The sequence below is a fragment of the Prunus persica genome, chromosome G7 (assembly GCF_000346465.2).
Source record: "Prunus persica cultivar Lovell chromosome G7, Prunus_persica_NCBIv2, whole genome shotgun sequence".
NCBI lineage: Eukaryota > Viridiplantae > Streptophyta > Magnoliopsida > Rosales > Rosaceae > Prunus > Prunus persica.
Genome location: NC_034015.1, coordinates 21,373,374 through 21,508,293, shown reverse-complemented (window position 1 = coordinate 21,508,293; position 134,920 = coordinate 21,373,374). Strand labels below are relative to the sequence as shown.

General features: G+C 38.4%; 25 protein-coding genes, 1 long non-coding RNA gene and 1 other non-coding gene across 34 annotated transcripts in view; 12 read left to right on the top strand and 15 right to left on the bottom strand.

Annotated features, from left to right (window-relative positions):
• The window catches only part of LOC18769642 (protein NUCLEAR FUSION DEFECTIVE 4), a 3,927-nt gene extending 941 nt beyond the window's left edge, over positions 1-2,986 (bottom strand). Inside the window, exons 1-3 of one of the 2 annotated variants that reach the window (XM_020568134.1) lie at positions 2,203-2,986; positions 624-1,546; positions 1-166 (exon numbers count right to left, since the gene is read on the bottom strand). The exon at positions 1-166 is cut by the window's left edge and continues 336 nt beyond it. In XM_020568134.1, coding sequence (XP_020423723.1) covers positions 1-166; positions 624-1,546; positions 2,203-2,526 — 1,413 coding nt within the window. In that variant the 5' untranslated portion in view covers positions 2,527-2,986. The remainder of the gene's footprint in view (positions 167-623; positions 1,547-2,202) is intronic. The other variant, XM_007204147.2, reaches the window with a different exon arrangement.
• LOC18769963 lies at positions 7,395-8,583 on the bottom strand. Its single transcript, XM_007202531.2, has one exon. The coding sequence runs from the start codon at positions 8,380-8,382 to the stop codon at positions 7,771-7,773; it is 612 nt and encodes a 203-aa protein (XP_007202593.1). The 5' UTR covers positions 8,383-8,583; the 3' UTR covers positions 7,395-7,770.
• TRNAY-GUA lies at positions 14,073-14,163 on the bottom strand. Its single transcript is given in 2 exon segments — positions 14,073-14,108; positions 14,127-14,163. It is a non-coding gene; the product is annotated as a tRNA-Tyr (tRNA).
• On the bottom strand, positions 16,280-19,653 carry LOC18770301. Its single transcript, XM_020567794.1, has 9 exons — positions 19,386-19,653; positions 19,061-19,257; positions 18,363-18,544; positions 17,947-18,231; positions 17,796-17,854; positions 17,636-17,672; positions 17,459-17,530; positions 16,995-17,322; positions 16,280-16,889 (listed from the first exon to the last, which is right to left on the bottom strand). The coding sequence occupies exons 1-9, from the start codon at positions 19,498-19,500 to the stop codon at positions 16,416-16,418; spliced, it is 1,749 nt and encodes a 582-aa protein (XP_020423383.1). The 5' UTR covers positions 19,501-19,653; the 3' UTR covers positions 16,280-16,415.
• On the bottom strand, positions 22,981-26,267 carry LOC18769375. Of its 2 annotated transcripts, XM_020568700.1 has the most exons (5): positions 26,001-26,267; positions 24,518-25,854; positions 24,174-24,419; positions 23,923-24,063; positions 22,981-23,646 (listed from the first exon to the last, which is right to left on the bottom strand). In XM_020568700.1, the coding sequence occupies exons 2-5, from the start codon at positions 24,518-24,520 to the stop codon at positions 23,263-23,265; spliced, it is 774 nt and encodes a 257-aa protein (XP_020424289.1). In that variant the 5' UTR covers positions 24,521-25,854; positions 26,001-26,267; the 3' UTR covers positions 22,981-23,262. The 2 variants fall into 2 exon arrangements, with proteins under 2 accessions (XP_020424289.1, XP_020424288.1); XM_020568699.1 differs by having other exon boundaries at positions 24,518-26,267.
• LOC18770654 (uncharacterized methyltransferase At2g41040, chloroplastic) lies at positions 28,008-32,356 on the bottom strand. Its single transcript, XM_007202238.2, has 7 exons — positions 31,928-32,356; positions 31,721-31,827; positions 31,381-31,603; positions 31,032-31,225; positions 30,816-30,927; positions 29,034-29,138; positions 28,008-28,330 (listed from the first exon to the last, which is right to left on the bottom strand). The coding sequence occupies exons 1-7, from the start codon at positions 32,114-32,116 to the stop codon at positions 28,202-28,204; spliced, it is 1,059 nt and encodes a 352-aa protein (XP_007202300.1). The 5' UTR covers positions 32,117-32,356; the 3' UTR covers positions 28,008-28,201.
• On the bottom strand, positions 32,592-36,486 carry LOC18769968. The gene is made up of 9 exons (XM_007203560.2): positions 36,185-36,486; positions 35,862-36,058; positions 34,743-34,924; positions 34,299-34,583; positions 34,159-34,217; positions 34,032-34,068; positions 33,837-33,908; positions 33,288-33,612; positions 32,592-33,188 (listed from the first exon to the last, which is right to left on the bottom strand). Exons 1-9 carry the CDS (start codon positions 36,297-36,299, stop codon positions 32,814-32,816), a joined length of 1,647 nt encoding a protein of 548 aa, XP_007203622.1. The 5' UTR covers positions 36,300-36,486; the 3' UTR covers positions 32,592-32,813.
• On the top strand, positions 38,362-40,053 carry LOC18769965 (protein CHLORORESPIRATORY REDUCTION 6, chloroplastic). The gene is made up of 4 exons (XM_007202873.2): positions 38,362-38,759; positions 38,945-39,076; positions 39,175-39,383; positions 39,483-40,053. The coding sequence occupies exons 1-4, from the start codon at positions 38,546-38,548 to the stop codon at positions 39,687-39,689; spliced, it is 762 nt and encodes a 253-aa protein (XP_007202935.1). The 5' UTR covers positions 38,362-38,545; the 3' UTR covers positions 39,690-40,053.
• Positions 40,127-42,567, bottom strand: LOC18769703. The gene is made up of 6 exons (XM_007202870.2): positions 42,146-42,567; positions 41,881-42,043; positions 41,182-41,793; positions 40,826-40,924; positions 40,593-40,733; positions 40,127-40,484 (listed from the first exon to the last, which is right to left on the bottom strand). Exons 1-6 carry the CDS (start codon positions 42,196-42,198, stop codon positions 40,329-40,331), a joined length of 1,224 nt encoding a protein of 407 aa, XP_007202932.2. The 5' UTR covers positions 42,199-42,567; the 3' UTR covers positions 40,127-40,328.
• LOC18771642 lies at positions 47,069-48,870 on the top strand. Its single transcript, XM_007202595.2, has 5 exons — positions 47,069-47,327; positions 47,420-47,481; positions 47,644-47,731; positions 48,114-48,184; positions 48,294-48,870. Exons 1-5 carry the CDS (start codon positions 47,264-47,266, stop codon positions 48,531-48,533), a joined length of 525 nt encoding a protein of 174 aa, XP_007202657.1. The 5' UTR covers positions 47,069-47,263; the 3' UTR covers positions 48,534-48,870.
• LOC18769736 (large proline-rich protein bag6) lies at positions 50,500-58,409 on the top strand. Of its 2 annotated transcripts, none has more exons than XM_020568328.1 (16): positions 50,500-51,076; positions 52,102-52,239; positions 52,662-52,779; positions 53,533-53,613; positions 53,820-53,935; positions 54,020-54,091; positions 54,454-54,615; positions 54,732-54,801; positions 54,906-55,078; positions 55,323-55,487; positions 55,589-55,660; positions 55,745-55,874; positions 55,981-56,397; positions 57,177-57,583; positions 57,834-57,911; positions 58,020-58,409. In XM_020568328.1, the coding sequence occupies exons 2-16, from the start codon at positions 52,117-52,119 to the stop codon at positions 58,026-58,028; spliced, it is 2,193 nt and encodes a 730-aa protein (XP_020423917.1). In that variant the 5' UTR covers positions 50,500-51,076; positions 52,102-52,116; the 3' UTR covers positions 58,029-58,409. The 2 variants fall into 2 exon arrangements, with proteins under 2 accessions (XP_020423917.1, XP_020423916.1); XM_020568327.1 differs by having other exon boundaries at positions 50,501-51,076; positions 52,096-52,239.
• On the top strand, positions 58,846-60,737 carry LOC18769473 (40S ribosomal protein S11). Its single transcript, XM_007202631.2, has 6 exons — positions 58,846-58,959; positions 59,099-59,139; positions 59,282-59,382; positions 59,862-60,006; positions 60,128-60,217; positions 60,333-60,737. Exons 1-6 carry the CDS (start codon positions 58,948-58,950, stop codon positions 60,421-60,423), a joined length of 480 nt encoding a protein of 159 aa, XP_007202693.1. The 5' UTR covers positions 58,846-58,947; the 3' UTR covers positions 60,424-60,737.
• LOC18769029 (probable protein phosphatase 2C 27) lies at positions 62,481-66,078 on the top strand. Its single transcript, XM_007202344.2, has 4 exons — positions 62,481-63,013; positions 63,968-64,165; positions 64,414-64,625; positions 65,074-66,078. The coding sequence occupies exons 1-4, from the start codon at positions 62,822-62,824 to the stop codon at positions 65,633-65,635; spliced, it is 1,164 nt and encodes a 387-aa protein (XP_007202406.2). The 5' UTR covers positions 62,481-62,821; the 3' UTR covers positions 65,636-66,078.
• LOC18769807 (putative glycerol-3-phosphate transporter 5) lies at positions 66,406-68,920 on the bottom strand. The gene is made up of 2 exons (XM_007201888.2): positions 67,502-68,920; positions 66,406-67,174 (listed from the first exon to the last, which is right to left on the bottom strand). The coding sequence occupies exons 1-2, from the start codon at positions 68,466-68,468 to the stop codon at positions 66,630-66,632; spliced, it is 1,512 nt and encodes a 503-aa protein (XP_007201950.1). The 5' UTR covers positions 68,469-68,920; the 3' UTR covers positions 66,406-66,629.
• On the bottom strand, positions 71,009-71,464 carry LOC109950421 (glycine-rich protein 23-like). The gene has a single exon (XM_020569047.1). The coding sequence runs from the start codon at positions 71,462-71,464 to the stop codon at positions 71,009-71,011; it is 456 nt and encodes a 151-aa protein (XP_020424636.1).
• Positions 72,038-73,113, top strand: LOC109950420 (basic proline-rich protein-like). The gene is made up of 2 exons (XM_020569046.1): positions 72,038-72,058; positions 72,545-73,113. The coding sequence occupies exons 1-2, from the start codon at positions 72,038-72,040 to the stop codon at positions 72,920-72,922; spliced, it is 399 nt and encodes a 132-aa protein (XP_020424635.1). The 3' UTR covers positions 72,923-73,113.
• On the top strand, positions 75,661-79,355 carry LOC18770660 (E3 ubiquitin-protein ligase RNF12-A). Its single transcript, XM_007203744.2, has 6 exons — positions 75,661-75,972; positions 76,588-77,595; positions 77,904-78,074; positions 78,546-78,688; positions 78,826-78,936; positions 79,047-79,355. The coding sequence occupies exons 1-6, from the start codon at positions 75,850-75,852 to the stop codon at positions 79,129-79,131; spliced, it is 1,641 nt and encodes a 546-aa protein (XP_007203806.1). The 5' UTR covers positions 75,661-75,849; the 3' UTR covers positions 79,132-79,355.
• LOC18769661 lies at positions 79,149-81,964 on the bottom strand. The gene is made up of 5 exons (XM_007203566.2): positions 81,359-81,964; positions 80,440-81,252; positions 80,267-80,346; positions 80,107-80,178; positions 79,149-79,988 (listed from the first exon to the last, which is right to left on the bottom strand). The coding sequence occupies exons 1-5, from the start codon at positions 81,680-81,682 to the stop codon at positions 79,658-79,660; spliced, it is 1,620 nt and encodes a 539-aa protein (XP_007203628.1). The 5' UTR covers positions 81,683-81,964; the 3' UTR covers positions 79,149-79,657.
• Positions 83,194-84,577, bottom strand: LOC18770242 (probable E3 ubiquitin-protein ligase RHY1A). Its single transcript, XM_007202552.2, has 4 exons — positions 84,425-84,577; positions 84,005-84,270; positions 83,790-83,908; positions 83,194-83,699 (listed from the first exon to the last, which is right to left on the bottom strand). The coding sequence occupies exons 2-4, from the start codon at positions 84,161-84,163 to the stop codon at positions 83,396-83,398; spliced, it is 582 nt and encodes a 193-aa protein (XP_007202614.1). The 5' UTR covers positions 84,164-84,270; positions 84,425-84,577; the 3' UTR covers positions 83,194-83,395.
• Positions 84,938-86,333, top strand: LOC109950436. Its single transcript, XM_020569104.1, has one exon. It carries the CDS (start codon positions 85,598-85,600, stop codon positions 86,117-86,119), a length of 522 nt encoding a protein of 173 aa, XP_020424693.1. The 5' UTR covers positions 84,938-85,597; the 3' UTR covers positions 86,120-86,333.
• Positions 88,735-95,425, top strand: LOC18770775. 3 transcript variants are annotated; one of them, XM_020567986.1, is made up of 11 exons: positions 88,736-89,171; positions 89,431-91,351; positions 91,442-92,717; positions 92,799-92,986; positions 93,169-93,240; positions 93,325-93,477; positions 93,568-93,731; positions 93,859-94,006; positions 94,518-94,640; positions 94,753-94,840; positions 94,951-95,425. In XM_020567986.1, the coding sequence occupies exons 2-11, from the start codon at positions 89,462-89,464 to the stop codon at positions 95,166-95,168; spliced, it is 4,320 nt and encodes a 1,439-aa protein (XP_020423575.1). In that variant the 5' UTR covers positions 88,736-89,171; positions 89,431-89,461; the 3' UTR covers positions 95,169-95,425. The 3 variants fall into 3 exon arrangements, with proteins under 3 accessions (XP_020423574.1, XP_020423575.1, XP_007203209.1); XM_020567985.1 differs by having other exon boundaries at positions 88,735-89,171; positions 89,431-92,717; XM_007203147.2 differs by having other exon boundaries at positions 89,460-92,717.
• LOC18769334 lies at positions 95,512-97,402 on the top strand. The gene has a single exon (XM_020567988.1). The coding sequence runs from the start codon at positions 96,137-96,139 to the stop codon at positions 96,761-96,763; it is 627 nt and encodes a 208-aa protein (XP_020423577.1). The 5' UTR covers positions 95,512-96,136; the 3' UTR covers positions 96,764-97,402.
• Positions 97,069-99,780, bottom strand: LOC18769449 (homeobox protein knotted-1-like 4). Of its 2 annotated transcripts, none has more exons than XM_007202193.2 (6): positions 98,907-99,558; positions 98,327-98,447; positions 98,040-98,230; positions 97,821-97,952; positions 97,587-97,723; positions 97,069-97,474 (listed from the first exon to the last, which is right to left on the bottom strand). In XM_007202193.2, the coding sequence occupies exons 1-6, from the start codon at positions 99,396-99,398 to the stop codon at positions 97,471-97,473; spliced, it is 1,077 nt and encodes a 358-aa protein (XP_007202255.1). In that variant the 5' UTR covers positions 99,399-99,558; the 3' UTR covers positions 97,069-97,470. The 2 variants fall into 2 exon arrangements, with proteins under 2 accessions (XP_007202255.1, XP_020423576.1); XM_020567987.1 differs by having other exon boundaries at positions 97,111-97,482; positions 98,907-99,780.
• LOC18770019 (peptidyl-prolyl cis-trans isomerase CYP28, chloroplastic) lies at positions 102,905-104,249 on the bottom strand. Of its 2 annotated transcripts, XM_020569513.1 has the most exons (3): positions 103,486-104,249; positions 103,237-103,398; positions 102,905-103,000 (listed from the first exon to the last, which is right to left on the bottom strand). In XM_020569513.1, exons 1-3 carry the CDS (start codon positions 104,162-104,164, stop codon positions 102,972-102,974), a joined length of 870 nt encoding a protein of 289 aa, XP_020425102.1. In that variant the 5' UTR covers positions 104,165-104,249; the 3' UTR covers positions 102,905-102,971. The 2 variants fall into 2 exon arrangements, with proteins under 2 accessions (XP_020425102.1, XP_007202379.1); XM_007202317.2 differs by having other exon boundaries at positions 102,980-103,398.
• LOC109950489 lies at positions 104,655-106,269 on the top strand. The gene is made up of 2 exons (XR_002272749.1): positions 104,655-105,100; positions 105,716-106,269. It is a non-coding gene; the product is annotated as an uncharacterized LOC109950489 (long non-coding RNA).
• Positions 130,472-131,238, bottom strand: LOC18770816. Its single transcript, XM_007202688.2, has one exon. It carries the CDS (start codon positions 131,043-131,045, stop codon positions 130,650-130,652), a length of 396 nt encoding a protein of 131 aa, XP_007202750.1. The 5' UTR covers positions 131,046-131,238; the 3' UTR covers positions 130,472-130,649.
• LOC18771618 overlaps positions 132,895-134,920 on the top strand; it is a 4,805-nt gene continuing 2,779 nt past the window's right edge. Inside the window, exons 1-3 of the mRNA XM_007203724.2 lie at positions 132,895-133,237; positions 133,605-133,735; positions 133,947-134,901. Coding sequence (XP_007203786.1) covers positions 133,060-133,237; positions 133,605-133,735; positions 133,947-134,901 — 1,264 coding nt within the window. The 5' untranslated portion in view covers positions 132,895-133,059. The remainder of the gene's footprint in view (positions 133,238-133,604; positions 133,736-133,946; positions 134,902-134,920) is intronic.

Genomic DNA, 134,920 nt, shown 5'->3' with positions numbered 1-134,920 from the left:
CGAGACTGTTGGGATCATGATAGAAAATTGGACTCCATAGCAGATTCCAAGTAATGCAGTTGCAGCATAAAGGGTTCCACTGATGGCAGAAGCAAACAGCAGATATGTACCAATCATTATAATTTGAGTGCATGTCATCCAAACTGTCCGAGGGATTGTTTTTGACCTGCAAAGAGAAGTTTCTCTAAATCAAAAGGACCTCCATTTGGATGTTGGAACAACATAAAACCTCAAGCATATTCATGTAGCATAGCTAATTTCACGGAGAGGACAATTAGCAGAGTCTGCTTTATTATTTTGAACTTCACTATATATCTATAGAAGTTCTATCTAAAAGAAAAGTTCAACTGTCTGTTTTTGGGGACAAATTACAAGGTTGAATTGAGAGTTCTGAATTAATAGCTGACTACATTGACTGCATTAATAACTGAGTTTGCCTCATTGCCGGTCTGTTTCATATTCTTGAGGATCTCGCAAATATCAAATTACTCAAATCACAAACATTTCAACAACAGTACTTCTCTTATCCCTTAGTTTACAGTTGATAATTGGTTTGGATCAAGAATGATGTGCTAACACACACTTACCTGAAGATTAGCCATAAGGGATAAATGTTTACTGACCTGACAAAATGTTCAGAAACAACTCCTCCACCAAGACGTCCCACAAAATTGCCAAAGCTGAAGAGAGACAGCAAGATTGTGGTATCACGAAATCCTTGTGCAATCCCTATTTGGGCTAGATTATTGAGAACAGTTACCCCAGAACCAACCCCTACAAAATAAACCACGAATAGGAGCCAGAAGTCAGCCTTGACCACAGCTTCACTAAACTTGAAATCCTCCCCTCTTTTGGGCCTTCTCTTTCTCTTCACTGCCCCCTCACCCTCTGCAAGAAGCATAGCTACATCAGATGAATCATCACCTTCACTTGCCAGGCTGCTTGTTGATGGAGATGGTTTCAGCAGTGGTTCTGTTTTGTCTGCATTGCCTTCTCCATTATCCAAGCCTTCCGCATGGTTCAAACTATCAGAAGACCCAACTGTTTGACCAAGCGTCCCTGATTTGCTGGCTCTGGTGGGATACAATGTCATTTTTACAGGAATTGCAAGTGGGGCCATGAGAAGCAGAACCATTATGACAACAAAAGTGTTGGTAACTGTAGCACTTAAGGTAAGGACATCATCCAATACCGTAGTTGTGAGAACATATAACCCAAGCACAACGCTTGCAACTTGGATGAAAAGAAAGTGGCCACGCTCTGCAGGGTCTTGACTAGAAGCTGGAGTACAAGGCCTAACGAAATACATCATGCTGAAACATAGAATTGGAATCCCAAGTACCAGGAAGAGTAGAAGCTTAGAAGATGAATTACGAAGCAGAACGCTGTAAATTTCTGTAAATACAGCTGCGCTGAGACCCCCATAACCTTTTAGAATACCAGCAACCATGCCACGACTAAGAGGGAAGTTTCTCATATTGGTTACAAGCACAGCCGTGGTAAACCAAGCATTACTATTAGTGGCAACACAAAGGGCAATCCATAACTGCATTACCAAAGAAAATTCAAGTTAGAATTTATAATCTTAATTCTTAATTCTTAGAAAGTTTCTGTATTTGCAGATAAACCATATCCATCCGCAATCATTTAATTGGATAATCAAATCTCCACAAAAAAAGACAAAAAAGAATGGCCAAAAGAAAGCTGCTTGCAATTTACCAATGAATCTGAGTTTCTTTAATGGAATGGCATTAACCAAGCAACCCCGCAAGGTCAGATCAAATGCAAGCACACCAATTTTTGTCAACCAATTCGTTCAAAAGTTTTAGAAAGAATTAACAGTTTAACAGGAAAGCATGTTAATAATAACATCATCAATCCCATAAAGAAAGCTAATAATCTTTGGAACTAGTTCCGATTTAACATATCACAAGTGGATAACCCTTGAATTGTAATTTGCAACGAGAATATTCCACTCTGGGTGGTGAACTTCATAACTGTTTTTTCATTTTTCAGAGAAGAGGAAATTCCTAGTAGTGTCTCAAAACGAAAACAATCTGGAAGCAAAAGTCGCTCTATCAAAGTCAAATTCAAACATCACTAAATCGTACATGATAATCACTGAAAAAAAGAACCCATTAAGCCATATTTCCAAGCAATCAGATGAGCAAAAGGATTGAAAGAGAGAAAGAAAAAACATACCAACCAGTAGGGCAGAGGGTGAAGTGTGCGGCTGACAACAAGCCAGAGGACACCATAACCAGAGAAGCAAGCGAGAGCGCCAATCAGAAGAATGACCCAAGGCGGGAGCTTGTTGGATGCAATACCTGGTATGAGACCAACATTTTCACCTATGTCATTGGCCACACCAAGCATGGTCAGCTGTCGCTGGTTGAAACCCAGAACCGATTTCAGCGAGTGAGAGTAAAGTGGAAAAGTGTAGGCATTGCCTGCTGCTATTTGGACCCAAACTGCTGCTCCCAATCCCACCCATGGCGGTCTGGTCCCTGCTTTAACGGTCACCATGGATGGAAGCTGCTAGAAAACTCAGCTCAGACAAGAACAAGAGGAAGAAGAAGCTGCTAATTAAAGTTTGTGTTGTTGCTGTTGAGAGTTAAGAGGAGAGGAAAGAAGAGGAGATATGTGGGCAGGGCGGTGGTCTGAATCGATTATCTGGGTTTGTTGTAGAAAGAAAGATGAACCAATGACTTGGAGTTGGCGTTTGGCATTTGGGACTTTCCTTCGGTTTTGGTCTATTGATCGACTCTCTCTTTCTCTTCCTTTCCTTGTATGTGAAATTTTATTTTATTTTTTAATATTTATTTGTGTATAGTTATTAGATAATTATAACGAAAAAAGAATGAAGCCAAATTGGCAACTGTGGCCGAGGAAGATCAAGCATGACGATTTTAATTGCAAGCAGCAAAACATCGCCCTGTGTCTGTCTCTGATCCTGCTCTCTCCTCTCGTCCTCCTCTCTCTGACGCAGAGGAGACGAACGGGTCATGCCGCGTGACAAGGAGAAGGAGCTAGCTAGGGCCGTGTCACCTGATTTGTGGGCCCTACTCGGTGAGTCATTTCGTTTCCTGTTGTCCAAAAAGTAAACAAACTGAGCCGGTGCTCGGGAAAAGCGTGGCTGTGCTTTGCTCCTCGCAGGGCACGTGTGTTAGGAGCCGATCATTTTTTTTTTTCGTCAAATAATCAATTTTCTCAAAGTTGAAATAAATAATAATATATTGAATAAATAAATAAATTTAGCACACATTATGTAGTTTTACTCTCTTCTTCTTTTTTTTTTGTCTGATCTGTGGTTTTATACAGGATGCTGATTTTTTAACTAGAATTGTGCTCTTGTTTTTTTTATCGTAACAACAATTGGGTTGTAGATATTATCCATTGACATTGTACACATTCTCCAACATAAATAAATAAATGTATTTTGGGGGTGGTTATAAAGAAGGGCAAGCTAGTCTTTTCAGTTGGAAAATAAGTGATAGGGTTTTCCTAAGATAAAAGAATCCAATTGTTGTGCAAATGTCACAAGTAACTTGGATTACATGGCATATGATTCAGAAGAACAAGTCATAGGATGATTATATATATTAGGAGAGTGTGATTGTTACAAAAGAAATGTGGGTGGCCCATGGATCATCAGTCTGTCTGGTTCTTCTGCTTGCTTCCAAGTTCCAAGTTCCAAGTTCCAAGTTCTTTCCTTCCAAATTAATTAAAGAAGAAAGAATGCAGAGAGAGAGAGCCCATTCTTTGAATTTGAGCGCACGTTGCCTTTATTTATATGATTCATTGATATGGCAGGCAGACAGACAGACAGACAGAGCCTGGATCCCTTTTTTTTCTCCAAAGAGAGGGCTCACTCACATCCTCCAAACTTAGGCTACAAGTCCTCCTTTCCTTTATTATACTTGCTGTACACTAACATTTCCCTTTTCCTGGAAATCCAACATATTATTGGGGGAATGGGCTTCTTTCTGGTTTGGTTGCTGCGAATGGGTAACGCTGTTTTAGGAAGGGCTTCATCTCTCTCTCTCCCTCTCTCTCTCTCTCTCTCTCTATTTGAGCCCGTTAAGAAAAGGCCCAGCTGCTGTTAAAGGAGGTGGGTGAGGCTGTGGCCTCATCAATATAAAGGAACCACTCGAATGAATGAATCCCCCACATGTTATAATGCGATCCAGCTGCATTTTGATTGTCCATGGAATTTAGGTCAGTCCATCTAAGTCTTCTTTCTTTCTTTCTTTATAGGGTAATTACATTTTTGGTCACTGAGGTTATAATATTAAATTTTTGGTGATCAAATTTAAATTCGAGCCTAACATTTAATGAAAAATAGAAAAATAAAAGTATATTTAAACTCCAACAAACAAATACTCTAAAGAGCAAAGGCCTCGTTTGTTACACAGGATTGTCTTAGCATAGATTATGCTTAAGGATTGTTGTTGATTGGCTTGGCTTGGTTTAAACTAAATTACATTTGTCATACATTTGGTGTATGCTTGGACTATAACTAAATTTTATTTTTAAAAAAAATTAAGCATAATTATTTTTTTAGTCACATTTTTGTTGGGTTTCTAGTCACATTTTTGTTGTTTCCCAGAAATTTGATGAAGAAGCATGATGGTATACATACAAGAATATGATATGCATCTTCTTTATGCTAGTTATTTTTGTTCTGACTGTGATGGTGGGAGGTTTGGAACGATTGCAGCGCTCGACGATAACGAGAGACTATTTGTCCCTACTTTCTACACGAACTTCACTAACACCACCTAATGAGGTGTTTTTGTTGAAACCAGTACTAGTAATCCCACTTAAAATTAGTACAAACTACCAAGTAAAACAAACATAGAATAAAAAGTTAATACAAGCCAGTCCAAGTCTAAAAAATGTGCCAAACAAGCCCTAGTACTGAGGTGAATAGTGAATGGGCATGGTGTCCTCATGTCATGTCATCAAGCTTATCCAGTTATATATCTTCTTCTTTATTTGGGTCCAAACTTACCTTTCAAGAAAATAACGTTACGATAACCAAAGATATTTGCGCAGAGGCAGAGGCAGAGGCCCCACCCCCACTAGTATAAATCAAATACAATGAGTAATACAGCTGTTTCTGTTGTGAATATATTTATACCAACAGGATCCTCTTCTTGCGCGCGGGCGAGAGCAACAATTTCTCTCTCTCTCTCTCTCTCTCTCTCTCTCTCTCTCAAGACATACACGTACCAAACCAAGTTACCAACAAACAAACACAGAAGATTAGTAAAGGGTTTTCTACATTATAAATCAATGCTACAATTACAATCCCAAAAGGCTAGCTGCTAAATAACTCAACTGCAAGTCCTACGCTACAAAAGTTGATAACCGAAAATATTTTGCGTAAAATATGGGTGGGCACCGGGCACGGGGCACTGGGCACTGGGCTGTGTGAATCTGTGATGTGATGTGGCCTTATGGCCCTTATCCTTATCCCACCTTATGCTGCCTACCACTTTGAATTTTGCAGACCAGCCGTAACAAACAAACAAACAAATGTAACAAACAGAAAGGAATAGGATCACTATCCATAATCCATCGTCACCCCTCCAACACCCCCACGTGGATGGTACATGCACCATGGCGCTGGCGTGACGGGTTTTGTCATTACCCGAACCCGAACAATACTCCTGGGCCCCACCCACTTCCTCTTCCAATTTGGTTGCGAACTTGCGAGTTGCATGCACAAGCACATTGCACATACAATACAACATGTATTCCCATTCCAACTTCACTTTCTTTCCCCTGTCGATCCTTTTGATGGGAAACTCATTTTGCTCTGCATTGCACCACTTTCATATTAAAAAAGATTAGGGTTGGGATCTGACACGTAATGTCTAGCGTGCTACATATCCAGGTACAGTGCAGTGCAGCCGCTAAAAATAAACAAGCAGTGCTATATAAAGTAACACAACTAGCAAAACTAAAATACTATTTACAAAGGCCCCTTGTACTTGTGGATGTGATGTGACTGAATGCTACTTATATAATTGAGTTGAAGCTAAATTCATTTCCATTTTGCTAAACGGATAAACCAAGTTTGAACGTTTGTCTCAGCACTAAAAGACACTGCCCAAACAAAATACATAAACACCAGCTCCCCTAGCTATGTCAAATCAAATCCCTTCCTTTTCCTTCCCTGCGCACCCATGCCCATGACTATTTATGCTTGGCTTCTTTTTCAAAACCTTATCTTCCACACACACAAACAGAAATAACATTATTTTGCTTGTGAAATATTGACCGGGAATATAAAAAAATGTCATGCTCATTGCATAAAGTTTTTCTCTGGGTGGGGACCGCTAAAGTCCCTTTTTTTCTTTTGTTATTGAATTGGATGAAGATGGATGAATGGGATGATACACATACAGTTGAACTTGAATTTTAAGCAGCTGTACTCCTTTAGGCCTATGGGCCCCTTCATTTTGGGCAAATGTTGCTTTAATTAATCCAATTGCAACCCAACTTGTTTAGGTCCAGTCGTCTCGCACATCGACTTCCCCATAATTATTAATTCCGTCACCCTTCACTTTTTAATATTCCCAAATAACAAAAGAGAGAGAAAAAAGGAGACGAATCAAAATTTATAAGTTCAACCGATTTGATTCCAAACAATTCTAAAAAATGTGTGTTGAGCAATAATCATTTTGGCATCTTTAAAAAGAAAAGAAAAGGGACTGGTTCATCGTCATCGTCCATAATTATGGACTGACTGATCATTATAGCAATTTTTAAACTTCTGTTCCTTTGTTGCTTCACATCACATGCTACCCTCAGGTGCCCGGCACCAGCTGCTCATCATCATGAACAAATCCCCAACTTTATTCTTTTTTTCTTTTCTAATTTAAGTTAATTGTACTGTTCATTAATTTTAGAAAGAGCATTCATTAGATTCGTTTTAGTCCAATAATCCTTCCCTCCAAAGGTCATCTAATTGGCATTTTCTAGCCCCGATTTCTCAAATAAATTGCAGTCCAATCCAATCGGTGCGAATTCCACGGAGATTTTACATACCTGAAACAAAAAGAAAATAAAAAGAACAATTAATAAAAGAATGAAAAACGAAACAATTAATTCATATCAAATCAACCTCCGATAGCCCCCTTATGAATCCAGGACCTGGTACGGGGTAAACGGAAGGAACATACGGTCAACCCACAATATACCAGACAAGACGCATGATGATACGTATACGCCTACCGTCACAGCATAACGGATAACGGAACACGTCAAAACTAACGGAACGGAGAACGCACACGATGCTGATTGAATGGCTAACGGAAAACCAACCCGGAGAAGTTGAAGAAATGGGCTCAACTAACTAGTAGTGCCAATTGCCAAACCCAAGCCAAGTAATGAAATCTGCTTGCTTCGAATTTAATTTTGCCTGCTAAATTTATGCTTATATGGAAGTTTAATAAGGTCCCAGAAAGCTTGGAGCAGCCAACAAAGGCGCGCCACTCATACAAATATATGCGTACTTATATATACAGAATCATAGCTAGGTATCGTATCGATTCATATCGATTCATATCAACATATTCCCCTAGCAGTAGCACTTCGGTCACCAATCGGTCAGATCACTCACACTTTCACCGGATCCTGACACTTCATCGCCGCCGAGCGCGGCCTCACCTCGCCGGAAGATCTCAAAGGATGTGCAAGAATAGCTCAGGATCTAAAGGACTCAAGTTTCGATTTTAATTTCAAAATTAATTTTTCCAATTACTCGTGTGACTTGGACATGGTGGAGAGCCGGCTGGGCCTTGGCCGGAAATCGGCTCTTCTCCTTTGGCTGTGGGAAGAGGGGCGAATCAGAGCGGACAAAGCGCGCCGCACCAGATCGCCTTCGACGCCGCCGATTCTCACGAGCGAGTTCGTCATCGCCGATCTCCGAGCGTTGAGGCGGTTCTGCGAGTAGGGCGCCGAAGCGGTCACGTGGGAGCTGAAGTTCTTGTGGAGGCTGCAACGGAACGAACCGGGGTGATTTGTAGGGGAACACATACAGGTGCGCTTCTGGTTGCTGATCTGACGGCTCTTCACGGCGTTGTGGTGGTTGCTGTTGCCATGTGGAGTGACGGAGATGGAGCGGCTCGGGGAGATGGGGCGGTCAAGGGAGAAGCGTACGGACTGGGCGGAGGGTGAGGAGCTGGCGAGGTTGAGGCGCGTGGGAGAGGCGGCGCGCTGGAAAAAACTGGAGGAGCGGGAAGAGAAGCTGGAAGTGGAGGAGGCGAAGGCTGAGGAGGACGAATACTGAGTGTTGTGGAATCTTCCAGCGGGTGAAGCCGAGCGGATGACTGGCCCGCACGATGATCTTCTAGAACTTGCTGCTGCCATGTTTGTTGATCAGGTTGAGATTTTAGAGAGAGAAGATTGGAGACTGAAAGAGAGAGAAAGAGAGAGAAAGAGAGGGAGGGTTTTTTTTTCTTTTCTTTTTGTGTAAGCTGCGTTTCGCTGCCCAATTCGGCAAACCTAGCTTCACTCGAGCTATGTATTTATAGTGAATGAGGGAGGGAGAAAATGGCTCAGGTCCCGCGATATTTATTTATTCGGTTTTCTTTCGTACCCCTAGATTTTTGCTTATTTATGTTGTGGGTACTACGACTGCCACGCGTATTATTTATTGCAATTAAATTGTGTTTTTACTATAAAAGCTAGGATTTCTACTCCAATGCCTGCCCTAATTATAATTAGAAAGAGAGTAATCGACAGTATTTGTACTTTTTTTTTTAATTTGGAGAATAATTAATCATATGAGAGATGAATTTGGATTTGATTAAATAAATTGAAGAAATTTGTGGCTTAAAAGGTTGTGATAAAAAATACAAAGTACCTGCCTAATTGTAATTACAGAAAAACTAATTATGGAAAAGTTATGGGCATCTTAGCAACATTTAACCTAACCAGAGCAACGGTTGGGGGGTTGGTTAGAGAGTATAGTAAACTAGGGGCGAGGTTAAGATTTTGCAGTTTGGGCACCAACGGTTTCGACGCCAAGCTATGGGCAGTGCAGCCCGCAGAGACGAAGTCACGCAGAAGAGCAATTAAATAAAATTAAATAAAATTAAATAAAAATAAAAATAAAAAAGCAGACTGTTTTATCTGACAGCGTTTCAGAGTAGTCAAGCGACCCTTCTCCCACGTACTTCCGTTTTGACACGCGCACACACACAATCGCCTCTTAAATTCCACGTACGTACGCTGTAAAACGCTACCAACTTTACTCTCTCTCCTCAGCCCCTTGTTTTGTTAATTTCGTTTTATTTTTAAATATAAATTATGCGATAATTAATTAGTTTTGTCTAACACTGAGGAGGAGGAGGAGGAGATTAGCTGTTTTCACTCGCGGCATGTATTAGGTAAGGGTATGTAAATAACAAATATTATTTCTTTAATGATATGTATGTAATGGTTGTAATCTTTTTTAATTAAGAGAGATAATAATATATTAAATTTACATACACATTATATATATATTATAATTCAAATTCAAATTTTTTTTAAAAAACAATTGATCCAAACTACTACACCAATAAATGAATTGCATAATAATTATAGTTATTTGTCCAATTAAAAGTTGCTTCAAACCACTACATTCGTAAGGATTGTAATCCTTTGTCCAATGAATGAATGGGATTGGGATTACACATAAAAATATGAAGCATCAACATTAAGAAGGTAGCATGCATTTCTATTTTACCAATTAGGTTGATTCTTCTTGAAACAAAATTTATAACAGGAATGGAATCCATATTCTTTTTTTAATGTGTTTCAGATCCACCAGACTTTTATTTTAGATGACCCTTCATGTGATGTCTTTGATTTTTCCTAGATATGGAATCAATCTGGGGACCCTGCAATTGCAATTGCAAGTGTATGTGGCACACTTGCATTGAGGTGGGGGACACGTGCTTCTCTCAGAATTGTTCCACTTGCCTACAATTCTCTTATCCTCACAAATCGTCAAACCGGAGTGTTTGCTAATATGCTTACACCCAAACCACTCCGACACGCATTAATAATAGTAAAATAATGATATTCTCGATTCACATACGTATTTTTCTATTTAATTAATTAAATTTCAAATTAAAACCTCATTATTGATTCTTTTTGTTTTTGAGTATAAGTAATATAATTACATATGACAAGAATTTCACACAGACATCCAATTATAATATTATGGGAATTCGAACTAAAAACTTTCAGTTTACCTTTTTTTTTTTATTGGGCTAGACACGTTGCCCATTATTAATTCTAAATAATTCAGTTTAAAAGATTCTCAATTTCATTTTATATTTGCAAACATAAAAAATAAATATATAAAAGAAAAGTACACGTAGCTCATATAATGCTTCTAATCTAATAAAGGTGTGAGCGCCCAAATGCGATGTTTGACAAAGTCGTGTCAATATGTCGACATAATGGAATAGAACCGTCTCAACCCAAAATATATGACAAAATGGGAATCAAATAATGCACATAGGAAAACGTTTTAGGCACGCAAGACTTCTGGAACATAATACACAGTGCATGCAGAAAAAGAGGTAGTCTTTTCTATATCATAATATAATTAGTTACTAATTGCTATATAATTACCATCTTTTTCTTCTTTTTTTCTTCTTCTTTTTTTTTTATAAAAAAATTTGCTTGTCGACATCAGAAAATACTTCCTAAAATTATATTGATATACATCTTCTTTATAAACTTTTTCTTTTTCATCTAAATCACATTAATTTGCTTTCTTGGCCCCAAAGGAAAAGACACTACCAATGACAAGTACTATTCATTTGGTCTTCGTTTTCTTTCCTCTTTCTCACTTTCTTCTTTTTCTTTTTCTTTTATTTAAATATATTATCTTCCATAGGCGGATTATTGAGTATAGAAGAAATGTTAAAAAAAAATATCTGATCAGAAAAAAGGAAGAGAATAAAGCTAAAAAACAACGCAATTACATCTTTGTAAACTGATTTTGATATTTTGGCATCTAGCAATTACCATTCATTTGTAAGTTCATAAATTCTCCTATGTGGACATCCGGACATTATTATCGTGCGAACGTCTTGTATTTTCTACTACTTCTCCATGCTTTTCTTTTTCTTTATAATGACATTCAAACATTATTATCGTGCAAACATCATACTTTCTTCTTTCTTTACAATGACGTCCAAGCCAGTGGCGGAGCTAGGATTCTTAGTATGCAGGGGCCAAAATTTCAAAATCACTTCTACTAGGTTTTTCATCTTCAACTGGGAGGGCCATCACTAATCTAATTGCAGTAATTGTATTACTATATCATATATTTTATAATATATTACAAGAGATTAATAATTAAGTGGGGGGGCCAGGGCCATGGCAGGCCTGGCTATAGCTCCGCCCCTGGTCCAAGCATTATTATCGTGCAAACATCCAGATGAGTATACGTAAGAACAAAAGATGGCAGGAGGTTTACAATATGCATGCACTGTGCACATCTAAATTAAAGATTAAGATTCTCAAATGGGTAGTTGAAGTTGTTGCACGTCTCTTTACTGGAATCATATCTCCAACAAAATATTTATTTAAAAAAGATAGACAAAAAACAAAAATATATGAAAGTAGATGGTGAACTTCAAACTTTAGAATTTCCCAAACAAAGTTATCTGCTCATATTTATTAACCAGGTTGTGGATACAAGTGAAACAGTGGAAAACCCTGCTGATCATCAGGGGATGGGGCCATTAATTCAATTACTTAATTAGTAGGTATACCTAGCAAACCACGGGCTGACACCAAATTAGTAAAATTAATTACTTTGATTTTGTTGAGTACCCGTGAGGATTTAGGTTAGAAACTTCATAAGCACAATACCGCATATTAGTATGTTAATCATATAATTAGGAATTAGTTGGGTGGCAAATCATCCAACTCCTCCAACCTCTCTCTATGAAAATAAATTAATCATGTACACTGTTGTGGACGAACTAGAAAGAGAGACAAATTGTGTAAAAGCTTTTGCATCATGTTTTATATAGCTAGGTTGGTAGTAAGTAACCATTCATCTTTCCTTTTTTCTGTATGCTCATCTAACTCATCACTTCATTGATTTTGTTTGCAAACCCAAGTAATTCTCAGAGTCACTTTTGCTTCTGCCCGACTTTGATTTGAGATCCCCACAAATTGCTGGTACCAGGCTTCAATCTTCAAGATCTGGTACTTCATTTTTGTTAGGTTAGGCTAGTAGCTAACAGCAATCAATTTTTATCTTCTTCTTTTTTCGGTTGGTATTTAAGTGAGCATTGGATCACCTATTTTTACCAAATCACGATGAAGCAGTAAATTATCTTTTGTTATAGGTGGTTCTGCTGAGGATGCAATGCAACCCATGTTCAAATTAAAAAGAAGCTTAATTGTATTACTTTTCATTTATTTTACGTAGAAGGCACTATTTTTGAAGTCCTTAGATGAAATATAATTGTGATGACATGTGGAAAAAACAAGTCAATATATCATAGCAGAGAAAATTCAAACAGAAAATCAGGGGCCGTAGAATAAATCATGGAATCTTGGGCTATTAATTAGCCTCCCCCCACATTGAACTTTCTTAATTTTTGTTTAATTATCTCATAAATGTAAAACCTCAGGATTTAGAAAGAAAAGACGAGCAAGATGACTGCCGAGAAGAGAAAGCTTAATTGTATTACTTTTCATTTATTTTACGTAGAAGGTGTTATTTTTGAAGTCCTTGGATGAAATATAATTGAGATGACATGTGGAAAAAACAAGTCAATATATCATAGCAGAGAAAATTCAAACAGAAAATCGGGGCCCTAGAATAAATCATGGAATCTTGGGCTATTAATTAGCCTCCCCACACATTGAACTTTCTTAATTTTCGTTAATTATCTCATAAATGTAAAACCTCAGGATTTAGACAGAAAAGACTAGCAAGATGACCGCTGAGAAGAGAAAGTCCAAGTTTTGGGTCAAGCATTTCAAGCTTTCCAAGTCTATCACCTTCTTTAATATAGTTTTCCTTTCCCCTCTCCCTTGTCAATCTCATTGACAAGTATTATATTCACGTTCAACTACTCTAGAATCGGCTGCCAACGCGTATAATTATATATATTTTTCAAACCCTGATATTATTATTATGGCCAAATTAGATATTTCCATGCTAGTAATTAACAAATTAAAGATAAGAATGTAAAAAAAATCTAATGGGAAATATTGATCAAACAACAGCTTTGATTCTGTCGATGAGTTCCTTAATTATCCACAAACTATTACAACAAGTAGATATGATTCTGAAAGCAACAGCCGCGCACAAACAAGTAAAAGTCTTTCATTTCTTTTTCTTGTATGGCTGGCTGGCAGCCTCCTCTTTTGTTTTTCATACACAACACAAGTAATTAAATTGATTGGGCTTCCAATGCACCCAGTTGACATGACACACTGGGGCCTCTACTTTGGACGTGGTCCTTCTTTGGCGAAGATTGAGATTGACACTGAGACTGAGACACTGAGAAAATTCTGTGAAAAAATGATTTTTACTTGCAAATCAATAGTCATTGCATGCTTCAGTTGAGTTGAGTTGTTTGAAAATGAACGTCACTACTTTTCTTCTGGAAATCTTGTTTGCCAAGAGTTTGAAAATGCAACCTAATGTCCAATATGATTGAATATTGGACGAAAAGTCCTCCCACATGGTGGGGGATGTGGGTCGCACCAAGTTTAGTTTTGGAAGCAAAACCAATCCATGGACCAGTCTTTTATTATGTGAACTGCACTGCACTGGATGGTTCGTGCCAGCCCAGGTCAAGGGTCAAACTCATAAATTCATAAGCAAGTTGGTGTTTGCAAGTCTCCGCAGCATGCATTTGAATTGTCCGAGCTTTTGACCTCATAAACATTTCTAATTTCTTCAAGCAAGTTGGTGTTTGGAAGGTTCTTGTTTGTTGCCCTAATCAATTTTGGGTGTGTTTTATTTACCGGCTAGTGCGTTTTGGAGGAGGTTGAATAAATAATAAATGCAAAAAATTAAAAAGATTTCCGACCTGCCGGATTCGAACCAGCGACCTAAGGATATCTGATGGATTTTCCAACTACAGTCCTCCGCTCTACCAACTGAGCTAAGGTCGGGTTGTTCATATGCTTCAGATTTATTATATTTATTTTAATGTAATAAGATTGTTCAGCTGAGCTTTGAGGTTATCAGTAAATTAGCGCATGTGTGATGCATCAAATCATGCCATTATTGCTTTTATTATTATGTCCTTCAAAGGAATGCCATACACAGTACACTGATGCTAATCTATATAAATAATTAGCATGTTCAAGTTAGGGGGGACAAAGGAAAATAAATTAAATATGCAGAACCACCACCACTGTTGCTTTTTCTTTGTTCATTATTGGCAAAGGGAATCAAATAAATCACTCTCCATGTAAGAAATCTTAACAGGATCATATATTTTTTTTTTTTCCAGAGATAAAAATGTATAAAGAAAGCAGAGAAACAATTACAAAAAATATATTATTTATTTTTACCTTTCCTACTGTACAAACATATTTGATCATTCATTAAATCAAGAAACTGCAAGCTGATTTCTGGTGTTATTCATTAAACAGAATCTGGTGGGCCTGGGCTGGAACTTTCTTCTCCTTTGAAGATCATGGCTGGAGGGCTTGATGAGCTGAAGGAGCAGGCACCCCTTAATGGAATTTGGTTTAACAACAAATGCAGGATTACTGATAATGGGTTGCTGCTTATTGGAATTTCTGTGCAAACTGCACCTGAAAGATCCAGGATGTGAGGTGGGTGAACATAAACATGTGCGGTTTGAGTTGTGTGATTTTGAAATGCAGGTTGCAGTTTTTGAGGCCATGGAATAGTTCAACCACTAACAATTTCTATTTTCTATTTTCTATTGGGTTGGGGTTTGTGGGGGGAAGAGGCTGACTATTCTTTTTTTTTTTTTTAATTTGGTGATTCAAATCAAACTAATGGCTGGTTTGGAGTTGGGGGATTTTATATAGCTTCTTCTGGTTTTTCGAATTTACCTTAGTAACCTTTTCCTTCATACCCACCCACATCCCCTAACTTCCTTTGATTAAAATGATAATGATGATGATGATATTTCAAGGACATTTGGATTGGAAGGGCACAAGGGTCTATATGTCAAATCAGTTTTACCGTTCAAATGGATAACTAATTGCACCAAGTAACTTATAAGTAGGAATTCAGAAACTATAAAGGACAACAATTATTGTTTACCTCAATCTTGATGGCATTCTTCTAGACGGGTATAGTACATTTTTACCCTTCTTTTCAAATTAAACGTTCATGTTTTTTTACCTTATAGTTAATTTATATTCTGTAATAAAACACCTAATAAAATTGAGTCTTTAATCAAATTAGTTTGTCGGTCAAATATTGGGAGAATTGCTCTCTTTTCATTGAGAGATTTGAGGTTAGTTATCGTCGTTTTAGTCTGCCGACACTTACTTCTAAAAGTCATTTTCATAACACATAGGTAAAAAATTTGTTTGTTTTCACTTTGTATTAGATTAGAAGATAGGAAAATCCCTAGCATGACCCTTAGAAGATATGATCTCCTTCATTTAGTGTGTGGGCTCTTTTTGATTGGTTTAGCGTTCCAACAACATTGGGATTGCACGCAATTAAGAGACGATTGTCTTGTAGAGATGACACCTTTGCGGCAATGGAATGGCTAGCTGTAAAATAAAATAAGATAAGATAAACATGAGTTTGCCTTTAGAATCAATGGATGTCGGGTTTTCAATCAAATTAAGGATGTAAAATAAATAATATAAAAATTGTGTGAGACAGGAAATGAGATATTACGAAAGAAATTGGAGTCGCATTATGATTTTGATCATGAGCCTCTACTGTTGACTTGTGACATATGGAAATTTGGCCAATTTTCATCTTTCACTCAAAACAACATTCTTTGATGTTGATTGACATTGGCTAAGAGATTGCAACATTATCTGTAATTGATTCCTTTATTTCAACATGCTCATCCTTTAGACTAGATTTCTTTCACATTGAACCATTACTTGCTGATTTTGATTGGATGATTAAAGGTTGCCCAATTTATTGTAGTGATATTTGACTGATGGAGATTGGAAGGCAGCTAATCCTTTATCCTTAAAAGGGTCGGTCTATTGAATTTTATGTACAGTCGGTGGTGAAGCAGAAAATTACTCAAACAAGTTTCACAGGAGGAGGAGGAGATACCAAAAACTTGAGGGTAAAATAATCACTGAGATATACATCCAAAATACCAAAAATACCAAAAAACACATTTTACCCAATAACAAGGAAGCTCTGCTTTGCTTTGGTTGTTGCAAATGGAAGAAAATGTTTATGATTAAAATGTTGCCTTGTCCTGGAACCCTACTGAAGTCCTTGGAGTCTTGAAACTCATCCTGGAGGAGGAGGAGGAGCACCTGGAGGACCGAGGCTGATGACTTAACTCCATCTCAGATTCTCCACAAACTCTCGACGACAAAATCTTTTTCGTGTAGACACGATGTCTTCGTTCGCGGGCATAGATAACCCAGAAGATCAAGGACAGCATTACAGCTGCAGAAACCAAAAACAACCCAATGTAGATCCAAGCACTGTGGATTCGCAGACCGGGACAATGTTGTTTGCTTATGTCCGAGAATGCGTCCCTAACAAACGTGCAGTCTGTGAGGTTAAGAAAGAAGGGACCGTAACGATACAGAGCATAGCTCACATTCGCGAAAGCTGACATTTGTTCATAATAGGTTGGCGTCAACCGCCCAGGACCTATACAAACACCAGCGGCTGAAACCTGACACACATACTTCTTCCATACCTGCAACAATTCAATTTCAAACCCAACTTAACAAAGCAATATATAATAATGCAGCAAGCATGAAAAATGGCATTGATATTTGTTAGTTAGTACGTATATAAGTACCTGTCCGGCATTTTGCAGTTCGACCTCACCAGGGATACACTTTCGATCGGAGCGATCATCCAAGAGGGGGTTGCAGAGAGGGGGTAATGGTGGGCCAGTCTGATTGAAATGCAAGGGACCATCGACGGTCGGAGAATTAGTATTTGCGACGTCGTTGATGACACGGTTGAGCACTGTCACAGTGTATAAGGTTGCATCCTTGGTCCGTAAAAACACCTCTTGAGCTAAATCTTTGTTCACGCATGGCAGTACATCTTCTAAGGCTGTATGAACCTTGGGTTGCTTCTGAACCCACTCATCCATGGAGACACATGCATCTGCAAACACACTACATACACAAATGCACTTAGAAAAATGAATTGATGCTCTATGCTTCTAGACAAATATGTAACAACCAAGACTAAGCTTGACAGGCTGAAATTAACATCTAAATGCTGCACTTAAGGAAAGTGAAGAGAGCTTACTTATGGACGAGGAGAAATATACCACACAAAATGATTGTTCCCGTGACAAGAATCCACCCAATAATCACCAAACTGCATCAAATGTCCAAGTGTTTGTTAATGAACAGATTCCAAAATTTAAAGACCTGCCTTAAAATTTGAACAGGAAACAGCTGTAGGTAGGTATTTATCACTTACCAGTATACAAGAAATTCCAGCCCAAAAATGGAAAATACTGCAAAAAGTAGTCCCCAAGGAAAACAAAAAACAAAAAAGAGAAGAAGATTAATAAGGCATAATTCCAAAAGTGAAATCTCCAAACTTCCTACCTCTAATCAAAAGAAAGTAAAGAACTTACAAAATCCTATAAAGACCAAACAGAGCATAATAGCAGCAAGAACAATGAGAGCCATTCTTCTGCAAAACATAACAACAGATACACGTTATCCAAATTTAGCATTGTGAGCACAAGTTTGAAGTTGCAAGAGCTTGTAGAAGAATCTAATTACATGATATCCAGGCCATCTTGTATACGCTTTGAATTCTTTTCAGTTGTATCAGAAAGAGTATTGGCAACATTTTTTATGGTTCCCATAATGTCATCCATACTCTTCTGAATATCCGCAGGAAGAACTATGGCGTCAAGTCCAATCTTCTTAGCTGCACTAAGATAATCTGACACATTCCTGAGGTTTTCAGCAGTTGTATCTGCCTGATTCACTACATAACTCAGCATACTGCATGTACTGTTGTGGAACTTGTCCTGACCAGTGTACAGCACAATGCATCCGACACTAGAACCCACCACACAAACAAACATCAAAATTAAAAAAGGCATCATCAGTTCAATGCTAGAAATTTATCGGCACTGCAAATTGCGTTTTAGTGTAGATATGAGGAAGGAAAGAGATAGAAAGAGAGTTACATTGCCATGAGGGTGAAGAAGATAAGGATCATGAGAGAGAGAGCATATGCTATTCTAGAATAGCCATAATGCTCTTTTCGACAGCAGCAGTAACATATACAGACAAGGCACAAGCATATCCCAAACAGCAGGAACCATAAACCAGCGGTGACAAAGAAGGGAGCCGCGGTAAAACCGACAGACTGCATCATAAATCAACAATCTATATCAAAAGCATTCGTTGAGCAACATAATCGACCATACATTTCTTCAACTTAACAATGTCAAAAACAGAATAACATGATTTGAGAAAGAAAGAATATGAAACCAGAGTATCAGCAAACCCAACAAAAAATATGTATATATATATATATATAATCAACAAGGACATCATTAACGCAAAAAAATTTAAAAACTGGCAAGTTCATCATGGCCTATATATTTTTTTTTTGGTCTGATCATGGCCTATACTTATATGTATCAAAAAAAGTTTCAGTAAGTCAGGAAATCCGCAAACCAAATGCAGAAATTCACAAGTTAACCACATACATACAGGAAACCAGAACACGGACCTCATTCTTGATTATCAAACAGCATAATTGATAAACCCAAATAACATGATCATTCATTCATAAATTGAGAGAAACCCAAATAACAAAAAAGAAAAAAGACGATGAATCAAAAGTAAATTAAATTAAGGTTAAGATAAGAGAACTGACCGCCCAGTAATGCTTATTGCTGATGTTCCAGCCTCCTGTGTATCTGTTAAACCCATTAAGAGGGTCTCTTCTGCTTGTCCTCTGCTGAGCCAATAATAAGACAGTCGTGTTTTCTTCAAGAAACCTCCGTGTGTCCAATGGCCATGTCGCCACCCCATTGATCCCAACGTGCTCTCTCTCACCAGCTACCTCTACAGCTGCACATCCAACCAAATTCAAGCAACCCATTTTCTCAATGAACACGAAAGTAACAGCATTTTCATCCAAAAATAAAATAGGAAATAGCAAAAATAAAAATAAAAGGGGGCATTTCATACATGAGTACCTGTTGTTCGTATAATGTGCAAAAGGTCAGGGCTTCCGGAAGTTAAAGAAATGAAGAAAAAGAAGGAAACAAAAAGAAGGAAAATTTTCAATGGGTTTGATCTGAAGCATAACATTTTGTTTTTGGTTTTTGGGTTATATTAGTAATGCTTCTTCCTGTTGTTGTGTACGCGTCTACGTCCGAGAATTTCCTCAACCTCTGGTTTTTGAGGCAGAGCTCGCGGGCGGGGGAGAGACAAGGACCCGCCTACAACTTGTGCGAGGTGGGGTTATTTATACATTCATACCTGCACACGAACTTGTGGGCAGAGAAGCAGAGATAAATAGACACTGAGAAATTATTTTACTATTATTTTTAAGCTAAGATATTTGATTTATTTGTTTTTTGGTACTAAGACATTTGGGTTTAAACAAAAATAAAAAGATACCAAAAAGAGGATTAAACTAATACTTATCCAAGTTATGAATCGGTATGACATACAAACAAATCCAACGGCTCACGTGTTTATACTCAAAATGGAAGAGTAATCTGATCCGTCAAAATTTAAGGGTTAAAATTATGTAGATAGAAATTCTCAAAAGAATGATAAAGGAAGGTTTTAAAGTAAAATGACTATTGACAAAACAAATATTATTTAGCTGGAAATCGTAGATTACAACGATGCAATAAGTTTGTATTTATTTAGCTAGTAAATAAAGATTCATACAAACGTGTTATTCTTGTTTAATTTATAGGTTTGTTTTGTGAAATTTAGAAGATTTTAATCGTTTTAATTGACTTCTTAATTAATTATACGAGCATGATGGATAAGATCAAAATCCGTTTCTCTCTCGCTATATATATACACACACAAATTCAATACGTACATAATTGACCACAAAATATTTCCTTGAGGATTAGCAGAAATGTATATTTATAGCAATGACAATCTTGTAGCTAAGAACATATAACTGATGGGAACAGAAATTACTTTAAATTAAGCTATAGCTTTGCTAAGTAATAAGAAATTACTACTCAAAAATGAGTGGTGGTGGTCGTGTGCGTGAGAAGTCTCTAGGCTTACGTTCCGCTGTATTCCCACCTCCAAGTAAGTTCCAATGGTTTTGAGTTTTTATTTTGCATGCAACATGTCACATGCATGCATGCAAATTGCAATGATAGATGTCTTCGTTTCGACATACAAAGAAAGTTATATGCATATGGTTGTAGGTTGTTTTCTCAGGCGTCCAATATGGCATGTCGCATATTCGATGAGAAATGATTTGAGATTGAAAGTAGTGGTGGAGGGAGTCGGGGGTGAAAGACAAAACATCCAATCCGACAGAAGAGTGTGTAGACTAGAAAATGACATAAACATTAGAAAATGATAGCAGGGCTTAGGGTTAGGCACTCATATTCATATAAATATAGTTTCCTTTGGATTTGAAGAGCAAATGGAGCAACTAGCTTAATCAGTAACTGACAACTCAGAAGATTTTATTCTTCTCGAATGAAGGAGAAGAAAGAATACCGGAAAGGGTTAAATATTAATATACTAGTTAATTAGTTATTGCTCCTACACTTTGTACATGTGCATTGATTCTGCATAAAGCTTTACTCGGAGTAGGTAGCTACTAGCTAGTGCATACTCAATCACTGTCCAATTATTTTGGACATATTATTAATGGCTTGTTTTAGGTTCCTGCCAATCTAAACCACTTAATTAGGCTAATTTCTATTTAAAATCAACTGCTTTTCAATTTGGACCATAACTGTGTTTTTTGCTTCTTTATGGGAAGTGTCAAGGAGAAACAAAAAAGTGGAGGAGAGAGACTGAGTCTGTGTGACAGTGTGAGAGAAGCAAATATCACTCACTGCAGTCTGCAACCAGGTTCTCAGAATTTGGAGTCATTTCAAAATCCTAGTCATAAACACGATCATGATCATGATGGCGATGCTTTCACTTTTCAGGCATATTCACTTTGCTTTTTTTCCTTGGTATTTTTGGATCCCATATTGTCATTCAGTTTCTTTAGGTCCCCTTTTGGAGATTGTTGGGTGCGAATTAGGGTTTTTTTGTTTAGGACTCTTTTTTATTGAGAAATGCGATAATATACTAATTCACATACATTACATAGATGTTAGGATTTGAACCCATGACCTTTCATGAGGGAGCAAATTAGGGTTAATATATAGAGTCATGAAAACAAGTAAAAAAATCAGTTAAAAGCGTTGAGTCTTACACTAATCATCATTTGAATATGAACAAAGAAGTCTACTTTTTTCAGGGACTTACAGAAATGAAAGAAAAAAAATGAATTGATGAACAAGTTAGGTCTCTTTATCAATCGCGTTCTTCATCTTTTATATTGATAGCTCTAGAGATAAACAAAAACTAACGAAAAGTTGTTTTCGGCTTTGCTGACAAAAAATCACAAGGGTCTCCTTGCCCATACTTCTTGGGCTAAACATTAATAAGGCCTAATATATATAGGCCCTAAATGAGTGTAAGAACATGGGGTTCAAATCAATCCAAAAGCATATGTCACTCAAACAAACCAAAAAAGTTAATAAAATAAGACGGCAAAAAAAAAAAAACAAAAAAACAAAAACCAAGTAGAAAGTTAAAAAAAACTCAAGGTTAATATTATTTCTATCAATCATATAATATTAGATATTAAGGCTTTATTAGGAAAATATTTTAATAACAATTTAGGTGAATTATTTATTTTTATCATTAAGTAATGTATCTAGTTAATTGCAAGATTAGTTTAAAACATTGATATAATACAATAGTGCTACAAAATATTGTATGACTAGGTTTTGACTAAGCTTTGTTACAGATAGTAATGCCAAGGTTTAACCAGTTGTTATGACTGCTAAGCCTGGAAGGTTTGACTGGTCAAAATTAATTAAACTCTCTCTCTCTCTCTCTCACAGAGACACGCACACACATGTACAATATTTTGTGTCATTTTGCAGTCAAAGTCAAAGGAAGTCCCTTTCGGTTTGTAATTAACATTACCCGTAAATAAATAAAAAATTGTTTAAGTATATACTTAATTGTAGACATATTTATTATAAGAGTTGTTGTACCATTAGCATGTAACATGAACATGCGAACCAGCTTAAAAAGACATTGAATATGATCACGAGAAGAAGAAGAGCTCCATCAATTTCACGAGTACTCGAATCAATGATGATATTAGTAATCAGGCTATATATATAAATACATGAAGTTTTAGTTGAGGAGTTTTTCAAATAAGTTTATTTGAGGGATATTCTTATATGATCCATTATGTATTATATTTCACTAATTTAAACCGTCTATTTTGTAGATATACATTCAAAGATCATCTCTATAAAAAATCATTTGAATTCAATATCATTTTGACCACTTAATTGAAATATTAAAATTTTAGTACTTAAAGCACTGTGTTTAATAATTTTATAGAACACAGTTGGATGTCGAAACTGTTTCCGATTTGTCTAATTTTTGCAAGGATGATTTATGAATGTAAACTTAAAAAATAGATAGTTTAGATCGTTGAAAAAAAATCATAAAGAACCCTAAATAGTGTCTCTCAAATAAAATTATTTGAGAAATCCCTCAACATAAATATAGTATGAGTTAAAAGAGTTATATAAAAAATGTACAAAACAATATAACTTGGAACTGGGAACCACGTGATCACATTAAGACAAAACACCCCGACCAAGTGATTAATTAACAAAATTAAACTTCAAATTCGAGAGAGACAGAGAGAGCTAAAGTAATGAATTAATTAATCAAAGCATTTGAATGGTTCAGTTCAGTCAATTAAATTGAAAATTGTAGTGACAAAATAGTAAGTTTAAGTTTTGTGGTTTTTTTCTTCTTTTTTTTTTTTTTTTGTTGCTAACACAGAGGAGATCTATGAGGAATGCGTTTTCTCCTACTGATCATGCTCGAGGCCATGTCCTCGTCTGAAACTTTATGAGCTGATCTTCCGCACAATGAAGCATAATTCAGTCCACTTCTCTTCTTCCGGACAATCTCATGATGTCTGTATCCCATGTTCATGCTCATGCTCATGTTCTCGGACCCTGATGACCCGGATGATGATGAGCTCATCGGGTCATCGCAGTCCACAATTGTAGAATGAGGGTTGGTCTGATCACTCGTCATCTCCTCGTCTCCGGTATCAGAAAGAGGAACCAAGAAGTCAGGACTGAGTTGAAGAGAGTTGCATTTCTTTAGGAAAGGAGAGAGGTCCTTGTTCAATTTAAGGAGATAGTCCACCTGATTAACATTCATCATTCCAAATACTGTTCAGTTTTAGTTAAAGCCTTTCATATATGCCTCTATCTCTTTCTCTCTTAAGCAAGCATATGAACTAGTAGAATTCAGTGATATTATGTTGCCTGTTGTTGCATAAAATAACAGAAATGCAATCAATCATATTGGGATATTTTCATTACTGATCATGATCATGGATAATTAAAAACCTATTAGTAATTCAGCTGCATGCATGGAATGGAACAAAGCCACCACTCAAAAGTAAGTCAAGTTGATTACCTTGCATCCGAGAGAGCAATGGATATAAGGTTCTTGAAGACTTCTGTCACAGGAAGTGCAGTTGTTTCCAGAACCCTTGAATTGCCTGTTCTGAGGTCTTTTCTTGATGAACACCACTTTGGCACTATTGATTGTATATGCCTAAACAAGAATCAAAGACTTAAATTGTCAAAAACAGTACAGTAATATATTATATACAAACTGATGGAGATGGTTAATTAACCTAGCTTTGATGATTATAGGGCACCAACCTGAACATTCTTACAGTCTATGAGCTTTTGAAGATCTTCCAATCGGACAACATCATGGTATACATAACGACGAATTTGAAGGAGCTTATGAAAACGATGGGATGGCAGACAATGGGGGCATATACTGATGCAACAATCCAAGCAACAGATATTCTTTTCATTCTTTTTAGCGGTTTCATGATAGGAGCAACCGGCAAAGAACTTCTGAGTATAGAGGGCTTCCAACCACGCAGGCTTCTGAATTCCCTATTAAAGCAACAAAATTTGCTCAGTGATTATATATATGAACCAAAAAGACAAGAAGAATTATGCCATAGAGAGACAGAGAGTGGACAGAGACAAACCATGATCACATAAACACTTGAAAGAGAGAGCCCTCCTTGAGCTGTTATCAAGACAGTGGTGTAAACAGAAGAGAGAGAGACAGAGAGAGAGAGAGAGAGAGAGACTTAGGAATGGAGATAAGAGTATTTATGGAGCTTCACAAGAGAGGAAAGGGGTATATATTTATTCCTTGGGGAGGGACACAACATTTTGTCAATAGGAGGCTTGTAACATGAGAGAGAGAGAGAGAGAGAGAGAGAGAGAGAGAGAGAGAAGAGAGCAATAAATAAAGGAAGTAAGATATGAGGGGAACGTGGAGGCTGTTTCCGTGTCTCCCATTCTCTAAAACCCCAATAAACTATTCTTGCTCATCTCCTTGGCTGAAGAGCTCTAATGCTAAACTAACCAAGCTCTTCTTGAAGGAGCTGCCTCTCTGCCTCAAAATTTTTATTTTCGAAGTGTTTTTTTAATACCTTTTCTTTCATTGATTCTCATCTCTTAGAATTGGTGAAATCAGTTGGATGGAAGGAACCAGCCACTTGTTGTAGACTTTGAAATGAGAAACAGAACAAAAAGATGACAGATATTTACATAGATAGATAACACCAGCTTGATAATAGTTCAATTGGTCCATTCTTGCGTTCCACTTAGTTGTCATTCAAAGAAATTACAAAAAAGCTCAAGTTAGATCCAACTTAAAGATGCATATCCCAATAAGTCGGCTAACTTAATCTTCTTTTTTTCCTCATTCATAAAAAATGTAGATTTTCTTTCTAAATGTATATTGTATTCCTCTGCATCCCTTTTTCTTGCCTGATGCTTTTGATGTCATTCGTATAATTTCCATCACTTCAAAGCTAAGTAATTAGAGCATATACAGCAACAATGAAAGCATGGTAGAGATTGAGAGTAGCCAATCTCCCCCTAAACTTTTTTCTCGTTAAAAAAAAAAGAAAAAAAAAAGCATGGTCGAGAAGAAGGGTGCTGAGCTGCATTAAAAATACACAAAGGCAATAGTAATACCTATCAACTATGTCTTGTCACAAAAAATTGAAATGTTAAAAGCTCCAACTGGTTTAAGAGAATCTATCAGATACATTAACTTATAAGAATTTGGTGCAAGAGCACCATATCAGTAAGAATAAGTAGAGCTTAATCTTGCAATCTATGGATGCACATCTAAGATGTATACCTGCAAATCTGACCGTCTGATTGCTTCATTTTTGAGACCAGGGAAGAGCACCTCAAGGGTCCTGGCTGGCTAGTATACTTTCAAACATATTATATAGTATCTCCTTATTGTTTAGGTGTATTGAGTATGTCAAGGTGCTTTGTTTATTCTTCTTCTTCCAAGGCCCTATTAAATTGCTCAGAAAATGAGAGAGACAAATTTAATGAAATTTGAAAGATTAAAAAATCTGGGTTTGGGAATATTAGTATGCCAAAAACAAAAACAACAACAAAAACTTGAAGCTGTCCATTCATTGGTTTTTTTTTTGATACCTCAACTGTGACTCATGTGACTCAGGTGGTAGCAAGGTTGAAGTAGCAGTTTGAGTCTTAGGAAATAAACAGAGAAAGGCAATTGGTAAAGGATGTCCTGCCAACTGAGGCCATAATGGTGTTGGTTTAGAATGCCTTGCACCTGGCCAATACAATACAACCATGGCAGCATGCCTAATCTACTAACAGAGTCAAAACAAAGACACGTACAAGAAAGAAAGAAAGAAAGAAACCCGGTTTTTAGGGAATAAAACATGTCAACAATCAATCAACCACTCCACTAATCCACTAATCACAAGTCCTGCTTTAACAATAATGTGGTTTTGCAACAAACATTTGACAGACAAGCACAACTCATTGAGCACTAGTTAGGGAAACTAATGACCTAATTAATTAGAGGCTCCAGTGTGCTAATTTTGAGGAAGACCTTGCTTATTGTGCCTCTAAGCTCCAACCAAGAGTTACCTTGGGGTTTGCAATGCCAAAGAGTCTTGTATCATTCCCTTTATACCCTTCCTTCAGGTCTACCATTCAATTTCGAGCTTCCACCTTATGTGATTGTTGTTCATCAGAGCATTCCACATCACAAATCTTTTATCATATTACAACCGACGGTTGTCAAGAACTCATGATTAATGCTATCATACATTTTTATCATATTAATCAACGGTTGTCAATGCATGCCTAGAAGATTAAAGCTAGCAAAGCCCTTATATACATTTAAATTAATCTTCTTTAGAGAGTTCAGCTCTTGGAGCTAGACCTAAGCAAACTTATAATCATTTTGTGAAGATATTATCAAATATTTTATCTTTTCCATTTTTATAAAAAGATAAAAGAAAAACATTTTGAGGTGGTTTGAGTGTCTTTTTCTGTTTTCTTTTCCCCTCTTCTTAAGCGAGCATTGAAGGTATGTTAACGGTTGGTTGATGAGCAAAACTTTTTGAAGATTAATCTCAAAGAAAAATCTAAAAGTAGTTTTATTTATTTATTTATAGAAACTGCTAAAATAAAACAGAATCATGATAAAAGTTTCACATATGTCTACCATGAAATGAAATATACTGTGCACGTGTATCCTTGATGAAACGACATAACTAGCAAATATCCCTAGAGCCAAACTGAAAGGAAGAAAGAAATTAAGCTCACAGAACAAATAGAATCAGAGAAGAGAAAGAGGATGGCCAACCCCACGTGCCATGAAAAGCAGAAAGGTGTTATAGTAAGCAAGAAGCTCACGTGCAATGGGATCCAAAGGCCTGGCTTTCAAACAAACTGGCAATGCCCAAAACGAGAAGCTTAAGTGTGTCTTGGGACTGACCATTTCCTCCTCCTTTTATCATTCAAGTCAAGGCTTCAAGTTGTGTGGAGTGTTGGTCAACGGTCAAAGATCCAGAAGTGAACAGATTCTACAGAGATGATGATGTGGTTAGAAGAAGAAATAGGGGGAGGGCTGGGTCAGCGGATGAGCCGCACGAGGGGATCTTCCTGCTGTGGCCACAGGCCTCTGTGTGGTCTCAGTTGGTTCCATTTTGCTTTGTCAAAAAGGGTTTTCTTTCTTTATTAACCTAGCCACTTCACCATGCCCTATTATATAATATGCATAATGCATGCCCTCATTTTTAAAGTTTAGGTCAGGTCACATGTAGAACCTTTTTTCCAAAGATTAAAGACTAACTATGCTCAAGAGTCAAGATCATGTGACTCCAAGCCTACGCCTAAACCTTCATGTGGTAGTTCTAGTTTCCCATCGTGCTCGCAAGATTCAAATTCTTAACTGAAACCTTGTCATGAACACAAACCTTCTGATTATCTAAAAACAGCAGTCCTCGACTTCCTCTTCTTCCTCTTCTTGTTCACGCATATTTTATTTGTTCTTCTTATGTTATCTTTTATGCCATAATCAACTTCGCCTAATGAAGATTGAAATGGCTGTTAATCTGTCAATACTAATCAGTAACCACTAATTGAGTCCCTGATAATGTTAAGCACTACTATCATTCTTTATACAGTTAATAAAATACTACTTCTTATTAATAATCAATACTTTACATCTTCCCCAGATTATCCACCTTTTCAGGTTCTGTATTCTTCTTTTTAAATGTCTATACAATTATATAAATACACTATACAACAAATCAACAAGAAATGTGATAAATCCATGTACGGAGAAATTATATTCAAATGGCTCAAACCTAGTCTCAAGGTTTCTGAGCAGAAAACATGATGAAAGATTGCTGAACTTTGCTTGAGTAGTTGATGAGACCAGATGATGTACACAAGTCCTCAATCTCTTCTTCCGTTAAATAGCTATAGTTCTGCAGAGCCCTCTGCCACATAAATTTACAACTTAAAATCAATACTTATTAAAGTTTATAACCAAGTCAGTCACATATTTTTAATAAAACCCATGTCCCAATGACTGTAAAAACAGTTTCGATGGGGAGCCACCCTTAAACAGATCCTAGCTAGCTACAGCTAATGAGTCCCGACTAACGAAAATTCAACTGTTTGAATCACTTTACAGAATTCATGTGCAATTTATGCAGAATACGAAAATGAATGTGGATGTTACACAATCGTTCTTTTGAACACACATTCTATCACTAGCATATATAGATAAACAAGTATCATAATAACATTAGCATGAGCAGGAAAATTGACAGGTCTGAACCCTATAGAACAACTATAACTTCATAACATAAATAAGTTTTAGTGTTTCAATACATGAGTACTATAAATCAGAGATAAGTTGGTTGACATCTACTTAATGGGAAATTCATAAGTTGAAATAAAAAGTTCTTAGACAAACCAACTCCTAGTTTGGATAAATGCTTCATATTAGAGCTCCTCAGAGTAAATCAACATTTACAAAGTCAGCGTACGCACATTTATCCACTCAGAGATGAATACAAAGTTGTTTATTTTCATTTAAGAAAACAAACCGTGGTCGAAATTATTAACCCACCAAGGAGGAATCACATCTATCATTGATCACATTTGTTAATTTTTTGAATAAGTAAGAAGTGTTACCTCTCTGAGTGGCCTCAATATCCAGGGAGTAGATGAAGTATACCGCAGGAAAGTGGTTCCGACAAAGATGCCACCAGTTCGTAATATACGACTTATTTCAGCAATCTGAGAATTATATGAGAAATGGGTTGGAAATGCGTTAGTTAAAAGCAACTTTGTTGCATCCATACACATATCTACAGTAAAACTGAAAATATAACAAGATTCGACGGTTCATGAAGTTCAGATGCAAATAGAATTCAAAGCGCAAAGGCTTCTCTTCTGTAACTGTGGAAAAGGCTGTGGCTGAATTCTTTTTTTGTAATTGTAAATAGAGCTACTTTCCCTCTTCTGCCTTCCATCACCTTAAGAAAAGACTCAAATGCCAATGTTGGTGACTGGAGATAACTCTTTTCAATTATTCCAGGGATGGGAGGGGGTACAGGAAGGTAAGAATAACTTTTTTTCTGGAAGGAATCGTTTTTTTGGGGTCATGTATACTCACGGGATGGCTTCTTTTTTTTTCTTTTTTTTTTGAGTAATGTCCACCAGAGAGGGGATTAATATATCTACTTGCTAACAGCAAACCACCTGAGAGCTAATTCCTTCGAAAAATTTCACTAAGAAAGATATATCTAAAGTAGGAGCCACAGACCAGCACACCAGCATTTGTGGAGTTACGTTCTATTATAAATTGCAGTATATTCCACAGGAACCAACTCTGTAACTACCTCATGGGCTATCCATGAGCGTTCATGTTACTATAGCTTATGCATCAATAGAAAGGTTGTACTCAGAACTCTTTTACCTAAAAGGTTGCTGATTTCTGATTCCAATTGACCCCACTTATAGTAGAGCTATGATTGCCAGGTTCTTTAATCACTAGCAGCCCTCTCTCTTCCTTGTTGACAAGGTTCTTGATGATGTAAGGACACTCGACTAATCTCCTGAAAGGTAAGTCCCCAGTCCCAAACAGAAACACTCCAAGAAATTACCTACCTACCATTGGCCACCAAGGGTTTTGTAATAAAATTCAAAATTGGAATATGCTCTTGAGGTGTCCAAACCCAAGTTGAAGATTCAGACGTGAGTGATTGCATGAAAGAAAAGAAGAAAATTCTCAAGGTCATAAGTAGAGTAATTTCCAATTTTCTAACTTCCTGCAGTTCTCAAAGGATAACTTCCTGCAGTTCTCAAAGGATATCACCTTTATTTCTCACAAAACACTGGCACGGAAGATGCATACTTCTTGTGGTCTCTTGTAAGGAGCCATGGGTGAAATGGCAATGGTGTTTATTCAGCTTGCCTAAAGAAGCTATAAGTTTTGCTCACCATTCCGCATTTAATCTCATATTCCTAATTACCAGTCAAGGCAATTTCAAATTGTTCAAAACTTAATTCTCCATATGCTTTCCGATACACCCAGTTGATATAACAAGGCACTTTCACCATGACTTTTTCGTGAGTTATCAACATAGCAGGTGACGTGTAATACAATATGCAATTCATCTCTGAGTTTACTCACTAGTCACTACTAGCATCTCCGATACCATAAAAGGCAAAGCTAGCCAACAGATTTGTTTGGCGCACATAACAAAATTATTTTGGGGAATAGGGATGCACCCAGGAAAGGCAAAGTTAATGAAAAACAAGTGAGGTAGGATTTAGAAATTGAAGACTCTGTTAATATTCATCCAAAATCATGTTGATTCTTAAATCATCCAAGTCGGGTAACTCTGACTAAACATAAGATCCTGGGCGCCAAGCAACTTGAAGGAGAAAAACAGAGGAATTGAAACTTACAGCATTGGAAGGAGAGGGCCAGCAATGCAATGCTGCGCCAGCATGGACAGCACCGACTGAACCTGAAGGGAATGGAAGCCTAGAAACATCTGCCCTCACAAGAGCAAGATTACTGCATTTATTCCAATGATGTGTACATTAGGAATTTAGGATAGACATGTCATTTGACATTAAAGACCATAAACATTGATTATTCAGAAGAGCAGGCAAACTTACGTAGCTAAAAGAGTAGGGTCTTTTTTAAGAAAATCGTAACACTGGCGAAGCATATTCTCAGAAAAATCAAGCGCGACAACTCCAGAATAGGTCCCGGATTTGGCAAACTTTCTGGAAAACAAACCACTCCCACAGCTTACATCCAGCAGAACACCACCTTCAGCGGATTTAAAGTAGTCCTGAGCCATTTTAAACTGCGTAGCATATAAAAACACCATGTAACTAATACACTTATTGTTGTATGCATAAAAAGCCGTAGTGGGTAAGTAAACAAAACCCAAATTGGCATGCATGTTGTGCAGACCAAGTTGAGCAAGCAAGCCAGAAAGTACATGCATTATACACATACCTCTTCATCAAGACCTGGGAAGCCACTGCGGTTAAAATTCTGGCGCCAGCCTCTTTCATACAAGAAGGAAACAAGAGGGTTTCTGAATAACTCGGTCCCAGCTGGTTTGACTTCAACGTACTCCTTCAACCCGGCAATAACAGTAAGATCCAAGTAAATGTCTTTGCTTGAATACGACTTGTCGCATTTCTTACACTTGAAAGCCGACCTGTATATTGCTTGCCTACAAATCACAAGACAATATTAAACTTCTACAACTGCAGTTTTAAGTAAAAAAAAAAGAAAGACTTTGCCTTTAAGCTATATATTATTCAATGGGATGAATCATTAAACTTCTCACAGGTTAAGACCAGGAGGGCCTTTCCGTATGAGCGGTTCATAGCATACTGGGCATGCTAACAGCTCAACACCCGAGCTTTCACTTTCCTCAGTGCTCGACTTCCATTCCTAAACATTAAAATTTTGAACTTTCATATTAAAATGAAAATTTTTATTAAAACAAATAGCGGAAATTAGAGTGCAGGGAAAAGATAAGGCAGAGCAGTACAGGCGGTAAGGTAACAACTGAACTTGCACGAATGGCGAAAGAGGGAAAGCGGGAAGGCGGGCGGGCGGTGCCAGTGGGGCGTCGTCGGAGACGAGGAGTTCCGAATTGATAATTGTGATAAAGGCGAGGATATTTTGGGCATAGAAAATCTTGGTGGAGAAGGTGGATAGACGAGGGAGCCGTCGCCATGGAAGATTTTATTCTTTTCTCTGCTTCTTCTTCTTCGTCTTGTTTTGAAATAACGGAGGTAGAGGTAAGAAGATATAGAGACAGAGAGGTACGTGTTAGTTGTTGTAAGTGTATGGACTTAACCAACTTCAAATGTGCTCCTCAAACTCAAAAATGACTCTTCGTCATAACGTACAGAGTATGATTCAATTCAACCCTTTCACTCTGAGTCGGAGCCAAAAACCAAAAACCAAAAACAGAAAAAAGAAAAAGGTCAATGCTTTCAGCAGACGAAGAAACGACATTATCTATTTTTCATATTTGCGAATTGACCACAAGGTCTTTTGTCGGTGTTATAGTTAATTACCAATTGGTCCTTTTGCAATTTGCAGTTGAGGACACAACTGCTACTCTTGTTTGCATTTTGATCAGTATTGTATAGAAAAGATGATGTGTAAGGAAAGAGGCACGGTATCAGGCTTAAAGATCAACTATTAAAAGCACAAAAATGGACGATAACGATAATGATATCTCCGAAATATTACTACTTTGTCTAACTGAGTTCTGAGCAAACACAACTGAGTACTGCATAATAAACAAACCTCAAGATTAACTACCACAATGTACAAAAGACCTTAGGCTAAAATCACTCCAATGTACATGGTTGGACGAAAACATATGTTTAAGTTTAAGCACCCTTTCAGACCAAAAAAAAGTTTTAAGCACCCTTGTCTTGGAAATCCCCTGCAGTTCTAGCTGTAAACTGTTTAGTGTATACTCGATGCCTTCGCTCCCTTGCATAGATTACCCAGAAGATCAATGACAACATCACCGCTGTAGATACCATTACCAACCCAATGTAGATCCAGCCACTGTACTTTCGCAGACCAGGGCAATTCCGGTTACTCACGTCTGTAAACGCATCCCTAACAAACGTGCAGTCTTGCAGATCAACCAAGAATGGACCATAACGATACAGACCATAACTCACATTTACTGCAGCTTCCATTTGGCTGTAAAAGGTTGGAGTCAACCGGCCAGGTGTAGTACAAATGCCGGCCGCGGAAACCTCACAAACATACTTCTTCCATACCTGCTTGAAACAAAAGCCTGAGTCTTAGTCCTTGTTTCCAAACTTAGAGAAAGATGCAGGCAACATGTATGTCAATTTTAGATAAGCCATTAATATTACCTCTGTGGCATTTTGCAGCTTCGCTTCACCAGGACTGCACTGTCGATCAGTGAGATCAGAATTGAATGGATTGCAAAGAACGGGTAACAGTGGGCCAGACTGATTAAAATATAAAGGTCCCGCGATGGGCGGATAATTCTTATTCGAGACATTGGTGATGACACGGTTAACCACAGTAGCGAGTCGGTAGGTTGTTTCCTTGGTGCGTGAAGAAGTCTCTTGAGCAGTAGCATTGTCCACACATGGGAGTACATCATCTAATGCAGTATGGGCTGTGGGGTTCGTGACCCACTCATCCATGGAAACACATGCATCTGCAACCACACTATGCAAATAGGACAAGAAGTTAGACGATTTGAAAACAGATGGACAAAGCAAATGCAGCAGAACAGTCATAAGTTTAGATAGAGTGACACTCGTATCATAAATTTGTTCTTATGAGATAACTAAGATGCGTCTAAATGTCACACTGAAGGCTAATATGATGATTCAATATAAGTGTGCGACTAAGAAAGTAATATGAAGTGAACACAACCAAACAGTACTTACTTATGGAGAAGGAGAAATACACCGCATAAAATGAACGTGCCTGCAACAAGAACCCACCCAACAATGACCAAGCTGCACCAAATATGCAAGTGTTTGTGAATATATATATTTGAGCACTAAGACACAACTGCTTCAAATATTTGAGATCTCTCTTAAAAAGTAAAAAGGAGACAGTTCAAGCTATATTTCACTTACAAGTACACAAGGACTTGCATCCCGAGAATGGAAAATACTGCAACAAGTAGTCAAAGAAAAAGATATAATGTTAATAGTCAAATCCTGAAAATCCCTGCCTCTAATCAAAAGAAAATAGAAGACTTACAAAATCCAAGAAAGGCCAAAAAGAGCATAACAGCAGCAACAATAATGAGAGCCAGTCTCCTGCAAAACATAGAAAGAGATAAATGTTATACACCGTATTGTAAGCAGAACTTCCCCAGATCTTCTAGAAAATCTACTTACATGCTATCCAATCCATCTTGTATACGCTTTGAATTCTTTTCAGTTTTATCAGAAAGTGTATTGGAAGCAGAGTTGATCTTTGTTAAAACATTGTCAATGTTACTTTGAACATCTGCTGGCAGAAATACAGCATCAACTCCAATCCTTTTAGCTGCACCAAGATAACCTGACAAATTCCTGAGGTTTTCAACAGTTGTATCTGCCTGACTCACAACATATTTCAGCGTGTTTGTTGTACTGCTGTGGAACTTTCCCTGGCCAGTGTACAGAACAATGCATCCAACGCTAGAATGGACCAGACACACATTAAAGGATATCATCAGCTCACAAAAATTGAAGGCGGTAATTGTCCATTCGAATCAAATGTGTGTATGAGAGAGAGAGAGAGAGAGAGAGAGAGAGAGAGAGAGAGAGAGAGAGAGAGAGAGAGAGAGGGGCACTTACATTGCCGCAAGGGTGAATAAAATAAGGAAGATGAGAGAGAGGGCATAGGCTGTTCTAGAATAACCATAAGGCTCTCTTGGACAACAGCAGTAACAGAGACAGATAAAGGATAAGCTTAGCCCAAAAAGCACGAACCAGACACCAGCAATGACAAAGAAGGGAGCCGCAGTGAATCCAACAGACTACATCATACATCAATAATCAATGTAAATGTATATTTGTTGAGAGACATTAAACAAACATTCCAATCTCCAGACAATCTCAACAACAAAAAGGGTCTAAAAACAATTTCAAAAAGATAAAAACAGGATTTGAGAAACAAAGAAAACACATGACATCAGCAAAATACAAAATAAATTATTAATTTATGAATAACATTCTTGGCAGAGTTCAAGGCCTGCATTTATAAGTAGAAAGAACTGTTCTTTCTTGAAATGCTTCAAAATCCAGGGAAAGACAATTAGAGACAAAAATTAGTTTTAAACAACCACAATGTCAGTAAGGAAAGCAGCAAATTTTCAAAATGAACCATCTTGCCCCCTAAAAGTTTTACTAGTGGTTTCAAGTTGTCCAGAAAAAACAGAGGAGGCTGCCCATCCATGACGGCACTGCACTCAAAGTGCCTGCCATGGCAAACAATTTAATATAAAAATTACAAAACAAAAAACAGAGCCTTCCTTCTGCACGATTGGTTTGTAGCATATATAATTTCTTCGCTTTTTTATCGTACTGAAAGGTCAATTTATTTGGAGGAAAATATGCTAGAATTCATATATGGGTGCAAAGGGGGGTTTGGTGCTTAACGGGAAAAAGATGAGTTTGGGTGCAGCAGTGGACTATTCAGCTCCGGAAATCTATATCCCATCTGATATAGAATGGCATGTGTTTAGCAAGTCCAATTTTTTCTTTCTGGGTGCTGCTTTTACTTTGTGGTATTTCAAATGATTTTTATATTCCAATTGTGGTCTTAACTCTTAAGCACCATTTAACAGTCCATCCAAGTAGCAAGACAGCCCAAACAACATGATTATATTCATAAACTCAGAGAAACCCAAATCATAAAAAGCACAAAGAAAACAGCCAGGATATGAAAATTAATCAAGGGTTGAGAGAACTCACAGCCCAGTAATGGTCATTGCTGATATTCCAACCACCAGTGTATTTCTTGAACCCATCAAGAGGGTCCTTCCTGTATGTTCTCTTCTCAGCCAATATCAAAGACGAGTTTTGGACAGTTCCTTCAGCAAGAGACCTCCTTGTGTCCCATTTCACCGCTCCACCATACTCATACTCACTCTCACCACCTACCCTTACACCTGCACCAACCAGAAGAAAAAAAACAAAACAAAACAAAACAAAACATCAACAATAACCCATTTTCTTGAATAACACAAAATGACCATTTTCTAGGCAAATAAAAGCAAAAAAAAAGTATACAGTACCTGTTGTTCGAAAAGTGTGCGAAATGTGAGAGCTTCCTGAAGTTAAAGCAATGAAGAGGGCAAGGGAAAGAAAAAGAAGGAATTTTTTTGGTGGGTTTGATCTAAAACATAACATTTTGGGTTGCGGTTTTTGTTTCTGGGTTGCAGACTAAGAAAAATATCCACAAGGCTAGAAACCTATCCCAAACCAGAACCAGAGAAAAGCCGCGTATAATTGTTAAATGCGTCCGTTTGGTTAATTCAGAGTGTGTGTGAGAGACAGAGAGAGACAGAGACAGAGTGAGTAAGAGAGAGATTGTAATTTACTATATAATATATATCAGCTGAGATCTTTGGTTTTCGATTATTACGGTTTGGAGAGCGACTGGCACTCACTGGCCCTATATTCTCTGTCGATATTTTTTTCGTGACGAAAATACCCTTTTTATATTTTCCGTTTCTCTTTTGCGATTTTAATTTATTTTCGCCAAGCAACCTTTCGATGCTTTTCTTTTGTGTAGAAGAAGGTTGTTGGTTTTTTTTTCAAATTTTGGTTTGCTTTTCTTGGTGGGAATAAAGACATCTGATGCATTAATTGGATTTTAAACATTCCTTGGTATAGTTGTAGAAATTATGGAAAAATATATGATTGATTGTAGCTAAAAATATCAAGTTAATAGTACTGCTAAAGTAGGTAGGTGGGCAATGGCTTGCTCGAAATATTTTGCTTCTTCTTTTTTGGTCAATTGTTTTGATATTTTGCTTAGAAAAGAAGCAAAAGAGTAAAGCCGCATGGGGAAATGAATGAGATATTATTACTGTTCATTCATATTGTGGTGTACGTAATTAAAAAATTACTGAAAATATTATAAAGGAGCATGACATGACAAGTCTCTTGGTTTTTTTACTGGAATTTACTCTTCTAATTCGTAGAAACAAGAAGAAAGCATCTCATTTTGTTGCATTAGGTTAGTTGCCAGAGGGGTATAGTTGCCATTAAACTTGACTGTGTTAAGCATATGAATTTTTATTTTCTTCATTTTGGTATAAATAAATAACTTCAATTTTATTTTATTCATCAAACATATTGGAATCCTTCCAAACGATCCATAATCATCAAGATGAGATCAAAAAAATTTCAAATAAAAGAAAAACAAAACACGTGATTGTAAAAGGATGCTTTAATTTGATTTGTGGTAGAACTACGAACAAAGAATTCGTCCAAAAGAAAGAAACAAAATGATGAATTATGGACCATTTCACAATTATGTTACATAAAAGATGAATGAATTGTGGTCACGAAATGAAAGGCTTAGACCAATGCTGAATTGGGACCATGCCTTTCTTTTTTGTCATCGACCAAATGTACATGGGATGGCATGTTGCATCAATTATCTCACATGTGTTGTTTATGAGATAACAAGCCTCTAAACTTTATGGATGCCCAGACCAAAAAAAAAATATTTATGGATGTCACTTTGAACTTCAATTAGTAATTTCCAAGAGCTATGGATATATTTTTCTTTATTTTTTGAAAAAAAAATATATGTTCAAAAAATATGATCATTAGGTAGGAGTAATTTAGAAGTAAAAGTTGGGCGAAACGTCTTCTCATATAGAAATAAATTTGGTGTCAACAATAAAAAGATAATTCGTTCAAATTTGTGGGTTTTTGTGTAAATGATATGCAAACTGAGTGTGAGGTGCATTATCGCCACACGTCTTTCCTTCTTTCTTTCCTAGAAATCATCAATTAATTGTGGAATTACTTCAAACGAAACCCAACCCATGTGGCAGCACATAAGCAAACTAAATAGACTCAACGACACAGAGACAGACAGATGAGGCTTTTGGGGTCGTCATAATTAAATCCTTTAAAACTTTTGTTCATATTTCATAACACCAAATTGAACCAATTTTCTGTTCTTAATTATATCTTCTGTTGACAACATGAAACTGAAAAACAATATCAAATTATGAGTTCTTGCTTGCGTTCATATGATTCTGGTTTATGGATGGATTGGCATGTGGTGGTTGATGATTCTTACTGATAATATGTTGTGCTGGCAGGCTCTGGTTGGAACACGAGCATAGGTTATGTGGCCAAAGGCAAACATTGATTGAAATAGACAGGCAACAGGCACTGCCCAATGGGGCCTCTAATTGCAGATTGGCCTTCCTCATTCATGGGCTCCAAAACACAATCAGCAGCAGATTATCCCAGCCCAAATTTGAAATTTGATGCTGAGGATGAGGCACATATTATAAAAAGCCATAAAGGGATAATATGAGCATTCAAAACACAAAGGCCACAAGAAAATGCAAGAAAGAAAAACAACTGTATTAACTGTCTGAGAGGCTGGCTGGCAGGCTTACACAGCAATGGCTGCAATCTTCCAAACCCTGCTTCCCATTTGTTCTTCCAGACAGGCCATATCCTCTCCTGCTCCATGGACTCCCCTTAGACCACCCATCTCAGATTCCATGGCCTCTTTGGCCATTTCAAACTTAAATAGGCGGCAAGGACAAGTGGCAGTCTCAGTTGCCTTCAACCCATCTGGGAATTTTGACATCTCTTTGTATGACGAGGAAGAAGGTAAAACCTTTCTTAATTCATTAATTGGGTTCTCTGCTCACTTTGTTTATATCCCTTTATCTTTTGGACAACTTCAGAAAGCTTGTTCCTTTAATAGGATAAAAGGCCAAAACTTTTTTATACAACCAATATATTGGATATGAAAACTTGGTCAAATCTAACTGACGAATTATTGTGGTTGACAGACACTAGTAAAGTTGAACCTCCAATGCCACCAAGTGAAGGTCGATTTGAAATAGTTCTTGATAATGATGTGATTCGGGGTCTTGACTTATCCCCATTTCATTCTGCAACTGGGATTACCAATCCTTCATCAGGTAAAGCTATCAATTGAGCATCAGATTTACAAGTCGAAGTTCATGATGACTTTTTATGCAAAACCCTGATGAAGTATTACTGCAATTTTTGTAACTAGCCAAGCCAAAAGAGTTTCTTGAACGTACAATTGGCTTTACCATTAACTATACAAGAGAAGATCCACGTGATCTTAGAGAACTATCAGAATTCCCTGATATAAGACTCTGGTTTTTGAGACTTGATGCCTCCTATCCCTGGTTGCCTGTCCTCTTGGATTGGCGAGCCGGAGAACTGGCTCGTTATGCTGCCATGTTGGTTCCACACCAGGTATTGTATTTTATAACAATGCCATTGTTTCAGAGTTTGAGAGTGAGGAGGGGCTTGTCATTGTTTAATGAAATGACCTTTGAAATCTTATCTTTGCAGATGAACATGAGGATGGGGGTGGTCTTCAATCCTGAGGCACTGGAACTATTCGTTATGCAGAAGGTTTTTATTGTGTACTCATGGTTGAAGCAACATGACATTCCAAAGCCTAGATTGAAGACCAGTGACATGGCCAGGATGCTTGGGTTTGGAATTGGAGATGAGCTCTATGACTTGATCGATAAACATCCACTGAAAAGATCATAAACAAATCCCAACTTAGAGTTTCCTAATGTCATACATGATTGACAAATAAATACCCCGCCCCGGCGTTGATGGTGAGCCTAATTTACTGTCACTAGGAGTTGCACCCTTATTCTTTGATGGTGACAGTGAATCGATGTCACAGAGAAGCTGCTACTAAAACCAATGATTTACTAGAGCACGAGAGGATCCTTTCTTCAGTAGCACAATGGTTCTTTCTAACTTCAACTTTTGATACAGTTTTCATCAAATTCTATTCACAAAGTAATTGTCTGAAAAAAGGTGGTTCATAGATGTTCAGCAGATACATATTGCCATGAACTACTGGGTACTCAGAATAGTCATTATAAAATATTATGTTTCTGTTCATCTTGATTCTTGTTCTCCATATTATCATGCATAAATAAACATACATCATACATGACGTTCAAATCCGCACCTGAGTGAGAAATTTAGAGTATATACATTAAGATATCCTCATTGTTTTTGATACATAATCTGTACATTTACAGAAAAAGAAAATGAAGCTAAACTAAACTAGGCTGGTGAACATGGAGAAACAGAACATATATAGAGTAGTCCCCAATCCTCACCATGTACTTTTCAGAAAAATTCAGCTTCATAAGACATACTTTACAGACTTTAAATAAGTGAGGACGAGGGGCGTGTAGTACACAAACCAGGAGATTTGCATATAGGACATACATTTTTATATCCCAGCCATTGTTTAATGCAAGCAATGTGGAAGCCATGCCCACAATCCAATGTTCCTAGCTCATCCTCCTCTACGAAATCCTCCTGTCATGAAGACCAACATTGTAATGCCATTCACTTTGATAGGCATTTATCGCTTAGTCACAGAAACTTGATAGAAAGTCAAATTAATATAAAGTATAAGCAAAATACCTGGCAGATGCTGCAAAAGTCTTTCTGAGCATTTTCTTCCGCAAACAAAAAGTAATTGCTGCGCGTGAGAGATGCAACAGCTGCTTCCTCAGATAATCCTGTGCTGACATTCCCTATATGATCTTCTAAAGCCAACAACTCCTGTAGAATGCGGAGTAAGTAAGGCAAAAGAGATACAAAAGTATTATTGATGAAAAATTCAGTGACAAATGGAAGTTTTGATGTGAGAATACCTCATATGACATGCTATCCACATCAAGCCACATAGCTCTAGAACGATTGCGCATTTCAATTGAAACGTGCAGAGGCCGTTGGTAAATAACTCCAGCATTCTGCTCGTTAGAATTAAAGACGAAAACAATGCAATCAAATGATTACACAAGCTATGCTATAATGCTATAACAGATTGATGTAATGATCATACAATCATTTAGTTCTTGGTTCAATACAGTTATACATATATGTCTATTGTTAGGCTGAGAATCAGCAGGTGGACACTGTACAGGAAGCAGGGCTTACCATGCTGCACCTTCACATTTGTAGTCATTGAAAAGAGATTTCCTAAGATAGAATGAAATAATAGACAAACCTCTGTGACAAGCCTGAAGTTCACTCCACGGTTAGCTGTTACAACAAAAAATGAAGTCGAACCTTCCAACAAGCTATCAGCCGGCGTGTGCATATATAGAGTCGATTCCATCAGTAGTTGCCTCCATAGATCAATTTGGGTAACATTTTGGACCCCATTATCATCAGAAGAAAAAGCAGAAGCTTGACCAAATCGAAATGTAGAATCTGCACTTACGTGGGGAGGCCAAATGGAAGGACACAAAGACCGCAAAAGGTTGTTAGGCAGCCCAAAAAGACTTTGGAAAAAAGAAATATGGCGAAGAGGAGTAGATCCAAGAATTAATGTGGTGTAAGTTCCAGAATTAAGCTCATCATTCTGTGAACCTGGAAAATTAGCTCTTCCAATTTGGCTTATGGTATGAGGTAAGTTGAGGTTTGAAGTGTTAGCAATGCAACTTGTTATGCTCCTTATGGTAGCTCCTGAAAGCGGATCATGCAAACTCCTTCGAACAATTAGCCCTGGTGATGATGAGTGGTCCGACTGATAAGGCAAATTAGAGTGTTCCTTGTTTTGAACATGGCTCGTGGGTTTTGAAGCTTCATGTGGTCGTCGGAACGAGGATGAAGAAGTCTGGAGAAGATGCAACCATACATGTATGAAAATTTGAAACAAGAAAACATGTAAAATGCAGAGGAACTATTATGAAGTTTTACTCACAAGAAGAGATAGAAAATGTCCATTCTCCCTCTCGGATTCAAAATTGGCACCTAACCCAACATCTGGCTTCAGCTGAGAGCCTGGACTTAATTCATCTGAAAGCTGATTGATCCTTTCACTGCAGCCACATTTTTGTCCATGAGGGGTACACTGACATCTTCTTCTGCGTACAGAACAAGAAATTACATGTTGAATTCACATATACATACAAGTTCATGAACTAGTTGGCCTGGAAAACTTATTTTTGTTCTCCTCAATGACTTACGTTGATGGGATTTGTTGAGGAGGAGGATTATTGGAACAAGTTGCACGCCTCATTACAATGAAGAGGAGCTACCGTAACTAAAAAGAAAAGAAGAAGAAAAATCAAAGCTACAGAATGCCTAATATATATTATTATTAAAGACTAAAGATTAGTGTTGAAAACGAGAGGCAGAGTGCAGAGACGTTAATCTGTGAATCAAGATTAGAGAGGAGGGAAATAGGTTTTGCTCTTTGCATTGGGAATTTTGAGGGGGGTGGCTTAGCGGTTAAGGTGGGCGGGATTTGTAACGGTAAAATAGCCAACCACCAACTGTAAGGTCGTTGACAAATGAATTTGAGTGGAAGCGCACGCACGCTTTTCCACTGAGAAATAAACTCGGGCTTGGGCTTGGAGCAGAAAAGGTGTAGGCCCAATAAAAGAGGGAGTCGACAGGATTAGGCAAAAAATGAAGGCCTAATAAAAATAGGCTTGGACATGATTAGGAGCCTAGGAAGCAGGCCCAAAAATTCAGCTTTTGTGTGTGTATGTGTTATATTGATATAATTGAGATTCGAACTTGGGCGCAAAGGTTGGACTCATTGCCCTAATCAATTGGCCTAACTCATATTTACATTTTGTGTTTTTTATGATTGTATCATGTTGTACATATAAAATTACATAGTCTCCGACTTCCCTTTCATTATCCTTTCAAAATAAACTCTTATACTAAACCTATAACTTTCTTAAACCCAAAACAGTGTAATTTTAGATGTGAATATACCCAAAATCTAAGTGGACAATCCTCTCTCTATTTAACGATGGTAAACCCCCCAAAAAAAAAAAAGTTATCATATTTTATGTGGTAAGTAGGAGTTTCATTACTTTTCTTGACATGTCAAGGAGTACACATGTTATCTCTCTAGAAAGTACTCTCTTATCTCATGACAAGACAAGGAGTAGATGAATTCATCCGTTGAATGGCAATTCGTGTGTGGAAAATGTTGCAAATTCACATTTCTCATGCCTTGGTAATAAAAAGACGAAAAAGAAAAGTATAGGTGGTTTGTTTGCTCGTAAGAAGTCTCTCTCCAAGATGGCCCAGATGTCCCTCAAAAGTTTGACCATGCTCCTTGTCACGAGTGATGAGTGGTGACTCTAATGCCCGCCTAAACCCTAAACCAATATGTTGAGCTCCATGGCTTTCATGCATGGTTGAGGAAATATGGGTGCATTGAACATTTTCTTGTACCTATTAAACTATCTTCTCTCCTTAATTAATAATTTTGTTTATATTTAGAATGTATAATTGAGGCGGAGGATGGCTGCCTGATAATTAGGGAGAGGGGGAAGAGGGGGGGGTTCACAGCCCATGTGCCAATGTGGCTGAAAGCACATGTTAATTGCTAGTACACAGTACACACCACTAGCCACTAGGTATGGAAAAAGGAAAGGGATATATATATATATATATATATAGAGAGAGAGAGAGAGAGAGAGACCACACCACACAAAAACCACCAACATATATATTTTCTGTGTCGATAATACAAAGACTTAGATATTAGATAGATACTGATATTGATATATATATGCTGTTTCGCTATTGGGAGGACAAAGGTTACAAAAATTTCAAACCCGGCCCTCCTGCTGACTATAATTTTGTTTCTTTGCATTCTCTTTCTCTGTGTTGTGTGTAAAGGAAGGGGTTCCCTACTTCCCATTTCCCACTGTACGTACGTAAGTTGACAAGATTAAATGTTTCATGCAGCCAGATGTTCAGATTCAGATCCAGACTACCGGACATATACATACATATATATATATATACATCAAGGGATGCCATTGCTGAGGATGTCCACTTCATCTGTTATCGAGAATGTAATATTACTCAAAACATGACATATTGCCTTGCCGTATACATTATTCTTTCTCGTCTTCATTTAGTTACTCTAGAGGAAGAATGACTAGAAATTAATATGATGAAATGGATAGCATTATTATTATTATTGAATGGATTGTATACAAAAACTGACTGGTTTAGCATATGGTATTTATTATGCATGCATGCGATGTTCATGTTCCTTTTGCCACTGCATTGGCATCCCCAACCCATTAATTTTCATGTCATGATCATGAACCTGCGACCTGTCTATTGGGTCCAATATTTATTATATCACCCAACCAATTACTTATCTCATCTCGCAGATTTCTGGTGGATTGGTGATGAGATAACTATCACATTTTTAGCTAGTGTAGTTAGTAAGAAATTTCAAAGGGAAGGGAAAGCTCCCATTCGAATTGGATTTATCTTGAATAAAACATTGCAGACATGCAAGCACAAAACATGTCTCTCTAGATCAACTACATGCTAGCCTTGAACTTGAAACCAGTGGACAGTGGTCCAATTTCAAACATGATTAACTGAATCCCAAAAACATGTGATGTCCCTCTGTCGGCTCAATATATCTATATATATTTGTCAATCTTCCACACATTTCGAGTAACTTGGATTTGTCCAGACTCCAAATATACATTAATATTTGTGTGTTTATGTTAATTAATTATCCCAAAATTGATTTAAATATATCTGAATTATATATGTTTTACGTACGCGACGCTTCTCTTTAATGGTTGAACAAATTTGTAAGATGATTATGACTGTTGATGGACATCCGTACTTCTCATCTGCTGTATGTATCTTTCTTTTTAGTAAGACTGCGTTTGCGTTCATTAATTTAAATCAATTCTCCAAACACCAAGAAGATTTCATTCATTCTTTAGGACGATTATTGAATAATAATAATTGAAATTCTCAACGCCTCTGCAAAACAATTAAATAATAAATGACAACAGAAGTTGCACTTTAGAGGACGCTAATAGTTAATTAATGTTTTTATAATTCTAGCTGATTGATTAGGTCATTTCATTTGACAGCAACCCACAATTCAAGCATTTTTCTACGATCGACAAACAATGCCCACTGTCACTCAAGTGACACCAGAATTAGTGTGATCCAGATTGGCTAATCCATTATTTTTCATGAATTATTAAGTGATCTAAGTAATATTTGTTTTTCCTCCTTTTCGATAAAAAATAATTAATCGCTTCAAAATCTGAAATTCAATGTCATTAAAATTTTAAAAAAAAACCTAAGAAGCTGCAACCACAACACTATCAACAACCGCTGTGAAAAAAGAGAAAACAAGAGAAGAAGGGACCATTACGAAATGTCATGGCATGGCAGTCTCGACAAACGTCGTCCGGGATGTTTGTTTTTTATGGTCAAAGCACAAACATGCCGCGTGAAACGGCGGTGCCCACGTGGCCATATTTTATGCCACGTCATATTCAGGTGGACGTGGACCCTGCTAGATGTCGACGTCCACGTGGAGTGGTCATCCCTTGAGCCGGCAGCCAGTACCTAGAGACATATACTGCCACGTCTGGACTGGAGGAGGCGGTGCGAAATGGGTGACTTTCAACTTTGCCTGTCGCCGTCACATTTACTCCGGTTGCTTCCTGTGACACGTGGGCTGCTGCCCACTGCGTTTTGAGAGCTCAAGTCGTGGCACTGTCTGATTCATGATTAACATATAACTGTACAGGAACCCATGAACTAAACAGTAGCAAGTAATTTGCATTTTTATAAATTAAAAAAAGGCATGCCTTGCAAGCATCTTTGGTAAATACAAGTGAAAGGAAAGGCCTTGAGTTGTCATGAGTGAGTGTGGAATGCAGTATGCACGTCCCGTCCCTCGCTCCAATCAGGCATACCATATAAACGCAAAAGTTGTAAAGTGCATGCGTCATATCTGATCTGATCAATCACCCTAAACGGAATACCTATGCTCTTATAGCCATATGATTCTATTCCTTTTTTAAATGATTCTATTCCTTGACCAACCAAATTACGGCAAAATTACATGCTTGGTTGGGTTGGTACCACTTGGCAAATCAGCTTGTCTAATCCCACCAAAGGGTTTGTTTTTTGTTGCATGGTACAACACGGAAAGCAAATTATATGGATGTGTGCAAGTCTGATTGATACATCGTGCTTCTGAGAAGATAGGGCATTAAAAAGAAAAGGCATGGTAAATTAAGGGTTCTTAGGTTTAATAGTCATCTTAATTTCCACTTGATTCGTATTTTGATTTTTTAATTTTTAAAATCGTTCTCGTGATCTTTCAATTTTAGTTTCGTTAGGATAAATGATTATGCCATTAATTTTCTTATCTTTTCTATTAAATGAAGGGAGAAAATAATCTTTTTGTATTATTTTTAATTTTCACCATATGAATATTCTTTTCACTCAAAAAATTAAAATAAAAACTAAAAAATCTTCTGAATATTTTTAATTTACCTCAAAAGTGAAGCAATTTCTAATTTTGACCCTCAACAATATACAATGTGCACATGCTCAAATTTAATAGAAAAAAATAACAAAATTGACGACATGACTATTTCTCATAACGAAACTAAAGTTGAAAGACCACGGGAACGATTTTGAAAATTGAAAGACCAGAATGTGAATCGGATCAAAATTCAAAGACCATTAAACCTAAAAACTGGGTAAATTAATTAACAGATTAAACAAGATTTGAGAGAGGATTCAGGAAATCCTCATTTTACCCCAAAAAGATGGGACATTTTGCAGGGAAGGCAGAGAGTGAGCAAAGCAACTGTGCCTTTTCATAAAAGACAAATCTGGTCCCCATAATGAATTGCCTTTTGAACTGGAATTTGATTAACACAAACAAACCGTAATCCAATGGATTATAAAACATGTCTTTTATTTCCTTGGACAAGGACTTGCACTTTAAACGAAATGAAATTTAAAAAGAGAATTGAAAGCATAATCATCCATCTCATATAAAGTTTACATGTTGAAGAAATTAGTGTGGGTGGGCCCAACCCAAAGATTATATATGTATTTAAGCAGGGATCTCCCAAACCCAAACCATCTACCATTCAGATTTTGCTCTGCATGTTCAAGCTTTTAAACAGAGAGAAAGAAAAAGAGAAACCTGCAGTGCAGCAAACAGAACACAACACTTTGTTGTTCCTGACATTTAATCTTCTTGCCCATCTCTCACTCAGTATTTCTTCTGCCATATTTCTGTTTCATAAGATTTACTCCAAATGACAACTCCATCTCTAGCAGTCTCTCTTCTTCTTTTGTCCCTCCTCCTTTCTGGGGCTCAAGGTATATATTTTTGCAAAACCTAGTTGTTAGAAAACTATTTATGTCTATGAAATATTGGTTTCAAATTAGCTCATTTTGGTTTTCTTTTGAAGGGATTCGATTGGAGAAAGGATTCATCTCTGTTGCACAACAGAAAAATAATAATAATTTACAAGTGAGCTCTTCTTTCATGTTCTTTGTAAAATTTTCTCACCATTCAAGATAATTAAAATTTCAGACGTGGAAGAACAATATATGTATACATGTTTCTCATTCTTCTTCTCTGTGCAAAATATTTTTCTTACATTACTTTCCGTAATTTGATTGTTAAATGCAGGAACAGGAAACTGCTTCAATGAAAAGAAGTGCTGGTCCAGGAGAGTTCAACAGTCTCTGCAAAGATGGTGGAGAGTGTTCATCATCAGGTACCTTGAAGAAAACAGTTTCTAGAGAATCCAAGAAGTCATCACACCACTGGTTACCAAGTATTCATGAAGATTATTATGGACCTAGGACCCACAAACCCAAGCACCATTAGTTTAGTTAATTACCTTCCTAGCTACATTTTATTATATCATTCCATCCTTCTTAATTTTATCCATTTTTTGGCTACTAGAAGAGCTTAGTTAGAGATATATAGCTAGAAGAATAGGATCAATGTTCTTCAAACTCTTGGGTTTCCAATCTACACAACAATTTTTGTCCCTTCCCGAAACTAATCTGATTAACTTAAGTTCATGCAGTAAATCAAAGACTCATACATATTACATTACCTTAATTAAGTGGTTTTGATTTGTATTGTTGCAGGAAAGACTAGAAAACTAGTCTCTAAGACAGCCTCTAGTGCTGCTACCACAACCACTAACACCCCTTCAAAGGTTGGTTTAATTAGTCAAAATAACAATATAATAATCTCGTATTTAAGTTTAAGTAACAATTGATAGGGGTTAGGTTAGGTGTCTCTGATTCTGTGTGATCCATGTACAGAATGACAAGGATGATGGAGGGAACAGAGGTGACCTGGACCCAAAAGGTGAAAAGGTTAATAATAATACACAGCCTGGTGGGGAAGATGGTGATGCGAAAGCTAAGTCATCATCGGTTATTTCAAAGCACCAGGAGCAGGAGGCTGCAGTAGCCCACCAAGTCCAACACTATCCTGACCTCACAGACATGACTGAAATGGACTATTCTCCAGCAAGGAGAAAACCTCCGATACACAACTGAGTCCGTCTGAGTGTAGGGAAAACCCAAAAAGACAAAAATAAAGAAAACACACACAGAAAGTGATCCAAGTCAGTCAGTGTTAGACAAATAAAAGAGGAATATTATATTAGCCAGAGAAGTTGGACAGCATTACAGAAATGCTGCAGAATTTTAGGGCTAGGAATGAATGATTTTGTGTACATAGTAGTATATTCTATTAGGATTTTGTTATAACTTGCTTTTAAACTATGGTTTGGATGATGTAGTGATGATTACCACTTTTATAAGGAATAATATTTTTTGTCATAACTTATAAAGATAAATAGATGGTTTGAAGTCTTAAACCAAATTTCAGTGAGTGTTTCTTATCCACACTTTTAATAGATCATGAAATAAATTGGTTAGAACTTGAAGTGCAGTGTTGAGTTCACGGAGTAGGTAGGTGTGTTGTTGATGATCTGCTGCAGTACGTGTTTGTATGTGAGGAGGAGGAGGAGGAGGAGGAGGAGGAGGAGGAGGAGGCTTCCCTTCCCTTTGTGTTCTTTGTTGAGTGAGGGATTGGGCCCACCAGGGATTCTGGAGTGAGCTCACCATGTTTCACATATAACATTGATTGGATGGACGGTGATGGTGTGAGGGGTCAGTGAGTGGCACTATGTTTTTAACATGTGGGCTCTCACATGTTCCTTGTTGGGTCAAATCTGCTGTGGCCCGGACAGCCGAGAGTAACGGTACATCATCATCACCACCAAACCTAGTAGTGTGGGCTCATTTGGTTTGGATGATTTGATAATAATAAATAAAATAAAACCCATGAAGCAGTTATCATGAAATGCATAAATGCTTGAATGCTTGAATGCTTGTAAAGATAGATTGTTGTTTTCTGACAATATGAATAATATTGAGTTTGGTTCACTGCACTGCACATATTAATGAATAAAATTGGCAAAGAGAAAAGCCATACCATTACCACCAGTCAGTGGCAGACTGGCATTGGTCCTCCATTTCCAACGGTTTCCGTTTATAGGTTTTGTTGATGAAGCCTGAAGCCAGAAGAAATGCTGATGATGATGAAGATGGACGGTCTGAGTGAGTGAGACCCAAACTGGTGTGGTGAAGCCTGAAAAGAAGGGTTGCTGTTGTTGCTGCTGGCTGCTGGCTGCTCATTTTCCAAGTTCTCGTATCGTATGCCATGGATCAGTTGAGTTCCACCGACGGGCTTCCCACTACCATACACTAGATGGGCCTCATCACACAATTCTCTCTTTATTTCTTCAAGCCCATCCAAGAGGAACCAAAACATACTACCTAAAGTATACGTCAATAAAAACACAACTTCAATAATACGTTTCCATCCAGTTTATCTTTTTTTATTGGCAAATGATTGTGTAAACCAAATGATAATCTAGGTTAGACCCACACAGACTATTAGAATATTGTACATATAATTAAGTTTTAGATTAATAAAGAAATGCTAAATTCAGATTTTCAAAGGGTTTCACTTTGGGGGTAACAAAAATAGAAGACAACTTCCAATGTTTGGTTTGTGTATGAATAGTGAGTTCCAACTTTCTTTCTCAAGCCCTTTTTACTTTCTTGAAAATATCGTAACTATGAATCACTTCTCCGATTCACGACTTCTTATGTTCCAAGCAAGTAAAGATATTATATGACATCTACAAAATAAGCAAATAAAGAAAAATATCTTTGAATATATAATACATTTTACATATTCCTTATATGTAATTCCTTTATTGGCAATTAAAATCAATTACTATGAAATATATCCCATATTCTATTTGATGAAATCGTTTGGGAAATGCGAGAGGTTAAAATCTTCTCATCGATTAATGTGGTGCTCAATTAAATAGATACAATATTTGACCAAAAAAATAAAGAAAAATATACCATATGATAAAATAATTAAATATATACCAAACGAATTAACTATTTGATTGGAATAAGGTTTTTTCATTGCTTGGGAAGAAAGAAAAAGTGTACAAAAATGAACCCAGTTGTTGATAGCCAAAAACATCCTCAAACAATTTGACATTTCACTCCTGTCGTCATCCAACCACCTCAGCTTTCACGTTTTGACCCCAAAAAAAAAAACCACGACATCATCTTTGGAAAAAAATAAAAAAAAAAGTGAAAGGCCGATGATGTTCATCAACTGCTCAGAGTCAGAGTCAGACTATAAAAAAGCACACGTGCTCTAATTTTTATTTTCCCCTTCAGTATTCACTGCGAAGAAGCAAGCAGTCAAAAAACCCAAATCCCAACGGTGAAAATCCAGGGGTAATACTAATATTTACAGGTCGATTGCCACCCGACCACCACCACTCCCCAATTTAGGCATTGTACTTCCCTCCTGCCCCTCCGAGGTGCTCATCCATCGTTTGCCACACAGTGACAGAGCGGGCGACCCAGCCAATTTCAGTGGCGGAGACCATTTTCATATAAACCCCCCTCTCTCTCTCCGAGGGCTTTTGTGTCCCGCTTTTGGGCTATTATTAAGCTTCTCCATCTTCTGGAAGCTTCATCTAGTTGATCTCTTGGCTTAGGTAAGTATGATCATGTCGTGTGTATTGGGGGTTTTCGTTTTTATTTTGATGGGTCAATCGAATTTTTCGTGCTTCTGAGTTTGGTGATTATTGGGTTGGTTTGTCCGTGTATGAATTTTGCCCTTCTGGAGTTTTTAGATATTGAAAGTACGCGGATATTTTCTTTCCGTTTGTTCTTGATTCGGAAAATCCTAAGATTGTTGGTATATAGGCTGTTATTTTCTTACAAAATGCTTTTCCATTCATATCTTCGAGTCATGAATAAAGGTGTTCACTTTACTGAGGTTTTGAGAGATTGCATGCGATGAAAGCAAATTCCAAACGAAAAAAATAATGTTGTGAATTGAGTTGTTCACATCAAGACCAAAACTCATTGTGGCTGAGAAAGAACATAGTTTGATATGTATGCTGACTAGTGTGGTAATGGATCAAAGTCCAAACGGGTCATAGATGCTGTCAATGAAAAAGTAGAGAAGGAAACTGTGATATAAGTGCTGTTGCTTTCCTTATAGTTCGGATACGGTGTTTGTTTGTGCATCAGTTGTGTAGGTTTTGTGCTCAAAATCTCTTTTTGCGTATGGTTTCTTTCATTTGGGGCATTTTAACTGCAATGCATGTCATAACAGTTAGTTGTATGTTTTGCCTTGCACGCGTCAGACTTCATATTTTGTTTAATGCTGTTAACTCAGAATAGAGAGAAAGGGTTAATTGACTTGGGTTTTGGAAAATCAAACACATTTCAAATATGTTAGACTGGATATGCCAATTTTTCATTGGACATTCTTGGTTTTATGGTTTGGGAATTAACTAAGAATTTCTTCCCGTGTGTTTACCACAATTGTGAGCAAGTTGTTAGAGTAAAGCTGGGTATGCCTTATAAAATTAATTGTTTTCTTTTTTCTTTCTCATTTTGTTTTTTCGTATTTGTCTATTATTGCTGCCAATGAATTAAATTAGCTGATTGAATGCTCAAGGAAAAGAAGACAATATTTTTTATTTATAATATCGCTCCTTCGTAGGTTCAGTGTGGTCTGAGAAGAATGGGAAGTAATAGTGCTGAACACATTCCCATGTGCGAGCAAATTGAAGGGTCTGAAACTACTGTTGAGATAAAAATAAAAACATTGGATTCACAAACCTATACTCTCAGGGTGGATAAACAGGTTGGTACTCTTGTGGCTTTTTTATTATAGCTCCCACTAAGATCTGGCTTTCAGTTATTTGGTTGGCCATTTATATAAAGTTATTTAGTAAGTTTATTGCTTAATAATTCTGTTGCCTTGCTTTTGCTCAGGTGAGCAACAGTTATATTCCTCCTGTACAATCTTCACTGCTGTAATGCATGTGCATTTCTGTTGCATCCGTATAATGTGTGCCCAGCAGCTTGAGATTGCTTCCTTAAGTTAAAACTGTTAATATGTGCGATAATTTGAAATTACTTGTGTATATGCTAGTTTTAAAGATAATTATTGAAACTTATTTGTGAAGCAATATTGCCAGTGAGAACATGCTGGTAGAAAGGTTTTTTGTGGAAGTTTTGCATACTCGTTTTAAAATGAACCAAATTCTCTTCTCTCAACTGCAGATGCCAGTTCCCGCCTTGAAAGAGCAGATTGCCTCTGTCACTGGTGTACTATCCGAGCAACAACGACTAATATGCCGAGGAAAAGTTCTAAAGGATGATCAGCTTCTCTCTGCCTATCGTATCCTATTTGGTCTTTTGACTCGTGAAAGAATTTTTGAGTTTTGAAAATCTTGTGGCACTCTCTAGGTTAATTAGGATTTTCTGTTCTTCTGCGTTCTAAACTGGAACTTGCAATAGTGTTAATAGTAGTCGTGTTCGTATGTGTATAATTTTCAATCATAATCAGATTTGCCTCTGCAGCAAGATATGCAACAGAAGATAATTCAGTTAGAAGTGAACATAGATAAAGTTACTCAAAATCTCCTATGCAAAATATGAAATAATAATAATGTCAACCATTACTGTGAAAGATAGATTAAGACAACTTTGATATGCTAACTAAAGATTTAATACTAGCTATGTTTCGGGTAATGTTGTGAAAAATCCATTGAACAAATGGGTGGGGGCTTATGACTCCTGTGGTAATGACCTTACCCTCATGCCCAGAGCCAAAGTTCTAACCTCCCTCTCCTCCTTTGGTCTCCTTTTTACGAAAAGTAAAAAAGAATACATTGAACAAATGTCACATACTCTTGCTAAGAGATTTCCTCTATCAATAGCAAAGGTTTAATACTTGCCAGCTCTTTTTCTAGATTAAGTTCGAAAAAAATTAGGCATTATATGAACAAATGCAGCTATGAATATTGTGTGAGATCGGGGTTTATTATTGGTTCCTCTAGTCAACATCATGTTCCATTTTTCTTTTAAATGAAGTTTCACTCACCAACTTTTCATGTTAAGCATTTGAAAGTATTTTCTTAGCACAGTTTAGATGTTGAAGATGGTCACACCTTACATTTGGTTGTCAGGCAACCTATCCTACCATCACCCGAGGGATTACCAAATCATCCAGGTTGATGTGAAATCAATAAATACAGAGTACTCTTCAATTTTACATGTTGCGTGTCGTTAACATGTTTTAAGCTTTGGACACAGTAGTCTGGGTTGTTTGGAAAAATTGGTTATCCAACATGGTAGCAGAGCTTGTTTCTCTTGTAGATCTTTGGTTCAACTATTAAATCTCACGTGCATTATTTGCATGCTTTCAACTGTGTGTAGGAACTGATCCGGCTTCAAGTACAAGCCGTGGTCAGCATCAAGTTGCCCCTGGTGTGGTTATTGAAACTTTCAGCATGCCTGTTCAAGGGGATGGTTTTCCACCAGAAATCAGTCGGGTGAGTACAGAATAATTTGTATTTCTACTGGTGTAATTACGTCCGATGGTAATGATTTCCTCCTTTATCTCTGCTTCTGAACAGATCATCTCTGCCATTCTCGGCTCTATAGGATTACCAAATATTTCAGGTGGCAGTGAAGGGATTGAAGTCAGGGTAAATTAAAATTTCAAAATTTCAGAAGCTTATCACTTGTATGACTGGAAGTATGGGTTTATATATTTAACTTTCCTAGGCAATGTTCTCTCTCTGCAAAAGCACATACACGTACACACTTCCAAATTAGTACAAAGTATTCACAGTAATGAAAATACTTGACCATGGCTTTGCTTGAGGAAAAGAAAAGGGTAGTTTCTTGGAGGCTGCCAAGAAAAAAAGATCATAATGACGTTCTGACAAAATTGATAGATACTGTGTTTGTGTGTACCTGCATATGTATATCATTTGTTGTTTAAATTTAATGTGCACTTTTATGCTTACATCATTAATCTGGTATTTGGATGGTTGATATGCTGAAGGAACATGGGCCACAGAGGCCAGAAAGGACACCAGGTTTGAGTGGTATGTTTGATTTTTCCCAATTTCAATCTGAGCAAGCTGGCCCAAGGGGCCCCTCTGATAGATCAAATGGGACTTTTGGTCATCCAACAGATTTTTCTTTGGGGACTCTACCACCCCTGGCAAGTTTAATGTTTTCAATTCGTTTCATTTGTTTTTATTCTGTTGCCTATTTTGATCTTTAACTTAATGACAAAACAATAATGAAACTATTCTGCTATGTCGGTGGTCTTTGTAGGTAATTCCTGATTCATTGACTACTTTATCCCAATATCTCAGTCATCTGAGGCGTGAATTTGAGGCCATTGGTGAGTTTCTACGTACAAGATTTTTTATTGATATGTCATATATGTTTGTTACACACCAATGTTGATGGTTTGCTGAGATAATTTCAACACTCATTTACCAACAGCCAGAGATGGGGGAAGGGGTCAAACAGCTGCTACTCTTAGGACTGAAGAAAGTTCCAATGCCTCATCACATACAGGGGCAAGGCAAGAGGGGCTCCCCTCACCTGCATCGTTGGCAGAAGTCATGCGTTCTACTCGACTACTACTCCTTGAACAAGTTGGAGAATCCCTACTTGTGCGTTCTTAAGTGTTATTGTAATTTTTCACTATATTATTTCAAGTATATAATTTGGTGTTCCAATTTTGACAACTTGTGCTATTAGTTTGATTTTTCTTTAGTTCTCATAAGTGACTAATTTTATTGTTTGAAAGCAGAAGAGTGTAGTTACTGTGATCCTATAATAGCTAAAAGCTTTCAGCTGTTTGATTTATCATGTTAAACAAAAGACATTGCGATTTTTCATGTTACATCTTGGCAGCAATTTGCAAGCCAACTGGAGAATCAAGTGAATGTGACTGATCCATCAGCAAGGTTCAGTGCCCAATCTAGTGCGTCAAGAACTGGAGCTCTGTTTCACAACCTTGGCGCCTTTTTACTTGAACTTGGTCGTACAACCATGACATTGCAACTAGGTCAAACACCGGTAGTGTTCTGGAATTCTAATTTCCTTGTTTTGTCATCTTGTCCATTTAGATGTTGCTGACCTATAAAACTTGCTCAGACTCTGACTCATCTCTCATGCAGTCTGACGCTGTGGTTAATGCTGGACCTGCAGTTTTCATATCCCCGACTGGCCCTAATCCGATAATGGTTCAGGCAATTTTCTAAACACTTAATTCATACCTCTCTTTTGAAAATAGTTCTATTTGTACTGATTGAAGCTGAATCATACTTGGCCAGCCGCTTCCTTTTCAATCAGGAATGAGCTTTGGTGCCATCCCCATGGGAGCTGTGCAGCCTGGTTCTGGTCTTGTTAATGGACTTGGTACTGGTTTTGTTCCAAGGCGTATTGATATACAAATACGAAGAGGTACCTTTTATAATTTATTCCCTGGCTATTTCCATTCATGTTCTGTTTAATTTTGTTTGATGTAAAATATATGTTGATTTTAAGCTCTATTCATTTTACCCATAAGGTTCATCAGCAACAACACCCAATGTCACTAGGGAGGAACATGGGGATACTCAGCAGCCTTCAGGGCAAAGAAACCCAGCAAGCTCTGGTGGTGAAAATCCTACTAATCAAGCTATTTCAAGGGTCTCAGATGGTCCAGCTTTTGCTGGAGATTCAACTGTACGGATAGTGCCACTTAGGACCATGGTTGCAGCAGTACCTGCACCTCTCAGTCGCCTACCATCTGATTCTTCTGGTAATTCGATAGGGTTATACTATCCATTACTTGGAAGGCTTCAACATGTAGCTTCTGGACAGGTGAGTGGTGAACGAGGAACTCTAGCTTCTGGAGATCGGCCTCCTGCCGGTCTCCATGCTGATCAGCAATCTTCGGAATCTGCAGTAGAACAGCAAAACGTTGGAGGTCCTGCAAGAGAGGGTAATATTACATTCTGGCGGTTCCAGGGGAAGAGAATTTGTTTTCTAGCTCCGCCAGTGAATATACCATGCAACATAGTAGTTGAATCATACTTTTAGTACATAAATTTCACAAGAATGGAAGGCTGAAATTGTTTTAAGCCATTGGAGTGAAGAGGGTGAGTCCTTGGTTTGGGTGGCATTGGGGTTGGGTGGATGATGGGAAGACCCTAGTTTATAATCTTCTTGTAAGAAGAGAAGGAAGGAAAGGGAGATCAAAAGAGAGAGAGAAAAAAAGAATATAATAAGAATAGTTGATATTAATATGCTAAACTAGTATATGAAGTACAGCTAAGGTAAGTTGCCACATAGACCATACAATCATATTTGTAGGGTTTATTCTTTCACATGTTACGTCTAAAAGTAAGATTACATTTTATTGTTTGTCCAACCAAAAGTCATGATGTGCATCGAGTCATTGAATTTAATTTTTATTCATTTGCTTTACTAATATGTGCTGAAAGAAGAAACAAAAGTTCCTTAGATATTTTTTTTTTTTGTTTTAGAAACTGCGTGTCTTAATTTGTTATCATATGTGACTTGTGAAGTAGCTATAGAAAAGGTTGCTTTTAACAAATAATAATGTGTAGCTCATCTGAGGTCTTACTCACAAGAGTTGAATTAGGCGGTAGCTCATCCAAACACTGGATTTGAGTTTGTTTATCTCTTCTAATGTAGTTAACCAGGGCGGTCAAGTTGCTATCATAAGTTGAATAATTCATTAGTGCCTGTTTCCCGCAGGATCAACTCCCAATTTAAGGCAGGAGCCATCTATTGCACGGAGTGTCAGTGTCAACATTTTATCAGCTGGAGGAACCCAAAACAACCAAGAATCTGAGAGACAGATCCCAAGCGGCATTTTACAGTTTATAAGGAACCTCTTTCCTGGTGGTGAAATTCACGTAGAAGATGGCAGTGCAGAGGGATTGACTACAGGTTCTGTATCAGATCAGGCAAGGACATCGAGTGGTGTTGTGGGTGCACAAGAAGCCGAACCGAGGGTTACCGATGAAGGACTATTTTTGTCTAATTTGCTTCATCAAATCATGCCATTCATATCTCAAGCATCAGGGGGAGAGCCAGGTCTTGTACCTACAGCAGTGGCAAATTCTTCTGAGCACAGAATGGCCCAAGATTCTTCCACCAGGGTATGCATGCTACACCTGTTGTCATTGTCATGGCATTTCACGCCTCATGTTTTAACAGGTTTTGGATTTCTAGTTTTATTAAGTCAGTGCTCTCTTTCTTCTTCTTTTTTTGGGTCAAAGCACTCTTTCTTCGTAATGGCCAAACAAAGCATGGGCTGCTACGCCTAAAGTTGTAAATCTTGATGTTACTCTGAAATGAAAGTTTAATTAATTGATAAAGAACATGAAGAGAAGTATGTGTTTTTTGCAGGCTGAGAACTCCAATGTTGGGACATCCCGTCAGCGGAGTGATTGCGAACCAAATCCTCCTAGTTCAAAACGTCAAAAGGTGGTGATGATGAAAGTCTTAATCCATTTTCTTTTCTTTCTTGTACCCTTTATCTTTGTTGTTTGTTTTTACTGATGTTTATAAGTAGTATGGCTTTTTTCAATGCAGATGGAGTGAGTTATGATTAGAGGGTTTGAGCACCGGCATTGGTATCCATGGTCTGGCAAAAGTGAAGAGTTTTCTTGAGTATAGTCGTTGAAGTATCAATCTTTGTTTTTCACCTTAAAGCGAGACTCTGTAAAATTTCTCGAGTTCCTGTTGAGACATAGTTTTGATGATCCCTATAATATTAGTGTTTATTACATTCCTTGAATTACATAAAGCCTGAATTTCACATGCAACATGTGATCGATCGATCTTAGCAGCATTGAAATGTACTTTATAATTGTTTTGCGTCACTGGATATTTTCCATATATGTACAGAAGAGAAGCTTTAAACAATATTTCATGAAATGAAAAGGTCAAAGGTCTATCAAAGCTGAGGAGAGAGTTCTCCACGAAAGGCAGATGCCTTCCTATTTCTACCAAGTGTGTGGATTTTCCAATTTAACTCATTGACGCATGAAAGTATGATAAATTGGTAATGAATAAACTTCGTTTAGATGAGTGTAAAGAAAGCTTTAAACATATCAACTTTTACAAATGTTAATCATTAGGCGTCGTATCAAGGTGATTAATGAAAAAACTACACCAAAAAGCATGTGTGGTGTGGGTTTAGGTAGCCTTCTAATTACACCAAAAACTGAAAGAAAAACAATAAAAAGCCTTTTGGGAATTATTGAGGAAGAAGACAGAAAACCAAGGCCCTATGTAGTTGGAGGCTCATATGAAATCCGGCCCAAATTGGCCCAAATAAAGGGCCGCCCATATTGGGCCAAACTCACCCGAACGGCGCCCTTATAAGTTATAGAGGTTATTTCAACAAGACGCATGTGGCGCACGCAAACTAGGGTTAGCGTTTGTTTTGTTGCACCGAACGTTAATTCGCCTCCTCTGAAAGACCACCCCTCAACTCCTTGAGAGCTATCAATCAATCATGGCCGAACAGGTCGGTTCTCTATCTCTATCTCTATCTCTGTCTCCATCTTGCTGCTTTTTATTCTATCCTAGAACTTTGGTCTTTGGTTCATTTTAACAGTGCTTTCATTTTTATTTTTATTTTTATTTTATAATACATTTGGTTTCAGACTGAGAAGGCGTTTCTGAAGCAGCCCAAGGTGTTCATCAGGTAGCTAGTCGAAGAAACTTCGTTTTAAAAAATATATTTATCTTCCATGAAGTTTTGATTGTGTTTAATTTTTCTGCACTATCATGCTGTTACTTTTGGGTTTTATGTTATTCATTTTTCTATTTGTGTTGTAATAAATTAGCTCGAAGAAGTCTGGGAAGGGGAAGAGACCTGGAAAGGGTGGAAACCGTTTCTGGAAGAGCGTTGGGCTTGGTTTCAAGACCCCCAGGGAAGCCATTGAAGGTCTCTCTCTCTCTCTCTACTTATTTATCTTATATTTGTTTATATATGGGTAGTGGACCGTTCAAGCTATGCAATGTGATGAAAATGAACTAGGGTTTTAGTTTGACTGATTGATTTGTAATTTTGCATATGCATGTGGATAGTGATAGGCCTTCAATTTGTGGGTTAATTGGGAAGTGGCCTTTGAGTATTGCTGCATTGCCGTTTTTAAGTTTGATTTGCATTCTTTAAGATATGTACTTTCATGAGCGTATATAACTACCTTTTGATTAGAAAATTATGTAAACTTAGAGACAGTTTTGTGTGGATGACTTCTATTAGAGAAATTCATTGCTTATTTTTTCTGATCTCTGAAGTTTGGGTTATATTTCTTACTTCAAATTGAGCCTACTCCAATTGTCTCTTTTTGGCCGTAATATTCTACATGTTATGGTATTTGCTGATACGAATGCTCTACATTTTATTTTTGTTTCTTACAGGGACTTATATTGATAAGAAATGCCCATTCACTGGAAATGTTTCTATCAGGGGCCGTATCTTGGCTGGCACTTGCCACAGTGCTAAGATGAACAAAACAATCATCATTCGACGGAATTATCTACATTACATCAAGAAATATCAAAGGCATGATTCTTGTATTCATGTGTTGTCTTTCTATATAATTTCTGCTGTCATTTTGGGGAAAAAAAGGGCATCATGTTTTTTGTTGTTCTGAAATCTTTTTCTTTTTGGTTGCTTGCTTAAGGTATGAGAAGAGACACTCGAACATACCTGCGCATGTGTCTCCGTGCTTCCGTGTGAAAGAAGGGGATCATGTTACCATCGGACAGTGCAGGTCATATGCCTTACAAGCTCTTCTTCTCTTCACTGCCTCCTTATGAATATACTTTGGCCTGTGGGCAACACTCTCATTTCTGTTTGTTTGTTGATTTTGTTTTCCGATTGTTCAGGCCATTGTCCAAGACTAAGAGGTTCAATGTCTTGAAGGTGACCCCTGCTGGATCTTCTGGTGCTGGCAAGAAGGCTTTCACTGGAATTTGATTTGGTATCTGATTTTTGTGGTAGGCTGGTGCTGAAGGCATTTTTGGTTTTGGCAAGCTGATTATGTTATAGACTTGAGGAGATATAGTAGCTTCCCCCTGTTCTCACCCACCTTCTTCTCCCCATCGATTTTTGATGTAATGGTTAAATTTTGTGGTTTTGAAGATCCCCATGGTATCAAAATAGGCATATTTCAATTGTTTGTTTCCCAATCCAGATCCTAATAATTTGCATCATCAATAGTGTCCTTTGAGTTGAAATGACTACTGCACCTTGCTAGAAAATGCTAATGTTATGAGTTATTTTTTGGATGGACATGCTTGGGCACAAGTTCTTATTGCATATGTTCTGTCGTGGAGTCCGATGAACATTGCAATTATGTCATTGTAGTTGCAGCTGTTACCACAACCACCAGGTCTGCCGTGTGCGTGCTAGTACTGCACCACCCCGGCTACTGAAACGATGGCTAATTTTGTTTTGTTAATGGTGCGAGTTGAGTGCATACCAAGTTGTCTTTGTGGAAGCCCAAAAATAAAATGGTATGGGCAGCAAAGTGGGTATGAAATTCTTGTTTACGATAAAGCCAACCCAGATACCACACTAACCCAACCCAAGAAATAATAAGGCCCATATCTCTCAACCCAAGTTAATAGCTTTGCAGGATGGGCAACACCACCGCAAGCTGCACTAATAATATCCGGTGGACAAGGTTGTGCCACGTCAGGATGCACCCACTGACACCAGGCCACGTATTGGTCTCACTTGGTGTTGAGTAAGCAAGCAGCCTACTAGGAAGATTCCTTTTTTAAAGTATAAAGAAAGTGTCCTGAAGAAGAAGAAGAGCTCCTCCTTTCTTTGGCTTTGCTTGATTGACTTTCTCATGGAAAAAGTGCTTGAGTATGACACCAATAATAATAATAAAGCATGGAAACCTAACCCCATTTTTTCAAATAATGAAGCTTTTTTAGGCAAACTGAAAATAATTGCCAATGGTTCCTACCAAAGTGGCAGTGGATTCTCCCTTCCTCCATGGCATTCAGATTCGAAATTTCAAGGATTTCTTTCCTCTCCAATGTGACCAATAATAATAATAATAAATTGGAGACCAATAATAATAATAATAATAATTAATTGACGGGAAAATTACAAGTCTAGTGCAGTGAGTTGTGAAAATAATTGAGTTTAAAATGTAAAAAAGATGGTGTTAGTGGGCAAGTTGCAGAGAAGTGGATGGTATAGTAGACCTCCGTTGAAAGTTGAAAGAGGCAAAGGGCAAGCAAAACATAATAATATCAGCTCCTCCTTACATGCATCATCATTTTCCCATTTAATTCACTTTCAAACTTTTTGGAGGAATTATTTGCCCCATTTAAACAAAAACAAACTTCCTAATATAACTTGTCTTTTAACTTATTAATTAGGCTTGAGACAAATTATGGTTTTGCAGATAATGTCTCAAACCTACCCACTCCTACTCGTTTGTCTTGTGCTTTATTTATAACAAAACCTAGCATATATCTTGGAAAACTATCCAAACCCTATCTTCAGATTTTTTTTTAATTATTAATTCTGGCAAGCAAAACCTTTCTTGAATTATTTTACTTCTTAAATAAGCATGCCAATATAATATTAGTGCACTTAAAAAATAAATTCCACTGTTGTGATTGTGAATGAATGTGAAACGAAAGGCAGATGTGCTTATTATGACCAAAAAGAAAGGCAGATGTGTCCATCGAAAAAAAGAAGAGAAAAAGAAAGGCATATGATGGTGGATCGGATATGCGCAACGCATCCAATCCAATAATATCTTGTCAAAAAGGGTTTATGAAGCCACGGATTTTACTGGTGGTTAAGACTTAAAGACCACATTCATGAATTATATTAGTGGTTAAGAAATACGTTATCAAATGGGACACCTTTTTGTTTCCTTTAGATGTCATATTCATTAATCATTCATTCCTCTCATTTTAGTCAAATTAATACATTTTTTGAATTGCCAAAAATAATCTGAATATTGAATTACAGTTTTTTATTTAGCAAATGAAAGCACTTGGATTTTTTGTTTTTTGTTTTTTGGGTCTGCATTTCAATATTGAAAATGAGGAAAAGATAGAATAATATCAAAGAACCCAGCAAACAAGCCGATTTTCAGCCACGCTTTCACAGAAAAATCTGGAATTCTCATTCTCTCGCTCTCTCTCTCTCTCTCTCTCCCTCTCTCTGAATACTACTACAATAAACAGAGGCCCTCATTCCACTCAAATATTTTCAGAATCTTCTCACCACAAATTTATCTTTCTTTTTCTCTGCATCTTCTACTACTTTCCGATTCCCTCAGCAACTCGCTAAGAAACTGAGCACTAAGAAGAGCACACCCATTATCATTTTCATCATAAGCATGTGCTTGATAGACGCAGAACAGCTTGGTCAAGAAATGGGGAATATGGAGAATAATAACATCAATACCAACAACAATAACAAGCACTGGCCTTTGCAATGTGAAATCTTGCACAACCAGACGGACAATTTGGACAAGGAAACTCCTTTCATCAGCTCCAGTCTTCAGAAAACCATGTTAAACTCATTTCAAGTAAAAATTCTTCTTCTTTGACTGCTTAGCTTTATTGGGGTTGTCTCAATTTTGTAACTTTTTAGGATCATTCGGTTGAAATTGAGTTCTGGGTCTTTGTTTTCTTATGTGATGATGATTGACAAAACTTTCTTTTGCCGGTCTTTCTTTGTGATTTTTTTTTCTTTCTGTAATTGGATTTGTGTGTAGTTGGTCGTGGTCCGGTTGTTGCTCTTTATGTTTTTTTCAATCATTTGGCCTGTCGTGATTACAATTTCATTTTTGTATCTTTGCACTATTCAATAATTTTACTTAGACTACAAAATTTTACTGTTGTCATTAGTTTATACTGCATCATGCACGAAAGTTTTCTGCTTGAATTCCTATTTTCTTAATCATGCTCTGCTAATTTTCAGTTCATTTTGGGAAACAGTTGTTTTGGAAATTGTTTTTCCTATTTAGTAAGCTAAGCTGCAATTCTTTGTTTTGCTTTCACTTGTCGGAAGGTGATTCATTTACAAAAATTATTTACTTCCTTATCGTGCTCTGCACAGCCGGATGGTGATGACTAACGTTCTTGCTTTTCAAGGGTTTTTTTTTTATTGGATTGTGTTGTAGTGGATCTCTTCTTTTATTATCTGCTCCTTGAGTTCCTTGTCTTGTATTACATTTTATGTTACTCTTTATGCGTTGACAGATTTTGATATTTCACAACATTATACAGTTTTTCAATATCCCACAATTTTGTGGGAAACCCGATGATGTTGATGTTTCGATGCAATGTAAACTTTTGTGATTGATTTGAGTTTCATTTTCTGGTTTGAGAACATTTTTTCCAAGGAGAGTGTTGATATTATACTTGGAAAAAAATTTCCTAATTTACTTTCTTGTGTTTCCGAAATCTGTTTCCTTGACCTGTTAACTTGCAATCCGTCACATTCTGATTCAAGTTCCATCATGTTGTTGGTCTTTTAGCTCGAAAGCATATGTGAGGATACAGTGGTTGTAGACAGAAAACAGAGCCTGCTGAACTTGTTCCCTTCCCTTCGGTCAGGAGAGTGGTCTGACATTGGGGGTCGAACCCATATGGAGGATACTCATATATGCATTGGTGACTTAGCTAAAAAGTTTGATTATAATGTACTCAGTGAGGGAGCTATCTCCTTCTATGGTGTAAGTTTTCTCACCTTCTTCCATTGTATAACAATTCAAACCATCCCCAACACTTCTCAAGGTTTGGTTACAATGAGAACAATAATATGAAGAAAGGCTTTTTGGACAATTTCTAAATAGTTCAATCAAAATTTTACAACTTTAAGGGTACTTGCAACAGTTTAATGAAAGCTCATGCATAACAATCCAGACTCTTTATTTTATCAGATTTTGATGATGTAAATGGCAATTTAAAAAATAAAAAACAGGTATTTGATGGCCATGGAGGAAAGGATGCAGCACAATTTGTTCGTGACAATTTGCCAAGAGTAGTTGTTGAGGATGCTGACTTTCCATTAGAACTTGAAAAGGTGATAACAAGGTCATTTATGGAGACAGACGCTGCATTTGCAAAAACGTGCTCCCTTGAGTCTTCCCATGCATCTGGAACAACTGCACTCACTGCAATGATATTTGGGAGGTAAGGGGACTCTTTCTTCCGGTGTAGGTTGACTGTCATCTGTAATAAAGGTGTTGACTTACAACAGTAATGTCTTAAATAATCATTACTGCAAGGCCATCAGATTAAAGAATAAGAGAAAATCTAATCAGCTAATTCGTGTGGTGTCATGCTGAAGAATGAATTGTGTCTGTTGCATGAGCAAAACAAGAAATAAAAATAGTAAAGAAAACTGATGTTGTGTGACCCAATCTTGGTCGCAACTCGGGATTAGTGAGATTGAAGACTGAACTGATCATAATGGCTCAGAATGACCGCACCCTATATCTCCCCATTTGATTTAATTATCTTACATCTATGCACTTTTGGCTATTCTCATGCCCCGTTCTTGGGACTGCTTACTTTGTTTTTATCAGACCTTTTGTGTGACAACTAGTCTGCTTCAGCTTATAATTACCCTTTTGGACAGGTCTTTGCTTGTGGCAAATGCTGGAGATTGCCGGGCTGTATTGTCACGATGTGGAGCGGCTGTAGAAATGTCAAAAGATCATAGGCCCTGCTGCACAAAAGAAAGAATGCGGATTGAATCCTTGGGTGGATATATTGATGATGGTTATCTAAATGGTCAGTTAGGTGTCACCCGTGCATTAGGTGATTGGCATCTTGAAGGAATGAAGGGTGGGGGTGAAAGGGGAGGACCCTTAAGTGCTGAACCAGAACTCAAATTAATGACACTGACCAAGGATGATGAGTTTTTGATCATTGGTAGTGACGGAATATGGGAGATGTTCACCAGCCAAAATGCTGTTGATTTTGCTCGAAGGAGACTCCAAGAGCACAATGATGTGAAGTTGTGCTGCAAGGAAATAGTAGAGGAGGCAATAAAGCGTGGAGCAAGCGATAATTTGACACTGGTTATGGTGAGTTTCCACTTGGAGCCTCCTCCACATGTGGTGGTAGAGAGGTCTAGAGTCAGACGAAGCATTTCTGCTGAAGGACTTCAGAATCTCAAATTCTTCTTAGAAGAATAGAATTACTTGTTTATGAGTTGATGTTCCCTTGATGGGCAAAGGTCCGAACCGGTAGCAATAATACTTAGAAAATGGATGGGAGTTCGGCTTGTGTATATATATATTCATCCAGAAAGGGACTGCCACTTTGCTTCCTTCTATATCCGGTGCACCAATCTGTTCCAGAGAAGATGGAAGGATAAAGAAGACATTCGTATCATCAGGCTTTGGAATAACCACTTGTACCCTATTGGCAGAGAATGGAGTTAAAATCTTATTTTGTGTTGTATAACTGAGGTAGACAGGCAGGCCTGATTTTGTGGAGAGGCTGTTCTGTTATTGTACCTTTGTTTTTCAAGGTATATGCAGATGTGTAGTGTACATTTATTTGTCAGAACTCCTTCCATGTTTTGTAATACTTATAATTGTTATACAAAGTCCAAGGTTTAAGCTTCACTTCGTTATAAAACTGTGCGTGCGTTCCTTTGCCCTTGATGATCGGATTTGTTGACCTTTGTGGAGTTTTCTGATCATCCTACTGGTTTTTGAATGTATAATGTAACCAGAAAAGCCAGCGACGCATAAAATGCTTTTTATTTGACTGCTCAAAACATCATACATTTGTTTCTTCATGGGCTGCTTCTGCTGTGTGCAACTTTAATTTCACATACTGGAACAGCTAATTACACGCTTCTTGATTAATTGTCGCTAATATGAGACCAATTTGATTCAATACAATGAGCAAAAAGAATTTGGGACTCGAGATGGAAGAAGGCAAGAGACGAGAAACATAGAACCAAACCGTCGAAGAATTTTTATTATTAATTAGCCGTATCTCTACGTAGGTAAGAAACCCAACAAGCTGGAACAATGAATGAGCTACAAAACAATGAGATACAAACATACACAAATGACCCCACCAATAGCCCCTCTCTGAATGAAATCTACATTTCTGGTATGACAAGAACGACAAAAGAAAAAAAAAGAAAAAAGATATGCCTTGAGAAAATCTCAATCACTGTGTGCCTACGCTATATAAAGACCATTTTCCCTCATTCAAATTTCCTTTGATCTCCGTTCTCGCAATGCGAATCAAAAACAAAGTTGCACAGAAAATTGCAAAAATTAGCATAAGAAATACATTGTTCCACCCTGTGGTGGAAATATACCCAGCTAAAAGTGGGCCAAGAGCCGCCCCAACAGAACCTGTACCATCTATAATTGCAGTTACAGTAGCTAATGCACGGGAATTTCCTCTGATCACTGTCTGGGTACCAAGATCAGCAGCAACGGCTGTGGTAATTAGTGAATATGGGCCATTCACCAGCAATCCAGAAAGAAACATCAAAAGAATGTTGGCAACCATAGATAGGCTTCCATATACCCGGTAGAAAACAAGGGCCGGAACCGAAAGCAACAAAAATGCAATTGACGTTACAGCTCGAGCTTCAATCATATCAGATATCAATCCAGCTAAAATTCCACCGAAGACTCCTCCAATATCAAATATGGCTGAAAGATTCCCAGCAGTTTTGTGTGACAAATGCACACCAGCAACAGCTGCAAGGCGAAACAAAATTTATGATGAATACGAGAAGATAATCCTCCTAGGGTAATTTTGGATTTTAAAGACATACACATACAAACATAGGCGCTGTTACAGTTAAGAGTATAGAACTGCAATATGTGTCCAATTTTAAATGCTCTGGATTGTTTGTGAATTGTGATGAGGACGGCCATTTTCATGACAATCCATGATGGTGTATTTGAACAAAAAAACTCAAACATGAAATCCAAAGAAGCAGTTCAACCATAATGGGATATCAAAAGATGATCCCAACAATTCAATTTCAAAGTCATATATAAAAATCTAACTGGAGGAAGTACCTGTGTGCCTTATGTAAAAGGGCAACCAGTACAAGAAAGTGTAAGACACCAGCTTTGAAAAGAATAGGCAGAAAGCAAATGGTGCCACGCCCGGTAACCTCCATGCCTCCAAAAAGCCAATTGCAGCCAAAGAATCTGCACCTGTATTGACATCTGCATTCTCTGTTCCAAGAAGACCTGCTTCCTCTGATTCCACTTTTCCCTCCAAATTCTCTATGCCTTTAACTTCCACATTCATCTGAATCTCCTTTACCAAAGACTCAAATCCCAAGTGTTCTGGACTCACGGGAAGAAACAAAAACACTAAAATGCCTACCAAAATGACCAAAACCCCAGGCACCACAAAGGACCAACCCCATCCAAATTCCAAAACCCCAGACGCCACAACTGAACCAATAATGTTTCCAACTGAGGTATGTGAACTCCAGACCCCCATGATCAACCCCCTCTTTTCTTTCTCAAACCAGTTTCCCACTACTGCTACCACACAAGGCCACCCAATTGACTGAACTAACCCACAAAGTACTTGAACAGCCATAAAGTACCCCAACAAATGAACACCAAACCAATATCCTAACCCAAAGAATATTGTTAAAATGCCACTACACATCATCCCAAACACGAGAAACAACCTCAAATCAATCCGATCACCGACATGCCCTGCAAAGTACATTCCAATCGAATACGCAGAAAGAAATGCAAGATCAAGCTCTCCTAGCCTGTGGGCACCATGGGGACCGTTAAAGGGATCCCACCCCGTATCGGCTGAGCTGGTATTGGACTGAATTGTGGGTCCAAGCACGCTCTTGACAATGCTTGGGGGCTTTCTAGAGGCATGAAACGAAGCATAGGCAAGGAAGGTGATGATAAGGACTGAAAATTGGTGGAAAGCTAGAGTTTTGTGTGGGGGTTTGAGGGTTGGGAAATAGTTGAGAGCTGGAGCTAGGCTTGAGGTTTTGGATTGCATTGTCTATTGAACTCAATATTTTGCAATTAGTACTACACACAAAAAGCTACACAGAATGCTCAGATATACAGTAACTATAATTACGGAGAAAGATGGTGGATCCAAAATGTTGGAGTTTTTAGTTGCACAGAGAATTCACCGACTGCAAAAAATAAAAACAGAAGGAAAAATGTATAAAACCCTAATGTTTTACCTGATCTTTTCCTATCAATCTCTGATTGAGGCGGAGGGTCGTAAGCAGAGGGGAAGAAGGTGACGACGAAGCTACAGTATTGGCTTCGTGTGATCCAATATCTAAGTCTTCCACCAGAGCTCTGATAAGCTCTTTCATTTTCTCGTCTTCACCATCGCTGGTGAGATGCTGAGAGACTGGAGAATTTTTGGAGAGACGGAAAGAAAGGGGAAGATAAGAGTGGTTGTGCTTTGACTTTCAAACACATGTGAACCACAAGTGCAAACGTAAAAAGTAAATAAACGACATTATGTATTTTGGAATATTTGCGAATTGGCCATAGGGTCGTTTGTCGTATCTGAAAATAATTGCCCATTGAGGACGAATATTTGGTTTAATTATACTTTTGGAAGGTGCCGCGTAACGCAGAAATGGATCTCATTGGCATTTACAGCAGCAAGAGCATCCATCTGTGTGTGATGTCAACGTGGCAGTGGCATTCTCAGTTGAATTTTAAAGTGAAAAAATAATTAGCAAGCAGCAGCAGCAGTAGCAGAAGCATGATCCACCTTTGGATTACAGAGAAGAACAATCTCAATGTTACTGGTTTGTTATTTTTGTATGGAATTAGGAGGATACCAAAAAACAGTAACAATATAAGCCCACGCCTGCGAGATAGAACAGTGTAGATTGCAGAAAAACAGTCGTCTGAAACAACAGCATCAGAAATCAATCAGAAAATCTATGTACAGCTCCCCCACTGAAACCTGTCCACCATAACATTATGGTAAGCAATAAACTGAAACAACAATAACCGGCAAAAGAAGAAGAATTCATTTCAAATACCCTTGAACAATCGAATCCTTCACAGCATTCAGCAAGCTTTTGTCAACTTCAGTTGGAAGTGTATCGTCTAATAGAATGTTAGGTACCTTGTGTCAATGTCCTCCGCAAGTCCTCTCTCCAATGGCTCTGCAATCTACATTAGGTGATCATAATTTTAAAAAGTATCACATAGAAGTTCTGATGGCAACTATTTGAATCTTGATTGACAACAAACTGGTTCTTCATGCCACTCTTCATCTTCACCTCAAATATATATCTTCTTTGCTATACCATTTTACCTTAATTTCTTCAAAATTTGTAATCTAAACGAGCCGATAAATCAAGGATACTATTAAACGAACTTTAAAATTAACTGAGTACGTTCTACTACTAAACTATTCATTAAATTACTAATTTACTCTAATATAAAATTACCATAAAAGATATATTGATTGTGAAACAAATGTTACTAAGTACACCCTACCATTACCATTGTGTGAGTTTCCAAACCATTCTTTGCTTTTTGGGTAATAGAAGAAGCTTTGGTAACAATTTGCTTCATCTGAAAATTTGATCGACTGATGAATCAAAGAACCATCGGCAAGTCACCTAATACCAGTATCAACTTCAAAGCCTCCAGACCAGAAAAGCCAGACTCAAAATAGAAAACAATATAACTTGGCTTCACTACGACTCATTCAAACCCAATCAAGAGTTAGCTAATTACACCATGTCCTTCACAGAATTATTACAAATCAGAAAAATGAAAAAGAAGCTGTAGAAGGCCCTTTAATCAAAGGCTAGTTAAGCCGAAACTGCAAAGCTTTGATCATATCAGTCCAAATATACCCTGCTCCTCTCTAACGAATTTAGCAACCTTAAAAGAGTAACATAAAAATTTCTCTATCACGATCACAGCAAATCCCCCTTTGATATCTTTATATCACCAAGTTTGTGTGAAGGAGAAATGCAGCAGCTAGCTCTCGAATGAGTTTGGTGTTGTGTGATATGGTATATCATGAATATTTTTAATAGTTAAATAAAATATTTTTGATTAATTTTATATTTTAATTTAAATATTAAAGTGTATTCAGTTAAATTTAAAGTTCGTTTAAATGTATATATATGTTAGATAATATATATATATATATATATATATATAACTATGAAGAATAAAGATAAACATATCAATCGGTAGTCTATAATAAAAGAGCAATCTCTCACTGTCTCGCTGACGCAAATATAAAGAATAGAAGGGCAACATAATCATATCATAATAATTTTATTGTTATATATTACATGCATCATACAGTAGTACTAGTATGACATGAACCGCCCTTATCTTCTCCAGCTAGCTGAACTGAGCTACTGGAGATGGCCGGGGAATGGAAGGATCTCACCCAACATGATTACCAAAACTCTAACTAGAAATTAATAACAAGCACAACATCATCATTATTAGCTAATTACGCTCATCATCAACTTAATTATATCATCATATATAGACTACGTGCTACTAGTACACCACAAGTCTTGTTGCCCATCAGAAGCGACCATGTCCCCCTGGACCGCCGCCGCCTGGTCCTCCTGGGCCACCGCCTCCCGGGCCTCCTGGACCACCGCCTCCCAGGCCTCCTGGACCACCGCCGCCAGGTCCTCCTGGACCACCGCCGCCAGGTCCTCCTGGACCACCGCCTCCTGGTCCTCCCCAACCTCCTCCCGGTCCTCCTGGACCACCGCCTCCTGGACCTCCCCAACCGCCGCCCGGTCCTCCTGGACCACCGCCTCCTGGACCTCCCCAACCGCCTCCCGGTCCTCCTGGTCCTCCCCAACCTCCTCCCGGTCCTCCTGGACCCCCGCCTGGTCCTCCCGGTCCTCCTAGACCGCCGCCTGGAGGTCCATGGGAACCTGGTCCACCTGGTCCTCCCGGACCGCCGCCTGGTCCGCCTGGACCGCCCCCAGGTCCATGGCCATGATCATGATGGCCGGGGCGGTGCATCTTCAATTGGTTGTTGCAGTGCAGTTGCGGAGAGACTATTTTGGAGTTGATTCTTACTTTGTCGAGTTGTGGAATGTTGCTGTGGCGAATTGTTGAAGAAAGCAGTAGGATTTTATAATGCAATATTATTGCCGGTACAAAGCGACTTCCACATGGTAGCTAGCTAGATGCTTTTCAATCATCGTAAATAGGTGCCACATATAAAAGATATTTTCTTTCTTATCCATCTAGCTACTATAAAATGACTAAAGAGGACAATATTATTACAAGAACATTTACTGTCCATCTGAAACATGTTACATGTGCATCACACGAAGCCTTTTGTTTGTTTTTATCAAATTTCAAATTAGAACAATCTATATCTTTCATTTTCTTGCCATTATATATAGAGAAATTCTCATATACGAACGTTTAGACGTTATTATTGTGTGGATGTCATGTATTTTTTTAATATTCTTCATTACTTTCTTTTTTATTTACAATAGTATTGGCACAATAATAACTTTGTAGACTTCCGAAAATAACTATTATATAAGGTTTGTTAAAATAAGAATAATTATCATGATGTCCTCTATGGATTGCCTTGTTAATTTGGTTTATAGTTAATTAGTTGTGGTATATTAATATTGAATATCGTCCTGGGTGCAGGTCGGGCCTTTTGGCTTTGCAAGTTCTTTTCTTGACGTATTAAAAAACAAAAACACAAGGGAAAAGAATTTTGGTGTAAAACAGAGTAAAAACTGTAGGTTACACCAAACAAAAGTGAAAGTAAAAACCAAAAGACTCATTCTCACACACACAAATATAAAGCACTAAAACGAATAGAAGGGCAACGTATATATCATCTTCATTTTATTGTTATATGCATGCATCATACACTAGTATTACATAAACCGCCCTCCTCTTCTCCAGTTAGCTGAAACTGAGCTACTGGAGATGGCCGGGGAAGGGAAGGATCTCACCCAACATGATTAGAAAAACATTACTAATTAATAACAAACACAACATTATCATTATATCAGCTAATTACTCTCATCATCAACTTCATTATATCATCATATATAGACTGCGTACTACTAGCTATTAGTACACCACAAGTCTTGTTGCCCGTCATCGTTAACTTATCAGCGGCCACCGTGCCCCCCTGGACCGCCTCCACCTTGGCCTCCTGGACCGCCTCCGCCTTGGCCTCCTGGACCGCCTCCGGCTTGGCCTCCTGGACCGCCTCCGCCATGTCCTCCTGGACCTCCTCCGCCATGTCCTCCTGGACCGCCACCCCCTTGGCCTCCTGGACCTCCTCCGCCTTGGCCTCCTGGACCGCCTCCGCCTTGGCCTCCTGGACCGCCTCCGCCTTGGCCTCCTGGACCCCCGCCTCCTTGGCCTCCTGGACCGCCTCCTTGGCCTCCAGGACCGCCACCTTGGCCTCCTGGACCGCCGCCTGGAGGTCCATGGCCATGATCATGAGGGCCGGCTCCTGGGCGGTGCATCTTCTTGAATTGGTTGTTGCAGTTGCAGAGAGACTCTTACTCTTGGTGTGATTCTTACTTGTTGAGCGGTTGAATGTTGATGTGGCGAATTGTTGAAGAAAGCAGTGGCTTTTATAATGCAATATTTATTGTCGGTAATACAAAACACAAAGCAATGTCCACATCCTCACTAGCTAGATGATTTTCATCACCGTAAAGAGGTGCCACATAAAAAATGAAAAATAAAGATCTTTCCTATTAATTATATATAATTCTATCCTATCCATCTAGCTACTTAAAAGAGGACAAAATAAATTTTGTTTTTTTTTTCCTGTTAGTAATTACATCTTTTTCAAGATAAAACAATCTAGTAATTTTTCCTCCATAAGGAAAAGAAAGGGCCATGCTGTGTTATTATTAATTACATCTTTTTCAAGATAAAACAAAGAAATTGTTTGGTAATAATGTTAAAGAGAAAAGTACAAGTCTAAGGAAATTGGAAACGGCGTCGGCAAAACCCACTTGAAGTGGAAAACGACCTCCAACGGCCCCACTTTTATTTTAGAAAAGAAAAGCTTCTGAATTAGGATAGGACAACACCAACAACCACAACATCATATGCGTATACCAACATCATCTTTAACTTTTCTATATAGGTCGCAAAAATTAGGATGATATATATACTATTACTATACATACATCTTCTAATTTCGGGGCACTATATATATATATATATATATACACAGAATTTCAGTTAAATAGGCTTATTTGAGAAACACTTCGTAAGGCATATTTTGCATTGTATTTCAATTATCCTAATTAGTTTAATCGTTTATTTTTTAGGTATTCATTTAAAGATCATCTATGCATAACATCATTTGGATTTATATTTCATTTGACCACTCAATTAAACAATAATATTATTTTAATATTTTCTTAAAGCACTATGTTCATTGATTTTATTAGAGATAATTAGATGTCTTAATTAACAGTTTCTGCCTAATATTTACAATAGCTTATATATATAATTTTATTTTATTTTTATATATTTTTTTTCGTACTTCAAAAACTCAATGAACCTGGGGTGAGCACTTAACACCACCATGTTATGCACTTCTTTTGTTCACTTTCTTGCAGCAGTAGTTAATTAAGATATATTCATTTATGAAGTCAAATATCAAATTATAAAAGAAGAATAATTATCATGCTGTCCTCTGTGGATTGCCTTGTTAGTTTGGGTTTTTGGCTTTGCTAAGCATTTTTGGTCTGCTCTGCTTTGCAAGTTCTTTCTTGGGAAAAGAATTTTGGTGTAAAACAAAGGAAAAACTGTCAGTTATTACCAAACAAAAGTGAAAGGAAAACCCACAAGATCAGTCATCTCATTATTATTTTAGATGGATAATCAGCATCCTTTTTTTGGTACATAAACACACTGTGATAGTGATTTCTTAGCTAGCTAGAGCCGATAATGTCATTACAATCCATGATCATGAGATGAGATGAGATGAGATGAGATGAGATGAGATGAGATGAGAGCAAGCTAGTTAAAACTAGAAATTACATATATAATTACAACACCTCTGCTTAGCAAGCTATATATATAGCTAGCATGCATACATATTAGATGAAGATTCATGGGTGGTGGTGGTGGTGGCAATGATCATGATGGGGATCATGTGGATGTGGCTTGTGTGGTTCAGGAGGGCCAGGGGGAGCTGAAGGGGGTCCTGGCTGAGGAGGAGGAGGGCCATGGCCGCCTTGCGCCGGAGGAGGAGGTTGACCAGGAGGACCAGGAGGAGGACCTGGATGACCATGCCCGTGCCCCTGCGGTGGTGGTGGATGGTCTGGCATATTTCTCGATCTCTATAATGCTGGATTAAGATTAAGAATTGGATTTGGATTTTATAGCAGTGAATAAAGTGCTTTTGCTCTTTCTTTATGCACACACAAGTAGAAGTAGGTTCGTGGCTATAAATTATATAAAAAGCTAAAGCTGAGCTAGGGCAGAATGGTGCTTCTTCTGTAGAGGGCAAACGTGTCTTTCATCTTCATCAGCTACTAGTCTAATGCATGATCCTTTTCCTACCTACAATTCAATTCCAATTTCATATCGATCAGTCATAACCCAAACTACTTTTCTACTTTATTTCTGATTACAAATTACATGGCCATAAATTGATCATGTCATTGTCATATATCCACAGACTCCCCTGTCAGATTCGGACGTATATATATTCCAAGTTCCAACCAACCACGTAACCCTCCCTTCGACCAAAAACAAACCACGTACCCCCCATCTCTCACAAGCTGTACTGTGCTTCAATTATTATTGTGCACGCAGCACATGGCAATGATGGCATGCCATGACTCGGCTTTAAAACTTCCTTTTTTTTTTTTCGTTTTAAATGTCTTGGGGCCAAAACTCGGCGAGTAAGGCCCAAAAACTTGATGGATCAAGCTTGGCAAAGTATACAATTCCAACGAGCTCGAGAGCCCAATCATACTAAGAAGTTGACTTCAGCCCAAAAACCCATGACCGGTTTGGTGGATCCTTAATATTTTCAGACTCAAATATTTCATGTTAGGTTTTCAGCCAATTTTTCCACATTTACTTGTACTAAAAAATAAGTAAGTGTAATTCTTCATAGACAATAAAATATGTTGACGCGGAGAGGAACATATTTACTAGTTAAAAGTCTTTTTTCCGGCAAAAGAAATATTAAAAAAAGTCTTTACCGCAATGATACGGAAGTCCACAAAATAATTGAATTTGAAATAAAGAAAGAAAGCTTCCTCTTGAGTCTCTCTGTCTCTGTCTCTCTCTCTCTCTCTATCTCAGCTGGTGTGCTTCAATTATCATCAACAACATCCTCCTCCTCCACTTCTTAACTCTCAAGCGTTCTCTCTCTAATCTCTAAAATGGGTTCGAGCAGTAGTCGACTGGGCTCCCGCCCATCACGGGCCCGAGTCAATCGCACCACCAATCGTTCCATACTCTCCTCTTTCGTCTGTGGTGGCTCCTCCTCACGTTCTACTTACGAGGTACCTTCTTCTTATTCTTCTTCATCGTCGTCCACTAAATTTGATGTCTTTAATTCAATTTTCAATACCCATTTTTGGATTTCTCATCATTTTGACCTTTTTGAATGCAAAATTCGATTTTTATTGGTTTTTCGATGATTTGGGATTTCATCATCTGGTGCAAAATATAGATACCTCTATCATAATCATGAAACAAACCAGTGCAAGTTTTAAAGCCTTTTAAGCATTTTTCTTTAAAATAAGTTGTTTTGGGGTTTTATTTTCCTCAAATTCAATTTGCAATCGAAGAAAAATGATATGGGATTTGGCCAGCTGATGCAGTAGGTTGGCCCCGTGCTCGGTAATATCGTAGTTATTCTTTGACTTATCATTTACCTGTAAACGCAAATATTGTCCCCATTATCGTTGTGATGCTCTTGTTGAAAAAAAGTTGGGGATTTAGTTCATCGGGTCATATAATTGAGGGTTCCGAATTTAAATATGGCCTTTTCTACCTGAATCCTTAAACATTTCATGATTCAGTTAGTAGATATAAGCTATATTTCTAATTAGTTTTGTACTTGGTAGTTATAGATTATGGAAAGAGACTGATTTGTTTAGTTGTTTTTCCTGCAGATGGAAGATCATCCAGCTGAGTGTCTTGTGAAATATGCAGAGCAACGTAATCTGGATATTAATCAAGTTCGGAACTCCACAGAGGGAACTTCGTTGGTCTCCAGTACAGGGGCACGGTTCACCTGCCCCATTATTGAAATTGGATCATCATCTGAGAGCACTGTTGCAGCCAGTCAGAATACTTATTTTGAAGATGGTTTAAGCAGTGTTCATACAAGTAACCAGGGGAAGTGCTTGTCCAAAAGCAAAGAACTAGTATCTCCTCATCAGGTAAGTGCCGATTATAGTCATGATGAATCTTGTAGGGATAATAGTACTACAGCTAGTACTTCGTTTAAAGAACAACAATCTTCAGACCCAGTCTCTGTGAATTGTTCCGCTAATATGGATGCAGTCAATGGCATTGGTAATTCAGCAGACAAGAATGTATCTCAGACCTGTCCTGAGGTTATGCGTCCAAGTAGTTCCTCTCCACAGGGGATTCGGAATTCCCGCTCTACTGAAGTGTCTGTTGAGAATCATGTGGCTGAAGTAATGGCTGCCCATAGTTCTAATGCTGATACAGAAGCTGCTCGTGTTTCTGAAACACCATCGTCTTTTCACTCACTTGGAAATGATTCCCTTCGAGAGGCAATACCTTCTGGTTTAGGATTCCTTGTGTCCAATAGGGAACAAGGCGAGGAAGATGGAAGTATACTTCATGTTGATGTCATGAGTATTTCTTCCAACCTTTTGTCTAGAAGCAATGCTGATGCAAGTAATCGTGAGGCCAGAAGGAATGGCAGACGACTATTCTGGGATGCATTTTCAAGACGCAGTTCCAGAAGGTTTATTGATTCTCCAACAATTCTTTTATCTACTGATGATACTGAGGATCTAGGATTTCATGACAGATGGCTACTTGGTTTGAGTGGTGATTTTTTCGATGATGGGATTGGAGCTGATTCTGGTTACCAGGGCAATAGAATTCCCAACTCAAATGAACGACGACGGCATTCTAGATCCGAGGTGATCTTTTAGACATTAAAAGTTTATTATGTGGCTTAACTTGGATATGAAATTAGGGCTTTTTGGACTCTTTGGTTCCATTCATTCGGGAGATTTTTGGCTCCTATGTGTATCAACAGTATATGCATGTTCATTTATTTGTTTACTCACATGTCGTTCATCAACGGTACTTTAATATTTCCTTCATTAAATGTTTTATCCAAATGTTTTTATGGGGCGAAGAATCTATGAATTGTAACAGCTCTTATTTTTTCGGGGTTCTCTCAATGACTTTTATTGATTTGCATCGGCATGACTCTTCTTTGTAGGTCTGGGAAAGACTTCGTGTTGGCCTTGATGACAATAGTCAGCGTAATACGTCCTGTCCTACAGGAATCCACCCTCGTGGCATGTGCTCATGTGGCTCGTTCTTGACCGAAGAGTCTAGTACTCGGGCAAGTATATCAAGAATTGTCATGCTTGCTGAAGCTCTATTTGAGGTAATTTTCTCTGTTTTAGTTTTCTTTCCTTGTCATGATTATGTCTTCTCATATTGTCCTCAAATTTCTTGGGTCTTGACCTATACTAATTCAAACGGTTTAAGATCCATGAGTTCCATGTTATGTTATTCTTGTCTTGTATGTGCTTTTGTTTTTAGAGCTAAAATCCTCTAGTGGCCCCCGGAATCTTGTTTGGTAGATCGGATTTGTAAAAAGAACCATTGGTGGTTATAATGTGAGTGAGGAGGGTATTTATAAAATAAGTTATTGCCTTTTGTTTTGTTCACTTTTTACCTGGGGCGGCTGTTAATTATCCCTGTAGTTATGTAATTTTCTCCTGTTTTGGGGTTAAAACTTAGGTCTGAGTTTGGTATATTATTCATTTTGAGGCCTCTTTGATGGCTTTTAGCTGCATGCAATCATTCACTATCACTTTTTAAACATAATTTTGTTGTAATGTATGACGTGCAGGTTTTGGATGAAATTCATCGCCAACCTGTGTCACTTTCACTATCTATGGTCTCAGTCCCTGCCCCTGCATCTGTTGTTGACTCTTTTCCTCTTAAGAGTCACACAGAGGTTGACACATTAAAGTCTGGGGATGATGTTGCACAGTAAGTTTTATTTAATTTATGCCTATTTTTCTCTTGGTTGGGGGGGTTTGGTGTTGCTGAGTGTTTTCTGATTTGTGGGATTCAGTGTTTTCTTATTTAATGCATTTGTTTGATCATGGTGAGTTAATAATTGATAGGTGTTACATATGCCTCGCTGAGTATGAGGAAGGGGACAAAATTCGAGTTCTTCCTTGCCATCATGAGTATCACATGTCATGTGTTGATAAGTGGCTCAAAGAGATACACGGGTATTGTCATTGCCCCCCCACCACTTTCAAATGATTGTCCTTCATTTCCCTTGTTTCATACTGAAAGTCTTTCTGTTCTTTCCCTACTGCCTCTTTCCTCCCTCTTACAGCGTTTGTCCACTTTGCCGAGGAGATGTTCGTGAGGGCGTCATCACTGACTGTTCCGTCTCCAACTCGGAGATATCTTCTGTTTGATATAATTGTACGTATTGATGTAAATAGTTATGATGGTTCTTCGCTTTTACAATGACATGTTATCTGTCCTCCAACACTAACTTGTATCAGAATTTTCCACGATCCACAATATTGTAGCATCTTTTTCTCATGATGCGGCTTTGTAGTACTTGTATAGAGATGCAGAAAATGAGATAATTGTATGAATGTGCATCTATCAAACGCATCTTTGATATTTGTATCAAGGCCCTTTAGCATGCAGCAAAGAGTTAAATTAGTAGATAAATTAGAGTTGGATTGCTGATATATATCTAATTTAGAAAAAAGGTAAACCCCCAGGAGCAAATCAAATTCCGAACAATAGGAGGATGTTACATTCCCTAAATTTACAAGTCAGACATAGAGTTTGAATTACTTGGAGAACAGAGATCTTCTCTCAAAGTTCATACACATTCAGCAATTTGACAATCAAAATAAAATACACCAATAAACTGATAATACCAATACTCTTAGAAAAGGGATTAAACCCAAAATATGTGTGTCCTCATCAATAGCCATGCCCTGGGATCCAAAAGGGATTCTGGTGGTCTTGTGTAAAAGCTGGTTTAGATCTCAGCTTCCTTCCATCACTAGGAGTGTGATCATCGCAGAAAGGATTGGTTTCATGGAACTTCGAAGTATGGTGTGAATGATCTCCGGAAGCAAAGAGATTCGGGTGACAATTCTCCTCATCGTCTTGGAATGTCGTCCATCGAGCTGAGTTCATGCCATGTTTCTCTCTGGCAGCATTTCTCAAGCTCTCCATCTCCCCAACATGGTCCTTGAATTCTTTTTTCACCACATCCAAAACAACATCTCCATACCGATCACACCATGACCTTAAACATCGAAAATAAAAGAGTAAATAAATAAATAAGAAGTGTAAGTGTGATGGTTTTAGCTTATATGCTCAAATACTGGAGGATGAAACAGCACAAAAAGAGAGAGTTTGCTCACTTGGGAAAGAACTTCTTCAGGTCTGCCTTGTCGACGGGAAGCTTGGTGGAAATCGCTTCGATTTGGTCATTCCTGATTATATTTGTGAAAGAAAGATTGCTTTTCAATACAATGCACATACTAAATAGTCACCAAATGTCAGATAATAGAAGAGGCTTACGAAAATTTAAGATTTGGATTTGAAGTGCAAAGCTCTGTCTGAATTCTTGACAGCTCCTTTTTTATCTTCTCCCCTAAAACCTTCATATTAAGAACAAATTGACCAAGTTCAGTTTCAGCTCAAGCTTCAAATATTATCCCAAAGAATAAGAAATTGAAATAAAGATTTGCTACCTTATCAATGAAGAAATCAGAAGGAGAACCATCAGAAAGCAGCTTCCTTTTTATAAGCTTAGTGTCCGGCCCTTCACCCATGGGGCTTGAGACAAGCTTCAAGTGAACCTCACTATCCGATCTTTCATTAAGAGGCAAAGGAGTTGTCTCATCCTCCGAGTCACTTCTCTTCCATTTCTTGAATCCATCAAAACCCCATTGCTTTTTGGCTGATTTGGAAGGTGTTTGTTCATTTTCATGACCATGATTACCACCTCCACCTCCAACACCATGTCCCTCTCTCTGCTCTCTCTGAAACAGATTCTTAAAGGGTTTCCTCCTTGTTCTATCTGAGCTGCCACTTTCTTTCACCGGCTCCTGTGGCAAGCTTTCTGGCATGAGAATCGACCTGGCCTCATTTTCTTTGTAATGATATCCTAATTCATGCTTAGAAGAGCTAGAGGAAGACACTTTCGACGACTCGGGCAAATCGAATATGCTCCTTTCTTCTCTGCTTTTCCCCTGTTTGTAAGGTGATACAAAGCCCAAAACTGAAGCTGCTCCTTTAATTTGCTTCATTGCAGAGCCATGCTTCGATTTGTTCTTCGAATTTGACTTATCTTTGTCCTTGTTTAGCAAGCATTTCTCATCCTTTAAGTCAATGACAGACCACTGCTCTTGATCAGTATTCTCCTTTGGGTCCTTAGGTGGTAGCCCTGCAACAATTACATCTCTGGCCTCAATCTCAGCTCCCTGTACTGCTAATCGTTGCAGCAATGGCCTCTTGGAAGAATGGTACTCATCTTCAGATATGCATTTTGCATACAAAAGTTCCTAAAGATTTAAAGCTTCATTAATTAATTATTCCCGTTTGGTTACTTAGAAAACACAATGAAAGAAAGGAAAATGAAGAAGAAGAAAAAAGGGAAGACTGGTTTACCTGCAAGAATAGCAACTTGTCTCTCAATATAGCCGATTGTTCACGCTCAGTGGGAGAGGCGATTAGGGTGTCAAGCAAATGCGAGCGGAAAGCTGAGACCTCAGTCTCAGCCAAAATGCCTTCTTTATGAAGACCCATCAAATTTAACATCTGGTGGAAAGAGTCTTGCTGCCATTTGAGATTGTCTGATTGCAGCTTTGAAAGCTTGTGCTCTGCAGCTGGCAACCTCCGTTTCTTGAAGCTGAAAGGAAGAATGGTCTTGCATAAGTTGGTCACCGAGTCATGGAGAGTAGAGTAGTATGTGGGTGCGTATGAATACACCATTCTTGAAATTCTGGGATCTTGATTTGAATTGCTAAATGGGTTTAAGCGAGATCGAATGTTTCTGCAAATTGCCAGAGCTGTGATTTTGGTTTTGGCTTGTGGGCGTTGTTTGTATAGTGAAACACACTGTGAAGCTGATGGTGGGTTAGACTTAGAGGTCGATTTCAGATTTTGAATTTGGGAAGACGGGAAACGGTCACTAGGAACTAGCCGTTGCGGAGAGCCTAAAAAGGTAAAATCACATGGTGGCAAAATAATGAAATATGCGGTTGATGAAACGTCGTCGGTTTTGGTACGTTTCCCTTGGCAATAATAGAGTGTTTTCTTCCCCTACAAAAGGTGCCTTGACATTCTTAGTCTTAGCCTTTGGTAGGGGAGATATGTGCAAAATTCACCTTCTCTTATTCCTAAAAATTTGAAAAATAGATATTTTAATTCTTCAAATTTAGAAACTAACTTGTTTTGAACTTGACATTATCAAAATTAGGTCGAAGTGTTATTTGAGATTTCGAAATTTTGTACCATCATCTCAACCTCCATATTAAGTCACATATCGACTCAATTTCGATTATGGCAATATCTTGACATAATCTAAAATATGTTAGTTTTCTAAACTTTTTAAGGCTGGCTGTGTAAAATGAGTTATTTTTTAAACAAAACTTGTATTATATGGCTCTTTAAAAACCAGACAGGTAAACTTTCAAACGTGCTACCGAAGGCTATGTCTGAGTCACATCACATGTGAAAACTTTCAAACGTTTTGGACTCTTGTATCACTCACACTCCACTCCAATCAAAAGAAAAAAGAATAAACAAATAATCAAAGCTTATCTTAAAAATCAACAAATCATCTCTCCATTAATAATCAAGACAAAAGATTAGGATCTAATCTAATCTGTAGTGAAGTCCAGCTAGCCAGTGAAAGGAACAAAAAAAAGGAAAGGTGGGTTTGGGAAGAAAAGAAGAAAAGTTTAGCCAAATTAGGATGGAATCCTAGTTAGCAATGCCAGCTTCTTTACTATCCCAATCTTGAAAATGACATTCCATCTTCAAGGTATCATATAATGTTGCAATTGTTTATAACAATCTCATCTACCACTTACTTAGCCGAATGGTCATTTTGCTTCCCATAATTTACAGCCAAGATATGTCATTTGATTAGTACGACCACAAATAATTTCCACTAAAACAAAAAAAAAAAATAGGTCGACCAGACAAGACAGCAAAGATTGTCCCAAAATAATGAAGCTGTTCTTGGCCCACTGCCCACATGATGAGTGAGTGGTGCATCTTCTCATCTGGTATTCAATTTTAGGTTGGGGGAAGAAAACAATGGATAGACAGTGATCTCTTGTGCAATTTGATTCATCCACTTATTTGTTTCACAAATTGAAGTCTTGTCAAACAAAATACCTTGTCTATTTTTCATCCTTCAAGGATGGAAGATGACAAGAAGCTCCCTCCCTCCCTTTCTCATGCAAGTGGAGGAATTATATGGGCCTAACAACATGTTGCAGCTTCTAATTAACTTTAAGTATTTACCATGATTGGGGAATCAAAGACTACTTGGCAACTTTTCACTTCAACCAAAGAAAAACTAAGATATGGTAGATTAGATACAAGCTAATTGCTCAGACCAACTCTATAACTATAACTGGAAAAGCTTTATCTAGATTACAATTTCCATTTTTACCAAAAGTACAAAAGAGATTTTTACTGGGAGACAATCCCCATTCTGCAACAGGGGCAATGGGCATTGTTCTGTAGCCATGGAACCATACAGCCAGAATGGAACCTGTGTGCACAGGGCAGGTGCACCAGGGTCTCACGAGGCCTGAATATTTCCAGGCAGACAGCACACTCATCTTGGTCTGAGGCCTTCCAGCTCAACTTGGCCCAGCTGAACCTCTTTGACCCGCTCTTCTTTGTTCCAAAGACTTCTTTCTGCAATTCTCCGAGAAGAAACATAGATCTTCCACCATCCACACATCTCTCTTCTTCTCTATGAACACTATGCCTGAATTCATCATACAACAAAACATGTAAAACACATAGATAAGATAATCAACAACACATGTTATGTTATTGGCAATTTGTTCTTAATTACCTTTTATTGGGTTCTGATTTTCTCTGTGTTCTGAGTCTTTCATCTAATCTCCCTTTAGCTTCTCGGGCTTCCACTCCCAGTTTCTCATCCATGTATGATTGGTTCAATATGCTTCTTTGCTTTAAAACAATCAAGAAAAGTTAAGAAATATATATAGTTGGTTTGTAACATAATTTGTTATATCGTGTGGCAGAAGGCATAAGGCAGATAATTACCAGGGAAAAGGTGGAGGTATGGTGAGTTTCATGGTTGCTAGCATACAAACAAAAAGAGGAGCGCCTGGTCCAGCCATGTGTGCCCACGCCTGGTGACTCGCCGCTTTGATGGACTCGTCTCCTTCGAGCGCATTCCACACCAGGAAGCATCCCAGCCATTGCAGCTAGCTAGCTAGCTACCAAGGCAGCTCAAAATTAAAACAAAAGAAAGCAAGTGCTTATATTTGTCTTACAAATGATCCATGTCTATGTCTTCCAATATGATCCTGTAATATGATTTAAGGAAGAGGAGATTATAAGACAGAAGAGCAATAATACAAGCAAAAAGGCTTTAAGAAGAAGAAGAGAGTAGTGAATGATGAGAATAATCAGAGTGAAATGAAGATGGTGGTGGCAGACAAGACAAGTGAGGGTCCATACCATTGATGGTTGCAAAAACAATCTGCATCAATCCTCTTCTGCTCTCTCTTGCTCTCTCTCTTCTCAATTATAAATGTGAGTTAGATCTTTAAAAAGTAAGTAAAAAGATTATGAGAAAAACAGGACCAAAAAAAAAAAAAGGTCAGAGAGAGAGTGCGTGTGAGAATTGAGAAAGGGAATGGAAAGGGTGAGGAAGCTGCAGTGCAACTTAATGGCAAATCATACAAACTGTTTTTTTTAATTTTTTTGGTCCAAAAGCATACGAAGTGTCCAAGACTCCAAGCCAAGCGGTGGCGAATGAGGTTCTGCTGCTGACTCAGTGGGTGAGCCACCACGTGACCAACCAAACCAAATCACCTCTCCTCTCCTCTTCTCTCTATTAGAGGAAAGACTTCAATGAAACGGGAATAACGCTATTTTACATTACTAAGATTATACTAATTTAATATGAGTTGGGCAGATTGTAGTTGAGTCATGTTACATTACAAAGATTCCTATATCATGTGAGCTACCAAGTAGGAACATCATTACCAGGATTTTAAGGATCCTACCAACTCATATTAAATTGGATTCGGACCCTTTATATTATTCTTCCCTAATAATTTATCAGAAAGACTGCAATGAAAGAGGGGTTATAACGAGGGGTCCTTACTAGGTTTCAGATCAATAACGAGGGGCCATATTGAACCTCTCAACATAGACCTGTTGTGGATAGTTTTTGAGCCCACATTCCAATTTTAAGCCCATCACTCCCCAATTATACTACAGCCCAGCCCATATCTCATGCAAATGGACTTTGAATATTTCACTAGGAGATTATGGGCCCATCCTCATCCTCTCCAAAATCTAAGGAGAACCAAAAAAAGGAGAGAAAAAAAAAAAAAAAAAACACCTGAAAAAGCGACAACCTTTGAATATTGAATTGAATTCCGATTCTGAGGTCCAATCGGATTAAAAGACCAAAAACCCCAAGAGCATCCCAAGAAATCCGGGGCCTCAACAAGTTGGTTCCCTCTCACGTCCCCGCGATCCCCTGAAAACCCCGAAACCCCCGTGTACTCATCCGTCATTTCAATCCCACGAGGCTCCGCCTCCCAACCCTACACAAGATCTCTCTCCCTTCCCTCTCAACAAGTTTCATGCAAAAGCAGCCTCAAACTCGAACTGGGAAAAATGATAGAGCCCCTGAACGAGCACGAGCCCTGCTCCCCATCCTCCCTCAAGCAGAAACTCCGCTCCTCCCTCTGCATCATCCCGTGCTTCCCCAAAACGACGCCGCACCACCACTCCATCACCGCCCCCACCACCCCCCACGCCCACTCCGCCAACGTCAGCCTCGTCCGCAACTCCTCCTTCTCCTCCTCCAGCAAGTCCCGCTCTAGCCATCACCACAATCACCACCATCACCATCACGGCCATCACAACAGCCATTACGAGTTCGCGGAATTGAAGGACAAGTGCAAGAGCTTGATCGGGCGTATGGGACGGAGCCACACGGCGCGGAGGCACTCGGCCTCCGCCGACTTCAAATACGACCCCCTCAGCTACGCCCTCAATTTTGATCACGAGGAGGAGAACATCGAGGACTATCCCTTCAGGAGCTTCTCCGCCCGGTTGCCGCCCTCGCCGCCCCGAACCTTGCAGGACTCCGCCGCTTCTCCGTCTGCCTCTAAGGAAATAACTGCTTGTAGTTGATCATCATCTCTCGCGCGGGCCTCTGGTTCATTAATTCATTTTATTCATCAATTGTTTCTCAATAATTAATTAGGTTCGTTAAACTTAAATGTAATTATTGATCATGTATATATATTTACATGAACAGACACAAAATTTGGTCTGTTCATTAAATGTAATTATTGCTACGGCTACGGTAATTTTGCAGTGCAGAGTACTCAAATTCTTTTGATCATCTTGAGATTAATTTCAAATCATAATTAAATTAGTAGAATCTTGTTAAGTCATCAATTAGTCGATATGTAAACAATTGCATGCATGCATATGCATTGCAAGAGTATGGGCCACCCCCACCAGAGCAAGATCATCATATATTTATTGTAAGCCTGGGCCTTGAAATTTAATGAGCATGGCAAGAACTGGTCCAAAATGGCTACTGCCCACACTCTAATTATTAGCATGATGGCCTGCTTGGTTGCACAAAACCAGACTCTCCCTGACCTGATATACATATCAATCATACATTAACTATTGTCTGGTCCCAACTGCAACCAGCTTTTATAATTATATAACTTTGTAATTGATCAGATGAATATTAAGGACCCTCTCACGGGACATTTTAGTGAGACAAAGTACCTTATAGCTAGGCCAAGTTCCTAATTAACCTAGTAAAATACAACTTACAAGTGAAACAAAAACAAGCATCGTCTTTATTTTTGAAAAGCTGAAGCCAATTGGGAATTGGCCGTGTTAGAGAGAAACATCCCAGTTATTTCGCATCTCACACAACCGTGCACGCACACACGTACACAATTAGTTGTTTTGACCGATGACCAGCAAAGCAAGCAGACAGATGCATGTGTGTGTGTGTGTGTACACTTGATCACATCATTGCTTAATGCAGGAAGGACACTTAACCCCACCACCACACCAGCAACACATAATATTAGTTATAACTGGTGTAGGCTTATCTACTCAACTTCCTTGTACTTTCCTTTCACTTTGACTTTCAATACCAGAAAGATATAGCGCATGATGTGGACGTGCGTACTGTATTGATAATTAGTTAATTGCTTTCGTCATGAAATTTAAAAAATAATAACCGACCTTAATTAGTTTGACTAGCTAGGTGATTCTTTCAGTGTGAATATTTATATTTAATCATGCTTTAAGTTTGTTTAAGAAAACAATAAAACAGATGGTAATGATGATGTTATGCACACAACTGTACGAATGATGTCTGTAAGTTATGAAACACAAACTAGTACCTCAAAACGGTTAACTTACTAAAACCCTTGCCCAATAAGATAAGAAAAAGTAAACGTTGGACGTTTTATTTGGTTATATATATGTGTGTGTGTGTGTGAGTGAGTGTGGATCACCTTTCTTGACTTTGAGTCAATCAATCAGACACCCTTTCTTCCAAAAGAAAAAAGAAACCGCGTACGTATTGACGTTTTGGTTTACGTTTTTATGCTTTGTTTTCTTTTCAAACAAAAAAACATCAAGCAAGTATATATTGGACCGACCTCACCCAAGAAAGTAAAAAGAGCAGCTCATGGTATAAATTTATCAAACTTTTGCCTCATTCTCCCCCGCCAGGAACTGTGGGGCCAGTAAGAACACGTCACAATTGAAGAAGTAATCGAATTATCCTATTGGGATTTAGAAAGTAGACCATAACAAAAAGATGAAGCCAAAACGATAACGGATATATAATAATCCAAGAAAGAAATTAGAGAAGTGTCGGCTCATTATACTTCACGGCGAAGTTTCCCTATTCCAACTACAACCAAGTTATGTCATACAATAAGTTACTCCAAGAACATGGGGAGGGTTCCCTTCCTCTAAGGATTCATGGCAACAACTACTTACAATTACCCGTCAAAAAGAATTCTCTATGAAGAATATAAGTAAAATTACTCAAGAAAATAAAAAGGTATACCTCTATTTTTCAGCTTCGTTCATCTTTCGGGTAACAATGGAAATTTGGCAGAGTTAGAGATGTTATGCTTCAACATAGACTCGTAAGCAATTGTATTTTACCTTTTCCAATGTCTAATGGCACTCCTCCCTTGTTTACTATTTATATTATTATTATTATTATTATTATGATTTCATACAAAGTAATACAAAAAAAGGAAAATCGAAACTATAACCTGAAAGGAATAGATAAGATTACTAATTCTTTATTAACAAAAGTAAAAACGATGGACATATTAATAAGACAATAATGTCATAAATATAATTAACTCTTCACTTCAGATTGATGACCATCGTGCCATCAAAAATAAATATCAACCATCTGTAATCATGGTTGGGAGATTTTAAGGTTATAGTTATGATCTGATGTCATGCCATAATTGCAGTAAAAGAAAATTAAACCACAATTGAATTTCGGTTTATAAATAATTTGATTGTAAAAAAGGGCATTAAATAAGAGGTGTAACGTGGAGTTTAATTTAATGTGGATTTGAAGAAAGTTTCTACTTTAGTTTTTGTCTTCTCTCGCTTGCCCTTTAACTGGATATTGATTGATATGATCCTCTCCTTTAGGAAATATGTATCACCAACAACACTACCTTAGAAAGGTCCCATTCTCTGCAAACTTGTCACCATCTCACAGAATCAAATCCTCCCAAGTTTCCAACGAACACATGATTGTGTACTTTTTTTTGACTCACGATATTGCATGAAGACATCCACGTGCCTCCTTGCCCCCCCACATCACCTCCTCTCTTCTCCAAGACTCCAACCCAAAACAATAAACTTTTCTTAAGCCCACTGCTATTCTGTAGTTTCATTCATTTTTCCCGAGAAAAATAATATTCATCCGGAAAATATTCAAAGATGAACAAAAACAATAAAAGACCAGATTTTTAGCGAAAGAAAGTGACGAGGAACAAGATTCAACAAAACCCTGAATCGAGGTGCTGTTTGAGACGTTTGCCACTGAGCTTTGATTTCCTTGGAATTTGGAACTGCTCTCCACCGACTCAGGCTTTCTTTGTCTCGTTCCTCTTCTGCGTCTTATCTCCTCCACTCTCTCTCTCTCAAACGCCGTTCCAATCTGGTACTTATCTCTCTGTCTCTGTCTCTGTCTTTTCTCAATTGTTTTTTCCTTGTTTTGCCCTGTTTTCGTTAGAAAGCTGTGAAATGTTATTCTAGTTTGGTGCAATCTGGCTGGGGTTTATACCAGATTATTAAAGAAATTCAATACTTGAATTAGAAAATCTTGGGGAAAAAACCGTAGCTTTATTGTAATCCAGAAGAAAAGGCCTTAGCTTTATCGTATTTGATTCTACGTTCTCTTATTTACGATTGATTTGCAGACCCTTAATTGAAATCTTTATTGTTGAAGATATGGCGTTTGATCAAAATTCGTTTCCCAAAGAGTTAAGACCGTTAAACGTAGCTCGAACTGTGGCTGATGAGCCCCGCATTGCGCTCGCTACTGCAACTGGACGAAACCCAGATGGACTTTTCCCCAACCTGGCTCTTGAAGTTAATAGCCCTAATTCGATACCTGTCTTTTACCCATCAACGGTCGCGGAGGCTGGGCTTGTTGGCGTAGGGTATGGAAATGCCATGTCTGGGGTGCCCACATGGCGCCCTCGCATCCCTGTGCCGGTGGGGCATCCAGGGATGAACACTGCCGTTGCTGTTGGAATTGGTTACAGTCCTAATTTGGGCGGTCGGCTTGGCGGCAATGCTGTTGATCTTGTAAGCTCTTCTACTACAACAACTGCTTCTGGGCCTTCTGTCTGTAATTTTAATATGTCTAATAGGGTTGTAGGCAATGGTTTGGATCATGGTGTTAATGATATGGCAGTTAGATTTGGTTATAATCCCAATTTGGGAAATAAGGTCAGTGGTAATGTTGCTAATCAAACTGGGAATGATTTGACATCTGGGTATGGTAATAATGCCAATTTTGGCAATCGGGTTGGTGGCAATGGAACTGATCAAGCAAGCGACGATGGTGGAGATGATTCTGTGTCAGGGAAGAAAGTCAAGCTTCTGTGCAGCTTTGGGGGAAAGATTTTGCCCAGACCAAGTGATGGAATGTTGAGATACGTTGGAGGGCAGACAAGGATTATTAGTGTTCGGAGAGATGTGAGCTTCAGTGAGCTAGTGCAGAAGATGTTGGATACATATGGGCAACCTGTGGTTATTAAATATCAGCTCCCTGATGAGGATCTCGATGCACTGGTGTCAGTTTCATGTGTTGATGATCTTGACAATATGAAGGATGAGTATGGGAAGTTGGTTGAGCGATCTCCAGATGGGTCCGCAAAACTGAGGGTGTTTTTGTTTTCTGCTTCAGAAGTTGATCCATCTAGTGCTGTACAATTCGGGGATTTACATAATAGTGAGCAAAGATATGTTGATGCTGTCAATGGGATTATGGATGGGGTCGGTGGTGGTATCATGAGGAAGGAGAGTATGACAAGTGCTACTTCAACACAGAATTCTGATTTTAGCGGAACTGATATTGTTGATAGCTCAATTCCTGGTCAGGGTGACACTACTGGACCTCCATCAGCAGGCAAATTATCACCTAAAGGGGATTCAGCTACTTCTCATGATAATAGTACAAGATTGGTAATTGTGGATCCTAACCCTGCAGTTTATTCTGAAGTTTCTACAGTTCCATTGGGCATTCCTGTGGTTAAGTCTGCGCCTCCCCAAACATCACCTTCTCAGCCTGAGTGTGAGTTAGAAAGGTCTGTTCCTGTTACAGTATCGCAGCAGCAAGTGGGGTTGCAGCAACCTGGAATTGGCATTCCATCCACTGCTCCTTATCTGCAAACTTATGTTGGTCCTCGCCAAGAAGTTATGAACCGAGCAGATCATCTCCAGCTTCCTCCTCAGATGGGTTTCCCAAATGCTCACCTATTGGGGACTGCTAGTCCTGTATATACCCAACAGCAATTCTGTGATAGTGTTGCTGGCATCACCCAACATCACTTCATTCCTGCAGTGCACATGACAATGACTCCCTCATCTTCTCATGTTAATATAAGACCAAATGTGCTTCAGCCATTGATGCAACCCCAGCAGACTCGATTAGATCATTATGTAGATGAGAGCACCTTTGTTCCCAGGGTAGTCCAGTTTCCTACTGAGCAAAGCTATAATTCCTATCAGGTTCAGGTCCCATCACCAGTGGTAGGAGGTGCTTATGGCTGGCATCAGGTTCCACCACCAGAGCATGTGATTTTTCATGATGGTTTGGTATCCCACCAACAGGTAATGTATCCTGAGAAATCCCAAAGGTTGGAGGACTGTTATATGTGTCAGAGAGCATTGCCTCATGCTCATTCTGATACTTTGGTACAGGTTCATAGAGACAGTGGTGGAAGCCCAGTATCTGATTCAAATTCAACTTATCATAGTCCCCGCCTGGAGGACAATTTGCGAGCTCAACCAATGAACATGGTTATGGTAAGTGGAGCATTAGCAGAAGGTAATTTTGGGCAAGGAGTTGAGGCTCGACTTAGGGTCCAAGGTCAAGTAGATCCTCTTGTTGGAACATCTCATTCAGAGGTGACTGGGATCTCGCAGATTTCTGAGGGAACTCGTGAAAATGAGACAATGAATCTTCAACAAGTTGATCTTCCAATGATTTCAGCTCCCCATGGTGTTATCAGGAGAGGGGGTGACGTACAGTCACCAAATAGCACATTCATGGTGGCTATTCCTCAGCGCTGTCAAGATGATGCTGTTCAACAACATTCTGCGCCATTCCAGTACCAGGTTAAACAGGAAAATTTAGTTAATGATCCTTTTAATCAAGATGTACCTCTTGTTGGGGGCACACCTGTTCAAACTTCAGAATATCTGGTTCATGAATGTCCAACTGCATACCCCAACAAATTTCCTGGAGTTATTCCAAAAGAAGACAATGTAGACACTTGCATTGCATATGATCATCTGAGACAAATCGACGGGAGAATGGAGACCCTCAGGATAAGCCCCACTGAGGTTTATGTTAATAATGAGCATGGGAAGTCACCCATTGATACGCCTAGAGTGGAAGACAGCTTTGACCATAAAGCACCACAAGTTGGGGGTAGGGAGGTGACTCTAGATAACACTGTTGGCAGGAGTCACTTTAAACCAACCGAAGTAGTGGCTTCTTCCCCTGCTGAAGTCTCACATGGGTATAATTCGCAGCCTGTAGAATTCTTTGAGGCGGTACAGCCATCTATGTGGGGAAATCCTGAATCTTACCCACAATCAAGAGTTGGATTCCATCCTCAGGATGCTTATGAATTTAATTATGGCAACCCTGTTGTTTCTACCCATATAACTAATGGAATTCAACCTCCTGCTGAATGGAAGGATGAGAACTTAAGATTGCAGCCCAAGATGGTACCTAATGATGTGGACGGTGTTACCTCAAATGATGCTGTTCCCCAGGACTCCTCAAACTCACTGTTCAGCAATCAGGATCCTTGGAGTTTGAGCCACGATACTCATTTGCCTCCTAAACCAACCAAAATACAATTGAGAAAAGAACCATTTACAGAATTGCGAATGGATGATGGGGGTCAGCAGTCACTGGGCAATTTGAACAGGGATCTTAGTTCAGAGCCTGCCCAGTCTTCCAAAGGTTAGTTAAATGTTGATTTGTTTTTACTTTAGTATTAAGTTAATTGCTTAATTAGAATGTTGTTTTGTTTCATTGTCATAGGATCAGCCGAGGAACAAATAAAGCAAGAACTTCAAGCTGTTGCTGAGGGAGTAGCTGCCTGTGTTTTTCAGTCATCTTCGCCGTCAAATCCTGACTTACGTGATAAAGATGAGTATGCTTATCAATCCAATCAAGATGAAGATGTTCAAAACAATACTGCAGGCATGCAAAACAGAGCGAAAGTTGAGGTATTTAGGAAGCCATCTATGTGCATGTTTGAGCATTTTCATTGGTTGTGTGTGTACTAGTTTCTCTCTCTCTCTCTCTCTCTCTCTCTCTCTCTCTCTCTCTCTCTCTCTCTCACGCACACACCACGCACACACTTTCAAAACATTTGTTGGACTCTCCTAATTTCCATTTTCTATTTCAGGATGTCAAGACCAAATTCAGAGATAAGGCAAATATTGGTTTTCCAGTATCAGATAGCCGAGGCCGATTGCAGGTGAAAATTTGGTTTTCTATTTTTCCTTATTCTGATATTGTGATGTTAACTTGTACCATTGACCGGTTTCTACTCTTTTGGTAGATTATAAAGAACAGTGACCTTGAAGAGCGAAGAGAATTGGGTTCTGGAACCTTTGGTACTGTTTATCATGGGAAATGGAGGGGCACTGATGTTGCAATTAAAAGAATAAATGATAGGTGTTTTGCTGGGAAGCCTTCAGAACAAGAGCGCATGGTTTGTCTTTTGTACTAGATTCCAAAAGCTATTAATTTTTGTTTATTAATACCTCACTTAGATAATCAGAGAGATTTTGTATTCAATCAGAGAGAAGATTTCTGGAATGAGGCCATCAAACTTGCTGACTTGCACCACCCTAATGTGGTAGCTTTCTATGGCGTTGTGCTTGATGGGCCGGGAGGTTCAGTGGCAACAGTGACAGAGTATATGATTAATGGCTCTCTGAGAAATGCCTTGCAGAAGAATGAGAAGTAATGTGTTTGTTTGGCTTTCTTTTTCCTTGCATTAATTTGATAAAATTAGAATGAATGTAGTAGTTGACTAGTTGGTATGTAATTTCCAATTGGATAAAAGGTGACGCAGAATTCATTTTAGCAGGACTCTGGACAAGCGCAAGCGTCTCTTGATTGCAATGGATGTGGCATTTGGGATGGAGTACCTGCATGAAAAGAATATAGTACACTTTGATTTGAAAAGTGACAACTTACTTGTCAATCTTCGAGATCCACACCGCCCAATATGCAAGGTAAGTGATTGGAATGTTGGTCATTCTCATTCTGGTCCGTTCTGTGGTTGATGTGATCTTTCTTTTCGTATAATAAGCCACAATCTTTTTAAAATGCAGTATCATTTTCGAGAGCATGCATTTGTTGTTGAAAACTTAAGGAAAATTAATGCTTCTTGTGAGCTGAACAAGAGCAAAAATAGAGCCCTTTTCCGTCTTTAAACTTTAAACAGAATTACTCTTTGAATTACTGTACCTAGTTTCGGCTATGTTTTTTTTTTTTCCTTTCTCCTTGTGTTGTAGAACTCAATTAGATGATAAGGCTTTGTCTGGATGGGAATGAGTCAAGCTTGGCCTACTTCACTTGATTTCTCATATGTTATAATGTGCCTCTTTTTGTTGATATGCATTTATTTTCAGCAGTATCACTGTATTGGCAATATGCAGTTCAAAACATTGATCCAGTGTGACATGCTCTGTATTTGGTTGAACTGTTTATAAGATTGAGTTTACCATCTGCTTATGACGCCAGGTTGGTGACTTGGGGCTATCTAAAGTGAAATGTCATACACTGATCTCCGGTGGTGTGCGGGGAACACTTCCATGGATGGCACCAGAACTGTTGAATGGTGGCAGTAGCCTTGTTTCTGAGAAGGTTCGTATTTTCTTTTTAAATTTATTCTAGATCATCTCAAATGATTGTGAATCTCTCTTAAACCTGTTTTTATTGTTTAGTTATTTACCCTTGGTTTTTTTGGGTACACTAGGTAGATGTGTTTTCTTTTGGTATTGTGTTGTGGGAGCTCCTCACCGGAGATGAACCATATGCAGATTTGCACTACGGTGCTATCATAGGTGATCTTCTAGTGCTTAATAACTTGTCACTTGTAAAACATGCTCAGTCCTTTTAAGATTTCACTCGGATTTAGAGATGCTGATAGCCAGTTCTTCATAATATAATGCAGGAGGTATTGTGAGCAATACATTGCGGCCACCAGTCCCGGACTCTTGTGATCCAGAATGGAAATCACTGATGGAGAGATGCTGGTCTTCGGAGCCAACTGAGAGGCTGAACTTCACTGAAATTGCAAACGAATTACGTGCTATGACCGCAAAGATTCCTCCTAAAGGACAAAGCCAACCGCAGCAACCCCCTTCTACACAGCCTCAGATTCAAAAATGATATATCAGTCAAGTTGCATCATCATAGATGTCTCTCCCATCATCCAATGGGCCTTTATTTGGGTGTGTGTTTGAGGCTGTTGGAAGATAACTATTGTGTCTTGTTTTAATGTGATAGGGGAAGAAGCCGTTTCATTGTTCTACAGAAATATTTACATCTTATAGAAGTGTCAACTCAGTTAGGTTTGCCTTTGAATCAAGTGTTTTCTTTCACGTTTTGACACGTCAATACAAGCACGAGGATTGGATTGGTTTGTATGCATTTTTTGCGTTGGCTTCGTCACTTTGGATTGGATTAGGTAGGAAGCAACATTCAACATTTCCCATAGTCTGCTGTTGCGTACCATAACAAACAAGGATCGAAGTTGGTTGGTTTCATGGGTTATGCTTAACAAGGTACATGAAGATTTTAAGTCACAAACATTTGGACATGATCGTTTCGTTCCTTGCGATAAGAACCAGAACCAGGGCCGGGAAATAAATTTCTTATGGAATCTATTAATCAACTGTTCAAATAAGAACCAGGTCGTCCTACAGTAAGACGTGTGCGTATGTTGTGTGTTTTTATTTTGGTGTGGGTATTAATTAAGGAAAGCCGAAGCCCAACAATCCCGGACGCGTTTTGATTGCTAGGTTTGGGCTTTCATTGTCAAATATTGTTTCCCATTACGACACCGTGTAGCAACTGAGCCGGCCACACCACTAGTCAAACCTTATTGCATCCCATCCCACAACAATTCCTTGTTTTGTTTTATTTCGGAATTCTATTTCTTCACTAGCATGGTTTAAGCGCGATGAACAACAGGTTTTCGCACCAGGCGACGACCAACCACCCTTCTTTTCTTTCTTTGATATTTCCTAATTTTTGTTTCCCTTTTTGAACTCTCCTCTATCGCTTCCCCTATTATTTAAGACCTTTCCTTTCCGAGTCTTTCACCCTAGATTACATTCTTTCTTTCTCTCTGCTTAATGATTATGGCGATGGCTAGTAACAATGAACACAAACCAACCTTGATCATGAACCACACTTCGCCCATCTACGAGTACGAACGTTATGAAGGAGAAGACTTGGATGACTATCATCAAGACCAGGATGCTTCTTCTTCTTCTTCTTCTTCTCCTCCTTGTGGTGTTGGTGATTGTTTTGGCCTCTTTGGGTTCACATCATGTACATGGCGGCAAAACCACGACAACGATTATGAACGTAAATACTTACTGCAGCAAGAAGGTGGATGGCACAAGGAGACGACATGGTGGTGGAGGAAGAAATTGACCAAGGCTAAGGAGTCTACTCAAGTATTGGACGGCTCCAAGTGGAAGACCTTCATCAGAAAGATTGCTGGATATTGCAAGACTATGAAGCAAAAACAAAACAACAGGTTGTCCAAGAAACAAAAGCAAAAGAATACTAGATTTCAGTATGATTTTCATAGTTATGCTCTCAATTTTGATGGCGGTGTTGCTAGAGAAGGAAATGATGCTGCTCTTGATTTTGCAGCAAGGTTTGCCGCTCCTTTGTCTAATGAGCATGGTTCCATAGGCAGGCCGGTTCATGAAACCACCCTTGAATCAGCTTCTATAGAATCCAAACGTTAGATTGGGTGTCGTTTGTGTTCTCCTGTTTCCTTCTTTGATAAGTTAATTGTGCGCTGTTATGAAACAGACCAAAATTAAGTCTTTTTTGGGTTGTACTTTTGCCTTAAAATTTCAATTTCGCATTAAGGTTTTTGGAAGACTACACAGCAAATTTCAAATACTCACAAGGAAGCAAGGCGCTTGTGATAAACAAAGCTCACCACCCAGAATGCGTAATGGAAAGCGGCACACAACTAGTGTTGTTTGCCGCGATTCACTCAAAACCACTGATACCAAATTTCTACAGGGTGTAACACATCAAAACATCCATAAACTGCTATAGACATCTGTCTTTGTAGCCATTCTCATCCATAGAAATTAGAAATTATATAGAAAGCAAACGTTTAATTTAGAGACGCTTAGTATACAAAAATTCTATATCTAGCTAGATCCACATAAACGTGGTACAAAAAGACTACCTGGTTCGAGTTTTTCGTGTTACATATGCGTAAAGTTTTATGAGATGGTACATCAGACATCAGGATGCCCTTCATTTGCTGGTCTAACCTTTTACTGTATCGGAAATACGAAGTTCCTTGCGGCCTCTTTCTGTATGGCCAAATATTGCTCTCTCGCTGATGCTAGACTTTTTTTTTTTTTTTTTTTTTCCATAAGTTGTGGACTTGTCAAGTGTCACACACAGTTACTTCAATCGTTGGCTGCTGATGTCACCTGCATTACTTTTTTTCCCAAATTACAAATGAAAAAAAAAAATATTTATATAAAGTTCTTGAAAACAAACTTATGTGAACAAAACGACCATATATGTTAAATACAATCCTACCTCTTGCGTTTGCTCTTCAAAACAGAAGTTGAGGAAATGTTACTGTGCCAATTCCTTTTTCTTTGATTTATGAACCAGTTATTGATCTGTTTCAATTGCAAGCCTGTTTCCTGCACCAACCTGGCTTTGTCTTCCTCCTATTCCAAGCGAACGACGGTTTTAATAGCCATTTTAAAAAGAATTAATTTGCTAAACAGAAAGCTACAAGGGGATTATATCAAAGTTGAAACTCACCGTAGGGTAAGGCCACTTAGAATGTGATTGCCACCAAGATTTTAGGACAGAAGTGGTGTCACCTGGCAGTTTACCTGCTCTTCTCTTGCGTAGAATTTCCTCCCTAATGTCTACAATCTTTTCCTTGTAACCCTGAGAAGCAGATGTTATTAGCTACATTTCTATATCCCATCTAGCAAATATATTATACATGCTTTGCAAGTCCTATAGTTCATATACCTGTTTCAGTTCATGCTTCAATTCTTGCCTTACACGCTCCATTAAGGACCTCTCACTCTCAGTCGGAACGAGAGGACCGAATCCCATGGTGTCAGGCCCGTCCAGGCTTCCATCATACGAGTTGATGTCACTGTCGACCTGGTCGTCGTCGTCGGACATTGTAGCACCGGTGCCTTCACCCGTTGACACACCTGTCAATGCATCTCAAGCTGTTCAGTTATAAACCATTCGTAAACTTGCCACTTATCTGCTGTACATGTAGAAATATGAAAAGAAATAGGAATGACCTGTTAAGCTTTGTAGAGATTGATCGAGCTCCCAACAAGCCATCACTGCTTCCATGGCATGAACTCGGACATGTTGCTGCAATTGTTCTTTGAAGGAGCATAGCAGTAGAACATAGTTTGTCTACAGTAGCCGAATGAACAAAGACAAAGAGGGAAGGTGAGAAAGAGGAAAAGTTGAGAAAAATATCAGAAACTATTTAATCTTTAGAAGACTAAACCATTTACATCAACAAGACTCGATACTTATTTGCAGAACAGATTCTGATTCCATGGCATGCCACTAATCAAAATTAGTAAGTGGGGGAAATATGACACAAATTAATTAAAGAGTAAAGGATTCTCCAAAGCACTTGTAAAGATGAATAATTGGAGAATTGAACAACAGGATTCTTCGTTGCCACTGAAACTAATTACATGACACTCTGATTATTATTTTGATCAACCAAATTTGCACTTTCCCACTAAAATATCCAGACCCGAAATAAATAAAGTTGTAGACTTTCAACAACACCACAAGAAGAAAAGATCATAGGAAATGAAAAATTAAGTGTTGAAAGAGATTTAATTTAAACAAACTAACCATGAATAAATCAAGTTCTTTCTCATCCATGACTTGGACATCCCCATTGGCTCGAAGCGCAGAGTACTTATCCACCACGCGCTGCGACTGCACGAGCTGCTCGTCGATCCTCGGCAGCTGATCGACGGGGGTGGCGATCCTCAAGCACGAGACGTGAGCCGATACAAGCTGCTCGTACAGAGGGTGGCCCACTAAGTCCGCTTTGAACCTCGCGCTCTCGCACTCCAGTTCGTCTTCTTCCTCCTCTTCGCCGTCGTAGCCGCTTATCTCTCTCCGGTTCCGGCCGCTGCAGTTGCTGCTCTTCCCCGACGGTGATATGACGACGTCGTCGTTTCGCGCGTCGTGGAGGAAGCTGTTCTGTTGTCGAAACGCGGCGTTGTTGAGCCACGTCGGAGCTCCGGAGAGCGGCGGCTGGTCCGAGGCGAAGGAGTGGAACGCCATTTCTGGAGGGGTTTGCTGCTGCTGGTGATGATGATGATGATGAAACGCCATTACTTTGGTCTTTGCAATTAAATTGTAAAAAAAGCACAGAGCTTTTAGTTTCAGTACATACAAGAAAACGTGGTTCGGAAAAAAGCAGTTTTTGGAGCTGAGAGAAAGAGAGAGAGAGAGGAAAAAAAAAATTGTGATGTTCTGAGTTAGAGAGAAAGTGGTGCTGTTAAAAGTTTGAAACTTGAATGCTGGATTAAGCAATTAAAGGAGCGCAGAAGCTCTTTTTTTGGGAGACGACGACTTTGTTGAGTGATGGATGGGTGACGCCAGGACCGAGGAGGATGTTTTGACGGTGAGATAGAGTGCCATGTGGCGATGTAATTGGGAGTTGCCGTTCCCAGTAAATAAGACAAACATTGATTTATTGATGATTGAAAATTGTGATGTGTTGTAGACTTGTAATAGTAAGTAGCCATTGATGTATAGAAAGCTCAGAACGCATCCAACGGTGAGATTTGATGGAAAAATTATTGAAATGTTTTGGACCGTTGGGTGGCATTTTGGGGCGTGATTGTCGTTGTGATTGTTAATTGCTCCATACTTGACCCCTTGGGATATCTGACGTACCAATATTTGGAGGCATATAATATATATATATAACATAGATTTTGTATGAGTTAGGTTTTTGTAGTGTTGCAAGAAGTTTCTTACATGATTTTGAGACAAGTTTCCACCCCCTTCATCTGCACCAAGGACAGCACAGCAGTCGACATTGAAATCCTTTATATTATTTTTAAATGGTTGAGTCTTGAGAGAGAGGAAGGAAAAGTGGAAGGAAAGTAGGCAGGACGCAGCAACTTTTCTCCTTTATTTTTAATTTTGTCAGAAGTAACTTTTCTCCTTTAACCCTTGGGTTACGCTCTCAAACAACATAGCTTTACAAGACAAAGACAAAATAGCAGGACACCGCTCAATAAAATATTCACTCATAACAAATCTATATAGACAAGAAAGCAATACCTTATGATGTTCAATAAGCGCGCATCATTTAATCCTTCTTACCTTCCTTCTATGGTATGTTTACTTGTTATTTATGACATGCTTATTTATCAATAATTGGTATCGGAATCATTTTATTTTTTTATTTATCTGCATTTACTAATACATACATATTTAAATGATTATAATTTTTTATTGTCTATATTGTACTTACATCTAAGAAATAAAAAATTATTCGAGTTTTTTTTTATTACTTTTAAATGACTCTTAACACATGCATACTTGAAATTCAAACCAAATTGTGCTAAATATGAGAAAGTCACCAAAAACATGATACATAATCTTCGTAACATACACTTTCATTCTAGTATATCCAATTCATGACTTGATATCCACATATCAAACGAACGCCTATTGAGCATTACCCAATGACCCCGTGCACCCTCCACGGTAACCACTATACTCGACTTATAAAGATTGAAAAGAACTGGTCATCTTTAGCATTCTCACATCAATCTAGACTTGTAAGAAATAATCGTGATTAATACATAATGATCAAAGCTTATGTTATAAATAGGCTAACTACAATTTGAAAATGAAGGGAAAATATTGAAGGCATGAGCTAATTTTTTGTTTTAATATTATTTTGATGCATAGATGAAAGCAAGGAGGGAACATAGTTTGCATTGGTTGACAGATGTGGCGGAAGTCGTTAGATTTTCTTTCTTTCTTTCTTTCTTTCTTTTTTATATGGGCACTGGTGATTACAGCGGAGACAGTTTACCAAACTCGGAATGACGTTTCCTTTTGTGTTCCTCGTCAGACAGTCGTCAGTTGTCCCTACCGAAGCACAGCGACCTTAGACCCGTACAAGTACACGTGTCCGCGGTAGGTTTCATGGACCACTTGGGAATACACGCCACTGTCAGAGAATCCTGTTCGTACAGCTGTAAAAAAGCAGCGGGAAGATGGGGACCACCTGGGCTGGGCCATTGCAAATGCGAATAGAGTCACTCATGAGAGACTCCACAGTCGTAGATTGGAGAGGAGAGAGAGGTGCTGGCGGCTGAAGTCACTCACACACAGCAGATGAGCAGATGAGCAGAAGAGCAGAAGCAGGCCCTTCACGCTCGCCTGTGCGTGGTCCCCACCCTATACCTATCATCTATGACTATGACATGTTCTACTACGTAAATGCCCGGAAGAAAAGAAAAGGGGTTCCTCTTCATCGTTTTGTGCTTTGGGTCTGCAACTGTGGGGCCCAATGTGGCGCTGATCCAAGTTCTCTGTATAATGGTAATAGACACAGTAGTTGGTTTCCTGAAATTGACTCGTGCTAGTTTAGTTTCAAACTATTATTTATTATCTAATTTGGTTAATGATCTCTGAGGATTAAAATTTGGTTATCACCTACAATTTAAGGAAAGAGGCAGGCAATGGCATATTGAATTAAATTTGTGGAAATGTTTAAAGTGTAATGAGAAGTTGATTTGATTTTGATTCTTTGGGCAATGACCCGATGAAGGGGGAGAAAAGGTCACATCTCCTGGTTGTATGTTTTGTTTTGCAACTTTTCTTTTGGGGGAAGAAAAGAAAGAATCCGCCCATGCCCGTTGCCCTTCGCCCATTGCCCATTGCCCATTGCCCACCATTGCCCATTGCCCATGCATGCACAAGTCAGCACTAGTACTACAGTTACAGTGTACAGGCTTAGAGATGGATGGGATGCATCGAATGGTTAAATGAATCAGTGGCCCCACCCCCCAATGGTTATCTAACTTTCCCTGCACTGCACTGCATCATCAACTACATACATCCATACATAGCACAGCACAGCACAACACTCTCTTTCTTTTTCACTTTTTCTAAATTCTTTGCCATTGCCAGCCAAGTATCAAAACAAAAACCCATCTATCTCTCAACAGAAACAGAACAGAGCTAGGCCCAGACAAAGTTCAAGGCAAAGCCCAACTTACCTGTCATTCTTCCTCTATCACTCACTCTCCTGCTGCAACGTATCAAATTCTGGGTCCAATTCTTATTCTGGTGGATGGACAAATATTCACTGCTACTGTATGAATATGAAATGAGGCAGCATAGAAAAAAGGAGTTCATGGTCCAACTCCAAGGTTTTTCTAAGACCTTTCATCTTAATTGCACTTATCTTCTCTTTAAACAACCCAACACCTTAACACCTTAACATAACTGGTAGTATCAAATCAATTGAGCTCAGCCACCAAGCATCACAACCTATGTTCTCGCTTATCCTCTCACCAAGAATTCTATAGTGAGTGCTTTATATATGGCACTTAGGTGATGACCTATCTCTTAACTGTTGTATCAAATTGATTAGCCGTTGAATCAAATTGATTAGCTTGATTTAACGGTTAAGAGATAAGACCTCACCTAACGGCCAATATAAGTCCCTCACTATAGAATGACTATCCTCCACATGATTTGTGAGTTTTCCCTTGAGTTGCTCTATCATCTAACCTTGAGATTGTGCTACAAAATGTAAATATAGATTTAGAGTATCACACACTCATGCTCTGTGTAAGCAGTACAGCTTGCATTATATGCATCAAAAGAGGTCTGTAAATCCTTAAATTGGTTTCACTGGGATCAGATTGAACATCATTTTCTGCCACTAAAGGATGCAAGTCCTGTAATATAACACAATTTTCATGCATCAAATGCATGAAGCATGTAATGTGCTCATTCCAAAATCTTTAGAGAAGAAGATTTACATACAATTACAAAGGCTCTCAACAAAATCATTGAATCAGCGCACAATAATAACAGATATATATATATATATATATATATATGTATGTATATATATGATGCAATTAAGGAAGACTAGGAGGAGAAAGGGAAGGCTTTGCCACATTAAGCTCACCACAGTCACTGATATACACTGTTTTCAGAGGCTTGTTCCACAGAGCCCGAGCATTCATCGCTCTCTCATCCCCAAGAAATTCTGCAAAATCGTTGAATTGCTGTATTTTCTCAGATGGTCTATATGTAGGTATAGCAGCAATGGCCGTCACAACATCCAAACCTTCATAACCAAAACCAAAACACAATTATACTAACCAAGCTCAAATTTTGAAAATAATAAAAATCAAATCTTGCAGAAAGAGTAAACCTTCGAGCACTGAGCCGAAGACGATGTTCTTGTAATCGAGGTCGGGGCATGGGCCGGGCCCAGATGTGATCAAGAACTCGACGTTTCGGTAATCCGGGTCGAGCTTGATGTCGTCTTCGTCGTCGTTCTCGGAGAGGTTGAGGGAGAGGAGGCCGGGGCGGGAATGGGTCAGAGCAAAGGCCTTGGAATCGACGGTCTCGGTGTTTCGGGCGAGACCCGTGGGGCGGCGGACGTCGCCGGGCTTGTCGCCTTGGTGGCCGGCGAGGAAGAATTGGCCGGGGAAAAGCTTGTGGACGAGAGTGCCCTTGTAGGCGGAGGAGGTGCACATGGACTTGAAGTTGGAGACGGTAAGGGGGACGTGGTGGCCGTACAGGCCGAGGACGAGCCGGCCCAGCGGGACCGAGTCGGGGCAGAGGGTGGGTTTTGAGTCGGCTGAGGATAAGGGGCGGAAGTAGGTGGGGCAGAGACTGAAGTCCATGAAGACGCGGTCGGTAATGGTGGTGTCGGGTGGCGGAGGAGATGCTGCAGCGGACGATGGTGGTGGCTGGAGGGTGAGGGAGAGTGGGGCGGAGAGGAGGAGGGAGCGTCGGGTCAAGTGTGTAATGGACTTCGGGTTCGGGTGGTGGTGGTTGTAGAGAATGCGTGGCGGACCGGGTGGTGTAGTCACAGAGTAGCCCATTAGGCTCCGGTTGGTTGGGTTGGATTGGGCATGCTTTTGATTTGGGGCTTTGGAGGAGACAGAGAGATAGATAGCCAGCCACGGAGGAGGATGGTGGGGCCTACTTTTGGATAATTAATTAGGGTCGTAAAATTATGGTTTTTTATTTTAATTTTATTTTAAAGTACTTTGTAAATTTTCTTTTCGCAAGTAGGAAGCTTTGGTCAGTTCAAAAAAAAAGTAGGAAGCTTTGGCTGGCATGGAGTCTTTGAGTTCAATAAAAAGGAGTTGCTCTGCTTCCTTACCAAATTGAAAAGAAAGAGATCCTTCTTCCAATACCCAAACTTGAAGGTGTTTTGATGTTCTAGTACATATGTTAAAGTGGGGGGTGCGGGCTATATCACCATATAATCTGTATGTACGAAATGACGCTGCTAGAGGATTTCCTACCATTTGTCAAAATGGTGCCATTTATGAAGAACAGAAGTCAATCTGGATGGGATGGCATGGCATGGCTGTGTCTCTGTCAAAAACTTGAGGTAAATAGAAAAGGTGTATGCCAAAGTGGAATCATATCCTATAAAAAAGAGAAAAAAGAGGAAGCATATCAGTCTTTCCATCTTGAGGGACATATAAAAAGTCGCAATTTTGTCAGTTCCCGTGGCTGCTGCTTTTGCTAATATAGCTATCAATAGATTAATACAGATATCTAATGAAGAAAAAAAAACACTTACTCAAAAGCTGCAAAGGTAGTCAGCAGCAGCAGCAGCAGCAACAAAGGCAGACATAAAAAGCTTGCTAGCTGCATCCGTGGATTCAATTCAACTTAAAAGCTCCAAAGTTTGAGCTAGCTTTTGGAGTTTGGATCAAAACAAAGTTCCTTCATGCGCCTCAGAATCCAGTATCTGCAGATTAATGGCAACAGAAGCTGAAATTCCAGAATCTATATCTGTCACGGTAGGGTATTCTAGAATCTTGATCACTCTAACTCAAATAGCTTACTCTGTTTTTCTGTAATCTCATGATCTTTGTATGATAGAATTATATCTTATAATTATGCGTTATAGTATAATTGTTCTCATTGATGGAAAATGAATCACAATCATATGTAGGCAAGATCATATATTGCTAGTTACTACAAAAGGAGGATCTTAACTTCAATACTTTCTTTTCCAGCAAAAAAAACTTCAACACTTTTTTTTTATCCAGAAACCAATGAGCAGCTAACTATTTTTCAACACTTTTTTTCAATCCACAAGCAGTATTAGATGAACGAAGAGGATCCTCTCCTTTGTTTTATCTCCCTCTTTTCTATCCTTCCTCAAAATTGAAATCTTAAGAGCTTAATAAACACAACCCAATTGTTCATTTTTTTTATTTTCTTAAAGGGAGAAGTTCAAGAAAATCTTTTGATTTTGGAAACAAATAAATCCAATTCAAGATATCCACCACACAGTCAAGAACAATAAAAAAAAAAATCAACCATTAAATTCTGCTTAAATGAAATAAATAAATCCGCTTCAAGAGAATCCTTACCGGACTTGCATTGCGACATGGAATCATGGATGGCAGGACCAAGCGGCAGCTTTAGACTGGGAGATGACTGAGACTGCACAACTGGAGAGAAACAAGTGCTCATCATGTCAAAGGAACCCCTATTTGTTGCACTGGGAGATGACTGAGGAGTTGGACAAGTTACACTGTTCCCGTACAAGAGCTGTTGTTACTCGCGAATTGTCAAAACTTCATTATCATTCTTTGCAACGTGTTCTACTGCCAATTCTGCTTCCAAAAAACCTTTGCTTTCTTGTATTCTCACAGTCTATAAGCATAAGTATCATCGAACTCCAACACAATCCTATTCAAATCAAACAAGTCAACAGAACCCAAATTTTTGTCTCTAATTGCACTGCAATTATGTACCTCTTCCTTTGTGGGCAACGCTTATGGATACAAGCAAAGGTTTTTTGGAAGATGCTGCTTGAGGAAGAAGAAGAGAGCGAACGCATGTTTAGAGGAATAAACCTTTTTTCTTTTTTCTTTTTTGAGAGAGCAGACCCATTTTTTTAAGGAGCAAACTGTGCTGCACGTTTTTAATTGTTATCAAAATGCATTTAATTTGGTTACACGTATTAATTGGTTTTATGTCTTGATGGATAATAAAATCATGATGGATGCTCCTGCATTAGGAGGTACGCATCGGAAAGAAGATGTGGGGGAGATTGAGGTAGCGAGTTTTGCGGTATCGACATATTGTATCGTATTGGCGTACCCGTATCCGTATCCATATCCATATCCGTGCAACATAGGCTGCCATGCCCCCTCAAGAGAAGAGCTTTCAATGTCAAGATGGATGAGTGATATTCTTTCCTGTTCCTAAATTGTAATCAGTTTGGTTCATGACTTGGTGTAGTCTGTAGAGTCTGTTGACTGTAGCTGTATAGATGTAGCTAGTAATATCAGCTAGGATCTATGAACCCTGCATCATCTACGTGTCTATTTGTGTGTGTAGAGTAGGTGCTTGGTGAAACATATACCTCCCCACCATCCCCCAAATCCTCCTTTGTCTTTGTCTGTGTAGGAGTTGAACCTCTAACCCCATGCCTGGCCTGTCTACATTTTAAAGAGAGATTGTAATAGGTGAAAGGAAACTGAGTTCCTTGTTCCGTTTGATGAATGGTTCTTAAAGGAGGATGAGGAAGATAAAGGCGGGAGCTTGTGGAGATATAACAGATATTCATGAAGTACGTCTGAGATGTGAGACTCTTTCTACGCAACAAAAGGGCATTTGAGCCCAACATATATTGGTATCTTTTGTGTGCAATTTGCGTCATAAAGAGTAAATGAAAGTAGGACATGATTTTACAAGAAGAAAGAGAAGGGGTGGGGGGAAGAGGAGAGAGAGAAACAGCTAAATCGCAGTTTCCTGACCTTTTTATTCTTGCTCTGCTGTGTCAAGCTCTCTAAACTTTGTCGTCTACATGACATGGCGCATTCAGGTCTTCTTTGTTCCACATAGTGATGAGCCGCTTAGAAGACGGAGGCTTTTTCTTGGGGAATGAAATATTCCTTTGTTGAGGAGGGCAAGCATTGGAGCAAATACTCTTCAACTTGTGCAGTGCACAACTGCAATTGCGATGGTATGGCCTATGCTCAATCTCCAAATCATGTATTGATATACTTACTTCAATAACACTTCGAAGCATCATGGCAGCTATTCCAGTGGCCATTTCTCCTACCTCTCTTTTTCTCCTAAGCTTTCTTTGTAAAGGTTTGAGTGCGGGTGTGTATGTGTGAATTAAATTTCTTAAATTTTTTGCTTGCTTTCTGCTACATATGTTTTTTTGAAAGTGCTTTCTGTTACATATTTATATAGACCGAGGATGGTATATCTTCACGGAAGTGTTGGAGTAACCAAGAGTAGAATTTTTGTTAGTTTCGTTACCTCATTGAGCTCAGGAGAAGTTTGCTATGGTAATATGGTATGGCCCCGTTAAACTCAAGATAAGTTTACTATGGTGGTTCTTGCAAAAGCATTATTTTTTTTAGCTTTTTGTTTTCATGTGGCCTTGTCAAAGTAGTTATACAACAAGGCAATTATTTTTTCTTGAGAAAATCAGCATCTCAATGTGGGGCCTTAAGTTTTGCCTATACACACACATGGGAATGGGAGAGAGAAGGGCAGGACAAATAAATTATCTTGCTTTAGCGATCGTTGGAACTGTGGGATTCTAACATAGTTTTCTCCATAATAACGTCTTCTAACTAATCTCGTTACCAATTCTGTTGTTTGCTATGCATCGCCATCTCGGTTTCTCGCAAGGTGTCACTGTCCTCTCTCTCTCTCTCTGTCTCTCTCTCACTCACATTCTGTTACCTAATACAATTAGAATAATAGTCATCTTGGGACATAAAATATAGTGTTGAACTTTGGCCTTTTTACAACAAGAATCATGGCGTTGCTTGATACGAGTATAAGGGCCCACTTTCTAATTTTACCCTTTTCATCAGATGTTAACAATGATGGGTCTCAATGGCTCTCTTACGTATTCCTTTGTGTCATGCTTTGTTAGTACCAAGTCCATACCAGAAAACTCATCGGTAATAACTAATAGCTACTTCACTACCATAAAGGTGGTAAACACTTTCAAAATATATAGATGCAGGGCGTTTCTATTTGTTGGTAAAAGAAATCTAATACCAGTGTGAATACTTGTTTTACTGCTTTCATCAGTTTCGTGGTCATTTCTATATGCAGGTTTTGTTATCTTGATGACCTTGTACATAAAGTTGCTTCTGTTTATTTTGAGAAACAATGTGCTGATATGATATTTGCAATGCATTCTGTGCGTCGAGACTCCATGTGTCGTGTTGGTTTGTACGGTGAATTTTAAAATGGTTGGCTTTATTTTTTGTGATACGTTGGTAACACAATGCAACTGTCTTGTTTTGTATGTACTTAGATCCGAAAGTGAACTTCTCATGTATGTACTTAGATATGTATCTGAAGTAATGTAAGTAGTTAAAACCTATTTTAAAATTCAACCAAAAGTTGGAATTTTATACTTTAAAATTATACATTAGTTCGCATATAAAGCAGGATTGTCATGTGTATGTATCCTGTATTTTCCACAGACTTAGGTTGGTGATATTGTCAGTTGGTTTAGGGTTCAAAACTCCCAATCTCCCTTTTCACTTCATTATTGATTTGCAAGGTGCATGGTGTGGCTGCATTGCATCTATGTGCTCTCTGTCTATAATTGTTCACTTGTTGAGAGTGATCTAATTGTATTGTTCTGATTTTTGCAATTGTTAGTTGTTGTGAGATGGCTTCATGTTAAAAATATGCAGAAAACTCAACACCCACCAGCTTAGTTCTGCCATGGCTTTATGTCTCCTCCATATTAAGAACAGAAACAATTCCGTTCTACTCTTATTATCACAAGTGCTTTCATGCACTAGGCCAATGCCAGTCAAAAATCCGATGATTCATATGACATTTAAGGGCTGGTAAGGACAAGTTAATATCAAATGATTGTTGAGTAAAATTAAAAATAATTTTTTGTTTTTATTTTATTAATTTTTCTTCATCTTTCATGCCGTTTTTACATGTTTTCTTATCTCTTCACCCCCCCACCACAAAAGAAGAAGAAGAAGAAGAAGAAACTCTGAAAAATCGACCTAGGCGCTAGGTGGGAGAACACTGCCCCGAGTTCACTCTAAACGTTAGGGGTAGGCGCCAGGGAGTTAGGCAGCGCTTGGGCTCCCGCTTAGGCTGCTTGGGCGGGTTGGGTGGCTGCTTCTCTACTCTTCTCGACCCAACCAGTGACGGCGACGGCTTCTTCTTTACTCGTCAGAGGTATCTTTGAATTTTTCTTCTTTTCTTTGTTGCTGCTGCTGGGCTCACCTTATTTCAAGGGCGCGCAAGAGGAGATGATGGAGGCAGAGAAAGATGAGAGATGATGGAGGTAGAGAGAGATGGGAGGTGATGGAGGCGGAGAGAGGAGAGATAAGTGAGGTTAGGGTTCGTCCAAAAAAAGGTGAAGATATAGGGTTAGTGAAACACAACGTTTCACTTATGGGCTGCTATTTTAACTGGTATTTTCAGTTGTATTGATGAAGGGTGACAATAATGTTTAATTACAGGAGGAATATGTGCTCAGTAGAATTTACACTTGGATGAAGGTAGAAGAAATCAAGAAACTAACCCCACAAAGCATCAATATTTCCTCAAAATCAATTTGATGTTTGAGTACTAGTGCTGGAGCAAGAATAAGATAATGAGAAACTTCACAATTAAAATTGCTTCTCACTTCCTAACTAACCTTTCAATTTCTTCTGACTCACGGTAATCACCATATAATTGAGCTAGCCTCTGAAAACCTCTGTCCATTGTCTATGTGACAAGGGAGAATTATGAACCCCATTCACACTTCCTCTGTTTCCTATGGAAGTGGACATGTCGTCTACGAGAGGAGAAGAGAATTTGGAAGAAGCTGCTGCCTGCATGCACAAGAAACCGTCACTCCATGGCTGTTTCTTGGGAAAAGAAATGTTCCTTTGACAAGCATTGGAGCAAACACCCCCCTCGGACCTGTGCAGAGCGCAACTGCAGTTCTTATGGTAAGGCCTTAGCTCAATTTCGGAGTCCCGCATTGAGAGGCTTCCTTCAAACACACACTGAAACATCATCCCAGCAACTCCTGCGCTAGTCATTCTATTCTTCTCTCTTCTCTGAGTCTCTTAAGTATTTTATGTTAAGGCTGGCTGTGAGCAAAGAGTAGCCACCAAGTGTTTGTGTATGGCTGTATGTTGTGTTTGAGTGTGTGGAAACTTTTGCATGCTTTCTAAAACATTTATATACAAGTTATGATAAATGGGGTGTGGGGGGAAATCAAGAAAAATGTTTGTGCTATTATTGTTCCCACGTAGTTTAGTATGGTATTCTTGCCAAAGTGGAAAAAGAGCAAGACGAGAGTTTTTTTCTAGGGCAGTTCAGCTTTGAACTCGACTTGGCTTTATCTTTTGCAGCTTGGCTTTGGTATCTAATAAGTATTGGTCGGATTTATTGTTGGCCTGGCAAGAGCATAGATTGATACACAGAGGCCTTATTTACCTAACAGGTCAGAAAGGCTGCTCATTTTATTATATTATTGTGCAGGGTTGGTGGCTAAATCTATGCAACAAACTAACAAAGGTCTGAGTCAAGCATCACTTTTCGTTATACAACGACCCACTAAGCACTCACGGGGAATTCTAATATGGTTGTGCGCTTTCATTATTATATTAAATTGCACCATTTAGTGTTGAGATGGTGGATCTCTTGTTTGTCAAGTTTCCATCGATAGTCGTTGCACTGCATATTTGACATCAAGTTCTAGGAACTACAACAACTGGCGCGTAAGGGTTCCTTGACTTGGATTTTGTCTGTTTGGCATGGTATTGAAGCTACTGTTGGATTTTGGAGGCTGTTAACGTTTTTAACTTGTTTGATAGGGTTTTTATAGTTATGTTGTTAGTCTCGACAACGACTCTGTTTTGAAGTGGTGTTAGTTTCTTTTATTTATATTTTTCTCTTCTGAAACCTTCTATGTGATTCAGTCCTTTGAGGAAAGAGACAGATTGCATTCAACTTAGAAATCAAAGTAGAACGTTGCTTGTTCTTGGTTTGGCTTTGAAACTTATTCCACTACGAAGTTGTGAATTAAGTAAACTAACCTTGTTTGCTTCACCAGAAACAAATCTTTAGAAAAAGGAAATGAAGGTGAATTTTGCCCCGTTCCATTCTCAAAAGAAGAAATTATGATGAGATGCCTTTTTTTCACTGAGACTTTATGTATCATCAGGTATTGGCATTATAATTTTTCATCGCAGCTATTCTGGTGGCCATTCCTCCCTCCTACTTCTCTTCTTTCCTAAGCTTTATGTGCAAGTGCAAGCGTGCATATGTGTGATTTACTTTTCTTAAAAATCTTGCTTGCTGTTTTTTACATTTACATTTTTTGGAAGTGCTTTTTTTACGTATTTGTATAGAACAAGGATGGTCCCGTTGAACTCAAGAGAGGTTTACTGTAGGCACGTTGAACTCAAGAGAAGTTTGCTATGGTGGTGGTTCTTGCCAAAAAAACATTGTTCTTTTTGGCTTTGTTTTCATGTGGTCTTGTCAAGGTAGTTAGGCAAGAAGCCAATTGTGTTTGAGAAATTCAGCTTTTCAATGTAGGGACTTAAGTTAAGAGAGTCAAGACAAATAGATCGGCTTTAGCAGTCATTGTAATTGTGGAGTTTTAGCATAGCATTCTCCGTAATAACGTCTTTTAACTAATCTTGTTAACAATTATATCGTGACTGTTTCTATGCAACATCATTTTGGTTTTAGTAGTGTCCTCTCTCTCTCTCTCTCTTTCTCTCTCTCTTGTTTTTGGTGAAGATCATTCTGTTACTTAATTCGAGTGGAAGACCCCACTGGTCATTTTAGGAGAACATAGAAAGTGGAGTATAACTTCGGCTTTTTCACAAGAAGAATCATGCTGTTGAGTAGAAGGCCCCTCTCGTCTCTTCGGGACATTTCTAATGGTTTTTTTAAATAAATTTTACTTTTTTTTTTGGGCTTAAAAATGAGAAAAGAAAAAACACAGAAAAATACAGGGTCATGCTTTGGTAGCAGTAAGTCCGTACCAGAATTCTGATTAGTAGTAATAAATTATGCATTTAGTTGGCATATGAAGCAATCAGGGCTGTCATATATCTTGTATTTTGCACAGATTTAGGTTGTCCTCTCAGTTGCTTTATGGTTGACCACCACACCTACTTAAGGCTTTCACTTATCTTCACTCTCTTTGGAGTAAGCAGTAATTAAGTTGTCATAATACTGGTTTGTAAAAATCCATGGCCTGCTCTGCGTTTGGTATTGGCCAAAAATCAAAGATCTATTGACCTAACGAGACAGGCAATAGAGACGATGGCATGCCATTTGCATTTGTGAAAGAATTTTTAACATTGCATTATGTGATATGTGAAAGGATGTCAATGGTAACAATGAGTTTGGCTTACTGAGTGTTTCATGCAGGTAAATCCGAAATGTTAAAAATCTGCAGAAAGCTCAAACCCACCTACTTAGTGATGCTATCCAGTAGTAGATCCTTGTACGGTTTCATTCGTGATTCACTGGCTTATTTACTTTTCACTCTCTGTGCATTCTGCTTTATCAATCTGCCTTGCTATATAGTTAACTGGTTTGGTGAGAGATGGCCACAGTAGAACTGCATTGGAAGAACTTCTAGAAAGGAATAGGAGTAGCCCACCACTTACAGATACAATGTATAACAATTACTCGTAGGTCCTACACTCACAAATTTGCTTTTAAATAATTTTTTATCTTGTTTTGTTTTAGTTCTAGTTATATTTCATATTCTCTCTCCCCAGTTTTTTTTTATTTTTATAAACATTGTTTTTACCTCTGTCTCTGTCTCTGTCTCTCCTTTTAATTAGAAAACACAAAACAAAGATAAAAACTTCATCGAACACTCGCCAGTTGATTGTATCTATGCATGAGAGAGAGAGAGAGAGAGACCTTGTACCAGAATGCTACAACATCAATTGCCACCATCGTCTTCTTTGCATCGTAGTTAGAAATTCTTGTCCATTAAACTAAAAATATTTTAGAGAAAGAAAAGGAAGGGAAACTCCTTTCTTCTCCTTGTTTTGACTATATTTTATATAGAATTATAAAACGCCTAAAAAATTTAAACAACCCATGCCTGCATTTTGTCCATACATGATACATGCGTGTAGTTGAATTGCCTAAGCAATGCCTTGCTTTATTTGTTGTTGCCCTATGTAAATCTAATTAAGAATGATCTTCATCTTGAAAACTGTGTGAAATACAATGAAAGCTAGAATATTTAAAAAGAACAAAACAAAACAAAACTTGCTTGGTTCAAATGCTAATGTTGTAGTAGAGGCATATACTGTGCCAGTGCAGAAAGAATGTTAACAGAGTAGAGTGTAGAATCAGGAATAGAAGAACATGTGAACTTCGATAGTCTGTTGTATGTATGCAGTTTGAGTTGCATTGTATTAAAGAGAGAAATGTGACAATGTTTAATTACAGGAGGAATATAAACTCCGCAGAGTTTACATTTGGATGAACGAGAAGAAGAAACTAACCCACAAGCACCAATATTTCCTCAACATCAATTTGATGCTGAGTACTAGTGTTGGAGGAGTACTAATTATGGACAAGAATAAGATAATGGGAAACTTTAACAATTAAAATTGCTTCCCACTTCCTAATTAATTTCTTCCAACTCACCCGTAATCATCGAATGAAGCTAGCCTCTGAAAGGTGTCTATCTATCGTCTATGTGACAAGGCCGAACTATGAACCCCCAGCCACACTTCCTCTATTTACAGTGCATGTGGAAGTGGATGCTGCCTGCACGCACAGGGAACCGTCAGTCCATGACAGTTTCTTTGGAAAGGAAATGTTCCTTTTTTGAGGACAAGCATTGGAGCAAACACCCCCCTTGGATTTGTGAAGCGCACAACTGCAGTTTTTATGGTATGGCCTTCGCTCAACTTCCATGTCCTGCATTGATAGGCTTCCTTCAAACACACTCTGAAACATCATCCCAGAAACTCCCGCTGTAGTCATTCTCTTTTCTTATCTGCTCTCTTGAATCTCTTGTATTAATTTGTGTAGAAGGCTGCGAGCAGCAGTGTGTGATGTGTAGCTAAGTATGTTGTGTTTGAGTATGTTGAAACTTGTGCATGCTTTCTAAAGCATTTATATAGAAGAGGGGATTGATGTATGATAAATTAAGTGTGGGGGAAATCGAGAAATCTTTGTGCTATTGCTCCCACGTACCCTTGTTGAACTCGAACAAGTTTAGCATGGGATTCTTGCCAAAGTAGGGAGGAGACTAAAACAAGGTAGAATGAGAGACAAAAAGGAGAAGTGGTCGACTTGGCCTTTTCTTTTGTGGCTTGGCTTTGGTATCAAATTATTAATTTGGTGGGGTTTCAGGTTGTTAGCATAGATTGATCCGCAAGACGTTACTTACCTAACTAGTTATTAGAAGCTCTGTTTATTTTATTGTTAAGCATGATTGGCGGTTAATTCTATGCCACTAAGTAACATAGGTCTGTGTCAAGCATCAGTGTTCCGTTATTCAACCACTCAGAGTTGAGATGATGGATCTTTAGTTTTTACTCCAATTTTGTTTGTGAGGTTTCCATAAATTGCTCTTGCATTGCATATCTGCTTACCCTTTTCATCAATTTAGCATAAACTTTTATGTTGCAAGTTTGACATACAGTGTTGATCTATTACACAACACATTAAACTTATGGGATCACTGACATGGTATCAGAGATTCTTTGCAAGTGATCCTAAGTTCTACCTGTGTTCTCCACTTCTTTGTTGGTTTGCAATTGACGTATGGGGCTGCACTTATATGTTTGTCTCTTTCCGGCCATACACTATTTGGAGCCAGTGCTTGTCTAATAGTAGGAACTTTGAATTAGTTAGAGAATTTAGATTAAACTTTTGCATTTTGTACTACTAGCACATATAACTATACATGAAGCAACATATTGCACCTATATTTGTTTAATAAAACTGATATTTCCCCATTTGCCATTAAGGTTGACTTTTGAATTTGATATCTTTGTGTAGTAGCAAATATTAATCTGTTTATGCACAGATACAAGTGAGAAGTGACATAATCTGAAACATAATATAAGATTGTTTCTGGTATCCTAGAAGAAAAGCATAGCATATGACATTTCGCAGGAGTGCCATGGTGTTTGTAGGTTTCACGTTCACCCAACTTGTGCTAGAGTTGGCAGCCTTGTAATGAGTCTCACACTTACAAAAACAATGCAAGAGGTGGTCGCATTGTGCCCGCCTCCATTGAAGACTTTTTTCGAGGGAAATGATTTTTAAAATAAAAAATATTTTGTTTTGGTTATATTTACTTTTCATCTTCTCTTACATCTGTTTTTTTAAATATAATTGAAAGCTTCTCAAAACTCTCGTTTCTCTCTCTTCTCCCTCTCTCCTTTAGTTAGGAAACATAAAACAAAAATAAAAACTTCATCGAAGTGATCAAAAGAAACTACCTTCTCCTCTTGATGGTATCTAAGAGAGAGAGAGAGAGAGAGAGAGAGAGAGAGAGGTACCTTTCATCAGAATGCTAGAGCATCAATTGCCACCATCGATCATCTTTGTAGAGTAGTTAGCAATTATTGTGCATTAAACTAAAAATATATGGAAAAAGAAAAGAAAAGAAAGGAGACTCTTTTTCTTCTCCTTGTTTTGCCTCTATTCTTTACATAGAATCTAGAAAGTTCAAATGACTAATGCCTGCATTTTGTCCATAAGACTAATTAACAATGGTCTTCATCTTAGAAATTTTGTGCAATGAAATTAATGCTTGAATAAGTCTGGTGTATGTAACGTAGCAGTTTCATTTGTATTGAAGAAAGGTGACAATGTTTAATTACAGGAGGAATATGTACCCTGTAGAATTTACATGGAGGAAGAAGGAAGAAGAAATTCATAAACTAACCCACTTTCGTCAAAATCAATTTGATCTTGAGTACTAATGCTGGAGTAGTAGTACTAATTAAAGGACAAGAATAAAATCATGAGAAACTTAACAATTAAAATTGCTTCTCATTTCCTAATTAGTTTCTTCTAACTCACCCGTAATCATCGTATAATCATAGCTAGCCTTCGAAAGGTGTCTTTCTATTGTCCATGTGACCGGATTTTGAACACCATTCACACTTCCTCTGTTTCCTGTGGATGTGGCACTGGATGTGGACATGTCACCAACTAGAGGAGAAGAGAATTTGGAAGAAACTGCTGCCTGCATGCACAAGGAACCATCAGTCCATGACTGTTTCTTGGGAAAGGAAATGTTCCTTTGGCAAGCATTCGAGCAAGCACCCCCTTTGGATTTGTGAAGAGCACAACTACAGTTCTTATGGTAAGGCCTTCGCTCAATTTCGGTGTCTCTCATTGACAGACTTCCTTCAAACACACACTGAAACATCATCCCAGCAACTCCTGCGGTAGTCATTCTATTCTTTTCTCTTCTCTGAATCTCTCAACTATTTTATGTTAAGGCTGGCTGTGAGCAAGTGTAACTAAGTGTTCTGTGTATGGCAATTGTGTGTTGTGCTTGATTGTATTGAAACTTTTGCATGCTTTCTAAAGCATTTATATAGAAAAGGGGAGTAATGTATGATAAATTAGGTGTGGGGGAAATCAAGAAAGTATCTTTGTGCTATTGCCTTGACGAACCCGTGTTGAACTCAAGACAAGTTTAATTAGTAATGGGATTCTTGGCAAAGTGGAAAAAAGAGCAAGACAAGCGTTTTCTTCTAGGGAAAGTTCATCTTGGTGAACAGGGTTCTAATTTTCCCACAGAATGAGACAGAGAAATATGAAATGCTCGACTTGGCTTTTTGTTTTTGTGGCTCGGCTTTGGTATCTATAATAAGTATACTATTCGTGCGGTTTATTGTTAGCTTAGATTGATCCGCAGAGACGTTATTTACCTAACTAGTTAGAAAGGCTGCTCCTTTTATTATTAGGAATGCTTGGCGGTTAACACTATGCAACTAACATACATATGTCTGGGTCAAGCATCACTTTTCGTTATACAAGATATTGTCCTACCAATCACTGACTTGCACACATGATTTTGTGCTTTCATTATTATATTAGCTTTCTCCACTTAGAGGTGAGATGATGAATCTTTTACTTTTTACTGTAAGTTGATTTGTCAAGTTTTCATCCAATGTTCTTGCTTTGCATATTTGCTTTCCAAGTTTCTCACATCTTTGTTGGTTTCTGAGGTGCACAGTGGAGCTGCAACTATGTGTTTGTCTCTCTCTTCGCATGTGTCTCTCCGCATGCATGACGGATTTGCACGTCTTGGGATTTTAAGTTATCGGGGCAAGTGGTTGTCTAATAGTTGAAGCAGTGAATTAGTTAGAGAATTAAATCCAGCTTTGGCATTTGGTACTCGTGGCAGATATAGTTTTGTACGTACAATTGAGATTTCCCCAGTTGCCACTAAGGCTGACTTTTGAATTGATATCTTTGTTTAGCTAGAAGTTATAGTTTGATACAATAAACAACTGAGTAGCCACATATTCTGATATGATCTTGCAATTTCATCGTCTATTGTTGTAGAAGAAAACTTAAATTGGGAGGAAGTAAGTGCTGTTGGGAATGCATATTATAAAAGTGAGCATCATTTTCTCATTTTTCCACATTGCCTTTCTGTGCGTTTAGGCAACATTCTGCACAAATTGAATTGCTTTTGGTGTGTCCAAGGATACTTGTCCTGTTTGACTGATCAATTTCATTCTTTTTAGAGGTAATCTGCCTTTTGTCTCATTTCCATATTAAGTGCAGATAGAATTTCATCCTTCTGTCTTTTTTTTGGGTAATCAGAAAATGTCTTCTTTTGTAGAGACACAGTCCTTGCCAACGGTATACAGATACAAGTGACATAATCTGAAACAAGAGATTATTTTTATTTTTTTTTCTGGTATCCTAGAAGAAGAAAAATATATGGCATTTTTATTTTTATTCTTTTGATTGAAAAAAAACAAAATGAGGAAAGGAAAGGGGATCAAAGATGTAAAAACACTCCGAAAACAATGTGAAACTCACAATGTAAGAGATGGTTGCATTGTATCCGCCTCCATTGAAGACTTTTTCGAGGGAAAGATGTGAAAGAATGTACAAAATATTTTATAAATGAAAATGAAAATATTTTAATATTTCTGTTTTTATTTTTATTTTTTATTGACATCTTCTCTTACGTCTGTTTTAGTTAGAAAACATGAAACAACAAGAAAAACTTTATCAAAGTGATCAGGAGATTCCATCTTCTTCCTTTGATGGTATCTATGCACGCTAACTAATGATGACTTTGATCTTGGCAACTTTGTTGCAACACAAAAGAAAAGTTAAAACGGAAACCAAAACAAAACAATTTTGTTTGGGTAAAAAATGCTATTGACTTGTACTGTTCTAGAGCTGAAACGATGTTCACAACATACATTAATTGTATATTTCAAGATTGTATAGAATCTAGAATGTTATGCAAAGAAATAGTAGAGTGTAGAATGGGGAAGAGAAGGGCATGTTGTAGTTTCAGACAATTGTATTCAAATCTGAGAGAAATGTGACAATGTTCTATTACAGGAGGAATATGTACTCAGTAGAATTTACATGGACTGTGGTGGAAGTAATAATTCCTCAAAATCAATTTGATATTGAGTAACTAGTACATGAGAAACTAACAATTAAAATTGATTCTCACTTCCTAATTAATTTTTTTAATTTCTTCTAACTCACCTGTAATAGTCGTATCAAGCTAGACTCTGAAAGGTGTCTGTCTATTGTCTATGTGATGAGGCCGGATTTTGTACACCACTGACACTTCCTCTGTTTCCTGTGGATGTGGGAGTGGACGGGGAGATGTTGTCAATGAGAGGAGAAGAGAATTTGGAAGAAGCTGTTGCCTGCATGCACAAGGAACCATCACTCCATGAATGTTTCTTGGGAAAGGAAATGTTCCTTTGACAAGCATTGGAGCAAGCACCCCACTTGGACTTGTGCAGAGCACAACTGCAGTTCTTATGGTAAGGCCTTCGCTCAATTTCGGTGTCCCTCATTGACAGGCTTCCTTCAAACACACACTGAAACATCATCCCAGCAACTCCTGCGCTAGTCATTCTCTTTTCTTTTCTCTTCTATGAGTCTCTTAACTATTTTTTATGTTAAGGCTGGCTGTGAGCAAGTGTAGCCGAGTGTGTTTGTGTATGGAAATTTTGTGTTGTGTTTGAGTGTGTTGAAACTTTTGCATGCTTTCTAAAGCATTTATATACAAGTTATGAAAAATGGTGTGGGGGAAATCAAGAAAAATATTTGTGCTATTATTGTTCCCACGTACTCATGGTGAACTCGAGACAAGTTTAGCATGGGATTCTTGCCAAAGTAAGGAGACTAAGACAAACGTTTCTTTCTAGGGTAGTTAAACTTTGTGGACAGGACCTTAGTTTTTGCACACACATATGTCATAGACTTGGCTTTTTGTTTCACGGCTTGGCCTTGGTATCTAAGTATTAGTGGGGTTTCAGGCTTTTAAGCATAGATTGATCCGGAAGACGTTATTTACCTAATTAGTTATAAAAAGGCTGCTCATAGTCATTTGATTATTAATAATGCGTGCTTGACGACGGCTAAATCTATGCAGCTAATTAATTAACAAATGTATGAGTCAAGCATCATTTTTTCGTTATGCAAGTAAACGACGTCCCCACTAATCTAATGCAACTCTCGTCGAAACGTAATATGATTTTGTGATTTCATTATTATATTAGTTTGCTCCAGTTAGAGTTGAGATGTTGGATCTTTAGTTTTTACTCCAATTTTGTTTTTCAAGTTTTCATAATTTGTTCTTGCATTGCATATTTGCTTGCTGCAAGTTTGATATACATTATTTGTCCAACACCTTAAGCTTTTGAAATGGTATCATAGACTTTGCAAGTGGTCCTAAATTCAGTTGCCATTCCCCATTTCCTTATTAGTTTGTATGGTGCACGTGACGTGAATTTGCGCGTCCTAACTTTTGGGACTAATGGTTGTCTAACAATTTAGGAACTTTGAATTGGTTAGAAAATTGTTTAAACGTTGGCATTTTCTACCCCTAGCACATATAACTTGCAGACAAGACAACTTATATTTCTGAATGCCGGAGAGCTGTTGTGTATCTTGTATTTTTGCACAGTTAGTTGTTCACTGATCAGTTGCTTTATGATTAACCATGATAATTTTTTACTTTTCAATTTTCATCCCACCCAGATGTGGCTTTTCACTTGTCTTGATCACTCTCATTTTGGCTAAGCGATTAAGGAGTTTATAAATGGCATGATTAGCCACAGTTATCCATGGCATGATATCTTTGTTTGGACCATTTGGTATTGTCCAAAAAGCTCTGCTAATCTGTTTCCGCACAGACACAAGTGATACACCCTTCAAGGCGGCATCCTAGAAGAAAAACAGAGCATATGACTTCTTTTTCTGTCGAAACTCACAATGGTTGAGGGTCCTATATTCACAATGTGAGAGATGGTGGCATTTTCTACGCCTCCGTTGAAGACTTTTCCGAGAGAAAGATGTGAAATAGTACACAAAATGAGAATTAAAAATAAAAATAAAAGAAATCTTTTGTTTCTCGTTTCTCTCTCTCTCTCTCTCTCTCTCTCTCTCTCTCTCTCTCTCTCTCTCTCTCTCTCTCTCTCTCTCTCTCTCCTTTAGTTAGAGTTAGAAAACATAAGGCGCCTATACTCGGTTTTATAAATTTTTCATAAAAATAGTATAGCCGCGCGGCTATACTCTATTTTTTTTAATTTTTAAAATAAAATAGTGTAGCCGGTCGGCGTTACTGGGTTTTTTGTTCTTAATTTTTCATAAAAATAGTATCGCCGTTCGGCTATACTAGGTATTTTTAAAAAATAGTATACGGCGATACCCGGGCTTTCCAAATTTTTAAAAATAGTATAGCCGGGCGGCTATATGAGTTTCCTAATTTTTGAAAAAATTAGTATAGCCGCGCTGCTGTACTGTTGACACGTGGCCCCTAGGCGCTAGCCCATTTTTTAAATATATATTTTTTTTTTTCTTTTTAAAAATAGTATAGCCGGTCGGCTATACTCCTTTTTTTTTTCTTTTTTAAATATTGCCGCCCGGCTCGTTTTCCGTAATTTTTCGTAAAAATAGTATACCCTTACAGCTACACTCCATTTTTTTTAAGTATAGCCGTGCGGCTATACGCGGATTTTTTCCAAATTGTTTTAAAAATATTATAGCCGTTCGGCTGTACTTGTTTTTCCATTTTTTTTAAAAATGTATAGCCGCCCGGCTGTACTTTGCAAATGTTTTTTTTTAAAACTATAGCCGTGCGGCTCTGTTGTTACACATGGCGCATAGGCGCTAGGCGGGTCCTTGTTTAAATATATATAAATAGTATAGCCGCTCGGCTATACCCGGTTTTTAAATTTTTTTTTAAAAAAGTATAGCCGGTCGGCTTGACTCGATTTTATTAATGTTTCGTAAAAGTAGTATAGCCGACCGGTTATACTGGATGTTAGCCGCTGCCGTATCCATGGTTTTTCCTAATTCTGAGATATTTGTAACAGATGGCGGATAAAAACTTTGTCGAAGTGATCAGAAGAATCTACCTTCTCCATTTGATGGTATTTATGCCTCTGAGAGAAAGAGAAAGAGGTATCTTTCGTCAGTACCACCATTGATCTTCTTTGTAGCATAGCCTAGGTAGCAATTCTTGCAGAAAAGAAAACGAAATTCTTTTTCTTCTTCTAGTTTTGCTTCTATTTGCATATAGCATTATCAATGGCCTAGAGAATTTAAATAGCTCATGCATGCATTTGGTCCATTCACATATGTAGTTGAACTGCCTAAGAAATTCTATGCCTTTTCTGTTGCTGCCCTATGGAAAACCAATAAACGATAATCTTCACAGAATTTTTTCGGAAACGATAGGGAAGCTAGATTGTTTTTAAGAAGGAACAGCAAAACAAAGTTTCCTTGGCTGAAAATACTAATGACTTCTAAGCTATCTACCAAAAGGGAAGAAAATAAATGACTTCTAGAGCCAGGTATAAATTGTGGAATGTAGACTGTCACCAATACATTAAAGTAGACTGTCAGACTCTTTGGTACTTGAATAAGTCTGTTTGCATGTATGCAGTTTCAGTGGTATTAAAGAGAGAAATGGGAAAAAGTTTAATTACAGTAGAATTTACATGGATGATGAAGGTAAAAGAAATAATAAACTAGCCCACAAGCACCAGTTTCTTCAAAACCAATTCGGTATTTGAGTACTAGTGCTGGAGTACTAACTAAGGACAATAATAAGATCATGAGAAGCTATTCACAATTAAAATTGCTTCTCATTTCCTAATTAACCTTTTTAATCTCTTCTAACTCACCCGTAATCATAGTCGTATGATCAAGAAATCATCTGAAAAGCCTCTGTCTATTGTCTATGTGACAAGGCTGAATTATGAACCCCATTCACACTTCCTCTGTTTCCTGTGGACGTGGACATGTCGCCTACGAGAGGAGAAGAGAATTTGGAAGAAGCTGCTGCTGCCTGCATGCACAAGGAACCATCACTCCATGACTGTTTCTTGGGAAAGGAAATGTTCCTTTGACAAGCATTGGAGCAAACACCCCCCTTGGACTTGTGCAGAGCACAACTGCAGTTCTTATGGTAAGGCCTTCGCTCAATTTCAATGTCCCGCATTGACAGGCTTCCTTCAAACACACACTGAAACATCATCCCAGCAACTCCTGCGCTAGTCATTCTCTTTTCTTTTCTCTTCTCTGAGTCTCTAAAGTATTTTATGTTAAGGCTGCCTGTGAGCAAGTGTAGCTAAGTGTGTTTTGTATGGCAATTGTGTGTTGTGTTTGAGTGCGTTGAAACTTTTGCATGCTTTCTAAAGCATTTATATAGAAGAGGCGATTAATGTATGATAAATTATGTGTGGGGGAAATCAAGAAAGTATCTTTGTGCTATTGCTCCCACTGGAGACAAGCCTAATTAGTAATGGGATTCCTGCCAAAGTGGAAAGCAGAGCAAGGCAAGCGTTTTCTTCTAGGGCAGTTCAGGTTTGTGAACAGGACAGGACCCTAGTGTTTTCCACATAGAGAGAGAGAGAGAGAGAGAGAGAGAGAGAGAGAGAGAAGAGAAGTGTTCGACTTGGCTTTTTGGTTATCGGCTTGGCTTCGGCTTCGGTATCTAATTAAGTATTAGTTAGTTGAGTTTCAGGCTGTTAGCATAGATTGATCCGCAGCAGACGTTATTAAGCTAACTAGTTAGAAAGGCTGCTCATTTTATTATTAAGGCATGCATATGCTTGGCGGTTAACACCATGCAAATAACTAACATAGGTCTGAGTCAAGCATCATTTTTCGTTATGCAAAACAAGGGACCTACAAATCACTCGTGTGGAAACCTAACTAACATAGTTTTGTGCTCTTTCAATATTATTATATTAGATTCAACCACTTGGAGTTGAGACAATGAATCTTTGGTTTTTACTACAGTTTATTGTTCTTCGCATTGCATATTTGCATACCCTTAATTTCATTATTTAGCATCAAGTCCTAGAGGAGCTTTGCATTGGTTATAGCTTCATACAAGACCCAACTGATAATTATTATTTAAACATACAGAAGATGTTAAAAAGAAATTGCAAAGGAGTATTGCCATGTACTTGGTATTTTGCACAGATTTCTGCTGTCCTTTGATTATATGCTTTATTGACTATGAGAGTTTTATATTTTATACTTTTATCACACCCAAATAAGAATTTCACTTCTCTGCACTCTATTTTTGGCTAAATAATTGAGGGTTTTGTAAAGAGGATGATTAGCCAAAGTTAGATGCTATAGATGCTCAATCAAACTACTTCACCAATATCCATGGCATGATGTGCCTTTGGTTTGTAGGCATTCCTTCTAGATTGTGTTATTCTGACATGCATAATCTTGCAATTTCATCTTTTATTGCTGTGAGCTGCTTTGTAGCAGAAGAATTACTGAAATTGGAAAATGCAGATTATAAAAGTGAGCATCGTTTTCTCACTTAGTTTTGTGACAAATGGGATTTCATTTCCACATTGCCTTTCTGTCTGTTTTAGCAGCACATATACACTCCAGAGAGATTACTAATTAAAATGCATTTGGTGCGTCCAAGGATACTTGTCCATTTTACCTGTTTGACTGCCTCATTCTTGGCTTCATGTCTCCCTTCCATATTAAGAACGGACAGAATTTCATTCTACTCTGAATTCTTTTTTGCTTTTTTCTTTTTTAGTCGGTAATCAGAAGATGCAAGTAAAATGTTACGAATGAGACGTGAAGACTTTTCCGAGGGAAAGCTGTGAAAGAAAATGAAAAATTATTTGAAAAGTTGTTTGAATTTTATTTACTTTTCACCTTCACTTACCTCTGTTTCTTCATTGACATCTTCTCTTGTTTCTATCTCTTCTTGTTTTTGAAGGAAAGAAAATAAAAGGGAACTCATTTTCCTCTTCTTGTTTTTTACTACATTTGTGTAGAGAACTCTAGAGACTTCAAATAACCCCTGCCTGCATTTTGTCCAATACATACATGTATTTCAATTGGCTAAGAACTTTCTTTACTTTCTTTGCTGTTGCCCTATCTAAGGCTATTTAGAGATTTGATCTTTGCAACTTTTAAATGAAAAAAAAAAAAAAAAAAAAACAGAACAGAAGGCTCAAATACTAATGACTTGTAGCTCTGCGATGCAATTGTGAACTCAAACAGTCAGACACTGAGGTACTTGAATAAGTCTCTTGTATGCAGTTTCAGTTGTATTGAAGAAAGATGACAATAACGTTTAATTACAGCAAGAATTTGTACTCTGTAGAATTTACATGGACGAAGAAGGAAGAAGAAAATAACAAACTAACCCACAATATTTTCCTCAAAATCAAAATCAAAGTACTAATTAAGGACAAGAATAAGATCATGAGAAACTATTCACAATTAAAATTGCTTCTCACTTCCTAATTAACCTTTTAATCTCTTTTAACTCACCCGTAATCATCATTGTATAATCAAAGCTGGCCTCTAAAAGGTGTCTCCATATCTACCGTCTATGTGACAAGGCCGAATAATGAACCCAATTCATACTTTCTCTGTTTCCTGTGGATGTGGAAGTGGACATGGACATGTCGCCGACGAGAGGAGAGGAGAATTTGGAAGTTGATGATGCCTGCATGCACAAGGAACCATCACTCAGTGAATGTTTCTTTGGGAAGGAAACGTTCCTTTGACAAGCGATGGAGCAAGCACCCCCCTTAAACTTGTGCAGAGCACAAGTGCAGTTCTTATGGTATGGCCTTCGCTCAATTTCGGTGTCCTGCATTGACAGGCTTCCTTCAAATGCACACTGAAGCATCATCCCAGCAACTCCTGCGCTAGTCATTCTCTTCTCTTTCAATCTCTTGTATTAATTTGTGTGTAAGGTAAGCGGTGTAGCTAAGTGTATTTGTTGTGTTTGACTGCCTTGAAACTTTTGCATGCTTTTCAAAAACATTTATATTTACAGAAGAGGGGGATCCATCATCAATGTATGATAAATGGGGGTGGGAGAAATCAAGAAAAATCTTTGTGCTATTCCTCCCAGCCCAGGTACGTACTCTTGTTCAGCTCTAGACAAGTTTATTGAGTAAAAGGGGTTCTTGCCAAAGTAAGAAAGACAACGTTTCTTTCTAGGACGACTGTTCAGCTTTGTAAACAGGGCCCTAGTTTTTCAACACATGAGAGAGAGAGAGAGAGAAGGGGGGGCGGGTGGTGTTGGGTGGGGTGGGGACTTTTTTAGCATAGATTGATCCGGAAGACGTTATTTACCTAACTAGATATTAGAAGTATATGCTGCTCTTTCTTATTTATTTATTATTAATTATGCTGGGGGTTGGTGGCTTAATCTATGCAACAAACTAACTAACAACGGTCTGAGTCAAGCATCAATTTTTTGTTAGTTATACAAGTAAGGCAAGTAAACAACCCACTAATCACTGATGTGGAAACCTAATATGGTTTGTGCTTAATTAATTATTATATTAGTTTGCACCACTAAGAGTTGAGATGGTGGATCTTTAGTTTTTACTTCAATTTTGTTTTGTCTGTCAAGTTTTCATCGATGTATGGTTCTTTCTTGCATTAAAATTTGCACATTTGCTTACCCTTTTCATTACTGTTTAGCATCAAGTCGTACAGGAACTTTGAATTGATGAATACATATGACTGCATCTGCATGCAAAGTGTTTGATATTTCCCCCTTTTTCTTTAAGGTTGAGTTTCAAATTTGATATCTTTGTCAGTGGAGTTATAGCTTCAGACATTAATATACAAGATCTCACACAACAACTGAGTTTCTTATATAAACAAACAAACAAACAGCAGATACTCAAAAGAAAGTACTGCAATTCAAGCCCTACAGAACTAAAACTAGATATACATTCATATTTTGCTGCTTTCACTGATCAGACTTAACTGGAATTCTTCTTTTTGTTCTGCAAATCTAGAAATATTATAAGTTCCCCACCAGACCAGGGTTCAAAACATGCCAAGCAACCATCAGAAGAAGAAGAACCAACCAAGGAATTGGGAGAGAGATGATAATCAGAAGGAAAGAAACAAGCGTCTGTTACTGTTAGTAGAGCACGTGAGACACCTTCTAAAACTTCAATCTAAATCAAATATTGTCCTCAATAGGCAATTATTTTCAGACACGACAAACGACCCTGGGGCCAATGCGCAAATATTGACAAGAAAAAAGAAACAAGGGTACTTTTGTCTATCCATACTTATTCTTTTACGTTTGCACGCGTGAACCCACCCGTGTTTTAGAATCACAACATTGCCCCTGCCCCCCACACTCTCTCTCCTCCTCTCCTCTCAGTCGCAGCATCTCATCTCAACAGCCATTTTCTCGTCTTAGCAACTATTGTGTTGAGGTAAATAGCCATGCCCAATACGAGAAAATGAGCAAAAGTAAAGATTTCGATTTCGACTGCAGCAGCTGATCACAGCTCTGGTGGACAACCGACCCGACCTTTAGAGCACTTCCGGTCATCATTTAGCATATGGACTCATGGGCCGATGGGCCCGTCTAGCCCATCAAAAAACAAGCTCGACCCAATTTGGTGTGGGCCATGAGGTGATCCAGCCCATTAATTAGTGGGCTAGGTGTGGACTAGAGTGTCCTCTTAGCTGATAGGACCTTACTCGTAGATCGTGGAGATGGTGGTAAGTGCTCTCCAGATGTTTGAAGATAGGCTCGATTCGTCAATTGGAAGTTCATGGTCTTCTAATATTAGGATATTCAGTATTAATGTTATGTTTATCAACTTATCATATATTGTTTGTTTCTAATATCATCTAATAATATTAGGATATTCAAGAAATTGCTGAGATTAATGGGTTGGTTTGTTTCTGATATATTGTGTTGGTATTTGAATAGGAATAAATTGTCCAGTGAGAATGCCGACAAAGTCTACAATACAATAAAAGGGTGATATACATAGAAATACAGACACACACACACAAAAGGACCATTTGGCCAGGCTCGACTCGACGGGCTTGCTCAGGCCTAGCTCATAGGGCGGGCTTATGCTTTTTATTATCTGAAAAATTCCAGTTCAACTCGACTCATTATTTTTTCTCTCCTCTTTTAAAGCTAAGCTTGGCCTAGCTTAAGCTCATAAAATTTAAGTCAGGCTAGCCCAGCCCAGCCCAGTTACAACCTTTTCCATCTATTCTCTAACAAAATGGGACCTAGGCTTCAAAAACAACACCCACCAAGGAAAAATTATCATGAGAAACAGTGGACTCCATGATATTATGTGACATGATATTTAGATATATATATATATATAATTGGGGTTTTCAAATTGGTTAAATTAGGGTTAATCATTCTTAAACAATTTAATAAAGCTACAATGAGTCAACATGGTTGGAGGAAAAAACAGTTTGAGTCGGGCAATACATGAATAGTTGTCTTTTGTATGTGAAAATTTGAGTTTAGCCCCAACATTACTAGAGATGGCCGTAGAGATATCATTTAGTTATAGAAATTGGCACACCTTGTGGTTTCTGTGTTGCGTAAGTTGACTCTTCATTCATATCACTTAAGGATAAACATGTGGGAAATAATTTGTAATTTTTTTCTATGTCACTGAGATGAAGTGTTCAAGAGGCTTCAATAGTTAGAATCAGTTGTTTTTTTTTTTTACAAGGTGTTGGATTTTCCCTTTAGTTTCTATTCTGTTGTCATTTGAGGCTGTGAATAGCATGCTGTTTGTTGACGCTTGGCATGCACCGAGCCGGTTCGCCCAATAAAAACGCAACACATGGGCATCGTGCACTGCACCAGTAGAAACAAGCAAAATCTCCCTCAGCCTCGAACTCTGAGCTGCCTTAGGAAATTCAAGAGGATGCAAATCGGCCACATCGATGACAAGACTCCCTTTTACTGCCGACCTGACGTACCTCATCAAGCGTGCCCACGTCCCTTCAAAAGCTAGGTGTAAACTGCCCAATTCACCACCTCACCAAATGGGACTGTCGCTGTGCGCAACAGGCTACTCTGCCCACGCCTGCCCCTTAGAAGAAGTATAAAAGGGTCATCATGAGCAGATGATGTGAACGAACCCAGACCACTCATCATCTGACAGATCTGAAGTGACACAAATGGCTCAGCTTTGAGCCGAGGTGGCCGGATTGTAAATTACATTTAGATTTCTCCTATAAATAGAGCAGAAATTTTATGTAGAAGGGGACTACTTGAACCCCTTCAATAAAAAGAGAAAAGCCTTGTTCCTTCTTGGCAATCCTTAACTCATTTTCCATTAAACACCTCCCCTCTTGGAGTTACGTTCAGAATAATTGTTTCTTCATATGTTAGCCACTGGAATATCTGTGGTTCAAACACTGTTTATATTGAATTTGATGCAGAAACCAATGGCATTGGCATGGCTATTTGGTACTTCCCATGAGCACCTTTTGGCTTTACTTAAAAGGACTTAGATTGGATCCTCTCCTATATTAACATTCGCATTCCAAACATGCAGGAATTGAATATGAATATATATTTTGTTGGTAATGGTAATGAATTAGGGATTACATTGCAGTCAACAAAATGATATAGTCCTCTCCTGTCCTTTGTCTTTGTGTTCTCCACCTTTCTATGTTGGATCATGTACTTGACGCCTTTGTCGATGATGTTTCCTTTGCTCACTACTTGTTTCAGTTTTGGTTTGGCAGCACCTGTGACTCTGAGCTTTGGAACCAAGAACTATATTTGGCACCACCTGATTTCTAGTTTGTATCTTCAATGTACCATTTTCTTGGTACACACATACAGTTTATTACAAAGACCCCTGCAATTGGAGAAGCTGTGTATATTATTATTATTCTTTCTTTTTTTTTCATTGTTTTTATGTCATGTGACACTTTTGTCCTTCTCTCTCTCTTCCATTCCATGTGGTACCACCACCAACCATCCGAGCCAGCTTCAATGAAGACTTTGAAAAAGATAGTATTTTCAATTGATATTAACAATAATCTGATTTCTGAAACCAGAGTGTGACTGAGACCACACGTGGACATCAGAACAGAACATGGATGCCATTTTCATTTCTTCTGTTTGCCTTGTATTTTCCTCTGTTTCTGTTTTTACTTTGTATTTTCCTCTGTTTCTGTTTTTACTTTGTATTTTCCTCTGTTTCTGTTTGGTAAAAGTCGTTATGGATGGAATGGAACGTGTTGATTGAAACCTGGTAGTACTAGTAGCCGACCAAATGAGCCATCCAGCCAAGAATACTTGTGTGGCTGTTGCTGCACCATTTGTATTCTATAATTTTATTCGCATTTAATTTGATTATTTGCTAAACACACACACTTCAAAGGCTGATTATTCCAATTTACAACCTGGACTGGACTGGACCACGACTCTTTAACTCTAGCCTTTCTTTTCTTTCTGCTACCTAACTCCACTGCAATTTAATCTTGGATCCAGGAAACTCCAGAAAAACCTGATCAAAGATCCCATCTAATATGAGGCATATATATGTTTACAATTTTTATATGTTTATGGCACTGGTTCCAATGGAATATCAGCACCCAAATCCCCAATTTCGGTTTTGATTTGAATCATGGAGATCGAGGAACAAGAGGAGGATCCACCAAAAATCTAGAAAGTACTCAAAAATTAGATTCATAATTACAAAACTTGATTGTGAAATCTGTCAACTGGGCTCCAATAGTTATTAGAACAGAGTATATTTACTTATTTGTAATGAGGATCAAAAGAGTAGTAGTATTTAGTACTCATCATCATATATAGACTAGTACAAATCAAACCTTGAAGAAAACAATATTCTCATCTTCTTCCTCCTCCTGATCATCATCACACAAAGTACCCAATTGAGGATGCTGCTGCTGCTGCTGCTGCTGCCTCCCCACCGCCACCACATGATGATTCTGAGCAGGTGAAGAAGAGGGTGAGGAGTGAGCAGAAGAAGCAGCCACCAATGCCAAAGAGCCCTCGCTCCAAGCCCGCCTCATTGGATATGACACCTTCTTGCACTTTGGCCCTCCGTGCGTACATTGTTTGTTACGTGACTTGTTATGCAGCGCGCACCCGCAGTTGCGGTGGTAAGGCCTCCGCTCCACCCCTACATCAGACCCTGCGATGCACCCCTCGTAAACACACCGGAATAGCCCGTCCGCGGCGGCTCCCGTGGCGGCCATGCGGTGGTCTTGATTTTTTTTTCCGTTTTGGAACAGGTCACAATGACAAAACAATAATGTCGTGCACCACCACCTCTAAAAGAAAGAAGTTTTTTTGGGTTATTAGGAAGAGAGGTGGGCATTTATAGAATATTGGCGTCGGGTAGTTATATAGTGGAAAACTACAAGGTTTCGGTGCCAAGACAAAAGTTGGTTGTCAGCTTTTGGGTTTGCTGTCAATGTGCGTATGTATAATGTATCGGCATATGCGGCAGTAAATTAAGCTTTGAAGCCGTGTGTTTTGGTCGGTTAATGGACTCAGTACATGTCCACGAGGCTTGGCATGCAATTGTCCATGTGTCTACCAAGAGTTAGGAGAGAAATTAGGGTCTCAAGTTACCAACAAACACAAAACTCATAATATTAATTCAAGATATATTAGTGTAGCTTGAAAATGAAGAAATGAAATGGTGCCTTGTGCAGAATTAAAGCAGATATATTCATGCATTTTAACATTTTGGTGCCTGATTTCATTCCAGATTCTCAACCAACAACACCTAACAAGTGTTGTAGCATGTAAAACTGTAAAATGGGTTTTGCTTTGCTTCTTGGGATTAGGAGCCAGCCAACTTTCATTACTCAATTATAGACAATAATGAAAATTAATATTCATCTAAAGATAAATTAATTAGAATTTGGGATCGGATCTAGTCTCTAGAAACAAAGTAGCATGCGGCAGCAGCAGCAACATATGGACGAATTGTTTCTGTCATATCACGTGAGACTGGAAGCAAGCATTGTGAGAGCGCCACGGAAGAGGTGAGGCCAAGCCAACACCTCCTCAGGGGAAACACTTATAAATACAGGAATAGCACTACTTTGTTATATTTGGTCAATAATCACAATATTTCACGTGTGATAATTTTTTCATATAATAAATTATAATTGGCCGAAAATAACAAAACGATATTATTCCTATTTTATACCAATTTTTTAACCTCAACAGGAGAAGGGGCTCCAGTCAATCAATGCAATTTACATTTACTGCAGGACACAAAAAAGTTAAGAGTAATTGGGCCTGCCGTACCTACAAATTAGATGCGTCATGATAAACAGCTAAGTCAACATTGAACAATGATATTGCAGATTGTAGTTGCCACCCCACCTGTCAGTCAGTCAGGCTAGTGAAAAACTTTGGAGTTAATAAAGTTGGCAAACATTGTAGTTAGTTGTAGAGGGGAGGTTTTTGGACCGTCTATCATGTTTGTAATAATAAATTTATAAAAATATCTAGTACCAATGTCAATATCTGCCGCTGCCATGCCAATATGAATCTTGGTAATGCCCCACTTGGAGTTCACGTCTATTTTTAATTCATCGGTTTTCTTCTTCCAACTGCCTCTGCTCATCATTAGTCTTACACCATTAATTGGCAACCGCAACCGCAATCGCAACCACAACCAGCAAATAAAACATACATACAATATTAACAAACTAATAACCAACTAATAACCAACTAATCATCAAATCAAAGGAAGGAGAAAACCCAATTTTTCTTTTACACCTCATCATCAATCAACTGCCAACTTTGTGGTACGTATATACGCCTTTGCATCTATCCAGCTGGGCTATGGTCCTCTGCCCATTATGGCAGCATTAAGGGGGAAGAAAAGGCCGAGTCCTGCTTCGGGCCAACCCGTACAGGAGAAGATTGCAGCCGCTAAATCCAAGAACAGATCGCAAATTGAATTAGTCAGTACAGGCCCACTTGAATTTGGGCTCGGACCTTTTTGCCTTGCTGGTAGGATTGGACCATTTTTCGAGCAGGCCTCATGGTTTCTGCTAAGCATATTCTACTGCATGATTCTACAAGTATCGACTGGTTTGATCTCCCCGACGGTCGAGATAGAACCGCACGCATGGGCTTTGACTGCGACCATCCAGATCCAGAAGACCCTTCTCTGTGTATCCAAAGCTCCAACTGATCATATATCATCTGAGTTTCCGTTTCTCTGTGGAGGCAAAACGCGCAGCTATGGCGGGAGGAAGAGGAAGAGGAAGAAGAAGACCCAACACCAATGATAACAACAAAGTAACTTGGAGCAGCAGAAGAGCATCGTCGTCATCTTCATCAAAATCCAATGCTCGAGGAGCTCCGTTTGTGGAGGGTGGTGTTTTATCTGATTGGTCATCCCCTCAAACCTCTCTTCGAGGTCCTTCCTTTATCTCTATCAATGATCATACTTTGCTAATTGATTCCTGGGAAAAACAGAGGAAAGTGAGATGGAAAATGAAAGTTTTGATTCATTTTTAACCTATATTGAACTGAAGATTCTTACATCAGATAGCCAAAATTTGTTTGTTTTGATGAACTGGGTAAGAATTGATTTCATATTACCGTCCCAGAATGGAATAAGTTCTTAATTTTTTTAATTCGTTTTTGTTGTTTCCTAAATTTTTCTGAGCGACCAAACAGGGATTTAAGAGATTGGACTTGTAATTGCTTCTATTTTTCCATTTGTTCTGATTCGATTTCCTCTGTGCTTCTGTTTTGGATTTCGTTTTGGTTTTGAATTTCAGGGAAAAATCCGAGTTCTAATAACAAATCTGCCTCAAAATCGGGAGCAAAAGTAGCTTCTGGTTCTAAAAGTGAGTCTCGGAAATCTAATGTTAATGCTATAGGATATCAGTATCCTTCCGTTGAACGTCAGGTGTGTCCTATTTCTTCTTCTTTTAAACATTTCTTTTACAGTTTATCTTGTTAAATACATTTTTAGCTGTCAGGATGCAACCTCAGCAATGTCAGAGAGCAAACGAGCTAAATTTATGTTTAGAGGGAGACTATTATGAGATTGGAACTGATTTTCCTGTCTTTCATTTTTTTTAATGGACTTGGTTTCAATATGCTTTGATGGTGAACAGGAGGGTTTGCGTCCAGGACTACATGAGGGCAATGATGTAGGTAAAAGTACGGACGAGTCCTGCCCTTTGGTTTTAGTTGATTTCAAGAATACCCAAATTGTAGCTCATGTGGACCAGACAGTAGCTTCAAGTCCCCACGAAGTAGAATTTACATATCAATACGGTTCAAGTTTTGTGTTAGGTGAAAGCTCTCATAGAGGGTTGGGGTTCTATGATGAACTTGAGGGAACTGCAAGTGGTATTGAAGCTTCGTCAAAGCAAATGGAAGAGCCAGAAGATTCATGTTTTGATTCGTTGTCTTCTGAGAAAGATATGGATGTCAATGAAGGGATGGATTGTGAAGTTGGCGATGAGATGGCTGAAGAGCTGCCAACAAACATGTCTCCTATGAAAAACTCAGGATTTTTGTCAATTGGAGGCATGAAATTATACACCCAAGATATTTCTGATGAAGAAAGTGAAGAAGATGAAAATGGAGACTCACCATATGAAGGAAGCTCAGGCTCTTCTGAGCCAGGAGGAATACTTGGATCCTCTGAAAGTGAAGATTCTGAAGACACGTCTGATAGTGATTCAGATATAGATGATGAGGTTGCAGAAGATTATTTAGAGGGAATTGGAGGGAGTGACAGCATTTTAAGTTCCAAATGGTTGGTAGGACAGGAATTGGATGGTCCGGATAAGCATAGCTCTTTGAGGAGTGGCTTTGATGAGACTTTACAGAAGTTGGGCGGAATTGCTCTTCAGGATGCATCTAGAGAATATGGTAGGAGGAAGGTCCATTCACAGAAGAAATACAATGTGACGGAAAGACATGCTAAGTCTTTGGCTATAGATGACCTAATGCTTGTAAAGGATCCGAGAACTGTTTTTGCAAAAAAGAAGCCCGTTGCTAGGTTTCCTCAATCTTGGCCTTCAGAAGCTCAAAGGAGTAAATTCTCAAGACATTTTCCTGGTATAAGATTGCTAAGATA

What these genes read in the sequence shown, in the direction of transcription:
- LOC18769963 (XM_007202531.2), bottom strand. Translation starts at nt 8,382, where the DNA reads ATGGCAGCAGCAAGTTCTAGAAGATCATCGTGCGGGCCAGTCATCCGC.
- LOC18770301 (XM_020567794.1), bottom strand. Translation starts at nt 19,500, where the DNA reads ATGTTATGCTTCAGATCAAACCCATTGAAAATTTTCCTTCTTTTTGTT. An exon ending in GCACATTATACGAACAACAG is followed by an intron (nt 19,258 to 19,385) that starts GTACTCATGTAT and finishes TTGGATGTGCAG; the next exon opens with CTGTAGAGGTAGCTGGTGAG. An exon ending in CAAGATGGCCTGGATATCAT is followed by an intron (nt 17,855 to 17,946) that starts GTAATTAGATTC and finishes TATGTTTTGCAG; the next exon opens with AAGAATGGCTCTCATTGTTC.
- LOC18769375 (XM_020568699.1), bottom strand. An exon ending in TAGACTGTAAGAATGTTCAG is followed by an intron (nt 24,064 to 24,173) that starts GTTGGTGCCCTA and finishes ATTCTTGTTTAG; the next exon opens with GCATATACAATCAATAGTGC. An exon ending in ATTGCTCTCTCGGATGCAAG is followed by an intron (nt 23,647 to 23,922) that starts GTAATCAACTTG and finishes AATGTTAATCAG; the next exon opens with GTGGACTATCTCCTTAAATT.
- LOC18770654 (XM_007202238.2), bottom strand. Translation starts at nt 32,116, where the DNA reads ATGGCGACGGCTCCCTCGTCTATCCACCTTCTCCACCAAGATTTTCTA. An exon ending in GGCCCTCCTGGTCTTAACCT is followed by an intron (nt 31,604 to 31,720) that starts GTGAGAAGTTTA and finishes TGTGATTTGTAG; the next exon opens with GCAAGCAATATACAGGTCGG. An exon ending in GGCCCTCTCCTTCCAATGCT is followed by an intron (nt 29,139 to 30,815) that starts GTAAGTTTCAAT and finishes TATAATTCTCAG; the next exon opens with ATTGCTGAAATAAGTCGTAT.
- LOC18769968 (XM_007203560.2), bottom strand. Translation starts at nt 36,299, where the DNA reads ATGTTATGTTTTAGATCAAACCCACCAAAAAAATTCCTTCTTTTTCTT. An exon ending in GCACACTTTTCGAACAACAG is followed by an intron (nt 36,059 to 36,184) that starts GTACTGTATACT and finishes TGGTTGGTGCAG; the next exon opens with GTGTAAGGGTAGGTGGTGAG. An exon ending in AGCTGCAAAATGCCACAGAG is followed by an intron (nt 33,189 to 33,287) that starts GTAATATTAATG and finishes TGTTTCAAGCAG; the next exon opens with GTATGGAAGAAGTATGTTTG.
- LOC18769965 (XM_007202873.2), top strand. Translation starts at nt 38,546, where the DNA reads ATGGCTGCAATCTTCCAAACCCTGCTTCCCATTTGTTCTTCCAGACAG. An exon ending in TTTGTATGACGAGGAAGAAG is followed by an intron (nt 38,760 to 38,944) that starts GTAAAACCTTTC and finishes TGTGGTTGACAG; the next exon opens with ACACTAGTAAAGTTGAACCT. An exon ending in CCATGTTGGTTCCACACCAG is followed by an intron (nt 39,384 to 39,482) that starts GTATTGTATTTT and finishes TTATCTTTGCAG; the next exon opens with ATGAACATGAGGATGGGGGT.
- LOC18769703 (XM_007202870.2), bottom strand. Translation starts at nt 42,198, where the DNA reads ATGAGGCGTGCAACTTGTTCCAATAATCCTCCTCCTCAACAAATCCCA. An exon ending in CCTCAACAAATCCCATCAAC is followed by an intron (nt 42,044 to 42,145) that starts GTAAGTCATTGA and finishes TTCTGTACGCAG; the next exon opens with AAGAAGATGTCAGTGTACCC. An exon ending in ACTTTTGCAGCATCTGCCAG is followed by an intron (nt 40,485 to 40,592) that starts GTATTTTGCTTA and finishes TCTTCATGACAG; the next exon opens with GAGGATTTCGTAGAGGAGGA.
- LOC18771642 (XM_007202595.2), top strand. Translation starts at nt 47,264, where the DNA reads ATGACAACTCCATCTCTAGCAGTCTCTCTTCTTCTTTTGTCCCTCCTC. An exon ending in CCTCCTTTCTGGGGCTCAAG is followed by an intron (nt 47,328 to 47,419) that starts GTATATATTTTT and finishes TTTCTTTTGAAG; the next exon opens with GGATTCGATTGGAGAAAGGA. An exon ending in CCACTAACACCCCTTCAAAG is followed by an intron (nt 48,185 to 48,293) that starts GTTGGTTTAATT and finishes ATCCATGTACAG; the next exon opens with AATGACAAGGATGATGGAGG.
- LOC18769736 (XM_020568328.1), top strand. Translation starts at nt 52,117, where the DNA reads ATGGGAAGTAATAGTGCTGAACACATTCCCATGTGCGAGCAAATTGAA. An exon ending in GGGATTACCAAATCATCCAG is followed by an intron (nt 53,614 to 53,819) that starts GTTGATGTGAAA and finishes AACTGTGTGTAG; the next exon opens with GAACTGATCCGGCTTCAAGT. An exon ending in GCGTGAATTTGAGGCCATTG is followed by an intron (nt 54,802 to 54,905) that starts GTGAGTTTCTAC and finishes ATTTACCAACAG; the next exon opens with CCAGAGATGGGGGAAGGGGT.
- LOC18769473 (XM_007202631.2), top strand. An exon ending in CAGCCCAAGGTGTTCATCAG is followed by an intron (nt 59,140 to 59,281) that starts GTAGCTAGTCGA and finishes GTAATAAATTAG; the next exon opens with CTCGAAGAAGTCTGGGAAGG. An exon ending in CCCCAGGGAAGCCATTGAAG is followed by an intron (nt 59,383 to 59,861) that starts GTCTCTCTCTCT and finishes TGTTTCTTACAG; the next exon opens with GGACTTATATTGATAAGAAA.
- LOC18769029 (XM_007202344.2), top strand. Translation starts at nt 62,822, where the DNA reads ATGTGCTTGATAGACGCAGAACAGCTTGGTCAAGAAATGGGGAATATG. An exon ending in CCATGTTAAACTCATTTCAA is followed by an intron (nt 63,014 to 63,967) that starts GTAAAAATTCTT and finishes TTGGTCTTTTAG; the next exon opens with CTCGAAAGCATATGTGAGGA. An exon ending in GAGCTATCTCCTTCTATGGT is followed by an intron (nt 64,166 to 64,413) that starts GTAAGTTTTCTC and finishes AATAAAAAACAG; the next exon opens with GTATTTGATGGCCATGGAGG.
- LOC18769807 (XM_007201888.2), bottom strand. Translation starts at nt 68,468, where the DNA reads ATGCAATCCAAAACCTCAAGCCTAGCTCCAGCTCTCAACTATTTCCCA. An exon ending in CTTTTACATAAGGCACACAG is followed by an intron (nt 67,175 to 67,501) that starts GTACTTCCTCCA and finishes TTCGCCTTGCAG; the next exon opens with CTGTTGCTGGTGTGCATTTG.
- LOC109950421 (XM_020569047.1), bottom strand. Translation starts at nt 71,464, where the DNA reads ATGCACCGCCCCGGCCATCATGATCATGGCCATGGACCTGGGGGCGGT.
- LOC109950420 (XM_020569046.1), top strand. Translation starts at nt 72,038, where the DNA reads ATGGATTGCCTTGTTAATTTG. An exon ending in TGGATTGCCTTGTTAATTTG is followed by an intron (nt 72,059 to 72,544) that starts GTTTATAGTTAA and finishes GCGTACTACTAG; the next exon opens with CTATTAGTACACCACAAGTC.
- LOC18770660 (XM_007203744.2), top strand. Translation starts at nt 75,850, where the DNA reads ATGGGTTCGAGCAGTAGTCGACTGGGCTCCCGCCCATCACGGGCCCGA. An exon ending in TTGCTGAAGCTCTATTTGAG is followed by an intron (nt 78,075 to 78,545) that starts GTAATTTTCTCT and finishes TATGACGTGCAG; the next exon opens with GTTTTGGATGAAATTCATCG. An exon ending in TGGCTCAAAGAGATACACGG is followed by an intron (nt 78,937 to 79,046) that starts GTATTGTCATTG and finishes TCCCTCTTACAG; the next exon opens with CGTTTGTCCACTTTGCCGAG.
- LOC18769661 (XM_007203566.2), bottom strand. Translation starts at nt 81,682, where the DNA reads ATGGTGTATTCATACGCACCCACATACTACTCTACTCTCCATGACTCG. An exon ending in CTGATTTCTTCATTGATAAG is followed by an intron (nt 80,347 to 80,439) that starts GTAGCAAATCTT and finishes CTTAATATGAAG; the next exon opens with GTTTTAGGGGAGAAGATAAA. An exon ending in AATCCAAATCTTAAATTTTC is followed by an intron (nt 80,179 to 80,266) that starts GTAAGCCTCTTC and finishes AAATATAATCAG; the next exon opens with GAATGACCAAATCGAAGCGA.
- LOC18770242 (XM_007202552.2), bottom strand. Translation starts at nt 84,163, where the DNA reads ATGGCTGGGATGCTTCCTGGTGTGGAATGCGCTCGAAGGAGACGAGTC. An exon ending in ATACCTCCACCTTTTCCCTG is followed by an intron (nt 83,909 to 84,004) that starts GTAATTATCTGC and finishes ATTGTTTTAAAG; the next exon opens with CAAAGAAGCATATTGAACCA. An exon ending in AAATCAGAACCCAATAAAAG is followed by an intron (nt 83,700 to 83,789) that starts GTAATTAAGAAC and finishes TGATGAATTCAG; the next exon opens with GCATAGTGTTCATAGAGAAG.
- LOC109950436 (XM_020569104.1), top strand. Translation starts at nt 85,598, where the DNA reads ATGATAGAGCCCCTGAACGAGCACGAGCCCTGCTCCCCATCCTCCCTC.
- LOC18770775 (XM_020567985.1), top strand. Translation starts at nt 89,462, where the DNA reads ATGGCGTTTGATCAAAATTCGTTTCCCAAAGAGTTAAGACCGTTAAAC. An exon ending in AAAACAGAGCGAAAGTTGAG is followed by an intron (nt 92,987 to 93,168) that starts GTATTTAGGAAG and finishes TTTCTATTTCAG; the next exon opens with GATGTCAAGACCAAATTCAG. An exon ending in CTTCAGAACAAGAGCGCATG is followed by an intron (nt 93,478 to 93,567) that starts GTTTGTCTTTTG and finishes GTATTCAATCAG; the next exon opens with AGAGAAGATTTCTGGAATGA.
- LOC18769334 (XM_020567988.1), top strand. Translation starts at nt 96,137, where the DNA reads ATGATTATGGCGATGGCTAGTAACAATGAACACAAACCAACCTTGATC.
- LOC18769449 (XM_020567987.1), bottom strand. Translation starts at nt 99,398, where the DNA reads ATGGCGTTTCATCATCATCATCATCACCAGCAGCAGCAAACCCCTCCA. An exon ending in CTAAGTGGCCTTACCCTACG is followed by an intron (nt 97,724 to 97,820) that starts GTGAGTTTCAAC and finishes CGCTTGGAATAG; the next exon opens with GAGGAAGACAAAGCCAGGTT. An exon ending in TTGAAGAGCAAACGCAAGAG is followed by an intron (nt 97,483 to 97,586) that starts GTAGGATTGTAT and finishes TGGGAAAAAAAG; the next exon opens with TAATGCAGGTGACATCAGCA.
- LOC18770019 (XM_007202317.2), bottom strand. Translation starts at nt 104,164, where the DNA reads ATGGGCTACTCTGTGACTACACCACCCGGTCCGCCACGCATTCTCTAC. An exon ending in CTTCGGCTCAGTGCTCGAAG is followed by an intron (nt 103,399 to 103,485) that starts GTTTACTCTTTC and finishes TTGGTTATGAAG; the next exon opens with GTTTGGATGTTGTGACGGCC.
- LOC18770816 (XM_007202688.2), bottom strand. Translation starts at nt 131,045, where the DNA reads ATGGCCGCCACGGGAGCCGCCGCGGACGGGCTATTCCGGTGTGTTTAC.